The sequence below is a fragment of the Amblyomma americanum genome, chromosome 8, assembly GCF_052857255.1.
Source record: "Amblyomma americanum isolate KBUSLIRL-KWMA chromosome 8, ASM5285725v1, whole genome shotgun sequence".
Classification (NCBI taxonomy): domain Eukaryota; kingdom Metazoa; phylum Arthropoda; class Arachnida; order Ixodida; family Ixodidae; genus Amblyomma; species Amblyomma americanum.
In genome coordinates this window covers 69,488,703-69,623,811 of record NC_135504.1, presented here as the reverse complement: position 1 = coordinate 69,623,811, position 135,109 = coordinate 69,488,703, and the positions used below count along the sequence as shown (strand labels likewise).

General features: G+C 48.1%; 3 protein-coding genes and 1 pseudogene across 4 annotated transcripts; all 4 read right to left on the bottom strand.

Annotated features, from left to right (window-relative positions):
- Positions 1–7,560: 7,560 nt before the first annotated feature.
- LOC144101873 (scoloptoxin SSD14-like) lies at positions 7,561–65,202 on the bottom strand. Its single transcript, XM_077635094.1, has 13 exons — positions 65,010–65,202; positions 57,954–58,099; positions 56,818–57,033; positions 50,217–50,342; positions 47,792–47,892; positions 38,279–38,474; positions 27,617–27,783; positions 22,908–23,058; positions 20,487–20,616; positions 17,322–17,509; positions 16,126–16,366; positions 12,373–12,486; positions 7,561–7,903 (listed from the first exon to the last, which is right to left on the bottom strand). The coding sequence occupies exons 1-13, from the start codon at positions 65,034–65,036 to the stop codon at positions 7,751–7,753; spliced, it is 1,956 nt and encodes a 651-aa protein (XP_077491220.1). The 5' UTR covers positions 65,037–65,202; the 3' UTR covers positions 7,561–7,750.
- Positions 31,218–34,794, bottom strand: LOC144101532 (uncharacterized; annotated as a pseudogene).
- A 7,250-nt stretch (positions 65,203–72,452) lies between the features above and the next one.
- On the bottom strand, positions 72,453–105,919 carry LOC144100421 (zinc carboxypeptidase-like). 2 transcript variants are annotated; one of them, XM_077633382.1, is made up of 11 exons: positions 105,752–105,919; positions 103,264–103,339; positions 102,959–103,095; positions 100,973–101,063; positions 100,239–100,337; positions 98,377–98,475; positions 95,777–95,887; positions 89,201–89,297; positions 87,044–87,246; positions 84,523–84,607; positions 72,453–72,849 (listed from the first exon to the last, which is right to left on the bottom strand). In XM_077633382.1, the coding sequence occupies exons 1-11, from the start codon at positions 105,853–105,855 to the stop codon at positions 72,662–72,664; spliced, it is 1,290 nt and encodes a 429-aa protein (XP_077489508.1). In that variant the 5' UTR covers positions 105,856–105,919; the 3' UTR covers positions 72,453–72,661. The 2 variants fall into 2 exon arrangements, with proteins under 2 accessions (XP_077489508.1, XP_077489509.1); XM_077633383.1 differs by lacking the exon at positions 98,377–98,475.
- A 3,993-nt stretch (positions 105,920–109,912) lies between these two features.
- Positions 109,913–127,939, bottom strand: LOC144101872 (zinc carboxypeptidase-like). The gene is made up of 11 exons (XM_077635093.1): positions 127,768–127,939; positions 126,047–126,122; positions 123,280–123,416; positions 121,710–121,797; positions 121,086–121,184; positions 120,610–120,708; positions 119,503–119,613; positions 117,152–117,248; positions 116,137–116,339; positions 112,531–112,615; positions 109,913–110,298 (listed from the first exon to the last, which is right to left on the bottom strand). Exons 1-11 carry the CDS (start codon positions 127,869–127,871, stop codon positions 110,114–110,116), a joined length of 1,284 nt encoding a protein of 427 aa, XP_077491219.1. The 5' UTR covers positions 127,872–127,939; the 3' UTR covers positions 109,913–110,113.
- Between the last annotated feature and the right edge of the window lie 7,170 nt (positions 127,940–135,109).

The window sequence follows — 135,109 nt, the reverse complement described above, 5'->3', positions numbered from 1 at the left end:
ACTCAGCCACCGCGGCGGCTTATGTGGTGAACTGCTGTGGCCCGTATGCTTATGAGCTTTGCAGTGGAGACAACCAAGACAGTTACTTGTGACGCAATCGCCCCAGCGCGCCTACTTTTACAGCGTACCGTAACTGCTTCAGTACCCAAAAATCGGACAAATATTCTGAAACGGTCTCTCTTTGCCCTATACGACGTTATCTATTCGTGTTTTCCTGGCGTTGATGCCAGTGCAGGCCGCGAAAGAAACGTCCACGAGCTGACAAGGTTGACGTTTTCGGTTTCTGTGTACGTACATTCAGCCGCGTGGTGGGTGCTTGGTGCCTGAGTCTTGAAAGCTGCTGCAGCGTACATAGGTGGCATACTAAACGCCAGCTTTATTATTCTCGGTATACAATGCGGCAGGTAAGCCTGTTGGTGTGCGACGGTTGCAACGAAGGTCACGTACCGCTACTATGAAGCAACGGCTATAATGAAGAATTTGTGGGGTTCCTTCCTTCGTTAGAGCGAGGTTCAGCTGTATATAGTGCACGACGAACTGTGCACGCGGGGCTTGTGCAACTGGTGACTAAATGTAGCATGTCGCCTTGCTGCGAATGTACTAGCAGCTGTGCGCCAGAAACAGTAGGCTGTTTTAGGCTGCATTACAAAGGCAGGTACACCGACAGGTGTGCCAATATGCCAAGTTAACTATGAGGCACACCTCTACTGTAATCATTAAAATTTCTCTCTCCAGTAGGTGGTGGTGAGCATGTTCTAAAGACCGCTGCAGACGATGACATTTGGTGACGGGTATGTTCTGAGAACTCTCGTTCCTAGTCGCTTCTGAGACTTTTGTGAGTTTAAAGGATGAAGGGCGGGGGGTGAGGGGGGTGTATATTCCAGCATTGTACACCTGTGAGGATGACCGTAGGCGAATAAGCAGGTTTGTCATCGCGGTATCGAGAACACGTGGATTTTCCACTTGTTCGGTTTATTACACCGACGCACGTCCCAGGCCCTGAGTTGTGAGCACCTGCACTTCTTGCACACACTCCATTTTCCAACGTTCCATGCGGCTGTGCTTCGATGGACGCGAAATGCAGAACGCGCCTGTGTGCTAAGCGATGTCAGTGCATGTTAAAAATCCCCTGGTGGTTGAAATCATTGCGGTGGTGGTGGCGAAAAACATTTATTTGTACTATTTACAGAAATGTATTGCTTGGGCCATGCAGGCCTGAAGAGCCCGGCCCTCACAATCACTAGAAGGGGTCGATTCCTCTCTAATTCCAATAAATTCCTCTCTTCCTGTGAGCTCTGCGGGAAACCGGGAGAATTTCTTCACGTCCTCCTCACATGTCCTGCCTTCCCACACCCTCCATCCACAACCATGATGGAGTCATACTGGGGGACTCTCCTGGCCAGCTCCGCTGCTGCTGACCAGCGTTGGATAATTACCGACGCCTGATAGCCCTCCAAGGGATGTCCTTTTCCCTGTAAGGACAGCCCCCCAAGGGTTGCCTCGGGTCATGTTAGGGAATTTGCCCCCCCCCCCCCCCCACCCTCTGTATTGCTTGGCAATAAATATTTTCCACCACCACCGTCATATAGCCCGGGACTCCTGTGGCGTCCGCGGCAGCCTGGGCTCTTGTCATCAGTGTTTGTTGGTCCTGGAGAGTTGAGCGGCTAAGCAGGGCAGCCTCCCAGTCCTCTCGGGTGGGATGGGGGCTGTTGGCATTCAGATAGGTTGACTGGGCCGGAAAAGAGACGAGGACGATCGGAGGAAGAAAACTGGGAAAACTTTATACAAAGACTATTTGCATAATGTACAAGTAAGGTAGGTGTTGGGAGAGATGATACGACCGTGAGAACCTCCTTTGGCACACACTGCACACGAAGGGGCGCTCGCCCGTGTGGATCCGCTCGTGTCTGATGACATGGGATCTGTTATAGCTGGAGTAATTGCAATTGGATCACTGGTACCTTCGCCTCTGGGGATGCTTGCTCTTCTGGTGCAGTTTCAAGAGATCTTGCGTAGGTGACTGGTAGGCGCATTTCTCGTAGGTGAAAACCCTGGGTGAAGCGGGCAATCTGTTTCCATCTTCAGTACCGACCATAGAAACAACATCTTCGTGAGTAAAAACAGGTAAGGGCTTCGCCATCGCAGCCTTCACTCTTAACCGACAACAATCGAAGGCACAGGATGTACGCGAAATGCAGCGATGGCGTAGAGGTAGAACATCCGCCTCGTGTGCAAGAGGACCGGGGTTCAAATCCTGGTGCCGCGCAATTCTCCACCGGGTTAAAAAAAAATCCGCGTGTCCATGGAATTGCATAACCAGGCCTGGAGTGCGGCCTGATCTCGGTGACCAGAACCGACAACGCACTCTCTCACCAGAGCAGGATTTGGCCACCCTGGTGTAGTACTTGGCCACAACCTTCTATGATCAAACCAATTAACCCTCGGCCCTCAGTCCCCAGCGGCTGCAGAGCAACTGACCACGGCGGCGGTCAGACCTGTGACGCAGCGGAGGGTGGTAAGAATCTCTGGCTCCGGACAGGCCGCCATTGTAATCTGAACCTGGCAACGTTTAACGCTAGAACTTTAGCTAGTGAGGCTAGCTTAGCAGTGCTGTTTGAGGAACTAGCGGGAATTAAATGGGATGTGACAGGGCTTAGCGAAGTTAGGAGGACAGGTGAGGCGTATACAGTGCTAAAGGACGGACACATACTGTGCTATCGCGGGTTAGAGGATAGACGAGAACTAGGTGTGGGATTCCTCATTAAAAAGGATATAGCTGGCAACGTAGAGGAGTTCTACAGTATTACCGAGAGGGTAGCAGCTATAGTAATTAGGCTGAATAGGAAGTACAAGCTGAACGTGGTGCAGGCCTACGCACCCACACCCAGCCATGATGACCAGACCGTTGAAAGTTTCTATGAGGACGTAGAATCGGCAATGAATAAATTAAAATCGCAGTACACTGTACTGATGGGCGACTTCAATGCGAAGGTGGGCAAGAAGCAGGCTGACTACCACGCGGTAGGTGACTATGGGATAGGCTCTAGAAATAGCAGGGGAGAGTTATTAGTCGAATTCGCGGATAGAAATAATTTACGGATCATGAATACCTTCTTCCGCAAACGAGAAAACAGGAAGTGGACCTGGAAGAGCCCCAATGGTGAGATTAAAAATGAAATCGACTTCACACTATGCGCTAAACCTGGCATCATTCAGGATGTGGCCGTCCTCGGAAAGGTGCGTTGTAGCGACCACAGAATGGTAAGGTCTAGAATTAGCTTAGACTTGAAGAGGGATCGGAAGAAGCTAGTGAAGAAGAAGACCATTAACGAGTTAGCCGTAAGAGGGAAAGCACAGGAGTTTAGGATAGCGCTGCAAAACAGATATTCGGCTTTAACTGAGGAAGATGATCTTGATGTTCATTCAATGCACGATAATCTGACAACAATAATTACGGAGTGCGCAGTAGAAGTAGGCGGTAGGACAGTTCGAAAGGATACCGGGAAGCTATCTCAGGTGACGAAAGATCTGATTAAGAAGCGCCAAAACATGAGGGCATCTAACTCTACCGATAGAATAGAACTAACGGAGCTATCAAAGTTAATAAATAAGCGCACGGTAGCCGACATAAGGAAGTTTAATATGGAGAAAATCGAGCATGCTATAAAGAACGGAGGTAGCCTAAAAACAGTGAAGAGGAAACTAGGCATAGGTAAAAACCAGATGTATGCATTAAGAGACAAGCAGGGCAATGTCATTAGCAATATGGATAAGATAGTTAACGTAGCCGAAGAGTTCTACACAGACCTGTACAGTAGCCAATGTAATCAGAGCGTTAATGAGAAAGACAGCAGTGCACAGCAATGCGTCATCCCGCCAGTAACGAAAGATGAAGTAAAGAAAGCCTTAGAAGCAATAAGGGGAAAAGCAGCTGCGGAGGATCAGGTAACAGCAGATCTGTTGAAGGATGGAGGGGACATCGTGCTAGAAAAACTAGCCACCCTGTATACGCAATGCCTTATGACCTCGACTGTACCAGAAGCTTGGAAGAATGCAAACATTATCTTAATTCATAAGAAGGGAGACGCCAAGGACTTGAAAAATTACAGGCCGATCAGCTTACTATCCGTTGCCTACAAAGTATTTACTAAGGTAATCGCTAATAGAGTGAGGGCAACGTTAGACTTTAATCAACCAAATGATCAGGCAGGCTTTCGTAAAGGATATTCCACAATAGATCATATTCACACTATCAATCAGGTGATAGAGAAATGCGCAGAATATAATCAACCTCTATATATAGCTTTCATTGATTACGAGAAAGCATTCGACTCAGTGGAAACCTCAGCAGTCATACAGGCATTACGTAATCAGGGGGTAGAAGAGCCTTATGTCAAAATACTGGAAGATATATATAGCAACTGCACAGCTACTATAGTCCTCCATAAAGTCAGCAATAAAATTCCAATAAGGAAGGGCGTCAGGCAAGGAGACACGATCTCGCCAATGCTGTTCACCGCATGTTTACAGGAGGTATTTCGAGGCCTGAATTGGGAACAGTTGGGAATAAGAATAAATGGAGAATACCTAAATAATCTGCGATTTGCTGATGACATTGCCTTGCTGAGTCACTCAGGAGGTGAACTGCAAATCATGATCAACGAGTTAGACAGGCAGAGCAGATCGATGGGTCTAAAAATTAACATGCAGAAAACCAAGGTAATGTTCAACAGCCTAGCAAGGGAACAACAGTTCACAATCGGCAGCGAGAGCCTAGAAATTGTGACGGAATACGTCTACTTAGGGCAGGTAGTGACAGCTGATCCGGATCACGAGAGGGAGATAACTAGAAGGATAAGAATGGGGTGGAGCGCATATGGCAAATTCTCGCAGATCATGAGTGGCAGTTTACCAATTTCCCTCAAGAGGAAAGTGTACAACAGCATAATCTTACCGGTACTCACCTACGGGGCAGAAACGTGTAGGCTAACGAAAAGGGTTCAGCTTAAGTTAAGGACAACGCAGCGAGCCATGGAAAGAAAAATGATAGGTGTAACGTTAAGAGATCGGAAGCGGGCAGAGTGGGTGAGGGAACAAACACGGGATAATGACATCCTAGTCGAAATCAAGAGATAGAAATGGGCTTGGGCAGGGCATGTAATGCGAAGGCAAGATAACCGCTGGTCCTTAGGGGTAACGGAGTGGATTCCAAGAGAAAGTAAGCGGAGCAGGCGGCGGCAGAAGGTTAGGTGGGCGGATGAGATTAAGAAGTTTGCAGGCAAAGGGTGGATGCAGCTGGCAAAGGATAGGGTTAATTGGAGAGACATGGGAGAGGCCTTTGCCCTGCAGTGGGTGTAGTAAGGCTGATGATGATGATGATGACAAGTAAGGGCAACTGAGAGTGCCTCTCAGTGAAGGGAGCTTCTTAGCGGTGGGAGTCTCTCCCAGCAAAGGGTATCTCTCAAGAGGAGGGCTCTCCTCTGGTACCAAACCAGCAGCTCGTTAAATACTCTTCGTATTCCCCAGATCCCTAGCTGGGGAATACAGTTCGAAGAAAAATGTTCAATCACACGATGGCACTGATGGTACAGCCCAAGGCAAGGCGGTCCTGATGTTCTCTCGCAGCTCGGTCGATGGAAAGGGAACAGGACCCGGTCACGTTGTCGTCCACACGGCCTCCAGGTGGGCGCGCACGTGGGTCCGGACTGCGCCCATGTGGAACAGGAAGGCGCCTGCGAGACACAGGAATGCGGGCTGTCTCCCAGCAGGGGTTGAAAGATCTTGTACTGATAACCGGAACGCGTAACCTCTGTCGAAGGCGCAGCTCTCGGGCAACTGTTCAACCCCAGCCTGACTGAAGAGGACAACACTCCGTTCGTCGACCCGATGGCATGTTCGAACACGTGGGGACGGCATTGTCGTCGCTGCTTCCGACATTCCTGCAGCCACGTTTCTTCTAGAGGGCTCATTCACCTTCGCGGTGGTTTTCAGGGAATCCTCCCCCATGTACAAATTCGCCAAACTCAACAGCAAGAAGGGAGCGCGAGCACTACAGGGCACGGTGGGAAAGCAGGATTGGAAGGGCTTGCACGTTAATGATCCCCAGGTGGTCGAAATTATTCCGGAGCCCTCCACTACGGCACCTCTTCCTTTCTTCTTTCACTCCCTCCTTTGTCCCTTCCCTTACGGCGCGGTTCAGGTGTGCGCCGATATATGACAGATACTGCGCCATTTCCTTTCCCCAAAAACCAAATATTATTATTAAGGGCTTGCCCACGTCATGAGGTATGTGTCCGCAAACACTTCCCGACAGTGTGGACACTTGTCAGAAATAAAATGTTTAAGGACTGCCGGGCACAGTATCGTGTTGGCGTAGAGGCGAAGCTAGCGCTCCTCCGCCTTCTTGAGGCCATTACTACGGCACCCATTTCTTCTGTCAATGGCACCTTCCCTTACCTCGCGGCGCTTTTGGTGTCCATGCAGAAGTGAGACAGTTACTGCGCCATTTCCTTTCCTCAAAACCAATTTTCATTGATTCAACAACCGGGGTAGCCCATTACGGCGCCTCTTTCTCTCTTGCCCCCCTCCCCTCTCATCTTCCACTCCCACCTTAACCCCTTCCCTCAAGGCGTCGGTTGAGGTGTCCACCGATAGCGAGACGCCTTTCTTCAGTATGCATCTCACAATTGGAAGGTCTCGAGATCAGCTGTTGGCCATTACAACGAGCACTAGACGAAGGTGGTCGGTCCCCGACTTATTGGGAGTCCAACCCCAGGGCCGTTAGCCACTTATAATCTGCTGGAGCTTCATCACCAGAACAAGACCTGGGATAGAATAGCTCTCAACCTACTTGCTGGGAAATAGCCGCACTTGAAAATATACACCTTGAGAGCGATCAGCGTACTCCTCTCTATATACAGTAGTAAAACAGACCAGACGGACGGACAGACAGACAGACAGTATTCAGGTAGGCTGGGCAGTGGGCGCTAGGGACAGACGGACGGACAGCCAGACAGACTATTCATGTAGGCTGGGCAGTGGTACAGTAGTATAACAGACCAGACGGACGGACAGACAGACAGACAGTATTCAGGTAAGCTGGGCAGTGGGCGCTAGGGACAGACGGACGGACAGGCAGACAGACTATTCATGTAGGCTGGGCAGTGGGCGCTAGGAACAGACGGACAGACAGACTATTCATGTAGGCAGGGCAGCGGGCGCTAGGGACAGACGGACGGATAGACAGACAATTCATGTAGGCTGGGCAGTGGGCGCTAGGGACAGATGGACGGACAGCTAGACTATTCATGTAGGCTGGGCAGTGAGCGCTAGGGACAGACGGACTATATTCATGTAGGCTGGGCAGTGGGCGCTAGGACCTCGGTAGGAGTGGGGGTTAAATTGTAATGGGCTGCATATGTGGCAGGGCGTCGTGGCAGCTATCGTGTCCTTCGCACTGGAGAAGCATGAAAACATGGTTGTCTCTTTAACACGTACGCAGTAACAGCGCTGCAGTCCTGAAGAACTGCTGCGCTGAGATTCTCGCACTTGCATCGAAATATGCTTTATTATGCCAGAACAATTGCAGATACGATCTATAAATGGTGCTGTGAAGCTATATGAGTGAAGCTGTAACTTTTGCCAATTTCCTGGTGATAAAGTAGGCGACTGCCAACTCTGGGATGTCACCATGCAGTTGCAGCGGCACGCCTGTGTGGCGGCCGCAGTTGCGTCGCCGAGCGCGCTGCAACTAGTCGCCGTCGTATGAGGCCGTGGAGCCAGCGCGCGTGTCGTAAGCCGTGAACACGCGTCGGCCCGGCATTACCCCGATGCCGTGGACGGTTCCACGCCACTCGAAGTGGCGCACCCGGTGGCCTCGTCGCCGTAGGCCTTCCTGGACGTCCTGCGCACGGGTGGAACCCGCGATACAAAAACAGTTGACCAGACCTTTACCCTTCCCGGTGCACACATAACTCTGGGTAGGGCGTAGGCATTTCAAAGTTCATCACTTTGAAGGTCGTGAGACGTGAGTCACGCCTGATGGTGCGCAACGCACAGATGCTTTTTCATCCATCCCATGTCCAACGTTCTTGGACAAATATTTTGAGCATTGAAGAACTGCAAGGTTCTGGTATAGAAATATTGAAGGTTATTTATTTATTCAGGATACCCCCAAAGGCCCTCTGCTTGAGGGTATTACATGAGGGGCAAAGCACAAATACATAATAGGGTAAGCACAAAATAGGACAAACAGAAATGGGAATAAACTCCAAAAAGCCGCCGCGGTGGCTGAGTGGTTACGGCGCTCGGCTACTGGCCCGAAAGACGCGGGTTCGATCACGGCCGCGGCGGTCGAATTTCGATGGAGGCGAAATTCTAGAGGCCCGTGTACTGTGCGATGTCAGTGCACGTTAAAGAACCCCAGATGGTCCAAATTTCCGGAGACCTTCACTACAGTGTCCCTCATAGCCTGAGTCTGTTTGGGATGTTAAACCCCACAACCCATAAACCAAACCAATAAACTCCAAAACTAATAAAAGTGCGAGTATAATCATGAAATGAAATAAAAATAGATATTTCCAAAAGAAAAAGGATAAGTAGAAACAACCGAGAAAAGGCAGGAAATTATACACGGAAAGGGCAAAAATAAAATATCAATAAGGACAGCGATAAAGAAACGCCAAGAAGAAATGTCGTGCATCAATGGCTCAACAGCAGTGGAGCGCATTAATGGAGCGCAGTAGTGGAGCACATTAATCATATCAGGTCTACCTCAAGGATCCGTGTTGGGGCCACTGTTATTTTTAATTTTCATCAACTACATAATCAACAATATCGATTCTAACATCAAACTCTTCGCCGATGACTGCATTATCTATAAAAAAATTAACAGCTACGAAGACCACATTTCACTCAGCGATTCATTGAACAAAATAACCGAATGGTGCAAAACATGGCAAATGACGGTAAACACGACTAAATCTGTTTGCATGACGGTAACAAGAAAAAGGCAACCTTATGATTTTCCGTACTTTGTTAATGGCAGAATACTGACGAAAGTTCACCAGCATAAGTACTTAGGCATCACACTAACTTCTGACCTCAGATGGGACGCGCACATTGCTAGCATAACCTCGAAAGCATTACGCAAACTATTTTTTCTTCGAAGATGTCTGCGCCTTGCACCCACATCGACAAAGCTTCTCGCATATACTACTTTCGTTCGACCAGTTTTAGAATACGCTAACACAGTTTGGTTCCCCCATTCAGTGACTAATGTAACAAAACTAGAAAAAGTACAGCGTAAAGCATTGCGGTTTATACACAACAAATATAAGCGCACAGATTCACCAACTAACCTCGCGGCTATTTCGGGTTTAGAGACGCTATCATCAAGAGCGCAACAAGCACGAATAAAATTTTTATTTCACCCGATGCGCAACTACTACAAGATAGACGTATCTAAATACATATCTTTCTCGCAATCACGCCCGTCGAGGCATAAACACGCAGCCGCGATAACAGAATACTCATGCCATAACGACACGTTCATGTATTCGTACTTTCCCCTCGTGATCAGAGAATGGAATCGCCTTGATCCCTCAATCATAACTGCAACCACATTATCTCAGTTCACGTCACGGATAGAATCATTATCAATTAACGAATAAAGCAGTTTCACTGACATACTCAACCGCCTCTCATCACTTCATTAGATTGTTAATTAATTGTGAAGAAAGCCTTATTTTCTCCGCTGCTGTGTTCCCATGTGATCTAATTGAATTCCTTATGGCAATGCTCTACCCAACTCCTAGACATGTATTTTTCTTTTTCCTTGCTAATGTTTACCTTTTCTTGTATTTTTCTTGTTCCTTTCTGTTCACGTGTGTTTGATTTGTATTCCAAAGTGCACGGCTCAAATTTTTATCATGTTTGTCATTTTTGTTCGCCCACCTGCTATGGTCCCTGATGGGACTGGCAGTATTGTAAATAAATAAAATAAATATATAGCAAAATATTTATTTTATAGTGTTTCCATCGCTCGCCAATAGGGAACGCTTTTGACGATAGCAAAATCGTTAATAGCAAAAAAAGAAATGCAAGCCTGCCGATGGAGATCTGCGGATATATTGATTGTTATAGTGAAATCTTACAATATGAAAAATTTCGCTGTTAAACTTTTCCCATTACAAAATGCATATGTTCAGAATTGCAAATACAGTATCTGCACTTTGGAAGGGTGCTCGGCTACTGATCCGGAGTACCCGGGTTCGAACCCGACCGCGCTGGAAGCGTTTCGATGGAGTTGAAACGAAAAGGCGCCCGTGCGCTGTGCGGTGTCAGTGCAAAAGATCCCCATGTGGTCGAAATTATTCCGGAGCTCTCCGCTACGGCACCCTATTTCTTCTTATATATATATATATATATATATATATATATATATATATATATATATATATATATATATATATATATATATATATACATACATATATATATATATATATATATATATATATATATATATATATATATATATATATATATATATATATATATATATATATATATATATATAAACGACGGCTGTCCAATCTGTTGCTGCTTTCTTCGTGGGTATGTTTATGTTTTGCGTATAAGCGGACCTTGAGAGTGTTCACCAGCGCCACCCTCGTCCATAGCGGTGGACGTAGCACATCCTGTAATACCGCGAGTGTGACGTAGAACGTCATCTAACGGCGAGGTCGGAAACTGTGCAAGAACCCTCTTATGCTGCCTATGGCATCAAGACTGCCAGGACCGAGACCCCCGTTAAGCTAATAGCAGACAAGGCAAATGAAATGAGGGGCTCGTTTGACAAACATATGAAGGAAGCCAACGGTCACCGAAACCAAGGTGCAAAGGGGAATGTTTGTAGTTTTTAATTTGCAGTGCCAATCAATTGGTTTAAAGAAAATTACTTAAACGCAGCAGAAAAAACAACCACGCCGGCGGTGAAACCATTCCGCACTGCTGAAGCTGCGCGCGAAGCGCAGCTTCAGCAGTGCGGCCGGAGCAGGAGGCGATAATCCCATTAGACACGCCCGCAGCCTTTCGCAGTGTTCCACAGACAACAAAATGGCGGCTGCTGTGACGTCAGGGAATACCCACAATCCGCCTTTTCCTCAAGATAGGGCGCCCTCTAGGGAGTGGCGGAAATTCTTCTACTGATTGAAAACAAACACGTACGTGGGAGACGCAGGCGCGATCCGGTTCTACGTGGGACAGCTGCGCCTGCGAAGTGGCAAGAGTGTGCTTGACAGCTGCCGCCATCTGTCGCATACGCCTGTCACTAACATGAACTGCGCATGCGCAGTAGGAGCTGGCGGTTTTGTTTTCAACCAGTGGAGCTGCAGGAGAAGAGGCGTGCATGCGCAAAGCGGCGTTGTGAAAAAGGCAGAATCGCCTCAGTTGATTTGCGGTTAGGCCGCCACATGCGAGACGAAACCCACAACTTCTAGGAATTAGACGCAGCTGCCTTAATCCGTTAGTGCGAACCGTAAATGCGAACAGCGCGAAAGACGGACCTAGAAGTTGTCTACACAGCCGGCCACGTCGTCTCCTTTTTTTGCACCAACGAATAAAGACAACAATAGTTCGAGTTAACGCGCCCTCCAATTTGAAGCCACCTGCAGCCAGCCGAAAGCGGTCCTCTGGGAACTCTTCAACGGCTTGAACAATGAGTCCAAGGCTTGCTCGATCCGTGTAGCTTCCATTCAGAGCTTTTTGATCATACCGGTCGCAAAACTCCCCATAAGACCAATGTATAAGAGACCGGTACACTTACTGACCAAAAAACTTCGAGGTTTGAGTATTTTCACGGCTTCTGACATTCCGACCAACGGCTCAACGCTGCTTAAACTTCGGTCATAAGGTGGCGGAAGAACAGTTGCAGGGCGCAACCAACAGCTGACTGCTAAGCATATCGGCCGTGCATCTACTTGTTCACCTCAAGAGTTAGTTACTGGTGCTGGAGAGGACTGCTGCTATAGCTCTAAATCTATAGCATGTAAGATGACACTGGCGCCCAGCCGATGGAAACGTGTCAGCAAATGTTCATCGTAATGCAATGCCGGCCGCGGCAGCCGCATTTTAATGGAGGCGAAACGCAAAAGCTTGCCCGTTTGCTGTCTCCATTATTTTTTCATCATTACATTATAAAGTGAAGTCCCTAGAGAGCCTGAGTGCAACCTCAGACTGCATTCACTACGGAGACGTTACATTCACCTGGAGGAAATGGCCGTAGGCTATGTTCCGATTTTTATCCGAAAGGATTTTGAGCTGGCTTGAAGCCACGCGAGTGTGTAAGCGCAAAGGTATCGCTCTGCTCACCGCGTCCACGAATTCCTCGGCGCGCACAGAGTCCGGCAGCAGCGGGTGGTGCAGGCGTCCGCAGTCGATGGCCTGCTTGATCGAGTGCCCCATCCACATGGCGCGCATCACCGTCTGCGAGCAGCACGGAGCACTCGGCTCAGCTCTTCGATACGGCAAAGAGATGATATTAGAGAGTTATAGATTAGCGCAGTACACTAGTGTTCCTGTATATGCTCCCACAGGGAGCATATACAGGAACACTACAATACACTACCGTGAACCGCCACCTGGCGGCGCCAATGCGTATGCGCAGAACGCCCTGAGGGCGCCAGGTGGCGCCCACGTGCCCGTCATCTACGTGCGCGCCTGCTGCGTCGGGACCAACCAGCGCGTACTCAGTGGCGGCCGACGAAGCGGATCACGCTATGCTATAACTCTATATTACCAAAATTCGTCTGTAGGAGTCCCCTCCTTAGCAGTAAGAATGCCTCATATACATGAGCTGACCTTCTGAGTTCTGTTTGGGGGCACAGGCCTTTTCGGCAGAGGATACCCTCTACTTGGACCTGTTATCCGGGAACTCGAATGATGTGGAAGACAAAGAATACACCGACGTAAAATTTAATAGTAATAATAATTGGTTTTTGGGGAAAGGAAATGGCGCAGTATCTGTCTCATATATCTTTGGACACCTGAACCGCGCCGTAAGGGAAGGGATAAAGGAGGGAGTGAAAGAAGAAAGGAAGAATAGGTGTCGTAGTGGAGGGCTCCGGAATAATTTCGACTACCTAGGGATCTTTAACGTGCACTGACATCGCACAGCACACGGGCGCCTTAGCGTTTTTCCTCCATAAAAACGCAGCCGCCGCGGTCGGGTTCGAACCCGGGAACTCCGGATCAGTAGTCGAGCGCCCTAACCACTGAGCCACCGCGGCGGGGCGCGTAAAATTTCTCGGCTTTGTATTTTGTTCTTGCAAAAGGAAACTATCATACTGACGCCTGGAGGTCATGACCCTCAACCGGTGCAGTCTGCGGAAGTGAATTTAGTTTTTATTAGTGCTGTATTCTCACCCTTAAAAGGTGCCCATCGTGGTGCAGCATAATTGAGTACTCAGAAAAACAAAACCAGTTTTAACACGGGCTCCAAATACCTGTCGCACTATGGAGTGGGCCACCCTCTCACGTCAGTACTATTCTTTGCACGCCAGAAGAGCTCGAAGGACACGTGACCACTCTCCACTTTTCTTACCCCTCAGGTTAAAAGGAACTCGTGAGGCGCTGCGCAACCTTCAGTGCTAAACTAAAATGTGTTTTATGCTGCTACAGGCCATTTCATGCTGCGTTGGAGGGCACCTTTGAATGCACAGGTGTCGAACCATGCAAATGTAAAGACATTTCTGCACTTGTTAATATATGCTACTTCAATTGATCTGCCATCCCTTTATGGCCTAGATCAAGGGGATGTTGTTAGGAGCATGAGGACAATCAATCAATCAATCAATCAATCAATCAATCAATCAATCAATCAATCAATCAATCAATCAATCAATCAATCAATCAGGTCCAATCATTAATAATTGGTCTTTGAGGAAAGGAGATGGCGCAGTATCTGTCTCATATATCGGCGGACACCTGAACCGCGCCGTAATGGAGGGAGTGAAAGGAAGAAAGAGGTGCCGTAGTGGAGGGCTCCGGAACAATTTCGACCAACTGGGGATCTTTAACGTGCACTGAAATCGCACAGCACACTGGCTCCTTAGCGTTTTTCCTCCATAAAAACGCAGCCGCCGCGGTCGAGTTCGAACCCGGGAGCTCAGGATCAGTAGTCGAGCGCCCTAACCACTGAGCCATCGCGGCGGGTAGGTCCAATCATTCATTTATTCGTTCAGTGATTGAATGAACAGCCCACAGTGGAGAATTCAAGCGCTACAAGAACAACGACAAAATGGCATTCCTCTGGGCCAGTTGGTATGATTCCATCTTCGGGGGCCAGCGTGGACTTTGGGACGCACGAACGTAGAAAGACACATCGAAACACGGAACACAGAGCTGACTAACAACTTTAATGAAAAAAAAATTGATGATGGCATGGCCCTGTTAGGCCAGGATATACGTAGCGTAAGCGCGGCGAGATCTGGTCCGGACGAGTTAATATATGAAAGGCGCGCATTCACTACATGCGCCTTTATTCACGATGAAATCTTTGCCGTCGTGGCGGAGTGGTAGCGTCTCCGCCTCAAATGCCAAAGGCCATTGTTCGATTTCCAGCCTCGACACATGTTTTTTTTTATTCAGTGAGTGTGCGGGGGGGAGAGGGGGGTGTTGGCCACGTGGTCGGTCACGTGAGTGCAGCAGCTGCCGGCGCCGTGGCTATCACGTGGTTGGTCACGTGGTGTGGTTTCGAGAGGAGGCGCAGACCAGAGAGACGCTCCGACGCGCCAGCTGTGCGCCGTGTGACGTCATTGCTCCTCGCGCATGCGCAGCACGGCTCTCCAGGAGCCACGCGAAACTGCTTAACCTCGGCCAGTGCAGCTTAATTACGCTACAAAAAAAAAAAGCGCGAAACGCGCGGTAATATATACAGCGGGTAAAGGCGGAGAGAAGGATGGAGAGAGGGCAAATCGCAGGGCAAATCGGGCCACAACAAAAGCGAATGCAACAACAAAACCTTGGAAAAGATGTCGGACCGGCCGTCAATGGAAACGCGAAACCAGCGAGACCAGACAATCAGGCCGCGTTGCAAATCTGTGTGCACGTGGGCTGAGAACCGACAGATAACCGAAAATCAGTTCTTAGAGCAGCCACAACATAAGATCTAGGCCATGAACCAGACAATGAAACAACCGAAGCAGCGTCATAAAACCGAAGGACAAAAAATTATACTCCGTGTTTCAATGTGTCTCCCTACGTTCGTGCGTCCCAAAGCTCACGCTGGCCCAAAGATGAAAAGAACAACGACACAGAGGGACAGGCAGCGCTGTGTCCTCCTTTGTGTCGCTGTTTTTGTAGCGACTGAATTTTCCACTATGAACGTGTACGAGCTTGCCCAATTTTCTGCCTTGTTGCTGGCTAATTCATTCACTCGTTAATTGATTCTGTAGATCATGTACCATTTTGTGGGTGCCTGCTTGTTGGGTGAATGCATAAAGGATTAATGACATGATGAATAGATAGATCAACGATGTGGTTAAAGATGCGCGCGACGTACCCAGTTCATTTTCAGTTCAGTTCATTTTAATCACACGGTGGACGTCAGTACAGGTTCAAGGCTAAATTCGCTTCCAACGTGTGTGCGCCCTGCCGCTTGCTCCTCGCGAACGGCATGAAAGTTTTACACGCCACACTTTCGATTTTCGAAGAGCATCAGCCATGGACCGAACTATATCGTCAGTTAAGATTGCACGCCAGCGGTTGCCCAAAAAGGCATCGGTTAGGCCTAACTGGCGGGGGCACAAGCCCGGCCTACAAGCTTGTACGCTACGCAGAGGACGTAGTAGTGCAAGGATTTTGGACGCAGAGAGAGCGCTATGCACAACCCCCATCAAATGTCTTCGGGCCACAGCGTTCACTTGTAGAGCAATGAATGTCCCTGTGATGTTCCGCGTAGCGGAGCATTCAAATGACACGTTAAGCAGCAAGCTTAACGTGTGGAGAAGGAACCTTCTCCTAGTACTTCAAGGCTCTTTGATCTTACATGATGCCGTAATGGTTCTGTTATTAGGCCCAGGCGAAAAGCGTCTAACCTGAAATCTTTTGACTAAGGCTGTATACCTGTGCGGCCCCTGTGATGGCTAGTGGGCCCCCGGTGGGCGCTACGATGCATTGCAGTTCATCACGCTCGGCGGTGATGAACAGCGGGGAGGCGGATGACATGGGCCTCTTGCCCGGTGCCAGTCGGTTGACTGCCTGCGGCGGGTAGCCCTGGAAGCCGTGGCGGCCCGGGTATGAGAAGGCTGCCAGCTGGTTGTTGAGCAGGACGCCCGTCGAAGGCGACAGCCACATAGAGCCGAAGCTGCGACCCAGTTAGGCCTCGGTATGTATACTTACGGCGAGTTATTGCGACGGCAAAGACGGTAAAACTGCTCATCGCCAGGAACGAACATGCGCCAGCGGCGATTCATGTGCACAGGTGGAAGGACCCGACTAGCGTTCGATACCCAAATGCTCTTTCTGCTGTATTGCTGCACTGACTCACTCCTTCCGGACAATAGTTGAAAGGCGGTGTACAATTGGACTTTTCTAATTCGAAGAAACCAATATATACTTTGTTGCTTTTCTCTCGCATTGTATACAGATTGTATTGGTTCTGAATCTCTGTGAATGTTTGTTATTTTTTAAATTTTGGATTGCCGACTTTCTGTGCTTGCATCTATACGTCACCCACTCCTGTATGGGCATGTACTGGAGTACAGTATTACTAAATAGATGAATAAGTAAATAAATAAATAAATAAATATGTCGACCGTATCAGTCTGATTTTAGGCTGGCGAAATATCTGCTTCGCGTCCGGGCCGAGGTCTGGCATGGACAAACCTCAGCGCTGGCTGAGACATAGTCTGAACTTCTCATGATTCCTCCCGACGCCTTGAGTATGCCCATACAAAAATTCCTTTAGACAGTACATAGACTGTCCACTGACTGCTGTCTATAAAGTTTATACTTTCTATAGACAAACTCTAGAGAAGAGTATATAGGCAACACAAATCCTATAGACAGTCTGTAGACAATCTATAGATGCATGACCATACACTTTTAGTAGACTTTTGTCTATAGACAGTCTATAGACTACGAATAGACGAAAGAAGTATCTATAGGAAGGCAACAGAGGCTATAAGAAATCTATAGACTGTCTATAGACAGTCTTTGTAAGAAAGTGGCCCAACTGAGTGCGGAAGAACCAAGTCCCAAATTCATGGGCGAACGCGCCCCGTGGGTTTTGCTGTAAGATGCGACGAACAGCGTCTTACTCCCAGTTTAGCGAGGCGACCATGACGGCGGCGTCTCCGTCGGGGCCGAAGACGGCGACGAAACTGGACCCGTGGTCCTCGACCGGAGGCGCCTCCCAGCCGTAGTCCTCGATCCGCTTGAGCGGCACGTCGCCCATGGCTGATGCCAAGCTCGAGACCAGCTCGAAGCTTAGCAGTTGGTTAATCACCTGCGGCAGATCGTGCGGTGCAGGACCCCCCGAGTAGTTGCGTTTCCCTTACGCGAAGGGTGAATAGTGCTACTTTGCTACGTCCCACCCACTTTGTCCGTACCACCCCCCCCCCCCACCCCCATATACACATACATCCATTTGAGGCCGTGCCGACCTCGGTGGCTGAGAGGTTCGCGCGTTCTGCTGCTGGGAGCGAAGATATCTCGGCCGCAGCGGTCGCGGTTATAGATGGAGGTGAAATGCAAAAGACGCCCTTGTTTCTTGGCGATACCAGTGCATGGTAAAGAACCCCAGGTGGCCAAAATTTATGCGCAGCCCTCCACAACAGCGCCTCTTCCTCTCTCCCCTTCCATACACCCACATCCACCACTCTTCTCCCTTTAGAAGCGTCCCCACCCATAAGAAGCCAAAGAGCGGAGCCAACTGTAAACAAACCTCTAATATAGGCTCGTCCACAATCCTCCGATATAGGCCCTATATACCTCCAATATAGGCTCTATAAACCTACAATATCGGCCCTCCAATGTAGGCCTTATAAACCTACAATATATTCCCTATAAACCTACATTATAGGCCCTCTAGTATAGGCCCTACAAACATCCAATATAAGCCCACCTGCACCCCCCCCCCCCCCCCCCCCCCCCCCCTTGAAGCCGCCACTCACAGAAGGCTAGGCAGAAGCGGCACGAAAAAGTGACGGCGAAACCAAGGTCAAAGATGCAACGGGAAGGCGACCAATGTAAAGCGAAAGTCGAAAGCCCCATTAGCTGCAGCGTAGTCTCATAAGTTGGGATGATCGTCAGATATTTTATTTTGACAGTGGCGGCTGTTAGGCGCCCGTTGCCTGGGACTGCTGTCGTAGCTGTAGTGCTTAACCAGAGGGTGGTGGCCAACTCGAAGGGTGGTAAAAGGGAAGATTTCCGTGCAAAGCAGGTTTGTTTGTCGTCGTAGGGGCCGGAAAGCATCCGTGAAGTCCAGCGTGACCGGAGGAGAAAGGGTTGGTTTGGTTTATGGGGGTTTAACGTCCCAAAGCGACTCAGGCTATGAGGGACGCCGTATTGAAGGGCTCCGGAAATTACGACCACGTGGGATTCTTTAACGCACATGCACTGACATCGCACAGTACAGGGGCCTCTAGAATTTCACCTCCATCGAAATTCGACCGCCCCGGCCGGGATCTAATCCACGTCTTTAGAGTCAGCAGCCGAGCGCCATAACCACTGAGCCACCGCGGCGGCTAAGGAATGGCTGGTTTGATCACGTGATCGTATCCCAGCCTTGGACATAGTCCATGCAGTAATTTTTCCGAAACAAACAGAGCGAAGGCTTCCGGGAAGAGAAAGTTGAGGTTCGTGGTCACAATGGGTCGATACAGCCGGTCGTGACCACGGGGAGGGAGCAGGCGCCCCCAGCACGGGCTTGCCGCACGGACTCCTTCTGTGCACGCAGCCATTATATAGCATACCAGCTAACGCTGATTTTCCGCGTTACCAGTTGTGTTATCGCCATGGGTCAATTTGCCGAATAAAAACTTACAGGACGGTTACGACTGCGTAGCGCGAGGTTCTGCGATATCTGTTCAGTCGTTTAGTTTTGGGGATATTTTCCGGTAGCAAAGGTACAGTGACCTCATATCGCACCGTGGTAGTGGTCACGTGATGCACCTCTGCACTGACAGGCGGCTGCTCCGTAACAGACCCACCCATAGGCTTATGCGACCCAGGTTGACCGGTGCAACTGGCGGGTGCGCTAGCACGTGCCTGTTTCGCCGACGACGGCGGACGACTACGACGCGAAAGCCAGGGACGGGCGCCTAACAGCTATCGCTGTAAAACAGTTATTCATTGTCCTCACCAGCGGCTCCTTGAGCCAATATTTAAATTCGCTTTAGATACTTGCCTGGAAGGTACAAGCCTGGTTTAAAATATACTAGCGGAAGTACCGGTGCTTCAACCGGAAACTGTGCTCGAGTTCTTGCTCTGCTCTACCGAGCTTTACAAGCATCTGATTTTTTATCGTATACTCCCCTGCAAACATGTGCACATGACATACAAATTTGAGAAGCCTTGGACAACTACGTCTTTTTAAAAGCTCAATCAACGTAAAAAAAACGCTGCTGAATACCTCAGTTTGACATAGTTGTAGATATACCGTTTTAGCCTTGTTACTCAGGAAGTCTTAACGCCGATTAGGGCTATCACAGTTATTATAATGCGAAGGCAAGTTAACCGCTGGTCCTTATGGGTAACGGAGTGAATTCCAAGAGAAGGCAAGCGTAGCAGGGGGCGGCACAAAGTTAGGTGGGTGGATGAGATTACGAAGTTTGCGGGTATAGTGCGGCCGCAGCTGCCAAAGGATAGGGTTAATTGGAGAGACATAGAAGAGGCATTTGCCCTGCAGTGGGCGTAGTCAGGCTGATGGCGATGAGGTGTTGCAAATGGTGGTTGTGTGCAGTAGCACCGGTAACCGAATAGTGGGGAACTTTATAACTATTGTTACCGCAACCTGTGTGACCTCACGAGCGCGTTTTACAGCGATAGCTGTTAGGCGCCCGACCCTGGCTTTCTCTTCACCGTCGGCATAACCGGCGGGTGCGTTAATGTCCCGTGACCGTATGTCACGGTCAACCTGGATCGCACAAGCCTACGGGTGGCTCTGTTTGTAACAGCCGCCTGCCAGTGGAGGGGTGCATCACGTGACCACAGCAAACGTGCGCCAGGAACATATCCCCAAAACTAAACGCCTTAAAAGCTATCGCTTAACATCGAGCATATTCGTGAAATGTTTTAGGGCTTTGAGTATTACGAGATTCTAGCGTATGAAGATGATTGAACCGACAAGGTGAAATCAGGACTCGGCATTCTTTTTTAGGAAAGGTCGGAAAACGCAGCAAAAATCGAGACGACCCGCTATGTCGGTTTACGGAAACGCTTACAGCTTACGTGACTTAGTGAGTCACCGCCAGTTTACGTACCTTAGTGACGTCACCGAAGAGCGGGTCTTCCAGCCGGCTCCTAAGGGCGAAGCCGTACTTGATTGCCTCGACCAGCCGGTGGGCCGCTGTGTCGTCATCAATCAGCTCGCCTTGCAAAAATGGGCGAAACCTGCGCGCACATGGCACGTAGGATTAAGCTACAGGTGCGATCAGGTACAAAGCCGGCGATATGTTTCTGCCATATCGAAGAATGCTTCTTCTAAGCGCACAATTTGCTGCGTTATCGTAATTTTCCCGATAAATCAGATAATTCGTAAAATAAGCTTTCGCTGAATTGGAGCTTTATTGTATACGAAACAAAACGTCCACATCGATCTGCCAATGCCTCATTGAGCCTGGAGAGGAAACTGTATTTGTAAGTGGAGTTTAGTGGGTGCAAAGGTGGCGGGCCCCTTCGGAAGGTGCACAGGGTGCTCGGGTGTCGAGGATACGTAGCTTGTCCTTGCGTACACATTCCCACTGAGGGCTTCCTGGGCATCGCCATATCACTCGCTGGGCGCACCTGGGCGCGCGGCAGCGGATGCGGTTTGCAACAGGCCAGAGAGGAGGCATTTAGACGTCTCTCTCGCTCGATGGGGTAGACTTAATAATTGGTTTTTGTGTGGAAAGGAAATGACGCAGTATATGTCTCATATATCGGCGGACACCTGAACCGCGCCATAAGGGAAGGGATAAAGGAGGGAGTGAAAGAAGAAAGGAAGAATGAGGTGCCGTAGTGGAGGCCTCCGGAATAATTTCGACCACCTGGGGATCTTTAACGTGCACTGACATCGCACAGCACACGGGCGCCTTAGCGTTTTTCCTCCATAAAAACGCAGTCGCCGCGGTAGGGTTCGGTAGACTTGTGCAAAGCCGGTTTCCTGGGCGTCGCCATATTGCTCACTTGGCTGTCTTGTGCACCGCTCGCTATCACGATGAAAACGGCATCGTAATTGATTTGCGATTGTTCAGAGGGTAGGCTATTCGACACGTATCTCGCTCGATGCAAAGGTCACAATGCGGTCGCGTGCGTTTGAAAGCATCCTGTACTTGTAGTAACGGTGCCATTAATTTGGATCGTGGGAAGGAACAGCATGTACCGGTGTACTAGAGTGTACCGCGAAATCAGGCTTAGTGTGCCTCCCACCCATTTTCATCCCTCAGGCTGCACCATCCACCCAACAGTACCCTCTAGAAACGCCACCCACCACCAACTCACCTACCTACACCCTGCAGAAAAAATCTGTCAGGTAAGTGAAACCTCGCTTAGAGAAGCAGCATTAATTAAAGTTATAACATCCAAGTAATCAACGAGTGCAAAGCTATAGTCGATACAATTAACTCAAGAACGCAGCAGGTTTTCCTTGTCAAAGGACCCCCTTCCAGCCAATGGCGTCGGCCGATTCTCATGACACTGCTGGCGTGACAATGCAGGGAGCGGCGCCACAATGGAGAGAGGGTGGCTATATCCCCGACCATGGAGGGAAGGGATTATCCGCTTTCATCTACCACGCCCTGCTTTGTCTCACTAGCAGGTTCATGAGAATCGGCCGACGCCATTGGCTTGAAGGGGGTCCTTTGACAGGGAAAAGCTGCTGCGTTCTTGAGTTAATTGTATCGGCTATAACTGCTTCCGAGAATTATGACTGATCCTGCCATAATTTTTGCAAGCAAATAAGAAACGACATTTCTAGAATATCGAGCTTAGTCGATTGAGTGGACAAGCACGAAGAGCAAAGATGTGAATTGAAGAAGTAAACTAGGAGAGGCAGGCAGGGACGAATGAAAGAGGAAGTAAAAAAAAAATGGAGGGGACACTTAAGCACCGCTTTAAGGGTGAGACGCATATTTTGTATTTGCACATGTATTGTATATTGCCACTGTACTCCTATCCTTTCTTACTATCGCTCCACCCTTCCTTTCCCCTCTTTCTATCCTCTCTCTCCGCAGCTCAGGTGCTTCAGGTTTCGATTGCAGATGCCGCGGCTAGCAACATATTTTCCTCCCATTGTTATTTTTATTGATAAATTGCCGCTAACAACAACAAGGGCATGATGTGATAGCGTTAAATGAGTTAATGCCCATATATGCGGAATAGGTACTTCTCTACATTACATTCACAGATCACTGGGAGTCTTCATACGTCTCCTGGCGCAGTGGTGCAGCGGTTAAGCGATGTACCACTACCCTGCGATGGCAGGTGCTCCCAGCGGTGGGCCTCTTGCGGCCCAGGTTGCTCTTTCCGAGCGACCAATCATTAATTTGATTGCCACCTGCAACTGTGGCTTTCTAGACACCACCTGCCAGAGTCATGCTCGTCATTTTTCGCGATACGGATTTTCTGGACAACGGGGCCTTCAACGCTGTCGCGTTAATACCTAAAAGGAAGGAGGAACGAGAGTGGGAAAATCGGCGCAGCACCTGCCAGCCAGCGACAGGATGAAGCCGGCCACTATTCCGGACGAAGGGGGCGGAGCCGCCCACACGTTCAGGCCGCTGCCCAGCGCCACGCGGCTTGCATTGCCCACCCGGGGGTGGTACCCGGCCAGGTCTCGCTCCGTCAGGTGACCTCCTGCGTGCATCCGGCGGTCACAACTCCGCGTGAATTGCATAAGTAGGCCTGAGTAGGGCCTGGTCTCGGTGACCAGAACCGAGAACGCACTCCCTCACCAGAACAGTATTAGGCGACCCTGGTGCGGTACTTGGCCACAACCTTCTATGATGTCTACTTAGGGCAGATAGTGACCACTGATCCGGATCGTGAGAGGGAAATAACGGGAAGGATAAGAGTGGGGTGGAGCGCATATGGCAGGTTCTCTCAGATCATGAATAGCAGGTTACCAATTTCCCTCAAGAGGAAAGTGTACAACAGCATAATCTTACCGGTACTCACCTACGGGGCAGAAACGTGGAGGCTAACGAAAAGGGTACAGCTTAAGTTAAGGACAACGCAGCGAGTCATGGAAAGAAACAATTATAGGTGTAACGTTAAGAGACCGAAACCGAACAGAGTGGGTGAGGGAACAAACGCGGGTTAATGACATCCTAGTCGAAATAAAGAGGAAGAAATGGGCTTGGGCAGGGCATGTAATGCGAAGGCAAGATAACCGCTGGTCCTTAAGGGTAACGGAGTGGATTCCAAGAGAAGGCAAGCGTATCAGGGAGCGGCAGAAGGTTAGGTGGGCGCATGAGATTAAGAAGTTTGCAGGCAAAGGGTGGGTGCAGCTGGCAAAGGACAGGGTTAATAGGAGAGGCATGGGTGAGGCCTTTGCCCTGCAGTGGGCGTAGTCAGGCTGATGATGATGAGTGGTAACTACGGCCGGTACTCATTTCAGCACCAGCGCAGGTTGCGTGTCACCACCACTTCCTATTGCTATACACGGCTCATCGACACGCAAACCCGGCGCCGCTTAAAAAGTGGTGGCGTTACAGAATTCGCGATTGGTCGAAACAGTGTGACGTCATCAAGGCGGGAAATACAAAATCTTAACCAGTAATAGTCAGTACTAGTACTTGAAACTGCACCAGCTATACAGGATTAGAATATAATTGGAATATAATTAGGATAGAATTTAAATAGCGTTAGTCTAATATTGGAATAGAATATAAATAGAACTGAAAAAGAATTGGAATATATTTATAATGGAATTAAAATAGAATTGGAATGGGCAATAGATGTAGAATGGCAATGCTTTCGCCTTGCACGCACAGCACACGGACTTCTAGAATTTCGCCTCCATCAAAATCCTAGAGGCCCGTGTACTGTGCGATTTCAGTGCACGTTAGAGAACCCCAGGTGGTCGAAATTTCCGGAGCCCTTAACTACGGGGTTCCTCATGGCTAGCCTGAGGGGCTTTGGGACGTTAAACCCCCCTAAACCGTAAGCTCCTTAAGTACCCCAGTAATTTTTTTTTTTGCGCGGACGTTATCGCAGTCTTTTCAGCTGTTTAGTGTAGATGTTTCCCTCGCTGACGACAAGTGCGGCAAACTGCTTCCGATCATAACCCTGTGCCGACCCCGTAACTAATCAGATTAGAGGCGCCGGGAGCTTTTGCAGACATGGGTTGCTGAGAGGTACGGTAGTGTCATCGTGTAGGAGATATTGAAGTGTCATCACAGGCGCCATATTGTTGTCCAGCATACAGCTTGAGCATTGCAGACCGGAGTAGGTGGCGAAAATCCCATTAGACATGCGGGCCGGCCTTTGACCGCACTCTATGTACAAGAATATGGCGGTCACTGTGACGTCGGTGTGTACTCCAATACGTGGCTTGCATATGACGTCATGGGCGCCGTGTTAGTGGACCACGAATAGCTCCACAGTGCACATCGAGGCAGGTTGTGATAAGTGGATCAGATTAGGGTGGAGCCTGTCATCGTGGTCCTAGTGCACCAACATTGCGGCTGCTACGATGTAGGTGCAAGACATTGGAGACATTTAGCATCGCGCGTACCACCGGGTCCCCGCTACGCACCGCGCGCCGCCGATTGGTCCCAACGTGGCAGGTGTACGCGTAGCTGGCCTGTGCTAAAAGTCTCTATTCATAGACTACACAGCGTTACCGCCAGAGTAACAGCAGGAAGAAGGGCAGCCTGACCAGACAATCTAAATAGTGTCCGCTCTCACTGCAGGTTAGAACATTTTTTTAATACTGTGAAGCGCAGTTTCTGTCCCAAGCAGCTGACCTCACGTTTGCTTTTGTGCACTATTCCGCGTTGCATTTAAGATGACTGAATGTGGTGAACTTAGGAAGGAAATGCGAGAATTTCAAAACTAAAGTGGAATAGGAACTAAGAAAAGCGCTCGGGGAACTAAATTTAGTTGCCTCAGCTCTTTTCGTAATTCCTACCGCACTTTAGTGGACTAGACGTAAGTCTAGTTTCTAATTTTTCTGTAAGGAATTCGAGTCCAGCAAGCAAGAGAGCGGTGAGCTCGAAAAAGAAAACAAAACAGAACTGTTAGGCGTTGCGCTGTGGATCGTTCGAACGTATTAGCAGCCCCACGTTCGTCATGTCCGACGCTGACACATTAAAGTTCGTTATATTCTGGGCGGCTTCTTGGTTCGTTATATCCCACGCAAACGCACTAAGTTCGTTACATCGGAGGTGCATACCCGAAAGTACGTTATATCTGAGGTAACAAGTGAAAGTTCGTGGTTGCCTATTATATTATTATTATGGAAAATATTATTAATAATATTATAATCCGAGGTGGCATACATAGGTTTGGTATATTCGAGGTGGTACACTACGTACTAAGTTCGTAGCCCGGTGGGCGTACTCGGGCTGATAATGACGATGATGACTCGACTGACCGTCGGGCACTAGGAGCAACCTGCAATGAAATTTCTGGTGACGATCGCAGTGCCTAACACGCATCCTAGCGATAAGAACAAGCATTGTTTAGGCCCTCTCGTGGTGCTATTACACGTCACCTCTGTGCGCTTACGGCATGAGCTTCTGCGCTCAGGCGAAGCCGCACGTGTCCAGCGTCAGCTAACTGGGCCGAGTCGAGTGCATCTGGGAGAGTAACGCTATCAGCTAGTCGCTCGCCACTGATAGTTCCAAATGTGTCCTCACGTTTGTTGCGAGCAGAGCCGATGACGCCACTAGGTTTTAGCTGCACAGTACAACTGCAACGCCCCTGGGCAGATCAGGCAACATCTACCTTGGATCAGGCTGCCTCCAGCTACGCATGCGCAGCTTGTCTCGTACTCTGATATGATAGCGGTATCTGAAGTATTCATGTGACGTCACGGGCTCCATTTTGTGGTAAGCGCGCAGCTTCGGCAGAGCAGTCCAGGACAGGTAGCTATAAGCTGATTAAATATTGCCGAGAATCTTTGTACTCTTTGTTGATTCTTAAAAGCTGCCGGCACGCGGCTTTATCGCCATGTACGTCGATGCCGAACACAAGACCGGGGACGTCATCGGGCCTTACACCGTCTTCGCCTACAACAGCGCAGTTCAGGAGACCGCCGAGATGACGCCTTTTATGCTCGACCATGGCAGGGGGGCCACGACCATGCTAGACGCCATACTCCCCAACGTAACTGAAGAAGATAACTTCGACGTCGACGCCTACCTTCAGCGAGCAGACGAAGCGCCCGAACACTTGCCCCATTACGGATCAAAGGCCAACAGTGGACCGACGCCAGACGCTACAACCTACGAAGACGCTACGCGGAATACAAGCCAGGAGAACAAGTGGGGGTGTGGACGCCCATTCGCTGCCGTGGTTTGAGTGAAAAGCTTTTGCGCCGCTATTTCGGACCGTACAAGGTTCTTCGTCGGCTAGGTGAAGTTGACTATGAAGTCGTCCCTGAGGAAATGACTGCATTCCAGCGACGCCGCGTACGACCAGAAGTTGTCCATGTCGTCCGTCTAAATCCCTCTTATGTGCGCTAATGGACGCTGCTTTTCCCCGCTCTGTGTTTATTTTTGCGCGATCCGTTTTATTTGTTGTTAGTCGCATTATGTTTTAATGCATCGGGTCGATGCTTCTTTGAGAAGGGAGTAATACCGCGAATCTTTGAACTGTTTGTCGGTTCATTCTTCAAAGCTGCCAGCACGTCGCTTTATCGCTTTGTTTGTGATGCAAGATGCAACCAGATTTATCTATATTAATCGCATCCACGCAGAGTTGATTCTACTTCGTCTCAGACTGTTTCGGCAACTTTGCACGCCGTAGCTCGAAAGTTCGCTATCGGCTTCAAATCTAGCACGGCCCAGAGCGGCGGGCATTCTGTTCGACGACCGCCGAGCACGCTTGTTGCTACGCCGCCGCCGAGGGATTCAGTCCATTGTGCGCGTAAGTTAGCCTGATAATGAGTTTCGTTTTCGCTGTCTTCCTGTGCAGGCCGGACTGCCGTCACCACTACGTGACTGTATTCTCTCAGCCTTTCGCCGTGCTACATGCTACACAGAATGACTGCCACTGCGACCATGGGGCATACTCCTTATAGTGCCGAACCGGTAAGTTAAATCATGCTCTCTTCTACAACTACAACGTTGTACCGCTGCTCCGTGGCCTCTGCGATCAAGCGACTGCGTCCGATCGCTGAGGCCACTGCAGCTCTCGAGTAGTGCGGGAGTTCGCCGCTAGCCCCCTCGAGGCGCTGCCTACTGACCCGAGGCGCGAACGTCGCTCAGAAGTCTGGCGGCTACGCTTCCCTCGTAAAACTCCTCGACGCCGTTGCTGTTGGCCAGTGTCTGTAGAGTTGTAGCCAGGGCCGCGTTTACCACCAGATCGCCCGCATCCACCAGGGCGTCCGAGTTGTTCTTCGTGAAAAGCGACCTGCGTGACGTGCCAAACAAGGCGAGCAGCGGCGCTATAGCAATGCGCAGGGCGTTTCAGCGAAGTCAGCGAGCAATATTTAAGAAGTGGGCCTTTTGAGGTGTGCACTAAATATTTCTTTGCGGCATATTAATACCAGCGATAAAATAGTAGACAGTGTCGACAAGTATGTTTGTTAACGAAATTGTGATAACTGCTTGGTATTACAGTGAAGTGACTCGCTCTTACAAAGCTTTGTAGCTGGCCGTTTGCAACAGCTGTATCAGTTTTAAGGATTTAGAAAATGCGATTACACTTGATGCTGTAACGCAAGAACTTACGGTGATCCTATGCGTTATTGAAAACCGCGCGGCCGTGTAGCCATCCCATTGCCTCAAAAAGTACATTAAAAAAAAAAAAACTGTTGGGCTTCGCTTAGACACATTGTGTACGGTACGCTGGTGTCGCAGCATGGCACGCGTAGACCAGAACCTATTTAAATTTAGAGGAGCCGACAGCTTCATGAAGCGTCATCTGTTCTGTCGTAGCCTTGAGGAGTATGATCAACTGTGCAATACTGTGGACCGAAGACCCGCTCATGTCTTTGCCGGTTTAAACGAACATGCGAAGTCGCGTGATGCATGGATGCCGTCAGTGCTCAGCACGTTGCCATTGACGTAGCCACGTCGAAGGAGACGCTCAAGCAAGATAAGACCAGAACTGTCATCATCATCAGCCTGACTGCGCCCAAGGTAAGAAAAAGGCCTCTCCAATGACTCTGCAATTAACCCTGTCCTTTGCCAGCTGCGGCCACTGTATGCCGGCAAACTTTCTAATCTCATCCGCCCACCTAAATTTCTGCCGCCCCTGCCACACCTGCCTTCTCTTAGAATCCACTCCGTTACTCTTAAGGACCAGCGGTTATCTTCGCATTACATGCCTTGCCCAAGCCCATTTCTTCCTCTTGATTTGATAAATTATTTGTGGTTGTGCTGCATTGTAGGTACTAATCAGCGTTTATAATTGTTACAGTTGAGTTGGTAAGACGTGTTTGAGAAAATGGGCATGACCATAGACATGTGATGTTGAGAACTGACTACCGGTAGTCTTTTATAGGGGACACCGAGGGAAGAAAAATGGCTGTGGTTTAGCTCTGGTTAAACCCAGAGGGACGCGATAGCTACATCTGGCCGAGTGGAACTCGCTCAATCGAATTGCAAAGTCAGTGTTTCGCCCCTCCGTTTCGCTTGGCGTTCCCCCTTCATCGTCGCCCCACTTGACATGGCGCATGCGCACAGCTGTCGCAGCTGTTGGGCGCCGCGCCGCCGGCAGCAGCAACTGCTCAGCACCACGTGAACAACGGCGCCGTCACGGAGCTCAAGTGGTGCCAAGCTGAAGGGTCGAAGAGGTGGCGTACTGTAGCTATCGCTACAAAAAGAGGTGCCGTAGTGGAGGGCTCCGGGATAATTTCGACCACCTGGGGTCCTTTAACGTGCACTGACATCGCACAGCACACGGGCGCCTTAGCGTTTCGCCCCCATCGAAACACGGCCGCCGCAGTCGGTTTCGAGCCCGGGTACTCCGGATCAGTAGCCGAGCGCACTAACCAGTGAGCCACCGCGGCAGGTCCGATATAAACCTTTCCGACCTGGCCGCTTCCATATTACTTCCTAGGCAGCAAACGCTTCCTGGGGGGTCACCTTATTTCTGGCTGAGCTACTGCTCGTACCATGCGCAAGCACAGTGGAAGGGTAGCACCAGGTAGCGACGGCAGTCTAGAGAGCAATACATCGGCGCCAGGTGCCGAAGCAGCGTTGGTAATCTGCCCAATATTGGAAATGCATTGGCAAATCTTGGTCCTACAAAGGATCAGAGTAGAATCATTCATTTCCAACGTTGGACCTATTACCTGTGCTGCTTGGGCAAGCGCGTCCTGGGTGCCGCCATTTTAACGCGATAGTGTTAAAGCCCGTTCACCAGAAAATCAGGCGTCGGTGTCGGCGGTGTTAGCGAAAAATCACGGTCATGGCTCTGGCTTTCGGTCCGCAGAGAGCAACTTAGGAGGCAGGTGGACCGCCTCGCTCACGTAACTTTGCGGCGTCGTTGCAAACTGCCCACCGCGGCAGGTGGCAGCTAAATTAATGATTGGTCGCTCGGGAAGAGCAACCTGTGTCGCACTAGGCCCTCCGCTACGAGCACCATCCATCGCAGGCAGTGGCGGATCGCTTGACCGCTGCGCCAGGATGAGTACGAGGACTCCCGGGGATATATGAATGAAAAGTTGAGAATGTCCTCCTGCTTTTATGGGAATTAACCCATTACACTATCGCGTCATACCTTTAAGGCGGAACTTAAGTGTTCCCTCCAGTTTTTTGCTCATTGGACTGGACAGTGCTCTGGCTCAAGCATGGTAGAAGTGGTGGTGTCAGCTTTCTGCAGCAGTTCGAAAAACTCCAGAGAGCAGCTGTTTTGAAAGCTTCGCGTACGCAATGAAAAGGTCTGTAGGAGTACGCTAGTAAGTCTGCCGTCTGCTAAGAATTTCCCGCTCCCGAGCTAAAGTTGTACTATGAGCGTCAAATGAAATGCGAACAGCAGCTGAGCGCGTGGCCAAAGGTCCAGTTTAATGCGTCTTACCTGTCGCCGTCAGAGATAAGCGCGCTCAACCAGTCTCGCTTCTGTTTTCTTTGACATTCATTTTCGCGCTTAGCCACTGGCGCGTCACATTCACTCTCTCCACCCATCTCAACTTGCTCAGGGTGGTTTCGCTGGCAGCTCCGGCTGTGGTCTTAGCTCCCTGGCCTGCAGCGCTTTGATTTAGCCTCCACCGTCGCCGTGTTATCAGCGTCTGGTTGCCATGCGGGCAGTGAAAAAAACCTATCGGGTTGCGGTCGGTCTAACGTGACAGTGAATAATAATAATAATAATAATAACCGGTTTTTGGGGAAAGGAAATGGCGCAGTATCTGTCTCATATATCGTTGGACACCTGAACCGAGCCGTAAGGGAAGGGAAAAAGGAGGGAGTGAAAAAGAAAGAAAGAAAGAGGTGCCGTAGTGAAGGGCTCCGCAAATTTCGACCACCTGGGGATCTTTAACGTGCACTGACATTGCACAGCACACGGGCGCCTTAGCGTTTTGCCTCCATAAAAACGCAGCCGCCGCGGTCGGGTTCGAACCCGGGAACTCCGGATCGACGGGACATTTAATAATAATAATTGGTTTTTGGGGAAATGAAGAGGCGCAGTATCTGCCTCATATATCGTTGGACACCTGAACAGCGCAGTAAGGGAAGGGATAAAGGAGGAGTGAAAGAAGAAAGGAAGAAAGAGGTGCCGTAGTGGAGGGCTCCGGAATAATTTCGACCACCTGGGAATCTTTGTGTGTGTGAAAAACTATTTCACGGAGGAAGCTTGAGGTAGCCGGAGCAAACTCTCACAATCTCTAGGTGGGCTCCTCATTACAGGAGCCCATTGGTGACCGCCGCGACTCGGGCTCGGTGGACCAGGGCCTTCTGGCTTGCCAGGTCCGAGCAGCCGAGCAGGGCTGCCTCCCAGTCCTCCCGGGTGGGGTTGGGTTTGGGGGCGAGGTTCGGGGTTGACTGGCATGCCCACACCATGTGAAAGATGTCCGAACACTTTTCCGCACCGTGTGGGCATTCTCCTGTACAGGCAGGATCAAAGTGTTTTAAAACTGCCGGGCACAGCAGCGTTTTGGTGTAAAGGCGGAGGAGTGTGCGTTCCTCCACCTCTGTGAGGCCCTTACAAGGCTTGTGATAAATAGCATGGCCGAATTTGAATAATTCAGTAATTTCTCGAAAAGTGAGGGCCGGATTGGGCTCGGGATCCGTATCCAAAGGGTCTGAAGGCGTTGCCCGGAGAGTGAGCGCGCGGGCGGCGGCGTCTGCCGTTTCATTGCCTTCGAGACCCATATGAGCTGGAGCCCATACAATCGTTCGAGAAGCGGGGGCCCCGAGGTAGTTACTGTTTTGAAGGATGCGATGCGCAAAGAGAGGAATGTACCCCTGTTTAATATTTCTGCAGGCCCCTCTCGAGTCGGTGACGATCACTCGCGACTCCTGGTCTGCGGCGGCTAACGCGATGGCAACTTCTTCCGCATGTGTTATGTCTTGAGCTCGGAACGTTAGGTCATTCACCACGATTTTTTGGTGGACGACTGCGGCCGTGTACCACCCCCCATGGTGAGGGCCTGAGGCGTCCACGTAGAAGATGCCATGTTTGTTCCCATAGTGACGGGCCAGTGCCTCCGCCCGCGCAAGGCACCTGCCACTGTGGTCGTCACGTGTCATGTTGGCCGGAAGAGGGCGTACGTGCAGGGCGTATCTCCAGATTTCAGGAATGCGTACGCGCTCTTCCGTAAGTGTTGGGTGGTGGATGTGTAGTCGGGCTAATAGGCGGCGACCCGACAGCGTTTTTGAGAGACTTGTGTATTGATTTGTCAAGTGCGCCTCCCGGAGCTCCGCGAATGTGTTAACCATCCCCAGGCCCATGAGACGCTGGTTGGATGTGGTGATCGGGAGATCGAGGGCACGCTTGTACATCTTTCTGAGAATCACTTCGAGGGCGTTCTCATCAAACTTGCGCAGGTGGAGGTAAGGAGTCGAGTCGAGGACTCGACTGGCCACGAATGCATGCGCCAGCCGCAAAGCGTCTCTGCACCGTAACCCCCCGCGTTTGTTGGAAACCCGGCGGACCATCCGGCCCACCTGGTTCCCCACCTTGCGCAGTTTTGCTAGTGTGGTATCAGCCCGTCGATGTTTGTGGATAAGGAGACCAAGTACTCTAATTTCATCGTGTTCGGGTATCGGGCCGCTGGCCAGAGATAGTTCCATTTTGGTGGCGCACTGAAGCGACGGGCGAATGTGCACAAATTCGGATTTGGACGGTGAGCACTGAAGGCCGCAGCGGCGGGCGTAAGCGTCCACGATCTCCGCCGCTTGCTGCAGGTTGGCCTCAATGTCTCCAACCGATCCGTGTTTGGCCCAGATGGTTATGTCGTCGGCGTACAGCGCGTGCTGGATGCCTTCGACCTTCGCCAGCTGAGCCGGGAGTTTCATCATGGCCAGATTGAAAAGTAATGGCGAGAGGACCGCACCCTGTGGGGTTCCTCTCGTTCCCAGTTTATATGGGCCGTGTTCTTTGTCTTGTATTCGGATGAAACTTCGTCGGTCCGAGAGAAATTGCTTGATGTACTGAAACGTGTTATGTCCACAGTTCGTTTGGGAGATATGTTGCAGGATGATTTCGTGTGTGACATTGTCGAAAGCCCCCTTCAAGTCAAGGGCGAGTACTGCCTTATCGTTGAAGGGATATTCGACAGGGTTGAGAATTTCTCGGTCGAGTTGAAGCAGAACATCTTGAGCGGACCTCTGAGGGCGGAAACCGAACATGGTGTCTGCGAATGTATGTTCATTTTCCAGAAACCCAGACAGCCTATCCCGCACCATGGTCTCCATCAGCTTTCCCGCGCAAGACGTGAGGGAGATGGGGCGGAGGTTGTCTGTGTTTATGGCTTTGCCGGCTTTCGGAATGAAAGTTACCAGGGCGGTCTTCCATTCAATTGGTAGAGGTGCCTCACCAAGCCAGATCGAGTTGATGAAAGCGAGGAGGGTTTCGTAGGCGGGATCGGGAAGATTAGCAAGCATTTTCACAGTTATCGTGTCCCTGCCCGGTGCCGTTCCTCGTTTCAATTTAGCTAGGGCCGCCTTGAGGTCATGCAACTGGAACGGTTGATCCAGATTCGCGTTCTCTTAACCTGCATACGAGAACGCGGGTCCTCCGGGGTCCTGCTTAGTGCAAAGATACTGGTCGCGCAGTTTGCATGCTAATTTTGATGTATTTCCATCGAAGCTATGAATAGCTCGTTGGAGATGTTTTTGTGTCTCGGCGCGGGTTTGAGTCGGGTCAATTAGGGCGCGGAAAAGGCGCCACGTGCTCCGGCTCGACATTTGTTTGGCCGCCGTGTTGCAGCGGTATACCCAGTTTGAGTCGGCGAGTTGGGCCGCGTACTCTGCCGCTCGCTGGGTGAGCTCGGCAATACGAATTTTGAGCTTTCTGTTACGTTTTTGGCGGCGCCATCTGCGGACGAGGCTGTGCCGCGCCTCCCAAAGGTGCAGAAGGTGGTTGTCCACCTCCGGAGTGGCCTCCGAGAGCTGAATTTGTGTTTCCACCGAACGAAGGTGTGTAACCAATCCTTGTGCCCACGCGTGGTAGCCTTGTTTGTGGATAGACGCCGAATTGATGTAGTTTTGCCGGAACTTATTCCAGTCTGGAAGCCGAGCTTGTGCGTGGGGTCTTGCCAATGGTTTAGTCCTTACGGTGGTATTGATAAGGCACTGGTCACTACCGAGGGTTTCCTCGGTGTTGATCCATTCTGCGTGTACAATGTTTTTGGTAAAGGTGAGATCCGGACATGTATCCCGGGTCACGGAATTACCCAGCCGCGTTGGATATGCAGGGTCAGTGTGAAGAGTCAGGCCCAGCGTGGACGCGAGTTCCGCTAGCTTGCGTCCCCTCTTCTCTTCACGCACGTATCCCCATAGTGTACTGTGGGCGTTGAAATCGCCCACAATCACCAGGGGGTCCCTGCCCGCAGCCTTTAGAGCGCAGCTAAAGAATGCTGCGAACGTTACATTTTTGAGTTTGGAGGAACAGTATATGTTGAGTACGTGGAGTGGTGCATTTTGTTTCTTGAGCGGAAGAAGTGTCACCATCGCATAGGAATATTCTGTGTAAAGTTCCAAGTCAACTAGATTAGCCGTATAGTTTTTATGCACGCAGACGCAGGAAGAGGGGTCCTGCTGAAAGGGGATGTAATTTGTGAGAGTGACGCCACTCCCTGGCTCCTGGAGGGCAACCACCCGCGGGAAGAGAATCGAAAGTTGAAAGGTAAAGTCGGAGATCCGCCGTCTTTGCGCGAGAACGGAAGCACCGACAGTTCCACTGGACAATTTGGACGGGGGTGGCCGAATTGGTTCTTGGGGAGCGCCTGATCTTAGGGCTGCTCGCCATGGTCATTTAGATTGAGGAGGGGCTGTACTGACACTGCTCCGGAGACAACACTCGCAGGAAAGGGGGTATCCTCCATACCAGAGAGTGAGCAGTTGTCGTCGTCGGCTACCTCGGGGGTGCGTCTAGAAGTTTTGTGAGGGCGGCCGGGTAAGGGATCGCCGGGCCTTCGCGAGGAGCGCAAGGAATTCGCAATTTGTGGGGCAATCAGCGCGGGGATTGTCTCTTGCAATTTGGAGATGTCGTTTACCATCATTGAAATTTGATTTTCTATAGCGGCGAATCGGGCCTCTGTGGCCCCGAGGCGGGCCTCGAATGCGGCCTCCAAACTTGTTACCGCCTTCGGTACCACGAGCTCACTCTCCATTACCTCAGCCGCGGGAGGCGAGGGGGGAGAAGAAGACTTGTTGATTTTAGGTTCCAATTCGTTAATTTTCTTTAGCAGCATCTCATTTTGGACCCTGAGTGCTGCTATTTGATCTTGCTCGGCGCTATGCGCCCTTGGAAAGGGAGTGGAAAGGGGGAGAGAGAAGCAGCCCCACCCGAACCGCTCACCTGGTGGCCATTTTTGACTGCGTTGACCCTGGCCCTGGTATCACTGCGCGTTTCTGTCGACTGTTTCGCGAGTCCGCCGTGTGGTGGCGACACCTTGGATGGTTGTTTTGCAGCACCTCCGGTAGGTGGGTTCTCGGTGTTGGAGATTTCCTGGCCATGCTGATCGCCGCGAGGCCCAAGATAGCGGCTTTTCTTCTTGGATGCCGTTTTTTTCTTTTTCGTCTTGGGTGAGTGGAATTTTGCTGCACAGTCACGAGAGTTGAAGGCATGGGAGCCACCGCACAGAGAACACAGTTGTGAGGAGCCCGCACCCCCTCCACTAGCGGAGCTTGGAATCTGCAGAGTCCACAGGTGTTCGATCGCAGGTTTGGACACGCATCAGCGCGATGTCCGACGACCCCACACTGGCCGCACGCCGGGATAGTTTTGTAGTAGTTTCTCACAGAGACGACCATGTTGTCATAATGTGCTTTGTTGGATGTCCCGAACTTCCGGATTTCCAGGATGGTGCCGGCGCGCCAGCACACTAGGTCTTTAAGAGTTTCCGTGGTGTCCGAGTTACGGACCACGATCACGCCGTGGCACATGTTGCCGCCGTCTTGTCTTAGGTAACCCCGAAGCGGGATCGACCCATTGTCGGAATTTACTGCGAAGTCCCCGATAAGCTGGTCGGCCGCCTTGATGTCCGGGGTATGCACAATGATGAGGTTTTGCTCTCGTGAGGGTAGAACGGAGATGGCGCGGGGCCCGTTTCAACCCGAGGCACGCTGAAATGGCAGTGCCTTAGCCGGTTTCTGTGAACGCCTCGTGAAGAGAAACGCTTTCTCTGGGCTTTATAACTATGACGTAGTCTTCAGGTGTCGGTTTGGGCATTGGGCGCGGCTTCCACTTCGAGAACGCCTTGTCCTTGCTTCCCGTGGCGCGCGTCGCGGGAGCGTTCACGTTTCCGACCGACGAACCGGCGGCCGGGCCGGCGCCGAACGCCGCCATCTGGGAGCGGCGTGGGAGCGTGGGGTCTTGAGAGCGGCGTGCAGCCGCTTGAAGCAAAGCTGGACAACGAATTTTGGGAGTAACCGTCGAATTTTAATCTCCGGTGGTGGGCACCGAGGTCCACAACATCGCCTCAAGGTCGTAGCCGCGCACTTCTTGCGCGGAAGTCGCCATCTTGTCCTCGGAGGGCCAATTCCACCAGGCCAGGCGTTGGCGACGCCGTTAGGCTTAACGACGGTGCCGACGTGGTCGGTCGAAAAACGGCCGTAAATTTAGAGACAATCGGCCTACCTGGACGAATTTGGAGTCCAGGTGTTCCTCTTCGTTTTCCGGCTCGTTTGACGCCAGTTTTGCCGGGGTAGAATGATTTGGGACGTGGCCCCAGCCGAAAATCGGCGGAGCCGAAGAGACACACGTCTGCTCATGTCGCGCGCTCGCAGCGCCCCCTGGGGATCTTTAACGTGCACTGACATTCCCGAATCACTTTTCAGTAGTGAGCGCAATTTAATCGCCGCCAGGAAAGCTCAAATGCCCTGGAATCGAACAGTCACGCGTTACCGTGCATCCTGAAAAGAAGCGCGAATCGTTTCTCTTTGCCGTCACGGTGCGCAGCAGCGCTATGGCAGCGCGTCATTGCAAAGGAAACCTGTCGTCCCCAGCCTACAATTACTAGAACTTTCCAGGCATTCTGTGGGGAGGGAAGGCTCAGAAACTTGCCCCCGTGGGCACAAACAGCGGGCTACCGGCAAGGATTAAGGCCTACTTATTGTGGCCGCTGCAGCAGACACTCCCAGCATTACGGCTTCCTATATTTAAGGGACATTTTTCAGTTGTGTGCCAGCACATCGACTATTAGACGTCCTCTGCCCGAGGGTGCTCTGCGAAGTCTTGTACCGTCGCTAAACCAAGCGGCGCGTCAGAATCAATGAAGGAAATAGAAAAGCAACGCTTTTGTGTTTGCACGAGACCATGAATCATGGACTACGGAGAGGTGGCCCTGCATGCGTGCCGTTCTCTTGCGACTCAACATTTTCAACTCACTGGGACCAGCGTCAGCGAATTTGGAGAGCCGGCAACACCAGGTCTGCCTTTACTGCTATACGTGCATGTCGATATGCCGTATTTGTGGTAGGATTGCCTTAATGCAATGGCCATCATACTCAGTAGAAGAGGCCTTTATTCTTTTCTTAATCGAAGCAACCAGTCGAGCTTTATTTGTGCGCAGCGCAACCAGACGCTGATAACACGCCGAGGATTGCAGCTTAATCGAAGCCCTGCACGTCAGGGAGTAAGAGCACTCGCTTCACCCACGTGGTCAACAGCCGTGGCAAGTTGCGATCGGTGGAAAGAATGCACGGGGCGCTTCAGTGACAGACCGAGAAAACGAATGTCAAGAAAAACAGAAGTAAAAATATCGCGAACCGGAAGAGAGAGCCTATATCTGAAGGGGATAATAATAATTGGTTTTGGGGGAAAGGAAATGGCACAGTATCTGTCTCATATATCTTTGGACACCTGAACTGCGCAGTAAGGGAAGGGATAAAGGAGGGAGTGAAAGAAGAAAGGACGAAGAGGTGCCGTAGTGGAGGGCTCCGGCATAATTTCGACCACCTGGGGATCTTTAACGTGCACTGACATCGCACAGCACACGGGCGCCTTAGCGTTTTTCCTCCATAAAAACGCAGCCGCCGCGGTCGGGTTCGAACCCGGGAACTCCGGATCAGTAGTCGAGCGCCCTAACCACTGAGCCACCGCAGCGGGTCTGATGAGGATAGGCAGAATGCGTAAAATTGACCTTTGGCCATTGAGGATAGGCAGAATGCGTAAAATGGACCTTTGGCCATTGAGGATAGGCAGAATGCGCAAAATGGACCTTTGGCCACGCGCTCCGCGGTTCGAATTTCATTTGACGCTGATAGTATACGTTCGTATAGTGCGAAAAGCGCACCTGAGTGCCGGGTCTTCGAGCACGTGTCGCTTGCGGCGCACCAGCTTGGTGTGCATCTCTAGCGACACGGGCGCCCCCTCAGCCGCCATCTCGATGGCGTCCTCGAACAGGGCCGCCCAGGGCGCGCTCGAGCCTCCCGCCTTCAGCAGCGCCTGGAAGCCCCGCAGCTGACCCGGCACGCCGGCCGACCGGACTCCTGGACCACAGATATCAGCCGTCAGCTTCGGCGGTTATGACGTTGGGCTTCTCAGCCGAAGGTCGCGGGGCCGAATCCCGACCATGGGAGGCCGGGTTGCGATGGAGGCGAAATGCAAAAAAAAACACTCGCGTTGCTGTCCAGTTTTAGCCCTTGTGAAAGAATGTCATGTGATGGAAGTTAATCCGAGGGCCTTCACAATACCGCATGCCTTAAAGCTTGCATGCAATATCGGGATATTGGACTCTCAGATGCCATAACGTATCATGCATTATTCTATGCCGTGTCATACGATAGATACTCTCCGCGCGAAAAACAGTTTATAAAGCGTTAGCTCTACTGGGGACTTCCTCTTGAGCAAACAGTGCTATGGCGTAGCTGAAAATTCGTGCTCTGACCTGTTGTCCGGTGAGAAGCCTAAGCAGGTCTTGGTAGGGAATGCACACTATCGAGGTTTTGTTCTGTGAGCACGGCCATGCTATCGAAGTGCTGCTGGCTCATGCGGTACAGTGTACTTCGTTCTGGTACACTATAAAAGCCGCGAAAAACTGGTCCTCGGCCGTCAAAGTATGAAACCATGCAAAAAGAAAAGGCTTTTCGCTGCTCCTACGTGTCTCCTTTTGACCCTGTCCTTGTTCAATGGAGAACGTTCTTGCGGGCTAGTTGGTTCATTGCAGAAAAAAGCTTAGTACTGCGCGAATGAGACAAGACAGGAGAACAGGAACAAAAACGGCAACACAGGCGCAGACTTCCAACAGTTTCAGACGTTGCGGTATAGCGTCGTCGGAAGTCATTGGAAGTGTTTGGATGTCAAACAGTTGGAAGTCTGTGCCTGTGTTGTCGTTGTTGTTCCTGTTTTCCTGACGTGTCTCGGCCCCGCGCCACGCTGCGCGGCGCTGAAAATGAGCTCGGAGGCGTCCCTGCTACCCACAACAAATGAAAGCTTGGATTCCGACATGGACTTAACCGACTCTCAAGACCGAACGGAAAGCGGTCCGACAACCAGTTCGTCCCCGGCCTCGCCACCGCCTACTACCCCTCTGCCCAACGGCTGGAAGACAGCCTTGAGCAGACATCAAGAAAGGAAGCTTCGCAAAGCAGCCCGGACTGAAACCAACATCAAGTTCAGTGCAGCACCGACTCCCAGGACCCCCCACCTAATCACAAACAACCTACGCCAAAGAAACGCGGCCTTCGAGTCCGCCTCCCGCCTCTACCGCAAACGGACATCAAAATCGTGATTCGACCGCACCGAGGACTCGCTTTAAAGAACTTCTCAAATCTCGATCTTGCCCAAGCAGTAAGCAACGCCTGTCCAGAACCGCAGCATGTGGAAGGAAGGTACCTACTCCGCCCCCACTACGGATCAAATATCCTCGTAGCGAGCACTCCGCACGCAGAAGTTGCCAACGAACTTCGACAAATCAAGACACTGTCCCTTGGAGACCTCACTCATGACGTGAACGCCTACATACCTTTCACAGAGCACGACAGACGGGGCGTAATCCACGGAATTCCGGACCACGTGACACCGGAAGCTCTTCAGACGGGCCTATACATCCGCTCACGCGGGACCACCGTACTCGACGTACGACGCATGGGCAAAACATCGTCGATGCTGATCACTTTAAACGGCCCGACCACCCCCAACGTTGTGTACTTCAAGAGCGCGGAGTTTCGGTGCCATCTGTATCGCCCAGCATGACAATTCTGCTATGTGTGCATGCAGCCGGGTCATCGCTCCGATGTGTGCCCCACACCAGACCTGGCGGCCTGCAGGAAATGCGGGGCCCAAAATCCTCCTGGCGGACATCAGTGCCTGTAGAAGTGTGCTCTGTGCGGAGGAACACACGCAACCGGCAGCAAGAAGTGCCCCAATCGGTTCAAACCACTCAAGCAAAAGCCACCATCCGTCCGATCCTCCACTCCACCATCAAGGAACAACACCGGTCCTGGAAAGACAACCAGGCCCGAACTCGGACGCCGCGCTGGTTCAGCACGGACGACGAGTCATCCAGCCAAAGCGGCAGCAGTACGAGCAGATCGGGATCCGCCTCCACCAACCGGTCAACCCCTCCTCCCCCTGCACCCAAGCAAAAAAAGAAAATTAGCCGGCCACACCAGGGGCAAGCCAAGACCACGGACAAAAAGGTGAGCTGGGCAGAGCTCGTTAAGAACTCTCCCACTGTTCCTTCAAACACACCCACTCCACCCAAATGCACAGACTACGCAAAAATGGCACACACTATCGACAAGCTTCGATCCCAGGTAGCAGAGCTAGCCCGCAAGTGCACTCCTCTCCCCCCCCCCCCCCCACCCCAATTCAACCTACCCCACTTCCTGCGCCCCGGGACGTTGAGACTTCCCCCAAACCACTGCTACCACCAGTGGCGACACCCACTCCCACACCTCGCCAACCGACAACCACCCCCCTCCCCAACACATATGAAGAAATAGAGGGACGTCTCTTGAATAACATTATGAACAACATAAACCCCCTTCTCACAACATTCACCTCCCAGCTCTCAGCCCAAAGCGCACAAATAGGCGCGCGCCTGGACGCACATGACGCCCAAGTTTTTACCCTACAAGCATTGATAAACACCAAAGCCCCTAGCAGAAAATGTGTTACCAGCTCTGACAACCCTCGAGCAAAAACTTACCGGTCCGCGACCGCGGCGGTCGCTATGAGTAGCGACAACGAATCTGTCAGGAGCTTTACCAGCCACCAGGATGGCTCTGCTCTCTAAATCAGGCACTCTTGACCGCCTAGAGATTTGGCAATGGAATTGCCGAAGTTTCAGGAGAAAACAAAGCCTCTTGAAACAATACATCAATGTCACCCCCATTCGAACCGATATAATCTGCCTGTAAGAGGTAGGAGCCGACCCGGCGCCGACTCTCCCAGGATATTACCCAGTCCACAACGCGAGGTCTCCAAAAGTTGCCACCCTTGTTTCTTAGGACATAACGGTGGTCGAACACTCCTTGAGAGAACAGGAGATCAACTACAACATGATCGAGGTCATTCCCAACAAGAGGGGCCGCAAGAGCACCTTCGTTCTGAACGTGTATCACCCCCCACGAGCAACCAAGGCTGATTTCTCTGACATACTTCAAGAGGCAGATCAGCTAGCTGTTTCGCATCAGCTTATCGCACTCGGTGGCTTTAACGCCCCCCCCCCCCCCTACCCCCCCCCCCACCCCCCACACACACAGGGAATGGGGCTACAAAACGAACTCGCTTCGTGGTCTGAGCGTGGTACGAGCTCGGGATGCCCTGGGCCTGGAAATACTTACTGATCATTTATACCCAACCGGCGAAGGAAACAGCATGCCCTGACCTTACAATTGTCAAGAACATCCATAATGCTATGTGGACGAATCTCGGAGAGAGCTTAGGTAGCGACCACTACATCGTAAGCACGTCTATCACCTCCGCAAACATTCGTCGCACCCTGGGAACAGCCAAAATCACGGACTGGACTAAATACCGTGCACAGCTCGTTCCGGAAGACCCCATTCAATCAATCAGTGAATGGAGTGAAGAGATTCGGAAAGCACACAAGGAGGCCACCACCGAAGTACAATGCACACCCGATAATCCGGCGGTCGATCGTCACCTTCTGAAGTTGTGGCAGACCCGACGGACTCTGGTTCGCAGATGGAAACGCCAACACCTAAATCGTCCCTTGAGACACCGCATATCACAGATCACGACAGAAGTACAAGAGTATGGACAACACCTCTCTCAACAGAATTGGCAGGAATTTTGCGAGTCACTACGCGGCACGCTGGGGACCTCCCGCACCTGGGCGATCCTCCGCAGCCTCGTCGATCCGCAAACATCGCGGTCTTCCACTAACCGTACACTCAAGAATATCGCCCGTCTGTACCCCGGAGACGACGCGGCCCTCCTCACCGCCCTCAAAACCAAATACATCGGCGCCCCCCATCCTCCCAGCACAATCTCGTACACGGAGGTCCAAATGAGAGGCTTGACGCCCCAATTACCACTACCGAGGTTTACGCCGCGGCTCGATCTGCCACACGCAACACGGCAGCGGACAAGATCACAAATGGGATGATTCGAAACCTGGGCAAGTCGCAGATCGAGGTCCTCACTACCTACATAAATGACACCCTATGGGTGGCGGGAGAACTCCCTGCAGAGTGGAAACACTCCGAAATTGTGACTATCCCAAAACCAGGAAAACCATCAAGCCTGGAAGCATTACGACCCATCTCCCTCACCTCTTGCCTGGGCAAACTATACGAGCGCGTTACCCAGACCCGCCTCCAACACTACATAGAGGACAACAACCTCTTTCCACCCACTATGATCGACTTCAGGAAAGGTATTTCTACGCAAGACGCTTTCCTCCTTCTCAAAGAAGAAGTACTCAGTAACATCCCGAGAGGCGGCGAGCACCTAATTATGGCACTTGATCTGAAAGGCGCTTTTGACAACGTTTCTCACGACGCCATCTTGAAGGAGCTCAACGCCCTCGATTGCGGACCCAAGACCTTCAACTACATCAAAAACTTTCTCAGCAACCGAACGGCCACGATTGCCATGGGAGATGTCCGCTCCGGCACAGAGCAGACACCCAACAAAGGCACTCCCCAAGGCTCTATCATCTCTCCTCTCCTCTTCAATATAGCTATGATCGGCATGGAAAAAGCATTCGAGGCTATTGAAGGCATCGGCTATACTATCTACTCTGATGATATTACCATCTGGTCCACCTGGGGTTCCTTTGCCGACAAAGAAAACACCCTACAAGAGGCAGTCAATTGCGTAGAAAGACAAGCAGCAAATTGCGGCCTCCGCTGCGCACCCGAAAAATCCGAAATTATCCGCATTCAGGGCTATGCCTACAAATCTCCCGGCGACATCGAGGTTTACCTCGAAGGCACGAGAATAAAGGAAGTCCCTCTTATCCGCACCCTGGGCCTTTGGCTTCAGAGTGACAGGAAAGCCAACCACACGTTACAGCGTCTCCGGACAACTGCCCTCCAGATCTCCCGCATGATTCGGCGCATCACCCGAAACCGAGAAGGCATGAGAGAGGAGGATACAATTCGACTGATACAGGCTCTAGTTATGAGCCGCCTGTCATACGGTCTCCCATTCCTACCACTTCTGGGGAATGAGCGAGACAAAGCAGATGCCATCATCCGTACCGCCAACAAACATGCGTTAGGCCTCCCGTTGTACACGGCCAACTGCCACCTCGAAGACCTGGGACTGGCCAACACAATAGAAGAAATTCGAGAAGCCGTCCTAGCATCGGAAAAGGAACGCCTCCTCACCACCATAGCTGGACGCGCAATCTTGGAAAGAGTGGGTTCCCCGGCTGACATACGCGCCGTCCAGGACAACCGAGACCTACCCTCAACTCTGCAAACTCGCGTGTATGTAGCTCCACTCCCGAAGAACATGCACTCGGACTCACAAAAGGGACGATGAAAGGCGCGAGTGGACTATATGCGCCGCACACGTCGACAGGCACAAAATACTGTATACGTCGACGCAGCCATGTACCCCGATTCAACAAACACGGTGGCGGTCGTCTTGGACACCAATTTCAAGGAAATCGCCAGCGCTTCCCTACGAAACTGATCTCCCACAGTAGCAGAAACTGCTGCAATTGCCCTCGCAATCCAGCACGGCGATGCTACGGGAACTGAGTTAAAAATTTTTACCGACTCCCAGTCCGCGTGTCGCTTCTTCCTCTCTGGCAGACTTCCACACTTCGTCGCCCCCATTCTGACTACCCCACAAGTTCAAAATTCCACATGCAAGCACCAAATCACTTGGACCCCTGGGCACGAGGGGCTCGAGGGAAACGAGGCCGCGAACAGTCTAGCTCGAGGATATACTAACCGAGCGACTAACCTCCCCGACCTCACCCCTCTCCCCTCTACGTACGGCGAGCGCCTCCTCCTTCTCCGAACACAAAGACAAGTCTATCCCCCGCCACACCGTAAGCTAACGGCGGCAGAGGCGAGGGAATGGCGACAACTACAGACGAACACCTTACCTAACCTACACAAGTACCACATCATCTTCCCCGACAGATATGACAGCAACTGCCCCTGGTGTGGCGGAATTCCAACAACATATCATGTAACATGGGGCTGCTCCGGTCCCAAGCCCCCCGATATAGACCAACATCACTCCGAGGAACAGTGGGAGTCTGCACTGCTCAGCTCTGACTTGGCGACGCAGCGAAAGCTGATATCCCAAGCAAGAGCAACTGCGGTGGACATTGGGGTCCTGAAATAAGGACTCCACCCAAAATCTGTATTTTCGCCTTTCTATCCTACCATTTTGGAATAAATGTTTTCTACTACTACTACTGACGTGTCTCATTTGCGCTGTACTAACCTTTTTTCTTGTTCAAAAATTGCGAAAGAAACCCGTAGCGTCCCCGAAAACCCTGATTCTTGCCTTTTCTTGCATTTTTTCTTTTGTGAGTTCTAGTCTCAATCGCTGTTACACTTAGCCCGCGCCATACAGGCTTCCGTCAAACTTCCGACCGCTGGTAGACTATGCAAGTGGTCCTTCGAGTGGGTGTTTGCATCATGGAGTTCGAAGCGGAGAGGCTGGAGCTATACTGCGGCGTCTTTTCGCCTGGAGGTCAGACTTCTGGGCTAGTTGGCTCCACATGCTCGTATTCACTGCAGCACATAACAAGCTGATAAATATACGGACAGAAACACAACCTTGCTGTTGTGATTCGTTTCGTTTATGATATTTAACATTCCAAAGCGACTCTGGCTATGAGGGACGCCGCAGTGGAGGGCTCCGGACAATTTAGATCGCCTCGGGTTCTTTAACGTGCACTGACATCACACAGCACACGGGCGCCTTTGCGTTTCGCCTCCATCGAAATTGAACCTGCGTCTTTCGGGTCAGCAGCCGAACAACATAACCACTAAGCCACCTCGGTGGTTCTTTGCTGTTGTGTTGGCAGGTATTTGCGCTCACCGCTTTTTGCGCACGGCCTCCACATTGAAATATAAACAATGCCGGGGCAGCTAAATGTCCTTGCGGTATCTAGCCGTCATCACTACGTTTACCTCAGTTAACTGACCTCTTATAATAGAGGACACCACGCTATACTTCGACTGTTGTAAGTTACAACAAGCGACAGCGGTGTCTAGGCTTTTAGGAAGTTTCGAAAATACCTAGGAGCATTACTTACACTGCGCTTCAAAATGTACGCAGGATTCGCGGGTGCCCTAAGCCTTGCTCAAGTGCCAGGAGTGAAGAGGACTGGCGAGGCTACAAAACGATTTAACCGTACCACGTGTCGCAGCGTAGACAAGACTTTCCCATTTGCTTGTTTCTGCCTTTACCGCGGTTCCGCATCTTGAGGTTCCGCATCATGAGGAACCACATTTGCCGCGAAACATCAGGTTGAGCGCTAGTTTTAACACTGTAGTCGCACAATCGAGAAATGAAGTCATGAAGAAAGAGGCACCCTGCATAACAGGATGATGACGCGTTGAAAACCTTGAAATACGTTTCCCAAAGCTAGCTAGCTGTACGTTTGCGAAACAGATTTTTAATATTCGATAACTCTGTTTCCTTGCAATCAATCACCAAAAAGACGGTTCATTAGTGTGCGTACAGACCACTGGCTGGAATCAGATAACCAAATGTATTTAGGAGGAACTCTGAATGTGTAGTAGCCTTAATTTAAGGCGTAATTTATTCACCCACATAAGGGTTATACCCATACAGCTGTACACGAAAGCTTTGTGGCTTTCTCAGAAGTTTGCAACTGAAGAAAACTTTGGGCAGTTCCGGGGGTCAAACCCATGACCGCCGGTGCCAAGCATGCTTCTAATTGTTGCCCAATTCTTCTTCACCCTACCATCTGCTTGCCGTTATAGACAGCTGAGCTGCCCAGTTCCGCAACTGTGCAGCTTCCGGGAAAGCTGTGAAACTGCCCTTCGTAACCACGTGACGGGATTCGGGGTTAAATAGTGGGTAATTAACCCCGAGTTGTCATCAGACAGCGTAGCAAGTCATTATCATCTGCCAGGTCATGCCCGACGCAGGACAAATGCCCCTCCCATTAATCTTCTGTTAACCCTGTCCTAGCTTCGGTCGTTATATTTCATCATGCTTACCAATCTCTCACCGTTCGACATAAGAAAGCCGCCTATGTTTTCGTTCCCTTCTAATCCTCTCTATATATCCTAATAGATTACTGCTTATCTCCCAGTCGAGAAATACAACACAGCCGGTTCCGGAATACGACAAAATTGTCGGTCGTTTTGTGGTAACCAAAAAGATATGTTCTATATGTTCTATTGCACTGCGCAGTCGCTGTAATCGCGCGATAGAGTTGGTTCTGTTGTGAGAATAAGCGATTGATGACTACTACAGAAAGCTTTGTTGTAGCGACAGAATTTTCTTTTATCGCGTCAAGAATGTATGTTGTTCCGCCAAGGTCAGTAACTAGAATACTATAGGAATATCTGTTGTAACGAGAAAATTTTCTGGGCTGGTTTTTTGATAGGGCTACTTTCCACATTACACGTGCCAACAATGCCATTTTTCTCCTTTGGACATCCGATAGAATAAAATTAACTACGATTTGTTTTTTTTATTTACATGAACAGTAAAGGAGGCGTTGGTGCTGCATAGTGGCTCCAGCTACTCTTTTCACCAATTCATAGCAACCACTTGGACCGACGATGTACAGTTCAACACAACATGACACAAACAAAAAGAGGACACAACATATAAAACAAAGTACAAGCGTCAGGAATCGTAAAATGAATGAACGAACAATAACTCCTTGAATGTTAACAGTACACAACACAATATACATAAGAGATATGAATAAGCAAGAACACAAGAACAAGAAATAAGCTTATTTGCAGCTACACATAACAAAAGTAAATAACAGTGCTGTTAAAGCACTCAATCATAAAAACAGAAAAAAAATAAGTTTTTTTGCAGCAGACAGCAAAATAAAATAACAAAAAAATTAAAGCACTCACGCACATAGATGTAAGAGCTCTAGCATTGACTCCAATTCTACTGAGGTAGTATATCCCAAGGACACCACCGTACTCAAGGAATGCTATCAATGCCACTCCAATTTGTTCTTTAATTCGCGCGTCTCGAAGAATGTAGCGGGAGAGCTTTCTGGTGACTCAAACAAGCAGATGTCCAAACATACTACACGCATATTCCGTGACGTCCTGTCGCGTGAAGTAAAATAACCCGGCTGTTAGACATTGCTGTTAGCCTCGATTCATAACTGGATACTTTAAGCTTTGCAACTCACCGAAGAGAGAGTCGTTGGGGTGAGTGACGTAGTGCGCCTCGAACGCCTGCAGCGGAGCTGTTTCGCGAGCGTCCACATACGTCGCCGGTAGAGAACCGTTGCTGAGGAGATAGTGTTAAGAAAAAGGGTCCCTCAGAAGAGCAGTGAGTGGTGTGATAAATTAGGACATTGACCCCCTTCCTCACTTTACTGCGACCGCATGTGTAAATTACGCTACGCTACGTCGGTAACGTTCATTGTCCCTGTAATGCGTCAACGGCCTGCGTTGAAACATTCGCAACGAATAACCGGAGAACGCAGCTGTCTTCGCAACTCTTATTGGATTTATCGATTACACGTACCACTATACACACTTGTGCGGAAAGGATTCGCAAATAGCAGTGGTCATGCCACTGTCTGGAAAATTCGAGAGCTATGGCTACCACAAATTCTGATGAGCTTGTCTTTCATATACACAAAAAAATGAAATTGATAAATTGGTTTTACCCGCCGGGGTGGCTCAGTGGTTAGGGCACTCGACTACTGATCCGTAGTCCCTGGGTTCCGACCCGACCACGGCGGCTGCGTTTTTATGGAGGAAAAACGCTAAGGCGACCGTGTGCTGTGCGATGTCAGTGCACGTTAAAGATCCCCAGGTGGTCGAAATTATTCCGAAGCCCTCCACTACGGCACCCCTTTCTTCTTTCACTCTCTCATTTGTCCTTTCCCTTACGGCGCGGTTCAGGTGTCCAATGATATATGAGGCAGATACTGCGCCATTTCGTTTCCCCCAAAACCAATTATTATTATTATTGCTATCTTTAACGCGCACTGACATCGCACAGCACACGGGCGCCTTTGCGTTTCGCCTCCATCGAAACGCAGTCGCCACGGTCGGGTTCGAACCTGGACCCTCATGCTCCGTAGCCGGCCGCTCTAACCACTGAGCCATGGCGGCGGGTTAATAATAATAATTGGTTTTTGGGGAAAGGAAATGGCGCAGTATCTATCTCACATCTCGCCGGACACCTGAACCTCCCAGCGAAATTTTTTCAGACTTTTTTAGATAGACACACGCACCAAACCAGGCACATACACTCAAATATGATACAGCAATTTTATTGTATTGACCCGCCGCGGTGGCTCAGTGGTTAGGGCGCTCGACTACTGATCCGGAGTTCCCGGGCTCGAACCCGACCGCGGCGGCTGCGTTTTTATGGAGGAAAAACGCTAAGGCGCCCGTGTGCTGTGCGATGTCAGTGCACGTTAAAGATCCCCAGGTGGTCGAAATTACTCCGGAGCCCTCCACTACGGCACCTCCTCCTTCCTTTCATCTTTCACTCCCTCCTTTATCCCTTCCCTTACGGCGCGGTTCAGATGTCCAACGATGTATGAGACAGATACTGCGCCATTTCCTTTCCCCCAAAACCAATTATTATTACTATTATTATTAATATTATTGCAATAATAACTTGTTCTGGTATCCTTACTTTCCGCAGTCCGTATGCGAATGGAACGCTTTGCAACCATGTGTTACCGCGAAGCCAACATTGAAGAAATTTTTTTGTGCTCGCTGAAAAGGCAGTTCTTATACGTATTGTTGACCTTGTTTTCTTATGTGTATTTGTTTACCGTTATTTTCTTCATTTTAAAACCCACTCTTATAATGACCCCTTTAGAGTTGGCAGTATTACAAATAAATAAAGGAGGGACTGATAGAAGAAATGAAGGAAGCGGTGCCGTAGTGGAGGGCTCCGGAATAATATCGACCACCTGGGGATCTTTAACGTGCACTGACATCGCACAGCACACGGGCCCCTTTTGCGTTTCGCCTCCATCGAAACGCTGCCGCCGCGGTCGGGCTCGAACCCGGGAACACCGGATCGACCGCGGTGGATCCGCCACCGGATTCATCATGCGGGTCTCTTATAAACATTGATGGACAGACTGCGGGTGAGTGGAAAATTCCGCAATCTCGCTTTCCTATCGTCAAGGGCGGCACACAATGCCGCGGTGACTTTCTTCACGCCGAGTGCGAAAAGTCGGCACAATTACCTTGTTCGTAGCTTCTTCAGTCGCACTTACCGACCGTCTTCTTAAAATAAGAGAAATTGTCTAGAGAATTGTAGTGCTTGCAAAGCTTGAAACATCCTAAAACAAAGACAATACATGAATGTATTGTCTTTGTCGTTATAATGCGGTAATGTATCGGTACAGGTCAACTTCGATTGGTCCTCAGTGTCTGGTAACCCTGACAGTTCACGGAACCGTCGCTGGTATCGTCACAAGTCCGCAGATGTTCGGTATTCGTGCCAACTAGCGACCCATATTTTGCTCCATGGAGCCCAGGGGATGGTTCACAGCTGCTATAGTGTTTCGGGGCACTGGTACAATGTGGGCTGTAACATATCCTTTATCTCTGTGACGAGCCGTCTGGCGTCCTTACGGCTTGTAGTGGAGCGCAAAGAATCCTCCGCCCAGGCCGCAGGCGTGAGACAGCACGACACAGACGCACAACATGGTCGCCACGGCAGCGTCGGCGGCGGTGCCGTTCAGCTTGACCAGGATCTTCCTGCAGAGCGCAGGCAGAACAGCTATCATCATCATCATCATCATCATCATCATCATCATCATCATCATCATCATCATCATCATCATCATCCTGACTACGCGCTCTGCAGGACAAAGACCTCTCCCATAACTCCCCATTTAACCCTGTCCTTCACCAGGTGTGGCCACCGTATCCCTGCAGACTCCTTAATCTCATTCGCCGCCCCTGCTACGCCTGCCTTCTCTTGGAATCCACTCCGTTACCCTTAAGTGCCAGCGGTTATCTTCGCTTTACATGCCCTGCCCAAGCCCATTTCTTCATCTTGATTTCGACTAGGATGTCATTAACCCGCATTTGAACCCTCACCCACTCTGCCCTCTTCCTATTTCTTAACCTTACACCTGTCATTTTTCTTTCCATAGCTCGCTGCGCTACCCTTAAGTTGAACCCTTTTCGTTAGCCTCGATGTTTCTACCCCATATGGTGAGTTATTGCGACAAAGCCCAGCAGTGTTTGTAGGGCTAACAGAGGATCCCGGTGTTCAACGTTTTTTTTTAAGATAATATCTTTTGTTTATACCTGGTACCTAATCAATGGAAATTGGGCGTCGTCGTTAGTGTGACCATAAAAAAAAACTGAGAAGAATACACTTGACACTCAAAGAAAAAGAGAGGAAGGCAAACTCCAGAGAATTCAGTTCAGGTAAAAAAATGCTCCATATATCTCGACATAATTCAGCTGTTACTTTACTGGCTCTACGCACTTTAAGGGCATGGCGCATGATATGAACTCGCAGCTAATAGTACGGCTTAACGGCGTGGCTACGTCTTAACAGAAACTAGGAGAATGCAACTAACACGTGCTGAAAAATGACCAGGAAAGTCAACACCGACAATAAAACTTGACAAATTACTTTGTAATATGTACATGCTGATGTTCGGCAGGAAAATACGCATTTATTTCCGAGCACTTTTCATTTGAAAATTGAACAATTTTTCCGTTACCGATTCAAATTCGTAGCGTCAGTTACGAGAAGGACTCAGTGATCACCGTTGGGGAAGTCAACGGAAGTGTGGCTTAGCCTCAGAGATTCACATTTGAAACGCATTGACGTCATCGCTATTTGCTCGCGAAAAGGGCCGGTGGCGGCAATACCCGTGTTGCAATTTTTGACCTCTGTTAGCTTATACATGGTGTCTCACCTAAGACTTTACAGAATCTTTAAAGACAGGATTTTTGAGTTAGAATAACGCTTTTTTCGGCAAATATTTGTCAGCGGTGCAGTACTTAGAACACAGCTAAGACATGCTAACTAGCAGGCTGGTTAAATAGTATAAATTAGTTAACTTTATAACTATTACTGGTAGTCTCTTTAATTACTGAGAGGCGTGCAGGCCACCGTAAGCGATATCCATATCAGTTTTTAGAATTTCGAAAACGCGGTTATCCTCGGCACTGCTGCCCAACAAATTTTAGCTATTTCGACGAGTTATGTCCCCTGGAGAGGTTGCTTTGCCTGCAAGCTTCTCGAAGCGCATGTATTTTGGCTCGATGCAGCTAAAATTTGTTGGGCCACAGCGGCGAGGGCAACCACGTTTTCGAAATCCTAAAAACTGATATGGATATCACTTACGGTGGGCTATATGCTTCTCATTAACTAGCCTAACAGTAATAGTTACAAAAATTAACTATTCATTATTAGTTAACCAGCCTGCTAATGAGCACGTCTTGGCTGTGTTCTGATATACTACACCGCTCCCAGTGCTATGCCAAAAAAAAGCGCTCTTCGAACTAAAAAATCCTATTTTCGTCGCATAGGCCTCCAGCCCTACCACGTTAGCCGTGTATGACCATATGTGGTACATTTATGGTGTAGAACCCTTGACCTTGGTCTCGACCCATGACCTTGAGTTGACCTTTGACCTTAATATTGGGTGACCTATGGGTTGACCTTAAAACATCCGATGGGGTGATCTGAAGCCACGCGATGACATTCAATGGGGGTGTCGTAAGACTTTGTTGTACCACGTCATAGCCACGTGGTCGTGTGGGTATATATAGAACGGCTGTCGCAGACGCGAGCACAACAGGCGCCGAAACGAATCCTGGGAAGGCATTTGTGCCTCCCTCGTTTCTGCCCGCTCCCCAGCCAGGGCTTGGCGTCTCTTCCGCTCCCTCCTCGCCCCTCGGACCCAACTCCACCCCCACCTGGCCATTGCTGTCTCCTTGGGAATCACCTGCCAGGAGCTGGCGGAACGGCTGGCTGATGCCTTTTTCCCCTCCGGGGACTCCCGGCCACCAACCCAGGCTCCTGCCCTACCTGCCCCACCCCAAGGTCCTTCACCTCAGGAAGCTGGCATAATCTCCACCTGCACTGCGCCCTTCACCCTCCGGGAGCGCTCGGCAGTGCTGAACCGCTCCAGGCGTCGCACTGCACCCGGCATAGACGGCATCACCTACCAGATGCTACGTAACCTCGGCGAGGACCACCGGACCAGTCTGCTGTCCTCCTTCAACGAGGTGTGGCGGACAGGTATCCTCCCCGACGCGTGGAGAACTGCCCTGGTCGTTCCCGTCCTGAAGACAGGCAAGCCCCCATCTGCCATCAGCTCCTACCGGCCTGTCTCCCTCACCTCTGTTCCCGGAAAGGTCATGGAGGCCATGGCCCTGGAGCGCTTGTCTTGGGTGGGCAACGTCACCTGCCACTTCCCGGAACAGCAATCGGGTTTCCGTCACCATCGCTGTACCGCTGACTCCATCGCGGACCTGGTGTCAACCCTGGAGGACGCGAAGCACAGTCGCCATATAGTATGCCCGGCTCTACTGGACATACGAGGCGCCTTCGACAACATCCGCCACGAGGCCATACTGGAGGCTCCCAACATCATGAGAATCTCCAACAACCTCCTCCAGTATGTCCGGGGCTTCCTTGCTGACCGCCGAGGGTGCGTCCGTCTGGGCAATGCCACCAGCTCCCCCCGGCATATCTGCCGTGGCGTACCTCAGGGAAGCGTCCTCAGCCCCCTACTCTTCAACGCCGTCTTGGCCCTCCTGCCCAACTTCCTGCCCAAGGATCTCCGTCTACCCATCCACGTGGCCATCTACGCGGATGATATCGCCATCTGGTGCCGTGGGTCCCGCAGATCCAGGGTCCAAACCATCAGAAACGTGCAGCGGGCCATCGATGCTGTCGCCGTCTTCTTGGAACGTGCAGGCCTCAGCATCTCCCCCTCCAAAACACAGGCGATGCTTCTCAACACAAGGGTTGGCGCCCGCCCTGGCCGGACCTTCCTCCACGTTGGTGGCCGTGACCTAGCCTGGAGCCGCCAAGTGAAATACCTGGGCCTGCTCATCGACGTTCGGCTCACCTGGAACCCGGCAGTAAGCCACTTCCTGGCCCAGTCCTCCAGGATCCAGGGGGCTATACGTAGCCTCCTAGCCAAGGGCAATGGCATCACCCCCAGGCTGACTCCAGCTATACCAATGCATGGCCGTCCTGCAGTTCACCTACGCACTACCGCTCATCCGGCTCACTGTGAGCCAATACCTGGCCATCGAGCGGAAACAGCGGGCGGCAATACGACTATGCCTTGGACTTCCCCGCTCCTCTCCCGTGGCCGCCACCCTGGCAGAAGCAGGTTCATGGCCTCTGGAGCTGCTATCCAGGCGCACCTCTCTCCGCCACATCGAGCGCCTCCACAACGCGCCCGATGGCCGCCCCCTTGTGGACCGCCTTCTCACGAGGCCCAACTCCAAAATGGGTCAGATGGCCCAGTTCTTCGAAGACCTCGTGGGGGGACAGCCTGAGTCCTTCCCCCTCCCTCCTCGCCCGGACCTTGGACACCTCTACGAGGTCAACCTCTCTCTACCTGGCTCCCGGACGAGGCGGGACACTCCCGCTGTGGGCTTACGTCAGGAGGTCGCTGCGGTTCTTCATGCTGAACCCCCTGGCACCGTCACTATTTTCACGGATGGCTCCGTCCTCCCAGGACCATGCTCATCTGCGGCTGCAGCCTGCACAGCCCCATCGCTCCACTTGAGCAGACAGGCCAGGCTTCCTTTTGTGGCATCGTCCACAACCGCAGAACTTGCCGCCATACACTTGGCCGCTGACATCCTAAACCAACGCCCTGGGATCAAGGAGGCAGCCATCTACACCGACTCCAGGGCAGCCCTCCAGCTCCTCCTGAGGCCATTCAAGGGTCCTCCCATCGCCCGCAGGCTTGCTTGGCGGCTCGACGCACTGTGCTCCAGGGGAACCCGCATTCGTCTCACCTGGGTCCCGGCCCATATCGGTGTCCAGGGCAATGAAGAAGCGGACTCCCTTGCCAAATCTGCCCACTCGCCGGGTACTCCGCTCTCCAGGAACCTGAGCCCCTTGGATCTGGCAAGGAACACAGTGGACCGCCTCCTCCTCCTAGATCACCCTGATCCCAGGGTGGCAAACGGCCATCCACCCATCCACTCCCAACTCGAGGCATGGACTGCAAAGAGCGCAGCCTCCTACTGAGACTCAGGGTAGGCTGCGCCAACACCGGCTCCCGCCTTTCCCGCATCGGCCTCTCTGACTCCCCGGGTTGCTCCTTCTGCACTTACCCGGAAGAGACTGCCCAACACCTCCTGTGTGAATGCCCTGCCCTTGTCTCCGCAAGGACTATCATGGAGGCTGGCTACCACTCCCTGGGCCTCCTCTGCACATCAGCGGACCACCTTCTCTTCCCCGGCTGTCATAATCCTGCCAAAGCCCTCCGGCACCTCCTCAACTTCCTGGAGGCCTCCGGCCTCTCTGGCCGCCTATAGGCCACAGGGGACTGCGTATGTCATTCGACATTATCATTGCGGCAGCGCGCCTACCCTTTCCTTTCAATCTTTTTTCCCCTCCCCTCCTCTTTCTACAACACGCCGGCAGTGGGCGTGGAGGCTAGTCCTCCAGTAGACAAGCCCGTGTCTCCCTCCTTTTCATCCTTCCCAACAATCACTGAAGAAGAAGAAGAAGCGTGTAGCGCAGCTATCGTTCGGTGCGAGTGCCAAGGGATTCCCGTTAAGCAGTGTATGCGGCTACCTTCACGATTACATAAGTGCAACTAATCGATTATCTTGTTAGCTATACACAAAATTCTTTCGCATGTCCAAAAAAGGCTAGATTGATTCTATTCCGGATGACTCATACCTCTTGAATTCATTTTATTTTTCCCAATTTTTTTAATCTTGATTCAGTCTTCTGACGTTTCCTTCCCCGCGCAAATGCTTCATTGGCATTCTACCCTATACCTTGGCCAATCCCCCCCACGTGGGTATGTGCCATATTACTTGAGGAGAAGAAGAAGAAGAAGAAGCTGCCATGAACGAGCCTCAAACGCTCAGCAAGCATGCTTGCTTTTCGCTGAATTCCAGGGTTAGCAATTGCCATTTTTTAAAAATTGTTTAAAGCCTTCGGTGATACACCTTGAATAAGCTCTGCTATAAGCGTAGCTAGCCTATACGCCATTCAGACGCGTTAAGCCTGGACTCTATGTGCGCGAAAGAGCGAGCGACGCGACAATGCGGCACGGCGACGCTCGCTCCGTCGCTTGTGGGCAACCTCCATGCAAGCGAAGGCGGCAGGCGACGCGAACCCGCGACGTGCGCAGCGGACTCCGTGCTTTGCGCACTCAAGCTTAGAATGACGCCCGTAACCTTTTCTCTCTCTTAAAATTTTGTGAGTGTGCCTCATAGTCAGGGCCAAAGGAATATTTCCTCTATGGCAGCGGTGTAGCGGCAGTGGAGATAACCAACGAACGGCGTGCTTGCGGAGACGAAGTCACATCACGGGTTCACGGGGGAGGTGTGCTTTCGTTCGGTGCCTGTGCACTCCGGCTTAGTAAAAACACTCCCATAAGCTATCACCGCAATCTTATTGTAAGTGAGCAAACTATAATGTACCAGTGAGAATGCGCGCCGCGAGTCTTTCTGCACAGTTGGAGCGCAGCGGCACGGTGGATCGAGCGCGGCCGGTACCCGCGGCTCGACACGCATCTCTCCCTGCAGTACGCCCGCTCGCGTAGCCCGCTCCAAATGCTGTTAGCCCTCCGCACCCAAAAAGTAGATTGTTTTAATTATTTAAATCATGCGGGTCTGCCTCTCAGCTACAAAACCAAATATTTTCTCGACGGTGGCGATGACCAAGACGACGGGCTGGTTTCGTGAGACGTACCCGTGAGAAACCGTGGACAAACCGGAAACGGCTTTGGGGTGCTCTGATTGGCCAGTCGCGTGGGGGACTTCCGGGCGACGAGCGAAATTTTCTGTGGGTGCAGATCCGAGCGACACGGCAAGCGACACATGCATTTTGCTTCGCGCGACGGCGCCGCTCGTCGCTTGCCGCCGTCGCCTTCGCGTTCGCGTGAGTTTTCGCGTACATGGAGTCCAGGCTTTAATCTATCGTTGCATAGGCGAAACTGAACTTGCCCTAAGGATCGGCGGGTTAAAACTGTGTCAGGGCATATAAAACATATACCTGGGCACGTTCTTGCAGTTCTCGTCGCCCACGATGGCGGCCCAGCGCCCGAAGCTTCCCATCGGCGCGTTGCTGATGGGCCTCTTGCCGCGCCAGGCGTGCCGGTGCATGCTCACGCGCAGGTACAGTACCAGCCCGGTAGAGAGCAGCACCAGTAGCGCCGCGGCGGTCACGATGTGCGTCCCGCTGGCGTGCAAGTCCAGGTAACGGTGGGACCTGCGCACGCGGGCAAGAAACTGAAAAATGGTTTTTGGGGAAAGGAAATGTCGCAGTATCGGTCTCACTTATCTCGGTGGGCACCTGAACCGCGCCGTAAGGGAAGGGATAAAGGAGGGATTGAGAGAAGAAAGGAAGAAAGGGGTGCCGTAGTGGAGGGCTCCGGAATAATTTCGACCACCTGAGGGTCTTTAACGTGCACTAACATCGCACAGCACACGGGCGCCTTAGCGTTTCGCCTCATTCGTAATAATAATAATTACTAATAACAGTTTGTATATATTACTTCTCCGCTATCCTCTCTTCCTGTCCCCTCACCTCTTTCATTTAATTTCTCCATTCTGCCTGCTATCCTTTATTTCCGCTGCCCAGCTCAGGTGCATTAGTATCGATAGCAGATGCCGGGGCCAGCAAAAATCTTTTCCTTCCTTTTTACTATTATTTTAATAAAAAGCCACTACCACCACCAATAATAATTGGTTTTTGGGGAAAGGAAATGGCGCAGTATCTGTCACTTATTTCGGCGGACACGTGAACCACGCCGTAAGGAAAGGGATAAAGGAGGGAGTGAAAGGAAGAAAGGTGCCGTAGTGGAGGGCTCCGGAATAATTTTGACCACCTGGGGATCTTTAACGTGCGTTGACATCGCACAGCACACGGGCCCCTTTTGCGTTTCGCCTCCATCGAAACGCTGCCGCCGCGGTCGGGTTCGAACCCGGGAACGCCGGATCCACCGCGGTGGCGTTTTAGAGAGATATCTCTGTTCCTCGGGGCACAACTTCCGATTTCGACGTGGATGTGCCAGTGACCTTCAGTGCCCCACAAGGTCAAACCGAACTGAACTGCGTGGTGGTACACATCTCGTGGTCACGCCATGCATGAGGAAAGAAATGCCTTCGCAATAAAAGGCTCGTACTCACATCACCGTCGTTTCGCTGAAGAGGGCTCTTTCGGGCACGGCTGCCTTACGCTTCCGCGTGGTGATACTTGGTGGTCGCACATCCTTCGCCAACTTCAGGATGCTCCCTGTGTGCCTCCCAGCGGACCTCCCGCCGGCAGACGCCGCCTGCGTCCGGTACGGCGAAACGTCAGTGGTGATCTATAAATTTCATTTCGAGGGTATCGATTATGCCAGCGTTTTTGTGAATGCAAATCACGTAGCGCTAGCACGAGGGGAAGCAAGGTAATTGTTAATTAATGGGTTCGAAGTTCCGAGCCGACACATGGCCTATGACATACGCAGTTGTGGAGAGCTCTGGATTAATCTAAACAATCTGCTGTACACGTCCACTGAGATACCACGATGGAACCGATACTACTCCCGTCGGTAGCTTTTCGGCGCGTTTTTCAAACGCCTGGAACAGAGGAGTGGATCAGGCGGCAGTATTACCGAATACATTCATCAAAATATTGAGCAACTCTTTGTCGTACAGATTCTGGGTGGTGTCATAGCTTTTCCCTTTGCAGACAGCTTACATGTTTTAGTCAAGTTGGAGGCTAGCTTGCGACAGGGGTTCGGACCAGTGACATATATGCACCTTAAATTGCATACTTTGTGAGGCTTGCGACAGGGTTTCGGACCGAGGTGTCGAGATCGGAGAGATACTGCGTCCTTTCCTTTCCTCAAAACACATGCTAAAAGAAGTTTCCGCCGATGTAGGACGCCCCCTAATCCCAGGCCCTGGCACGCAAGCTCAAGGGGCGGGGGCCGGGGCCTCCGCGACTAAAGACAGGCGAAGTTACAGTGATTCTTCATGGCTGCCGTCACCAGGCGGGTGACTCGCTTCGCAGCAAGGCCTCCCGGGCATCCCTAGTTTTAATATTCTTCCTGACGCCTGAGGAGTCAGGACATTGCCAGATTATATGATCAAGAGTGCCCCTTTCTCCGCAGATTTTACATTTATCATCAGGTCCATCTTCTATTCGCGTGAGGTACAACCAGACTGGATTTGGGAAGTTCCCAGGACCCGCCGCGGTAGCTCAGTGGTTAGAGCGCTCGGCTACTGATCCGGAGTTCGCGGGTTAGAACCCGACCGCGGCGGCTGCGTTTTTATGGAGGCAAAATGCTAAGGCCCCCGTGTGCTGTGCGATGTCAGTGCACGTTAAAGATCCCCAGGTGCCCAAAATATTCCGGCGCCCTCCACTACGGCACCTCTTTCTTCCTTTCTTCTCCCATTCCACCCTTTATCCCTTACCTTACGGCGTGGTTCAGGTGTCCGCCGATATATGAGACAGATCCTGCGCCATTTCCTTTCCCCCAAAACCAATTATTATTATTATTAAATTCCCAGCTTGCAGGCGTCGCCAAGCGACAGCCTCTCTGTTGCTTAAAGTTCGGCCCGGTAGTGGCAGAGGCCTTCTTCCAATTGTATATTATTAATTATTAATTGGTTTTTGGGGAAATGAAATGGCGCAGTATCTGTCTCATATATCGTTGGACACCTGAACCGTGCCGTAAGGGAAGGGATAAAGGAGGGAGTGAAAGAAGAAATGAAGAAAGAGGTGCCGTAGTGGAGGGCTCGGGAATAATTTCGACCACCTGGGAATCTTTAACGTGCACTGACATCGCACAGCACACGGGCGCCTTAGCGTTCCAATTGTATAGTGCTCGGCGATTTCAGAGTAGGTTTGCGGGCGCTCATGCAGTCCCCGACAGTCGGGCGGCTCCACGGTTACCCGGAAGTAGAGAGTTCGGGCTAACTCGAGTGCCGCCTCATTGCCTGGGACTGATTCGTGTGAGGGGGTCCAGATAATCGTAATTTTACAGTTCAATTCAGAATTTGCTAAAATTTTGTTTGCCTCATTCGAGATCTTTCGTTTGCCAAAATTCCAGACAGCCGTTTTGCAATCGCTGATTATGATGTTTGCTTTCGTTCCAACGCAAGCGAGCGCTATTGCAACTTCCTCAGCTGTACCCATGTTTCGGCTTCCAACGGATGCGGCGGCGACTGGTACGCCACGGCCATTGACCACCGTGGAGACAGCCGCCACCGACTTTCCACTAGCCGCGCCTACGTAGGCTCAGGTTCCTTATTTCCCGTGCGCTTTGTAAGCGCTTCCGCCATTTTTTGTCTCCGTTCCTTGTTAAAGGTCGGGTGCATGTTTTTGGGAAGAGGGGGCACGAGCACGTTTTCACGACACTTTAGGGGAATATCAGTTTTGTCCCTCGCACCCCTGTCTGACTGCAGCCCCACCCAACTTAGGATGGTTCTGCCAGTGTTAGTTCGGATCAATCTTTCTAGCTGCGCCATGTGCACTGCTTCCGCCAGTTCAGTCCAATTATTACGCACCCCCATTTCGAGGAGAGGTCGTAATGGGAAGCCCCAGCGCCCTCTTTACGCATCGCCTGATAAGGGCATCGGTTCTGTGTTTTTCACCTGTCCTAATGTTCAGATATCGAGTGGCATAGCATATGCGGCTTATTATGTAGGCCTGCATCAGTTTCAGGATGATACGCTCTTTTAGGCCCCGGCCCTTGAGCGAGACTCCTCTGAATATCCCAGTTACTTAGCTGTGCGGTGTGTCTAGCTCCTTAATTGTTGTATCATTCTAGGATTGTTGTAGGATTCTACAACAATCCTAGGATTCTAATGTGTTCGACCTTTGGCACCGTTTGCCCGTCTACTGTGATGCAGTGATCTATTTAGGGCTTGCACCTGAGCGCTTTTGGATTGTATATCAGGAGTTAAGATTTCTGCGGAGAGCATGAGAGGCCCCTCTCGGCCGCATAGGACACGACAATGTCCGCTGCTGCCTGCGGGCGTTCCTCTATGCTCGCGTCGCTGTCCTCGTTGATCTAGAGATTGAAGTTGTCCGCATTGACGTTGTCCGCATACATGCTGGATTTCAAATTTTCGACTTCCCTTAAGGCTGCCGTGAGGTCTCGCATGGCTACGTTGAAAAGGAAGGTGGAAAGCACCGATCTCTGAGGCGTATGCCTGCTCCCCAGTCGGACGGTGGGGGATTCTGTGTTCTGAAATTTCATTCTGATTGTTCTATCTGATAGAAAGTCCTTTAAGTAGTCATATGTTTTCTTTCCGACCACAATTTCTTGGAGGCGAGTCATAATCGCTGCGTGCTTTACATTATCGAAGGCTTTGGCCAGATCTAGGTCTAATATCACCTTTTCCTCTTCGGTTCTAGATACTATGATGCCGTGTTTTAGACGGAGCATCATGTCCTGTGTGTACAGGCCGGGCCGAATTAAACCCAACCATTTCGTGCGGCCACAAGTCAACCAACTAAGTTGCATAACGCGATGTCCCAGGACGTCGTCGATAAGTTAGAAAGGGACGGCGCATGTTAAAGGCAGGAACAAAGTGACCATACATCACTGCGTTCCACAGACTTGCCACGTTCCACTAACCGATGCTGGGTAGAATTGCCTATGGTGCGGTGGCTTAGAGAAGCGCACAAGGCAACCGTGCATCGCTAAAGAGAAATGCAACTCCAACAAGAAGGCTGGTCACTTCGAGAGCCTCTGTTTTACCAAATTAGCTGTGGAAAACCGCAAGCAGCAGCAATGCAGCCCTCGGCTGATCAAAAACTTTCTAGAGGAGTTGGCGCACGCTGGCAACGGCGATCCGTGGAATATCACAGCTAAGGTCAACAACCTGGACGTCACGTTCAAGGTAGACAATGGGGAAGATGTAGCAGCCATCTCTTCAAGTATGTGTGCTAGAACAGCCCTCTCGACACTAGAGCTAGCTGGGACAAAGCCGCTAGCTGGTGGCTAGCCGCTTTGAAGCACGCTGCTCTCCATTGAGCACGCTTGGAATGTTCTGTGCAACAGTGGCATTAAATTGGAAGACAGCACAAGAAGCTGTCTTCGGGTTGAAATGAATTCGACACCTGTTATTTGGGAGGCCTGCAATACAAGTGTTAGAGATGCTCAAAAATTTAAACGAAGCCAAGGCAGAAGTTAGTTGGCCGGCTGAGCGCATGCAGGAAAAGTGACACTTTTCGGTGGACTGGGGAGAACGTCCAGTACAAGATATATGTGCACCGGGACGCACAGCCAGTCACCATAAGTAACTCATAAATATTTTGCCAGCAGTTGAAAGCGAGTTGCAGCTCATGCTTGATACAGACGTCATTGAAAAAGTGTACCATGCGACTGAATGGTGTGCACCACTGCTAGTTGTCCAGTAGTGTTACAGTTCACTTCGCATCTATGTGAATTACACTCAGATCGACCAGCAACTACTGGTCATCATGTTGACTGTGAGGGAAACCCTTGCGTGATTTGCAGGAAACATAGTGTTTAGTAATCTTGATAACAACGCCAACTACTGGCTGCACCACTCGCTCCAGTGTCAGAACTAACCGCATTCATCACGCCCTTCGGGCACTTCTAGTTTAAGAGGCTTCCTTTCGGCATTACTACAGACTCTGGTTGTTTTTCAACAAGAGATGGTAAGAATCTTTGAAGGAGTGCTGAGTCAGGTATGCTACATGGATGACATTCTCGTTTTAGGCAGGGACAAATCGGAGCACAACCGAAACCTCGAACTGGTGCTGAAGCAACTTGTGAAGGCAGGTGTGACAAATAACGCCAGTTAATGTGAATTTGCCAAAGGAAAGGTCAGGTTCCTGGGCAATATTCTGGACAGCGGAGGTATTACAACAGACCTCCAAAAGGCAGATGCAATCATCCAGATATCGCCGCCAGGAAGCCGGGCAGAGCTGCGCTCTTACCTGGGGATAGTGAATCTTTTGGGGAAATTCGTGGGCGACATTGCATTGAAGACGAGAGCACTTCGTGATCTGCTGCATGCGGATTCCAGCTGGTTTTAGGACAAGCCTCAAGAAGAAGCATTCCGGCATATCAAGTATCTCCTGTGCGAGACTCCAATCATAGCGTTCTGCAGAAATAATGCGCATCTCATGTTGTCAGCAGACACATCATCACAAGGACATTAGGTGGTGTGGTTTTACTACAAGAGGAAGGTGAGCGAAGTAGGAGTCCAGTAGCAGACGCCTCAAGAGCCACGACTTGTATAGAGCAGAATTATGCTGAAGTAGAGAAAGAGGCTTTGGCGATTGTTTGGCCAAGGCTACAGCAGCTGAGGACGCATGTAGACTAATATGACTTCACAATCTCATACATTCCTGGCGAATACTTTTTCTTGGCAGATGTGTTGCATAGGAAGCCTCCGCCAGCTGTGAACTCTGCTGTGAAAAGCGAAACACTTGCACATGAATACAGGATCCTGACAGATATCATTTACCAGAAGCCGCTTTTTTCTTAGCGATTCTGAAAACTGGGCTATCCGGGGATCCATGAATGGCGAGGGTGATGCAACGCTGCGAACACGAGCAGCCAACTGCAGACAAACGTTTTCCAGATATGAAGAGATTCAGCAGTGTTGCAGCAGACCGCAGTGATGCAGAGACTGATGGTCTGTAATGACAGTCGCGTATTCAGCGAAGTTTGCAAGGTGAAGTTTTGGAACGGCCCCATTGTGGCCAAGAGGGTACTGTCCGATGCCGGACTAGAGCCAGAGACTCTGTCTGGGGGCTAGAGATTAGCACACAAATACACGACGACGTGAGTCGGTGTCCGAAATGCCAGCAACATGGCCAGCTAAACACAGAACCACTTATTCAAACGCCATTCCAGTGGTTCCTCAGGGTAGGATATCGGCACAGACTTGTTCGAACTAAATGGGAAGGATTTCGGCGTCATCGCTGACTACAAGTCGAAATTATTCGAGCCTGATGAATTGACACGAACCACCACTCAAAACGTCATCAAAACATTCTGCAAAATCTTTGCGTGACATAGCTACCCAATTAGCTATGACAACGGTCCCCAGTTCCGATCAAGAGAGTTTCTTCAGTTCTTATCTGGTAGCGGAGCCATGTTGGTAACATCAAGCCCATACTACACCCAAACTAACGGCGGAACAGAGAGAGCTGCCCAGACAGCCAAGAGTCTTCTCAAGAAGTCTGCTGACCTGGCGGAAGCACTGCTAGCCAAAAGAGCAACACTGGACCGAAAGGTATTTTTCCTGCAGAGCTCCGTATGTTACGGAAGTTAAGATCAACGCTTCCTGTTACTAAAGACCCTGAGACCTCGCTGGCACCACACCAAGACGTACCGGTGGAAATACGAGAGGCGAGAGGCAAGGGAGGCGTCAGAATGCAAACGGTGGCACCGTACTATGGAAAGTGTGATGCTACCACTGTGATAAGCGGTTTGGGTACATAGTAGTGCAGTAAAGTAAGTCTGGCCAACAACGCTCATTGAAACTGATCAAGGAACTGTACGCCATACAAGGCATCATCTCTAGTCTGTGCTAGTAGAAGTAGCTAGTCCTCCTGAAACACCTACGGAAGCAAATTCCTCTCCCATGTCAACTACTAAAAATGTGTGGCCATAAATTTATAGATTGTCTATAGATTGTCCATAGCGTTCGTATTGCCTATAGACTATTTTCTGTAGGAAGTCTATAGACTTTGTAGACAAGAGTATATTGACAGTCTAAAGAAATGTCTAAAGAAATTGTTGTAAGGGGACTATCATCATTATTCATCGTCGGTGTGACTAATCACTCAGGCATTGCGACGTACATATATCAGATGCCCATATGATAAAGGGTTTGTGTGTCCTGAATGGGCCGAGTCCTCCATGGCTGTCCTCCCGCGGCATTCGCTACACGACACTCTTAACACTGCAGGACGTTCGTGCTTTACCTCTTAGCGCTGTACCTTTATATTGTACCTCTAGCATTGTAGAGCACTGTACAGTGCTTTAGGTATAATGCAAGAAGAATTCGGCTTTCGAGGTCGGCATCAGCATTGCAAAGCGTGCATCCTGGCACAAAGGCAGCTTGGCAGGCACTATAGGTAAAAATATATGGTCAACATGGCCGAAGATTCGAATTGCGGCTTTGCAAGACCCTTTGAGTTAAGACAGGTCGAATATCGTTCAGAGTGCAATCTTCGCCTCAAGTTTTTAGAAATGAAATTACCTTGCCGATGGAGATGTAGGACGACATGGCTCTAACTTGAGCGTCTTCTTCCTTTAAGAAGAGTCTAACACAGCCACCTAATGTTCATGATGATGATGAATTTTGAGTGACGAAAAGGCATCTTTGGCCCAAGAGCGCCACGGCACAAAAAAAGGGTTGAAAACCCATTTTTCGAGCATTTTCACCATCTCCAAGCATTCAAGCAAGCGGAGCTAGCTGTAATTGTTAAAAGCAGGCAATATCAATTGAACATAGTTTGACTTGAAGCTGGCTTAGTTCAGATTATTGTACTTTAATTCAGCGTATTATAAAATATCGAGGGAAACATTGAACTGAATGTGCTAATTTATTCGTTTGGAAAGCGAGGCAACAAAGTGTGTATGGAGGGAAAAAATTACGTGCGCTAGCACTTCGGTTTAAATGCGCAATGCGATAGCATTGTATTTTGGATCTATTCTTCACGGATGGAAATTGATGACGTAATGTTCTCGTGCAGTGGCGACCGAAGCGGATCTGGTCGCTCCGCCGTGGGTTCGAAACTCACTCGCGACCGTAGAGTGTTTTGTCATAATGGTTTAGCATAGTGGGCCATAAAGCCTGCTTGCAGGTTGCCCTCAACCCGGCGGGCCATCTGTCCTAGGCTTCGGACAGACAAACACTTAGCGAAATATGAAATTGGTGGATTTACTGTCAGCGCACTACAATAATGCGCACTATAACCGAAAGCGGGCGCCACTCTCCCACTCACACCATCCCTAAACATAGCTGTTAATCGACCCCCGTGGGATCCATTATGCTCACATCCCTTGCTAACCAGTCGTCACTCTACGGACAAAAGACACTGCGTGCTGATCTGGCAACAGTGATATCTCAATTACATAGCATTAGAAGCCTCAGTGAAAAAAGTAAGTATCGTCGGTGATGAAATTTTCCATCCTTTTACCCGAAGTGACGTTAATACTATCGCCTTGTCAACTCGTGATGTAACTGAATGCCTCTGTGAATTTTTTAGATGTGATGCGACCCGGCACTACCATGACCGTTATTGTCATGAAACTAAGGCTTACAAACTGCCTTCCTGGGTCGTTTTTTTATCAAGTGGGGTAGCTAAAAGTACAAAAATAACATAAGGGCTTTGAACGTGTTTTAGTGTTCATCGAAGCAGGCAGAGGTTAATTTGGCATGTTTTTTAGCAAGATTCTTTATAATGCCATCATGGCTTCACCATATGTTACTGCAATATCCTCTTAGCATTTGACTCCCCTGTTGGCGTACCATGTGTGGGCTAGTACTAGGAACCACTTACTTCGCATTCGCCGAACGAAATGGCACTCACTAGAAATAGAGCACTGGAAATTTTTATCCTTACAATAGGAATTTTTGTCTATTTCTGAGCACAAATTTTTCGTGACGATTAGAATTCTTGTCGTCTGAAGACAGTACCTTCTTTGGTTTCCAGTCTTCTGCGTTTAAGACCAGACAAGCTTCGTTGCGAGGCCAAAATTTTTGTCATCATAACATCGCCACTTTTGTTGCAACGCCAGGACACCGTGCAAAAGATCAGGGGTGCACTTTGTTGACCTAAAGTGCGGTGAGGCGAAAGCCTTTAGCGCGGTGCTGATGCTTGTGTGACTGATGTGTGGTTAAGATTTTAATTAAAGGGAAGCTGAAGCACTTTTCGAAAAAAAATGAGTTTTCTACGTCATTTTATAGCTTTTAGTCCGCTGAAAAAGAATATCTCATTCGAAAAGAGCGGAAATAAACGCAAAAAGTTGTTTATTAGAAGATAACGCGCCCCATCGCCTCAGGGCGCCGAGCGAACGCCGCTCTTGCCCGCGATTGGTCGGGACCGTCATGACGTCATCCACGGGGACCTCCGGCCGGCACCGACGGCGTTGCTGCGTAGCGCGTTGCTTCAGCTGGCTTTTAAGGACTAGGTTTTGGAAATTATGGATAATTGAAGCAGTGTGGAACAGTTTGTACTTTCGCCATACATGTTCGAGCCATCAGCAGCTTCAGAAAACGGTGGAACCAACGATGCCGCGGAGTGCGCCGGCAGCGAAAGTCAAGCCGCGACATTTTCACGTGTTGGAAATCTCGACTGGAAGGGTGGATGGATGGATGACAGCTTTTATTTCCACCGGAAATTAAGACCTCTTACTGCTCACCGCCCCCGGCACGCAGGCCTGGAGGGCGGGGGCCGGAGCCTCCGTGACTAAAGGTTAACAAAGAGATTTTATCTCTTCGCGGCATCAGCCGCTAGGTGGATTGGCTTGTTTCTGCCGAGCGGGTTCTTCGCTGCGCAGCAGCGCTTCCCAGCTTTCTCTGCTGTCAATATCTTCGTCGACTCCGGGGTAGTCGGCGCATTCCCATATTCTCTGCTTCCTGGTTACTGTGGAACCGCCGGACTGTCGGTACCTGAACGAGCGCGCGCAAACCTATTCCGAAATCGTTGAGAACTATACAGACTTAACAGAAAACTGGTGCCAGCGCCTGATAAGAAGATAAGTAATTGAGAAGCGACCGCATGGCAGCGCCTGCAAGCCGGAAATTTCGTTAACCCAGTATGGGCCTTTCACGTCCTACCATGGTAACACGAAAACCAAATCTCGGCTGATACGTATGTTTTGCGTAATTGCATGCGCATGCATATCTTTTGTGTAGGTGCAAATGGCAATATAAAAAAAGTAAATTGCGTCGAAACGTTTTTGTGTACCGCTGCTGCATAAAACCTGGCCACCAACTTTTTGTAACGCCTCTAAACATGATCTAATTCAGATCACCGGCAAGCTTACACGAGTCACGAGAGGTAAAGCATTTGTTTGTTCATTTATTTATAGTTACTTGCCTAATTACTCCCGAACGCCTTTTAGAACAACAAAAGAATGCCAAACTGGATGAGTTGGAGTGGGTTCACTGCTGTACTGCAGCGCGAAGAGACGAGGCGACCGGGAGGGAGCTCCCGTGTGCGCTTTCCTTCTGTCGCATATTCGGGCTACTACTATTCAACCATGACTCTTCTGCACTTACCCCCGTATGTTTTTTTTTGCATGCTGAACACGCTTTTGAACAATAATTATGGCTGCGTTTCGGAGCTCGCAGTGCTGCTCATCAAAACTAGTGTGCGGCGAGATATATATATAGTTGCTGCTGTTGCGTGTCGAGATAACTGGCTGCATTGCTTGTGGCAGATATATGCGTACCGCGGCTCGAGAACTTTGCCGTTCTGACTCAAGGACAAATTTGCATGAATTTTGGCGCCATTGTTGATCGTCAGCCATGACCAAGCGCTCATGAATGCAAATGTTTGCTTTGCTCAGGTATACTAGGCTTATATAATCGCTTTTTTGTTCAGTTAGGTGCAGCTGCATGTGCTCCGCGCTGATGAAAGATTAAGAGAATTGCTTGTGCTGCCACGAGGTGCAAGCTATCAGGAAAAAGCCGAAAGGCACAGAGTGCGTAACGAGCTCAAAAGAGTTTAAGACTGTGTGCCTCAAAGACAGTGCTGGAAGTGGCCTTAGCTCAGCATGGATGTCAACATGCTGGAAAAGGCAAAGCGTTTACAAACAGGTAACAAAGTAATATAACGAAAAGAAAAATACTGATGCACATATTCTGTGCAGGCAACTTCGGCATGCTGCGTACCACCAGATTGTCTGGTTAACATGGAAGAGGCTGACGGAGAACAACCGACGGATTCTGCAAAGCTGTTGGCTGAGCGCTGTTCGAAAGGAGTACCATGCCAAAAGTGGTTTATATACAGGCTTCAACCATTACACGGAACGCCCGAACGAGAGAAAGTAAACGGCAGTGCCATAAGATTACGTTGATCTGTGGTTCGCCAAAGCGCGGGCCGCAGCGAAGCAAGCGCAGCCGGACGGCCGGCCGACTCTCCGTGAATGGCGTCACTTCCGCCAGTTCTCCCTCTCTGCCGTCCTCCCACCCGGCGCTTCCGGAAGCGACGAGGGCGTGCCGGCGGCGGGTTTTTAAGAAGCGATTGCAGCTCTGTTTGCGGACAGAATGGGGAAAAAATTAACACACATGATTTTCAAGGTCATTTCTTCCCAACCACAGCGTTTCATGCGATTTGAAAACCGTTTCAGCTTCCCTTTAAGTACACAATTGTTTGTGAACCTTAAATGCTGGAGACACAAGGGGGGGGGGGGGGGGCGTTTGGGAGGCATCCGTCTGATTCGACGCCTTTCCGCAAACACTCTCCGGCGTCCCAGGCAAGGAGAACTACATATGCGTTGGCAGGAAGTAGCGTAGTCGTTAGCACGCTCGGCGGCGGAACGGAGGGATGGTGGTGCGAATCCCGCCGTGCACAAGGATTTTTTTTATTCGCTGATGACGTCATCGATGTGACATGACTTGAGACCCGACATGACCTGAGACTGGGCAAGGTTATGGAAGCAAGTATGAGCCATTTAAGGCTTTCGGCTTAATAAATGGCCCAGTGTTGTAATTTTAAGAACTGTGGTTACGATATGGCGATGAAAACATGTGGCGTAGTATGACCAGGCGCTGTTCTCGTGCTCAGTTGAGATTACCCTGCCTCATTTTCTAACTATGCCTTCAGCCTTTATTTGTTGTGGCAGCATGGACTGAATTTGAGCTAGTTCGCCGTCTTAAATTTCAAAGAGAGTTGCCCTGCTGTACTGAAGCGCACAACGTAGCTCTACCCTTACCACGGGTGAACGGACATTCTAAAGGTGGTCTGGTTAAAAATTTATTCATCCCTAAATTTAAATATTTTGCTTTACTACAGCACAACATAGTGTAGCTAGCCGGCGTGGTGGCTCAGTGGTTATGGCGCTCGGCTGCTGACCCGAAAGACGCGTGTTCGATCCCGGCCACGGCGGTTGAATTTCGATAGGGGCGGAATTCTAGAGGCATGTGTACTGTGTGATGGCAGTGCATGTTAAAGAACCCCAGGTGGTCGAAATTTCCGGAGCCCTTCACTACGGCGTCCCTCATAATCTGTGTCGTTTTGCGACGTTAAATCACCATAAATAAAATCATATCATAGTGCTCTTTTTAAAGACAGAGAAAAAGCGAGATATGTGTTGCTTACGAAGAAAAAAAAAATATTAGATTACCAAAATTTGAGATGTGCGCAAAAATTTTCAAATCATATATAAATATATACAGTCAAAATTTTAATAATAAAAAAATCAGGTATATGCGTTTTATGCATTGTCATGTGGGAAACGAGTATTCAAAATGACACAACTCTTCATGCCGAACTTTTCAATCAGTAAAAAAAAAAAATCAAATTGCACATAGCCCCAGCCTTGAGCAGTGGGAGAGCCTATTAGTCGATTCGGAGCTGCAGCGTCAGTTTAGGCTGGAACAGCGAGCCAGAGCCGCAGCTGAGTCCAATGGACTCCTGGACAAAGGAATGCCGATCATTTCTCCCTCACCAACCTCTTCCTAACCCACTACCCCTAACCACCATATGAGTAACGAAATTGTATCAATAAATCAATCAATCAATCAATCAATCAATCAATCAATCAATCAATCAATCAATAATCAACCAATAAATCAATCAATCAATCAATCAATCAATCAATCAATCAATCAATCAATCAATCAATCAATCAATCAATCAATCAATCAATCGCACGAAGCGCTTTGGGACACTCCGCAGTTTAGAGGCAAGGTCGACTCCAGACCATCTTGAAGAAAACTGGATCTTCTACACTGCTGGTTGCACGGAATCTTGCAGAACGTGTCCAATGCCTTCTAAGAGGCTCGGAAAGCAGTTAATCTCCTCGGCAAACGTGAAAAGGAGAGTCACAGACAGACACCTGTCGTTAGTTTGGGCTGGATGGAGCAAATAAGACGAATGAATTTCATCTTTTCTCACAAAGCTGTCGCTTGCAACTACTAAGCCAAGTCTCAATGCTGGGGAAACACGAGAACACCGCCGTTGATGATCAGGGTCGATACGTAACGATGCCACCTTGCACGCCATGCTCGCTGTGATCACTCCGTGTTGACCAGTTTCGCGAGAACGTTAAAAATATTCCCTCAAACTGATGATGAAAAAAAAAAAACGGTTCCAATACCTTCCAATACCGAGGTATAGTTCTTTTGCAACATACTGGACTGTTTTACTTGTCCAGAAGCAGTCCGGATAGCGCAAAGTGGGCCTTTTCGCGCCAATATTCAAAATGAACGATTTTAATAGGTGCAGTAAGGTAAGGAACGAGCTAGACAGGTGCATTAGGGAAGCACAAATCATCAAGAGGTGTGCACTCCATGTCTCGTGCTCGTTTTTTAAACTTGGGTGGTTGAATTTAAGCGGGAAACTCGCTTGTGTAGCTCAGTGACATTATAGAAGACATCTTTATACAGCAGCTGCACCATGGAAAGGTACAGATGATGTTCGCCCAGGAACAATACCCAGTATGTGGTCATGGAGTCCTACCTATTGAGGATTTTCGGGAAAGCAAGATGCCATTTTTATGTTTTCATTTAACTCTTCATCTCATTCGGTTCATAAAAAACTTTTGTGTAGCACTGGCGTTGAATAAGAGGACGCAATATTTTCGTCGCTAAAACGAAGTGTCAATTTATGTTCGAACATACATAAATCTTCGGCAACGACAAAAAAGCCTTTAGCGTCTGTCCACGTTCTTTTTGGTGTTGCACGGTCTTCTGTCGTTATAAACAACAAAACTAAGTAGCACAATCACTATGAAGTAGCGCAGAAAATACCGTGTCCACGGCAAATTTCTGCCATTAGGGCAGGATGACAGAACTATAGTATAAAGATCATTTCACCTGATTTTACATAATTTTCAGAAAAAAGATTTTGGAGTTAGAAGGGCGCTTTTTGTGGCATAGCATTGTAAGTGGTCTAATACATAAAAATACAGCTAAGAGGTGCTAATAGGCTGGTTATTATTTTATAGTTAAATTTCTAACTATTATTCATAGGCTCCTTAATTGTTGATTGGACTGGAGCCCAGAGTAAGTAAAATCCATATCAGTTTTGGAGTTTCGAAAACGCGCTTACCGTTGGCGCTGTGGCACAACCAATTTTGACTAGATCGCGTCAAAATATATGCGCCTTCGAGAAGCGTGCAGGCAAAGGAACCTCTCTAGTGCCCGTAACTTGTCGAAATAGCCGTAATTTGCTGGACCACAGCGCTAAGGGCCAACAGGGTTTTGAAAATTCAAAAATCTGATACGGATATTACTTCCGGGGCTCTACACGCCTCTCAATAAACAAGGAGCCGAAACACTAATGGTTAAAAAGTTTAGCAATCAATATTAGTTAACCAGCCTGCTAGTTAGCACCTGTTAATTGTATACTGGTGTAGTACTACACTGCTGACAATGCTATGCCGTAGGTAGGTAGGAAAGACTTTTAATGCTCTGGAAAGGTGCTAGTAGCAGACGAGAAAGTGCTATGCCGTAAACGGCTGCTCTACTAACTCAAAATGCTATTTTTAATGTGTAATGTCTTAGATGAAACACCCTGAATATGTCCCGTTCATAGAGAGAACTGGCCATCATTTAGGGTCTATAACGACTGCTTTGGCCCGGTAACTTCTCTCGAGGAACTGCGCTTTCCTAAGAGGCAGCCGACACAGAGTTGGAACATAGGACGCACGGAACACGCAGGTTAATGGGCGGGTCTAGGCGGCGACGGCCCTCTTGATTCCCTCCCAGGTCTCCTGCACGGTGGGTAGAATGTCCTCCACGGGAAGTATGAAGCCCAGGTTTCCTGTGGTCTGGGAGAAGGCAGGTCGAAGCTCGAGGACAAAAGACTTCGTTACACCCGCGTACTCGTACGCCCAGTCTACGCTGGTTCCGGATACTCCGTCTGGAAAGGCGCGCGAAAAACGCCTACCCTTCAGTTCAGTTAATCACCGCTATGGAAGAAGCGAAGCACAATTTTTGATACAAGAAGATGTAAATCAGTCGACTAAGCTTCAATATCCTCTTGAGTAGTTGATATTCGTAGCGTCAATAATTTTTTTCTAGCGCTTAGGTTATGATAATTCGGGGTTCGAAACGTAATTGAGCGATCTTTTGCTGAGTGTCAAACTTTTGGTTTTGAGGCGGTAAATGTCCAATATGCATGAAATTATGAAATTTCCGCTGCGCCGAGAAATATTATAGTTCTCTTTTCCTCTCAAGTGGGTGCTTTTGCGTGGCGGTTGTGCTGTCACGAGCGCTAATAAGTAATTAAACAATTGGCGGGGTTCAACTATTCTTGAACCTAGTGTATCGAGCGTAAGCTGTGTTGTGCTTGGTATAGAAGTCTGTCAGGTACGTCCGCGTTCTATGTGGCTAGCGAAACTGACTTGCCGACGAGGATTCGGCCTGACGCTTAACGCCGAAGCGAGTGCGCAGACGGCGTAGCCACCTGAGCAGCGTCCATGGAGGCGGCGGCGAGACTAAAGGCGCGTCGAACGTTCTGCGTATCACCTGTGCATGCGCTGCTCCTAGCGCAGCCGCTGCGCCGCGTCGGAGTAGTCGCCAGCCTGACGTGACTGACCACCGCCGGCGCTCGTCCGCGCGCCGAGGAAGTCGGAGTATAAACAAGAGCCAGCGTCGCGGAGCAGCTGCTGCTATGGCGGCGCGGGTCACGCGACAGCGCGACGTCACGAGCACGGATTTGACAAGATCATTCTGAGGCCTCAAGGAGGACTCGAAAGGCTGATGAAATATGGGGGAGCCTTCCTGGCTGATGCAATCAGCAAAATGGCGGGCAACGAAGATGGAGGAGCGGGAGACGTAATCACGTTCAACACGAAGCAGGAGTCTATACTCGTGGCAACGGGAGATGCGTCGAGAAGAAACAAGTACGCGTCGCTCACCGAACTCATAGTGGGCGACGTAAAGACGACGGTAAGCGCCTACGTGGCAGCGCCGGAGAACTGCGGAAAAGGAGTGATCTATGATGCACCGATTTTTTTTGGACGGAGGAAGAGATCCTAAAGAGACTCGAGTACTTTGGAAACAAGAACCCACCCGTATTGGGAGTGAGAAGACTTGGGAAAGAAGCAAAGGCAGTCCTAATTCTTTTTGAGAGCAACACGGTCCCGTGGCAAGTGTACCTGTCGCCCGCACCATCCAAATGCGTACTATACAAGAAACGCTTCGAAGTATGCTACGCATGCGGCAGGATGGGCCATAGGCAGGACGTATGCCCGGACCCAAACAACAAAGTGCAGAAACTGTGGGGAAGAAAACCCACAGGGAAGTCATCAGTGCAAGACCAAGTGCCAGCTCTGTGGAAAGGAGCACCCAATGGGAGACAAGAAATGCAAGGAGATGTACAGAACACCGTACGAAGTAAAGAAGAAGATATGGGAGAAGAAAACAGAAGAAGCGCAGGCCCCAAACACCACGAGCAGGCGAGATGAAGGAGTGTCGCTGGGACGACAGCGTCTCGAGACTGGGGAAAACAAGAGCAAAGACCAGGTAACACCCGGGGCCCAAGCGACGCCGAAAGGGACAAGAAGATCGAGATCCAGGGATCCAAAGAATCCCTGGGCAGGAGACAGAGCAGAAGTAGGGCCCCGACCAAAGAATATAAACAAGTAAGCTTTGTAGAAGGGTCTTCCCAGGTTACAGACAATAAAGATAAAGAAATAGAACAGTTGAAAAAGAAAGTGAGTGAGCGCCAAGGGTTAATAAGTAACCTTACGAAAACAATAAAGGAAAAAGAGAAGGCAGCGCCCCCTCACCCTCGCATGCTACCTATACAGCCCGTGCAGGCAGCACAACAAAGTACCCCCTCGACAGCTAAGCGGCAGGAAACGGTAGAGGACAAAATGGAGGAGGCAGAAACAGTCAGGAGACCCCCGCTTAAGCGAAAGGGGGACAACGAAACAGATATATGGGTAGAGGTAAGGAAGGAATGTGAAGAAAATAGGAATGCCATAAAGGCGATACAAACAGAACAGAGAGACTTCATGGCACAGGTCATGACAGCACTCAACCAGATACAAGAGAACATGAATCAGAGATTTGAGAGCATGACGGCAGAATTACAGGCGCAAAGAGCTGAATTGCAAACGCAGAGAACTGAGCTGGTTGCCCTAGGGGAACGACAGAAAAAGTTGGAGGACGCTTTTACCCAAATTCAATATGGCCAGAAACGCACGAAATAAGTCCATTATTTGGCAATGGAATTGATGAGGATTCCAACGCAAGCGAGCGTTATTGCAAAATTACGTGGATACGTTAGAAGAGAAGCCGCTAGCGATAGCGATACAAGAGACCGGGAAACCAGCATCCCTGCCAGGATATCAGGCATTCCACAGCGACAGGGGAGAGAAATCGAGAGTAACGACTCTAGTAAAGAGAAACATAGCGACGATCGAACATGAGATTCAATCCAGGGACATAGAAGGAGTCTTGGTAGAAATGCTCACGGGTAGGAAAGAAGAGCCTAGCCTCTTCCTACTTAACATCTACTCAAGTCCCAAACAAAAACAAGTAAGGTTCAGGGCCATATTCAGGAAAGCCCTGAAAGCAGCAGGAAGAAACCCCCTCTTCATAGTAGGAGATATAAACGCAATGCATGAGGAGTGGGGATACAAAGAAAAGATAGTAAGGGAAGACAGCTTTGGGAGGATATACAAGAACTGAGTCTGACACTACACACTGATCCAGGAACCCCGACGAGGAAAGGGAACAGTGTCATTGCAGACACCACACCTGACCTAACACTGTCAAAGAACACCAAGGCGGTGTCCTGGGAAAATACGGGGAAAGACCTAGGTAGTGACCACTATATAATAGCTACAACAACGACCAAAGGTATCAAGGAAAAACAGCTGAAGCAACCAACAGTTACAGAATGGGACAAATTCAGGAAGCGAAGGGAAGAGTCCGCCGCTACTACAATAACGGACCTAGAGGAGTGGACAAATACACTTAAAAGACATGCTACCGAAGCGACGGCAACTCTAGAAGGCAAAGAAGCCCCGTTAGTGGCAGATAGTAAACTTCTGCACATGTGAGAGGCAAAAAGAGGCTCAGAGAACCGACTTAAAAAACAGAGATGGAATCGGACCCTGAAGAGACGAATAGCCAGGCTAAACTGAGAGATCGTAAAGTACGCAATACAGTTGTGCGAACAAAACTGGTGCAGTAAATGCGATGACATGGAGAAGGGAATGAGCCTAGCGAAAACCTGGAACATCCTGAGACACCTGCTAGACCAAACCCAGTCAAAGTCACTGACGAACATTATATTGGCCAAAACACGGCACAAATATGAGGGAATAGATGATAGCTTCATGGAGGAAACCAAACATACATAGGGAACATAGCACGCACTAACCTGTCAGATTATGAGGGACCGGCCAATGAAGAACTGGACACGCCCATAACAGAGACGGAAGTGAGAGCGGAGATAATCAAGCTCAAAAATAAATCGGCTCCAGGCCCGGGAGGAATAACCAACAAAATGCTAAGAAACCTGGATGATGAGTCGATCACTGCTATAACTAAATACATGCAGCAGGTGTGGGAAAAGGGGAAGCTACCAAAAGAATGGAAAGAAGCAAGCATCAGTCTTATTCCCAGACCTGGAAAGCCCTTAAAATTGGAGAACCTCAGACCAGTCTCCCTCACCTCATGCGTGGGGAAGTTGATGGAGCATGTAATCCAAACGAGGCTAACCAGATACATGCAGGACAAGAAATTATGGCCAAACGAGGTAGCCTGATTTAGGCCAGGCCTAAGTACTCAAGACGTTATGTTGAGATAACAACACGACATCATAGACCCTCGGACTAAGGTCACAAAGGAAATCATGGGATTAGATCTTAAGAAAGCTTTCGACAATGTAAAACATGAGGCGGTCTTATCGGAACTTCAGGAGATCGGTGTAGGCGGCAAAATATACAACTACATTAAAGACTTCCTGTCAAATAGGACAGCCAAAATAAGATACCAGGACCTGGAGTCAGAAGAAATAGAGCTAGGCAACAGAGGTACACCATAGGGATTGGTCTTATCCCCGCTCCTCTTCAACCTAGCCATGAGAGGCCTCCCAGCGAAACTGGGAGGAATCGAGAACTTACACTTTAGCATGTATGCGGACGAAATAAATGTCTGAATAAACAAGGACAGCGATGCAGAGATAGAAAACAAACTTCAAACAGCGGCAGACACAGTAGTGGAGTACGCAGCAGGAAGGGGGCTAGCCTGCTCGCCAGAGAAGTCAGAACTCTTAATATACAACCCGGAATCTTTAAGATTAAAAAGGGATAGCAATCTTAGCATTATGGTAGGAGGCAAACCGGTGCCTAAGGTTGACAAGATAAGAATTTTAGGCTTTTTTATTCAGGAAAATGGATACAATGATGAAACAATAAATAAAATGGAAGGATTTGCAGCGCAAGTAACTGGAATATTCAGAAGAATAGCGCTCAAAGGGAGAGGACTCAAAGAAAGGAGCCTAATAAAATTGGTGCAAGCATACATAATCAGTCGATTCAGCTACGCTACACCATACCTTAACACCCGGGCCCCAGAAAGAGATATGTTTGACTCAATAATTAGGAGGTGCTACAAACGAGCGTTAGGAGTACCCATAAGCACCTCAACGGAAAGACTCCTAGCTATGGGGATACACAACACGTTGAAGGAAACGGCCGAGGCGGTCAGAACAGCTCAGCAGGAAATACTTAGCCAGACATATACAGGCAGTGCCATTTTAGGCATGGTAGGATTGCAGGCAGACAGAGGCACGCAGCAAAAACAAGACATCCCGAAGGAGGTCAGGGAACATCTCAGAATAGACCCACTTCCGAGAAACATGCACCCCACCTTCAACAGTGAGAGGAGGGAAAAGAGAGCCGAAGCCCTCATGAGACGATTCAACGAAATGAATAAGGAGACGGTAGCATACACGGATGCGGCGAGCGGTAGACTGGGAGCAGCTGTAGCCTCAGTGGTGGATGGCAAGGGTACAGCAATATCAGCAGCTACGATACGCAGCCGCAATTCGGAAGTAGCAGAAGAGGTAGCAATAGCGCTTGCTTGCGTGGGAACAGAGGCAAACTATATAATAAGGGACAGTAAAACAGCCATCTACAATTATGGAAGAGGTAGAGTCGCATCAGAAGCGGTGCGGATTCTAACGGGGAAAAAGATGCATAGAAAAATTAGCCTAATATGGGCACCAGCTCATACGTCAGTACCAGGCAATGAAGCGGCGCACCTTCTAGCTCGCGATCTCTACCTCCGAGCAGCAGCGGAACCGCCAGATTGCAAGGAACTAGACGAGAGACTACAAACATACACAGAAATCATAGAGAATTACAGACTGCAGAGAAGAACTGTCGCTCCTCCGGACAAGGAGCTCGGGAACAGAGAGGCAGTAACCTGGAGAAGGCTACAGGCCGCATATTTCATAAACCCGATATGGGCGTCACACATCCTACAAGCCGAGGACATAGAAGATAAATGTAAAAAAATGTGGAGAGAGGGGGACTCTCGACCATATAATTTGGCAGTGTGTAAACTCCCCAGGGGTGAGGGAAGGAATAGATAGTAGAGACGCCTGGGAAACCCTTCTGCAAAGCGCGGACCCCGCGACCCAGAAGAAAGCCATCCATCTGGCGGCAGAGGCCGCGAATAGCCAAAAACTCTTTGCCTGCATCTAGTCGCGGAGGCCCTGGCCTCTGCCCCTAGGCCTGAGCGCCAGTAGTAGGGAGTAGAGGGCCTCCCTCCATTTCTGATGGAAATAAAAGTTTTTGGAACTGGAACTGGAAATCGCTCCAAGACGGGCCAAGGTCGTCCGGCCGCAGACGAATGACCATCGGAGTAATGGCGTAGTAGAGCTTACGCTCTGAATCATTTTACTGCCTTTTGAAATGTTGGTGATTGCTTGCCCCCCCCCCCCCTTTTTTTTTACCGCAATCGGAGAACATATTCGCACTGACTCCTGTCTTTTTGAAAGCTTCTTAAGAGGAGGCAAGGGGAAGCGGAAAAAAATTAAATGAAAATTGTTTTTTGGGGAAAGAAAATGGCGCAGTATGTGTCTCAGATATCGGCGGACACCTGAACCGCGCCCTAAGAGAAGGGATAAAAGAGGGAGTGAAAGAAGAAAGAGGTGCCCTAATGGAGGGCTCCGGAATAATTTCGACCACCCGGGGATCTTTTAACGCGCACTGACATCGCACAACACATGGCGCCTTCAGGTTTCGCCTCCATCGAAACGCAGCCGCCGCGGTCGTTCTCGAACCGGGAACTTCGGACCAGTAGCCGAGCGTCCTAACTAACCACTGAGCCACCGCGGCGAGTGGCAAGCGGAAAGCATTAAACAGAAAAAAATTGAAAATTGTTTTTTGGGGAAAGGAAATGGTGCAGTATCTGTCTCACATATCGGCGGACACCTGAACCGCGCCCTAAAGGAAGGAACAAAGGAGGGACTAAGAGAAGAAAGGAAAAAAAAGAGTTGCCGTAGTGGAGGGCACAGGAATAATTACGACCACCCGGGGACCTTTAACGTGCACTGACACCACACAGCACACGTGTGCCTTAGTGTTTCACCTTCATCGAAATGCGGCCGGCGCGGTCGGGTTCGAACCCGGGCACTCCGGATCAGTAGCCGAGCGCCCTAACTACTGAGCCACCGCGGCGGGTGCATTAAACAGACCCTGATGACAAATTGAAGCTGGCGTGTACCGTCAGGGTACCGGGTTGTGAACAGAAAACGAAGTTTTTGCAACTTAAAAAAAGGCCAGAAAAACGAAATACATGTGCCACCATCACCGGCGTATCTCGGTGGTAAACTTCGTGCGTCGAGATAATTTTTTTTTGGCGTCAATCCCAGAGGCGACGATGCATAGCCGTCCACTGAAAAACAGTGGCAAACGTTTCTTTTCGGTGTGGACGTTATGAGTTTGGCTCGATGATCTTTAAATAAAATTTTTCGCCGATAAAAGCGTTTTCTTTCACTAATAGTCCCATTACGTGAAAAGCCGGCGGCACTCTGTGTGTGTACTCGCAGATGGTACAGAAAATCCCAGCGATGGCAAGAAAAATAGGGTGACGTACTTGACGAAGATAGCTTGCCGAGCACCCCCACTTCAGACAACCCTGTACAACGACCGTCGTTCCTCTTTATACTCGCCATAGTCCGACCTCCATGCGGCACCAGTTACCCCCCCCCCCCCCCCCCCCCCATTCGTGCCGAAATTGTGACGCCACTGTTGGTCGTACTGCCTCGCACAGCGTTCCGGGTTGTGTCATTGTGTCATGCGCTTTTCTCGTTGCGTATAGGTTACATGTGCTTGTCCTGTTGGAGGCTAGCATGCGACACGGATTCGAACCGATGACATATGCACCTTAATTGTATGCCTTCCCAGACTGTCGTATTTAAATTGTTATGTGTACCGTTCGTCGCACAGCGTTCCGGGTGGTGTCATACGCGCGTGTGTTTGTGTGACGTGTGTGTGTGTGGATGGGTGTCAATGCACGGAAGGGCTGTAATGCTTTCGCATTCCCACACGTAAGCAGTCTTTGCAGTTTTTTTTCTTCCGCCGTACAAGCGTCGGCATGCCTAGAAACAGCTAGGTAATCAAATTTTTACTTAATACAAAAACGGAGAGGAGCGGTTCCCAGTGTCTCTATGTACATACTTAAAATAGCGAAAGATATAAAAATAGCTGAGAAAGAGCTCTTTGCGCCACTAAATCTTCTGCCATGACCACTGGGCGCGTGATTTCGCTGTCTAATAAACTGGAAAAGTTTTCCATAGCCGAGAGTTATAGGAGCATATAACGAAACGGCCACAAAATTCGCCATCCCCCGGCACGCAGGAAAAAAAATGGCGGGACAATTTAGCGTGGTTAGGCCAAACGCGAAACATGGGCGCTAGCACTTTGGTTCTTCACTTCATTTCAGTAAATGACTCAGTGTTCAGTCAAGCAGGCTTCAGAGAAAAATCTGCGGCATCGGATTGAACTCCGCCTGAGAGTATTCCGAATTGGCCATTCTCTACTTTATATTCACAGACCGCTGGGAGTCCCCATTCCACTCCTGGCACAGTGGCACAGCGGTTAAGCTATGAGCCAATGTCCTGCGATGGCAGGTGCTGCCACCGGTGGGGCTAGAGAGACCCAGGTTGCTCTTCCAGACTAACCTCAAGGCCACGGAGAGAAGCTTCAGTCAGACAAACATCAATGAAATCTGAGGTTGGCGGGTTTATTGCTACCCCCGCTGCGGTGGCTCAGTGGTTAGAGCGCTCGGCTACTGATCCTGAGTTCCCGGGTTCGAACCCGACCGCGGCGGCTGCGTTTTTATGGAGGCAAAACGCTAAGGTGCCCGTGTGCTGTGCAACGTCAGTGCACGTTGAAGATCCCCAGGTGGTCGAAATTTTTCCGGGTCCCTCCACTACGGCACCTCCTTCTTCCTTCTTTCACTCCCTCCTTTATCCCTTTCTTCACGGCGCGGTTCAGGCGTCCAACGACATATGAGACAGATAATGCGCCATTTCCTTTCCACAAAAACCAATTATAATTTTATTGCCAGCGCTCTAAAAGCGATAGGTGTAGTCTTAACGAGACGGGCGATGTTTATGCACGTAATGTTTTTGCAGTCTTGGCGTAAGCCTCCACTATATCTTGACAACCTACACGAAGGCGCTGCTCTCGCACCATGGCGAAGGACGTCACAATATTGTGTAAAAGCCCGGCACCTTCCTCGGACATTAGGCGCTCTTCTAAAGGCGGAAGACGGCAAGTAGGTGTATACCGCTAAAATTAATATACCGCCCATTCTAATTTGTGTTGCGACGTTATCTTTCGCTTGTTTTAAGTGTCCTCGGAAACAAATTACGTCGCTTTAATATTATTTCCGGACAGAAGGAACGTTTTAATGCGTAAATGCAACAGTGGGACTCCAATTAAGCCTTCATATGGCGTTAGAAAGTAACAGTCCGTCTCGGAGCTGTGCAGCATGTGGACAACTGAGAACTTATGCACTGAGGTTCAATACCGTATTCTTCAGAAAAGAAAATGTATATTGATGTAAAAAAGAAAGTTATTGATATAAAAAGAAAGTCACGTTTAATGTGTATAATGCCTAATTTTTATATTTTATCAGTTCTAGTGTTCTTTGAAGCATTCAAGGCAGCAGGCGTTTCAAAGGACAATTCCATGAACTTTAAAATGTCAGTGAAGTAGCGCTAGTGCATGCTTAAGCCGGTGACTTATATACATCATGATAGTAACATGATGGCTTCGAATCATACATGCGATTGCAATGGTGTCTGCAGATGAGTTAGAATCGAACGGACGTTTTTGTATTAACTCCTCTTTTCGATTCTTTCGTATAATAATAATAATAATAATAATAATAATAATAATAATAATAATAATAATAATAATAATAATAATAATAATAATAATAATAATAATAATAATAACAATAATAATAATAATAATAATAATAATAATAATAATAATAATAATAATAATAATAATAATAATAGGTTTTGGGGAAAGGAAATGGCGCAGTATCTGTCTCATATATCGTTGGGCACCTGAACCGCGCCATAAGGGAAGGGATAAAGGAGAGAGTGAAAGAAGAAAGGAAGAAGAGGTGCCGTAGTGGAGGGCTCCGGAATAATTTCGACCAACTGGGGATCTTTAACGTGCACTGACATCGCACAGCACACGGGTGCCTTAGCGTTTTTCCTCCATAAAAACGCAGCCGCCGCGGTCGGGTTCGTACCCGGGAACTCCGGATCAGTAGTCGAGCGCCCTAACCACTGAGCCACAGCGGCGGGGCGTCCTTCTCTACAATTTGTGCCATTCCATTCCATTCCAAAAACTTTTATTTCCATCAGAAATGGAGACCCCCTACTCCCTACCCCTGGCGCGCAGGCCTAGGGGCAGGGGACGGGGCCTCCGCGACTAGATGCAGGCAAAGAGTTGCTGGCTCTTCGCGGCCTCTACCGCCAGATGGATGGCTTTCCTCTGCATGGCGGGGTCCGCGCTTTGCAGAAGGGTCTCCCAGGCTTCTCTACTATTTATTCCTTCATTGACCCCTGGGGAGTGTGTGCATTGCCAGATTATGTGATCGAGGATCCCCCTCTCCCCGCATTCCTAACATTTATCGTCTATGGCTTCGTCTTTCAGGACGTGTGATGCCCATACCGGATTTATGTAGTTTCCTGCTTGTAATCTGCGCCAAATTGTTGCCTCTCTGTTTCCGAGCTCTTTGTCCGGTGGAGGGACAGTTCTTCGCTGTAATCTGTAGTTTTCTATTATCTCCGTGTATGTCTGTAGTCTCTCGTCAAGCTTCTTGCAATTGGGCGGCTCTGCTCTTGCCCGGAGGTAGAGATCTCGGGCTAAGAGGTGCGCCGCCTCGTTGCCTGGAACTGACGTGTGAGCTGGTGCCCATATGAGGCTAATTTTCCTATCAATTTTCCTTCCAACTAGTATTCGCACCGCTTCTGGTGCTACTCTGCCCCTTCCCGAATTGTAGATGGCTGTTCTGCTGTCGCTTATTATGTAACTTGCCTTGGTGCCTACGCAAGCAAACGCTATTGCTACTTCTTCAGCTACCTCTGGGTTGCGGCTGCGTATTGTTGCTGCCGAGATTGCTTTACCTTGGCCATCTACTACCGAGGCTACTGCCGCTCCCAGTTTGCCGCTCGCCGCATCTGTGTATGCCACTGTCTTGCTGTTTACTTCGCTGAAGCGTTTGACTAGTGCTTCAGCTCTTTTTTCCCTCCTTTCCTTATTGAAGGTGAGATGCACGTTCTTGGGAAGCGGGTCAATCCTCAGCTGTTCCCTGATTTTTCTTGGAATATCCTGTTTCTTTTGCATGCCTCTGTCCGTCTGCAATCCCACCATGCTTAGAATGGCCCTGCCTCTGTATGTTTGGCTGAGTCTTTCCTGCTGGGCGGTCCTTACTGCTTCGGCTATTTCTTTCCATGTATTATGGATTCCCATTACTAGGAGTCCTTCGGTGGAGGTGCTTATGGGTATTCCGAGTGCTCGTTTGTAGCATCTCCTGATTATGGAGTCCAATTTATCTCTTTCTGAGGCCCGGATGTTTAGATATGGTGTAGCGTAGCTGAGTCGGCTGATGACGTACGCTTGTACCAGCTTAACTAGGCTCCTTTCCTTTAGCCCTCTTCCCTTGAGGGCTATTCTTCTGAATATCCCAGTCATCTGTGCTGCGTAGCCTTCCAATTTCTTTATGGTTTCGTCGTTGTATCCGTTACTTTGAATGAAAGGACCTAATATTCTTATTTTGTCTACTTTGGGTACTGGTTTGTTTCCGACCATGATGTTGAGATCGCTGTCTTTTTTCAGCCTTCACCCTATGACATAAGCTACACAGCAAGCATCGCCATCTACCGGCGTTGATATCAGAGACGGAGCTGACAAACAGGAAATGGACAAATGAGTAACACCTGTGTGGAATCGTTGAAAACTGCCTTGATTTCAAATATTTCCTGAAACGGATAGCTAGGTTGTACTTGGTGCCAGACATTTTGTGGTTTACTTACATAGGGTCGTCGAAATGGGCCCGACCGTGTAGTTGGATCCGTGCACCCTTCTGATGGCTTCTTTCGCATTCAGCGAGATGTTGAGCTAAAAGAGACGAAGTTGCAATACCTTGTAAAAAAAATCGATTCGTAGTCAGACCACGTCTTACGCACATCAAGCTTGGATTTATAATCCATATTACAGCTTTGACGCGTAAATTTCGCATATTTCTTTACAAGAATCGTAGGAGTAGGCCACGGGATTTATGTAAACAGGGTAACGCCAATTTGCTTCGCTCCTCCTCCCGTCCCCCATGGGACTTCTGTTACCAAGTGTTGTAGAGAGAAGGAAAGTTCGCAGAAGTTATTTTACTTTTATTTTCAATGCCGCAAGCCCCTCTAGGAAGATTTAGTAAATGGGCGCACACAACTTTCACATTGAAGTTTAAGTTAGATCCCATGAACAAGGGAAGTTCACAAGGCGGCAAAAACACATGCCTAAATAAGTCAGGAAACATTAAGTACTTCAAAAATCTGAGGGCAAAAAATGTAGATGTGGCAGTTTGCTTGGTTATAATGAGTAATCATACGTGGTTAACGTGTGCAACATCCACATAAATTTTAAAACAAGGAAGTTTCGCAGCTGGTGGTGGTAATCTTTCTTCAATAAAAAAAAAACGTTGGAGACGGTTAAGCCTGCATGCTTTGGCAAGACAATGCAGTATGATACAAGGTCACGTGTTTCCCTTATACGGGATATGTGTTTGTGTATAATGTGGGGTGTATTTAACTTCTTGAGAACATGTGTGCTTCCACCGAAAAAAGGGACAGGACCTGACTCTTGAGGAATGTCTGAGCGTCGGAGAACGTGAAAAACTTCTTTGCATTTCGCTTTCTCCTAAAAGTATATTATACTATAAATGTATTTCCTGGCGGTTTTCATCGACTCATTCGTTGTTTTCACGCATGCAGAGTTTTGGGGTGTCGTTCTTCGGATATCGTGGTTCTGCAGCCATCTAAAAAGTACGGAATAATAAAAAAAACTGATACAACCTTTTTGTTTTGGCGTGCGAGTCGCTTTTGTCCTCCTTTGCACTGTATTATTCTTGCTCGCTCACTTCTAGAACTGACATTGTCTTTCTGCTAGGCCATGGTGTCCTATATAAACAACACTGTTGCTAATGTTAGCTTGTCAAAGGGGCTTGCAATAGAAAAAAATCTTAATTTCGACCGCAGTCTTCGTGATGCGCTTATTAGAGACGAGGCACATAGATCTCATATCTTATTATACACTGCACTATTAGAGCTAGTTAGTTCTCAGTCGTCTCTGCAGTACGGTCTACTGTAGCGCACATTATAGATTTTGTTTACCTGCCTCTGATTTACAGTCTGCAGTATCGCGTTACACGCCTGGATTAGTTTGAGGGCTATATTACGGGTAGATGAAATAGCACCGGCTGTGAGGGAATGCCAGAGAATTTTTTCAGCGATGTACCATAATTTCCCTCATATGTTAGCTTGTTCTTTGAGACAGATACAGAAAGTGTGACGGTGCTGAAAGGCCATGCACGACGAATGCGGAGTGGAAGGAACTTCGGAGTATTACATTAAATTTGTCTCTGGTACAGCTGAGCGAATGCATTGTTCCTCTATCCTCCTGCGTCCTATAGACTACAAGATTGCGAGGAATTAATTATTTATTTATATCCTTCTTCATTTACCTACAGAACAGGTATAAGGGCTATGGCCGGCATAATACGCGTGGTACAATTTTTTAATGAATGCATTTTGGGCAGAGAAAGAAATGCGAGGAAAGAAATTAAATAAAAGATGCAGCGAATTTGTCAACAGTACAGGAAGAACATCACAGATTCAGTTATCACACAGACTTATCATAGAATTTTTAGTGCTTTAGCATTAAAGCCCCCACTCACCAAACCTCCCCCAAAAGTACTGCTGGTTACGCATGCGATTCTCAGCAGACTCAATTGGCTTTAGCTGCCTAGGAAACAATGCCTGTTTTTAAATATTGGCTACTTTTAACTGGGACGTCCCGTATATATTTTCTTGTCCCCAGAATTATATAATTGGTTTTTGGGGAAAGGAAGTGGTGCCGTATGTCTAACATATCGGCGGACACCTGAACCGCACCGTAAGGAAAGAGATAAAGGAGGGAGTGAAAGAAGAAAGGAAGAAAGAGGTGTCGTAGTGGACGGCTCCGGAATAATTTCGACCACCTGGGGATCTTCAGCGTGCACTGACATCGCACAGCACACGGGCGCCTTAGCGTTTTGCCTGCATAAAAACGCGCCGCCATGGTCGGGTTCGAACCCGGGAACTCCGGATCAGTAGCCGAGCGCCCTAACCACTGAGCCACCGCGACGGGTAATGTCCCTAGAATTAAGATTAAGAATTCCGCCAGCCTCGTGCCATTGTATCCCCGATATTCAGCGTCCTTTTCTGCTTGGCTTGTTGGCGAGCACTGTCAGTGCTGTTTTATCTCCAGCGTGAATTCGTTGGTCGTTGCGAAGTGAGAACTCACCAACTGGTTGTACTCGGGAACGCGTTCTCGGCTGTAGCCGTAGGGGAACATCCACAGCTGGCCGAAGGAGTGCACCGAGAAGTAGAACTCGGTGCGCTTTTGGACCGCCTGCAGGGCGTCCCGGATGGCGCGCGCTTCTGGCTCCGAGAACGCGTTGTCGCCGCAGTACGTGTCCGTGCAAGGGTTGGGGCTGGACTTGATCTCTGCGGTAGGCGTCATCGGCACAGCTGCTTCTATTGGTTCAGAGGTAGATTGTGGCTTCAAAGTCAAAGTCAAAGCATTCTTTACTTTGAAAGTGCGAGGCATTATATAAAAAAAATATTTGGACCGGTAGCCGTGCGGCTAGTGAAACGGTCCAGTACAAATATAAAATAAAATACATTAGACAGCCGTAATAAGCAAAAATTAAAAAAAATAATAAAAGAAACACGAACTGTAACAACGAATGCTTTGGATCAAAATCCGCACTTGAAGTAACACTTAAATAAAAACCTCCAGATGACCAGACAAGAGTTGATGACCAGACAAGAGTTAGACTATGGGTAATGAAAGGGAAATTGCACAAATACAGATTCTGTGAAAAGTGCAGAGCCCAGGGGCTCTCCTTCTGGGCCGTACTTTTTTTGTGGCTGTTATGCATCACCAGAGTTCAGAATCCCTCGAAGGTGGGGAGAATTCTCCTCTTCCTCACTCCGATACTTAGGACCACGAATTCTACAAGGACCCCACTACATGTCTTATGAGCAAGCTCCTTGGACTCTTCTATTTCTACAGAGGCTGCTCATAGGTCGCTAATCCGCGAAGTTCCTGTTATACCTGTCTTGAGCGGCTCTGAATTTTTCGAGGCTCCAAAGACAGAGCAAATCAAAACACAAACCTCTGTCAATCTCCTGGGGTCCAGCTGCGAAATGGAAGTTTTTGCTCCATAAATCCGCAGGCACGGAAATTTGACGCCAAACAAGAGAAAGGTTTGTAATTATTAATTTGACAAGCTCATGGGGTTTCGAACGTTTTCAAGTTGCGCGGGTTCTATGAAAGACGCAGTAGCGGAGTGCTCTGGATTTATAGATGTCTGCGGTTCTTTATCATATCCACTGGCATCGCACAGCACACGGACATTTGTTTGGTATTTTTTCTTAATTGAAACGCGGTAGCTGCGGCTGGAATGCAATCTCGCTATCCCATGGTCAGGAACAGAGGACATTTGCCAATAATTATCTGGCATTGTAAAGCGCCCAATTTACTTATATAGCGTGTACTGCGTCGGTCTAATTTTGAAAACCAGTTTGCAGTTCGCTACTTCATTATTCACTTGTAGATCCACGAAAAAATGACTACTTTTTGGGAAGGTTAAGTACGGAGAAAACAGAAAGAAACTCCCACACCTAGATATCCTTCTCGGCCTTGAAAGAGAGAGAGGGAAAAAAAGCCGTTGTACACTCTAAACAGGTACGCGCCTATACGAGAGTCGAACCCAACCGCGGCGGCTGCGTTTTTATGGAGGAAGAACGCTAAGGCGCCCGTGTGCTGTGCGATTTCAGTGCACGTTAAAGATCCAAAGATGCTCGAAATTATTCCGGAGCCCTCCACTACGGCACCTTTCTTCTTTCACTCCCTCCTTTATCCCTTCTCTTACGGCGTGGTTCAGGTGTCCAACGATATATGAGACAGATACTGAGCCATTTCCTTTCCCCAAAAAGCAATTTTTATTATTATTATTACTATAGGAGAGTAGAAAGGGAGTAAGCTGACCTACTAGTGCACTAGCTTTTATAAAAGTTAACTCTATTTTACTCCTTTCTGTTTAGAGTGTATCTCGTCCTCAAGGTAACTCTGATTCAGTTGCTTTCATCTTCTTTCCACCAAGAATAAATACGCACCGCATTAACAGCTCTGATGTTTTGCCTAACACAGGTTCACAAGGTGTGACATCTGCTTCTACAGTGACCAGCTAACGACTCAGCATGGCGGTGTTAAGGTCACCGTAATACATGCAGTTTAGCCGAGCTAGGTGTCCTATTTATGCGCATTTATACGTAAGCTTGTGCTTCATTAGCCTGCTTCGAAAGCAGTTTTCTTAACTGTGGCCAGCGGCAGCAGGAGGTGCAGTGCTTGAAATGAAATAAAGGTGCGATTGAACGGCCCCATTATACTCACTGCAAAACCCGCCGACGTCGAAGTTCCTGTTGGCGTCAGCACCTCGGCAGATCTTGCTGTAGATGCTTCTGGAGCGGGTCTTTCTCCAAAACCGGTCCTGCAGATACGCAAGATGTTCCCCATTTATGACTAATTTTTGTCATTTCATCTCACCTGTGCAGGCAGTCAGGCCAGCTTGACTGCTTAACGGGCTCACCAAGGACGCCTCTATCGGTTTTTGTTTAAATAAAGATCTGTTCTATTGCTTTTTATAGATATGTTGATGTTTCCCCGGCTGCAAAAGTTGCAGTTACTGTTGAGAAAATTTCATTTAAAATTTTTACTGCAGCTCTATTCAAACTTCTGACGTCTATGCCGAAGGACTCCGTGATAAGTGTTTTGAACTGAATAGCAGTGTAGCATAGCCTCTGAGATCTTGCCTAAAAAAATAGCATCGAAGCATAGCAGTTTATTTGTGGAATGTCCCGATGGTGGTGAAACCTGTATTTTTTTCCCCATTTTTGGCCTACAAGAACTCCATTTTCAACGAACCTAGAGCCTTTGTCATTGAAATGCGGTATTATAATGATTCAGGCCGACTTCAATTAGTCCTAACTGTACAATTAAAAATTTTATTCTTGAATTACTCCCTTCATCTTGGTTACAGTGCTGTTCATAGAGTGTCTTATTGTAACTAGAGGGAAACTTGAAGGCGCTACCTTTCATACACCATGGATAGGCGCAGGAATGCCTGGAAGGCGAGGTTTCTTACTTGCCTTGGCTATGGTTGGACATAATACGTGGATTAATCTGTAAAAATACGACTCCTTTTGAGGCAGGCCTCGTGGAAATGCTGTGAAAGCTTCCATCCAGTCCAACGCCGAACTTTCACTCGCGTTAAATGTCCTGACGATGTGAAAAATGCAGTATTAAAATAATTTAAGCTAATTTAAGCTGCGCAAAGAGAAGAACACTGTGGCGCAGCTACCAATTCCGAGGTACAATCCATTCTTTCGGCCTGACACTCGCCAATCCAAACACGAAACCTCGTCTTCCCGGCTCTCCCGGGGTGGAGTGCTCTTTAGCACTTTATTTAATAAACTCGCATAGACGGTGGCGACATCTTTCACTCCAGGTAATGCTGGGAAATTCTTTGATATCGTTGCTTTGTTAGCTCTGAAAGAGGCAAAAAACAAAGTTTTGCTTCATATTTTCGCAGAATATCGAAGAAAGTGTATTCGTCAGGGTATTCGGTACAATTTTGCAAGACGGCACGCCGTAAATTAAAAGAACGCACTTCCCTCGAGTAGGCGCAACGGACGACTTTGGTGTTCCCATTGATTTAAATAATTAGAGATTTGAATTAATGAGAATTCATTCTTTCTTGTCGCCGAGAAGGTGGCCGGCCAGGACGTTGGAAATTGATTATGACCACGCCAGGGGCGAGTTTCTTGGCTGCTTTTGAAAGGGGGTAGGGATATTCCTATTTGCACAATGTTTTTTCTCGGATTTTCTTTTCTTCTTAGGACATTTTTTTTTCAAAGTTCTCTCACATGAGTTTCCTGACTGGCTATGCTGTTTGTGATTCTCTTGTTGACGTTCTGAATTGCCAGAAAGGGGCCCCCGATGCGGTCACAAAAATTCCCTACGGGCACGACTGATATTCGTGGTGAGAATAAGAGTGGTAGGCAGTGTGTTCACACAGATGATTTTCTTCGCAAAATAAGAGATGAAATGTGGGCAAATAGGCATGCGAAAAAGCGAAATTGAATGAACTACTCTTGTAAGAAATGCCGAAGACCATGACAGAATATTTATACCATCGAAAAGTATGGGCTAGGCAAGTGCCCAAGGTACGATTTACAACCACGAAACAAATTAAAAGAAAAACGTTACATGCCACAGTTTCTGAAGCATTACTCTCAGAAGGGAGCTGAGTTTTTGGGCTCTGCTGCTAGTGGGTCAATGTGCAGGGTTTTCATCATACGACTGATTTTGAGCAACACTTTACGTTATGGCTCCATACATATTAAAAAAAACAAGTGTAAGAGTTCTCCTTGAGACTAACCACTGTAGGCTACAATTTTAGGGGCATCATTATTGTTTATATTGCGCCTCCCGACACAACAACTTCTTTACTTGGTTTGAAGGCCCTGTTAGAATCGCGCTATAAGGGACACCGTAGTGGAAAGCTCCGGATATCAACCACATGGGGTTCTTGAACGTGCACACAGATTGCACAGTACAAGGGTACCTAGCATATTTCTCCTCCATCGAAATGCAGCCGCCGCGGGTTCGAACCCGCACCTTTCTGGTCAGCAACCAAGACCTTCATCCACTGAGCAATCGCGGCGGCGGTGACAGAACTATTGCTGCACAGAAATGAAGAAAATAATTTTGATTGTCGCTCTGGGGTGACAACACGCGGGTCTACAGCCGCTCAATTAACAAATTCTTCGCTTCTCGCAAAGTTCAGATGGGAAGATTTGGACCTGCCACCGCGTCCAGAGGTTTCCGCCTGGTGCTTCACCCGAAGAAAAAAATCGCAGCTCGAACGACAACCGGGAAACCTTTATTACAAACCTATAGAGAAGTTTGCGCCTCGACCATGTCCAACCTTCTTGGATAAAAATTTTGAATATTAGAAAAGTGTAAGGTACTGTTACGGAAATATTTAAATATTTAAGGTAACGGTTCATTCTTTCGATGTGTTGGAAACTTTCTTTTAAAGCTTTTCCATCGATCGCATCAAGCAGTTGAGACTGCCATAGAAAACCAATGGAAAACATTTTTAACGATCGCAAAAACGTTATCAGTAAATAAATGCATTCTGCCGACAGGAGGACTGCGGATGTATTGATTGTTGTAGCAGAATCTTACTATATATGAAAAAAAACATCGCGCTCATAAACTCTTTCCCGTTCAAAAATGCATAGAAGTGTTGGGTTGTGAACAATGTTTTCGATAAACAGTGATGTGCCATACCGGTGCTCAGGAGTCAGACAACTTGTTCGCCAAGTATTCCAAGGCACAATGGTCTCTTTACCCCTAATTTCTATAAGCGCCTTGCATTAGTCGGGTACTTACACCCATGACCACTCACTGGCGCTTACATGCATTCATTGCGGTGGTTCATTAATTCTAGATAGTAGCCCCACGCACGCTCACGCTTACTCATTTTGACGGGCTTTCACTCACATTCCTGCTGTCGCCTGTTCAAACTCATCGCCATCGTCATTAGCCTGACAACGCTCACTCACAATCGCGGGCAGTCGATCACTCTCATATCCTTTGACATCCATCGATGTAACCTCGAGTTCGCACTAAACGACACTCACGTTCACCACCATTTCCTCGTTTGCAATAATGTTTGCCCCGCCGCGGTGGCTCAGTGGTTACGGCGCTCGGCTACTGATCCGGAGTTCCTGGGCTCGAACCCGACCGCGGCGGCTGCGTTTTTATGGAGGCAGAACGTTAAGGCGCCCGTGTGCTGTGCGATGTCAGTGCACGTAAAGATCCCCAGGTGGTCGAAATTATTCCGGAGCCCTCCTCTACGGCACCTCTTTCTTCTCAGTGGTTACGGCGCTCGACTACTGATCCAGAGTTCCCGGGTTCGAACCCGACCGCGGCGGCTGCGTTTTTATGGAGGAAAAACGCTAAGGCGCCCGTGTGCTGTGCGATGTCAGTGCACGGTAAAGATCCCCAGGTGGTCGAAATTATTCCGGAGACCTCCACTACGTCACCTCTTTCTTCTTTTCTTCTTTCTCTCCCTCCCTTGTCCCTTCCCTAACGGCGCGGTTCAGGTGTCCAACGATATATGAGACAGGCGTCCCTCATAGCCTGAGTCGCTTTGGGACGTTAAACCCTCACAATCCAAACCATATATGAGACACATACTGCGCCATTTCCTTTCCCCAAAAACTAATTATTATTATTATTATCATCATCATCATCATTATTATTATTATTATTATTATTATTATTATTATTATTATTATTATTATTATTATTATTATTATTATTCAGGTTTGCTTACGCTCACTGGCGCACTCGTGTTCACCTTGCACACATGAGCGTTCACTTGGATTCACACTGTGGTCTGTTCACACTCAGGAGCCCCCACACAGTTGCGCACTAACGTCCACTCAAACTCGCCTTTACGTGAACTTACACTAGCGCCACCTGGCTTTCTCGCAGATATTGAGCTCGGGACATCAATGCTGTTTTTCTAGGCTATGTACATATGATAGAGAGCGAATAAATGCAAATAATTTGAATTTCTGCCCGCATATATACTCGAATTGCTAGCATACTTCAAGTAACGGCCCTTCTGCAACGTATTGTTATGTGGCGGCCAGCCGAACAATGATACGAGATGACTGATGGCAACGGGATGATTTGTTGTGGTTGTTTTCCGTATAAAATGGCACATACCCATAAGGGGGATTGCACCCGCCGTGGTGGCTCAGTGGTTAGGGCGCTCGCCTACTGATCCGGAGTTCCCGAGTTCGAACCCGACCGTGGCGGCTGCGTTTTTATGGAGGCAAAACGCTAAGGCGCCAGTGTGCTGTGCGATGGCAGTGCACGTTAAAGATACCCAGGTGGTCGAAATTATTCCGGAGCCCTCCACTACGGCACCTCTTTCTTCCTTTCTTCTTTCACTCCCTCCTTTATCCCTACCCCTACGGCGCGGTTCAGGTGTCCAACGACCTATGAGACAGATACTGCGCCATTTCCTTTCTACAAAAACCAATTAATTATTAACACAAGCGGGATTGGCCGTAACCAGGCGGGGACTACTTGTGTTGCAAATTGCATGCGGAAAACATAAGATGACCTAAAATATCGGGTAAGTCAGTTTCCGTGAAAGAGGTTGTGATGGGTAGTAAGGCGGACTAACAAGATTAAAGTTATGCGAGGGAGTGAGTACCGATAAGAAGGAAAAAAACATGTAGGGATAGCAAAACAGAAATACCCAAATGAAGGGTTAAAGAGCATTACGAAAGCTTCCTGGAGATGATTTAATGGCCGCTGGCCTAGCGCTAGAGGCCCTGCTCGCGCCACTCGCAGCTTCGTCTGCTTCGTCACAATATCAACGCAAAGGCAAATTATAAGCTGCCAGAAATGCGGGAGGCCAGCGAAAAGGTAAATTCGTGCAAAAGCTAGCCCTAACGCAGAACGGCCTAAAATTTATGTGGTCGTAATTCTGCATTCACAGACGATAGAGCAGTTTTGAGTTTTCCGCTTGAATTCCTGCATGCGCTTGCTAGTTAGCGCTTCGATTTGTAGTCATTGACAATAAGATGTTACAAAAGTTAGCCCAAAGCAGCTACTATGTAATTAATTTTCTTTTAAATCAATCTCCCAGTTATTTTTTGTTGCATTTTTGGGATCATGGAGCCATTAATAATGAAGCCTTCGAAATTCATAACAATGGCCCAACGTTTTCAATGAATGGGAATAAATGGGTTAAGATGTTACATCAACTGTTCCTTATTCTGCTCTGATGTATCTAATTGTTTCATCTAACCAATTTCTACCCCTGTATGCCTCTCATAGGAGATTAAGGCCATCGTGGTCACTGTGACTCATCCTCGTAAAGCTTCACTTGATCTAACACTTGTAATTTAGAAACTAATGATGGTCTAGCTTTGGTTAAACCGAGGGAGAAGCGGTAGCTTCATGATGGTTTAGCCTGGCCATGCCCTCTCACGTAAACGCCGCGTTTCGGCTCCTCGGCGAGCCAAGAGTCGATCACGTGATCCGATTTTAATTGACCTCGACTAAATCTCGACGATCATGTTGACCTTGACGCGACATTGAAATCTCCTTGTCTTTTGACCTTGACCTCAACCTTTCACCTTTGCAATGGCTTGAGCATTGGTTTGACCACTGACCTTTCACTGGTTCTCCATGCTTATAAACTGAAGGCTTGACCTTGGCTGAGCTTTGAAGGTCATGGGAAAATACACGGCGATCTCAGCCCGTTACCTCTAGTAGTGAAGCTACCGCTTCAAACCTGTTCTGTCCCATAGAATTAACCGGCATGGTCATTGTGCAGGCTGTAGGGAACAACGTGGCACAAAGCTGCGATCGGCCGACTGGAATGTGCTGCCCGAATGAGCGAAATGGTTTTAATATGATTCCATTAGAGCCCACTGGTCCCAACATGCGTTGTCGGTCATATATGTCTTTCGTTGGCTAGAGGGAAGTGACGTCACCAGACAGGAAGTGACGTCACTTCTGGTGAAGGCGGGAAAAGTAGTTAATGCTATCGCATTGCCTACGCATATTGGAATTAGGTGTCCGTGTGAATTTTCTTTTGTGCTCATAGCTCTGTGAATATGCAAAGGCTTGCTGTGAACGATTTTGTTCCCTTGAGTAAAACAGCTGTAGAGAGACTCAGTATATAATTTTTGACATGGGAAACGGTGCTGCAACGCATCAAGCCGTACGCTGAAAGTTTTCTATAGTATTGCTGGTGTAACGAACACTTTCAAGTATTCTCAAAGTAAAGAAAAGATTTCTTAAGCGAAGTTTTCACTGCAAGAAGAGGATTTGCATTAACAGAAGTATTAGTGTCGGTAGTAAACTTACCGTAGTATGCGTGAACTCGTAGCCGTCTGGGTTCACAACCGGATAAATTCGCCACTCATACTTATACAGCAGGTTCCGGATAGTCTCGTTGGTCTCGTTCTGAGTCGCCAGCTTTAGTATAAAGAAACAATACAGTTAGGGCTTTAGAGTGCACTAAAAGCATGTACTGCAGTAAACAAATAAAAAATAAAAATTCGCATTGGTTCAGTCATCAAGAAATCAAACATTCCCAATGGCGCAGCCAATGCGAGCGCCTCTGCCATTCTTGTTTTTTTTAAATGCGATAGCATTTAGGTTGTCGTCTCGAAAAAATATTCAGGTTTCTCCGTCACGAAATTCCCTGATTAATCGAGACAGGTCACCTGACCTTGTGACATAATCACAAACTGCCCACCGTGGCAGGTGGCAACCTTCCCAGCAGATTGTGAACAAAATGCCCACCGTGGGAGGTAGCGGATAAATTAATGATTGGTGGACAGAGTTCACGTGAGCTTGCGACGTCATCACTGCCTGGTCACTGTGTTGTGAGCCCTGTGGCACGTGGAAATTACATTAATTCAAATGCATTCAATGCACTTGCTGTATGCCCACAGTGGCTCTGCGCATGAGCCTTACGGTAGCTCTAGAAGAGCAACCTGCGTCTTACAAGACCCACCAGTGGCTTTGTTTGAAACTTCCACCTGGCGGGGCTGTGGCGCATCGCTTAACCGCCTCACCACAGCGCTACTAGTGGTATGAGGACTCCCCACGATTTATGAATGCGATTGAGAGGGTCGTGACGTCATCAAGGTCACAGGACCACTGGAGGACCTATCATAGGGAACCGGCAAATTTGGATATTTGAGAACCCTTAATTTAGAACTTGACTAGTTCCAAAATTTTGGGGGTCTTTTGAAATTTCTGGGACGGGAATAATAATAATAATAATAATAATAATAATAATAATAATAATAATAATAATAATAATAATAATAATAATAATAATAATAATAATAATAATAATAATAATAATAATAATAATAATTTATTGCCACAGCATATTGAAATACATACAGAATCGGGCCTGTCAAAGCCAAAAGGAGGCTTGCAGGACTAGGCCCGGCAACATCGGCGAGCGAAAAGTGATGGCAATACAAGTCACATAATAAAGTACACACACTGAATACATATTAATAAATACTGAATATTACACTGAATAAAACTACAAATCTCAAGTGTCATTTGTTTTCTGGCACCAACGCTTTTCACAGAGTTTTAATCATGCGTTTAATAGTTGCCTTAGAAGTAGCGGATAACACATCATCAGGAAGGCCATTATAATAATAATAATTATTATTATTCTTCTTATTATTATTAATTATTATTATTCCCATCCCAGAAATTTCAAAACACACCCAAAATTATGGAAGTAGTCCCAGGTCAGAAAATGAATAAAAGTTGATTAGTCGGATCAGTATTATCCCATATGGTGATCCAATGAAAGGTACTACAGCATTCTAGAAGGCGATGGCGCACTTATACCATATACGGGCTATGGAACCGACTGCAACCACAGCCTCGGCGGGAAAATCATAAGAACACTAGACATTCATTGTAGACTCCATAGCATGCTACCTAAATGTTACCGCATTTTAATTTTTAAGGCCGTGGTTAAAAAGGCCCCCAAGTTTGTAGAGCAACAGCTCTACTCCTCGGGGTACAACTTCCGATTTCGATGTGGATGAGGCAATGACCTTCAATGTCTCACAAGGTCAAACCAAACTTAACTGCGTGGTAGTATGGCCCAAGCTCTGGTGGTATGACCACATGATCATATGAGTAGGAACATTGAGTACCTGACCTTGACCTTTGATCTTGACCCTTGGCCTTCAAATTTGATTTGAGAGAATAGGCAGCACATCGGCAATGACCTTCAATGCCTCACAATGTCAAACCGAACTTAACTGCGTTGTGATATGGCCCAAGCTATGCTAGTATGACCTCGTGATCATATGACTGACCTTTGGGTACCTGGCATTGACCTTGGCCCTTGACTCTGGACCTTGACCTTGACATTTGATTTCAGACAGTGAAGACCGTGCTTAACAGAGCTTTCGGTCTTATAACTAGGTTAAAGCCACGTTGAACACCAGCCTTTTTTTTTTGACGTCGTAGCCCGTAGCTCTGAAAGCGCCTTCAGTCATATTTAAGCAACTCTGGTAAAACAGTTGGCCGGCAGTAGTAATATATCTAGTTGCAACAAACGAGATCCCGTATTAAAGTAAAACCTCCCTCAGTCGATAAAATTTGAAAAGAGTTCAATTTAGTGCAATGTGAGCTTTGCCCGGCGTAATAAGGACACCTCAAAAATTAACATTACCTGTTTTTTTCGCGAAAAACCGTGCATAGTTTTGGACATTCACAGGTAATATAAACTTCACAATGTGGCATGTGGTCATGCGGTCGTAAGCGATATTCGTTGCAACGACCGAATGGTGGCCAATGAAATCCCATTGGGTCGCGTAAGAGATGGAAGCTATCAGCGTGGTTACTGTCCGGAAAGAGTTTGTCGTGGGCAGTTCCGGGTAGGGGTGACGTTGGCTATGGACTACAGCACTTGCCTGATCGATCATGTAGAGGCAAGCTGTGTGGGCTATCCACTCCCTCGCGTGAATGCCGCACTCCAGGAACACAATGGGCAGATTTTCCTTGGCATTCACCTAAGGCAAGTTGAATAGGAGAGCAGTATTAGGGCGCATCACCCGAAATAATTCGTGGTAACTCACTAAATTTAAATTTTCTGTATCACTCCAGATGCATTGTCTCTGGAAAAGGGTCGCATTTCGTCGCCACCAGAAGTTCATCAATAACTCTGTGGTGCCAGGAAAATAGATTGCGTTACGCAGAAAATACCCTTTGAGAATGTATCCATTGCATTATGCTCCTTTCTCCTGCATAGTCACAGGTTAGTAAATATGTGTTTGCAGCTCACAGCTTGGCGCTCTTAACGATATAAAGCGGACTGACTCTGTGAACTCGCTCCGTTAGTTGACTCCAGAGCCGTAGCTGAAGCTGATAAATCCGGTAACTATGAGAATGGTAAAACATAAACAGACGTACACGACAAAACAAGAACATTAGTGTAGGCTACAGTACTGAAAAAGCGTAGCTTGATGGGCATGTTTGTGCACGATTACGAAAAAAAAACCAGCAGAAAAGACGCGTTCACAAAAGGAAAGGGTAGACAGGACGACGTTGGAAACACAATTGAATTTCACTCTGAGGAATTATGTAAGAGACGTCGGCATCGGAGAAACACAGATAAGGCGCGAAATCCTATAACCTTTTAAAATAAAGAATTTAGACATTGAAGGTGTCACTGACTGCTCGGTCCGGTTTGCTTCAAGAGAATTCCATTTCATGAATGGGACATAGTTTGCCACGTACAATATACCAGTCCTGAATTATCAAATGCGTTTTGGTTGGTTTTTGGTAGGTTTTTGGTGGCATTGCTGCTTGCGTCCATGTGCACACGGCTGTGATGTGAGATTTTTAACCGACTAAAATTCAATTACGATTCAAGCGTCGTGCTGTCTGCTCCTCCCTCTTTGAACGCGTCCTTTTCCGCAGTTTTTTTTTCCGTGATTAGTGTCGGTGGATCATCGTGCGTTGTATTTTTTTCAACTGTACAAAATAAAATTCTCATGACGGCGAAACAACCACTGTTAAGCTTTGTTGAAGCAGTTATTCCTCTTGAACCATTGCCACATTGCTGAATGATTTCTCGTAAATGTTCTCGCTGCCGCCTTCAGCGAGCAAAATTCTTTGTATGCAGAGCAATACAAATGAGATATTCTTGTCATAATAATGTGGCTACGCTATTATATTGGTAGCAGTAAGTGGCGGTTTAGAGAAAACAAAGAAAGTGCATGGGCCCGTCGACTTGCACCAACTGGGTCACTGTCACCATCGGGGCAAGCTACAACAAGGAGACCAGAAAAAGCGAAAGTAATGTGCGCATCGTGCATTCGAAAAACGTGTCTTTAAATTACTTTTATTCTGTTTGTACCGGAGTAAAAAGTTTAGGGAAAAAACAACAACATACGTGTTATATTTAAAGTATGAAATGAATTCTTCACGGAACATTTCAAAGTTTGATAAAGGTACTGTGGTGGTAAATAGCTTGGCCGTCTCAGTTTCTACACATAATGAAGTGTTTGTTGTGCCTCGTAACTGGTGCATAGAAACGAACAATAAATGTAAGATATTCTTTTCGACCTCAATGAAAACTTTTCGGTACAGATTTATCTATTAGTTTTTCGCTCAGGCTCAAAACCCAACCGGCTATCAGCTGTCAGAACAAAACATGTTTACAGAAATGAAGAGTTTTAAATTCATAAGCTAAGTCTATGGCCTGGTTACTTTTGTGGCTTCAGAAGAAGGTACCGCTGACAATAAAGGCACAGCTCTTGAACTCACTCACGTGAACACCGATGAGATCCCGCCCTTCGTACGACCTACCAATGGACGTGTATGTCACGTGGTCGTACTTCTTTCCATACTGCTCCAGTGCTTCTTTGAACTGCGGAGAGGGCTTAGGGTTAGAGATCTGCCGCAGTTGACGTTTCCTGACATACTGGTCACGGGGCAACACTGGTTATTCTCACTTCTACGGAAATCTGTGGAGTCGCTTGCGATATGAGGGATGCACGCCATTTCATAGCAGCTTCGCATTCGCAGGACACTTGGAGGCTTTTTGGCGTGGGACACCGTTTTTCGTACTAATGCAGAGTCCAGGTAGTCACTCTCTGGCCTGTGCATATGCCACACGCAGAATATGTTTTCACTCTTTTCTTTTAATAAATCGTTTTAAGATGGCCACTTGCTTGACTTAAAATCAAAATATTGTAGTAACCTGACGCCAACTTTTGAGTGTTAACAGATAGTGGCGCAGCCTGTGAGCTGCACAACGAGCTGTTTGGCGGCGACCTGCATTTCTCTTGTCTCTACTTCAACCATATTAGAGTGCAGCGTTGGATTGAATGCCGCAAGATAGCGCGACATTCAGCTAGTTTGTATCTTTTGTATCATAGTTCCCGATGCTGATACAGGGGGCACATTTGAGAGTTTTGGAACTTGCACGACGAAGACGCTTCGGTACAGCCGCATACTGGCATCCAAGAGGTTATGAAAATGACTTGTGCCCGTTAGACTTACTGCTTTATAATTCAGGTACTTGTCGAACCGTGGCGTCGCCGTCGTCGAGTAATCAGTGGACCGCAGCGCCTTGCGTTCATTGTCAATCATCCTGAAAAGAAAAACAAAGACAAAAGAAAGGTATAGAGAACGAACTGCACCTACATATGCCCTTTTGTTATTGCTGTCTTTTTGCGGGGGCTATCAAAACTGTCCGCTCACAGAGCAAATCGTTGAGTCAGATTAACTGCTCCCTTTAGGTGCCTTCACAGCGTTCAAAATTATCTCCATAATGTTAGATGTCGTTGCCAATGATACTGATCGTCGAAAGCGATAATGACCACAATACGCTACCCGCAGAGCGAGGAGAGAGTTCAACGTTAATTCGCTTGAAGGACTAGCATTAAAAAACACGCTGTGATAAAAATAAAGGCGATATTTAATACGTTTGAAGGAAAGAATTTCTGCCCTGTTTTGTATACCAATCCTCATTAATCGGGCAAAAAGCGATTTTTGCACGGGTAATAAGAACGATCTGTACGCAGTAGTCATTGTGGGCGAAACTGATGTGCACATAACAGATGTGCAGCTGTTCGATGGTCAAGCTTTTTGTACAGCGCGCATTGGTTCTCTTCGTAGTTGGCATTGACATTTTTGTGCACTGCTCCTCAATTGGCTGTTGCTGCACGGCTGCAATGTGTTTTGTAATCGTACGCAGTTTTGGGACAATGAACACGACAAAGCAAACGCTCCGGTTATATATGTTTCTGCAGCATTTCTAAAATATTTTTTTCTTGTTTTTCTGGAGAAGGAAGCCAGCCACTGCTTTGCTTTAGGAAGCTATCGGGGCCTAGCTACTTATGTAGGCTGCCGCATTTTATCATCCCAATTTGTGCATACGAGATAAACCAGATTGATTTCTATGACTGCTGATTTCTTTCGTATACTTAAGCCTACGAGGCCCTGACCTTTTTGTCGTATTCTCACTTACTCCCAAATTGCCCATACTCCTGCAGAATATACTCCCCACCTCACAAAAATCTCGGGCGAGAGGGGGCGGCGCCAAATCCAGACTAGGAGTTTCCCCTATCTTGCGCTTAGACACACCTTTCGTCCTGCACTATATCCCTGAAATTGCCCAGTATTTTAGTGCGCATCCCTCCGTCTGACGTCCCACATGGGAATGTTCCAATCCTAGCTGGGTACTCCTCATGTCCTACTTCTCGCCGTCACAGTGGGACGCCGCCCTGTATAGATAGCCCGGTCCTGGACGACCAGTGTAACCTCTTAACTCGGGCCAGCCAGATAGCTACGGCAAAGGAGGCCCTAGTCCAAGGACCCCACCCCCTGGGGGGGTCCTAAACTCAGTTTATAACATCTTGTTTTAATCTTCTTTTTCCTATTATGAGTTCCACCCAACTTTTTGACAGTTGCGGCCATCAATGTGCTTCACGGAGTCTGGCAGCACAGACAAGTTTTCTATGTCCGACATTCTTGAACAAAAATGTTTGGATATTAAAAAAATTTTAAGGAACTTATATGAAAATATTGATCATAATAGTCCATTCTTCGGATATGTAGCAAAATATTTATTGTGTAGTGTTTCCGTCGCTGGCATCGAGCAGTTAAGACTACAACAGAAAACCAATGAGGAACGCTTTTGAAGGCAGCAAAAACGTTAACAGCAAAAAACAAACGCAAGCCCGCCGAGGAAAGATCTGCGGATATGCTGATTGTTATTGTCAGATCTTACAATCCATGAAAAAACTGCGTTCATAAGCTCTTTCCCGTCCAAAAATGCTCTTGTCCTGAATTGTTGGGTACCTGTTCAGGGAACGGTGATGAAAGTCCTAACAATAATACATAACAAGGCAGTAAAAATACTTTAGTTATTGCTGTTGGACTGGTGAGACGACCAGCCCCGTTTCATGCCTGAGAAGTACACCAGAAAGGCGGCTGATGGACTACGCTTCTACAGCAGCATTGGAGGTGTAGATAATCTCTTACGCTTGCAGGTTTGCGCATGCCGTCGTCACATGGAGACTCGATCGGGATGTGGTGGCCAGGAACTCTGCGACCACTTCGGGACTGAGACGCAGGAGTGCTGGCATGCCTGCGTCGGTAGCATGCTGCCAGATGTCGATCTGCGTGCGAAATTAACGCGGGAATCGGAGAGAAGGCGGGGGTGAGTGCGACCGAAGAAGCTGCGATATGAGATAGCAATGCTTACATCGTCGACGTTTCACAGTGAGCGCGGCACCGTGTGCCGCCCTTGCCGATACGTAGGCGAGATTACGGCATTCTCCACTCACCCGAAGCCTATCCGCCAACGTAGATAGCAGAGCCACGTGGTCCGCAGTTGTTGCAGTCACCGATACCAAGCGGTGCCTGAAACAAACGAGCAGTGATTTCGCTTCCTGTTGTGCTGAGAGCTCCTCCTGGTCTGGATTAGGAAGTGTCTACGAGGCGCAAGTAATGCGCATGTAATTGAGTTAAGTATTAGGAATGGATGGTTTCACTCTGGTCCTTTGTTGGACCTGCCTTTTCCAATGTATTTCCAATATTGGGGAATTAGCATGCTGCTGGGACTGTTTCATTACGCCATAAATATAATTGCATCGAGGGCGTGTGTAGTGAGATGCCAGGGACAATGGATTACAATGTTGAAAAGGCGCAGAAAATTTAGCAAATGCCAGCACTTTGAATGGATAGGATTCGAAAACTCTCAATGTCAAGAGCACGTATCAAAGACATGCTTAGCATAATTTGTGCCAGCAATAAATAGCCCTTCGACTTATCAGACAATAGTGTTGTCTCTGTAAATTGCGAATCCATTGGACTTGTTTAATCTGAGGCCATACATGCATCGGATAAATCATCACGGTGGTGCTTTTGAACAAAGGTTACGAGAACGACAGTGTCGGCGAGTTATGCAATGGTTATGGTCCTAAATAAATGGCTGAAAGATTAAAGGCCCACTAAAGACCAATATCGGCCTGTATCAATAACCTACCTGATCCCAAATACAGAGCGGTCACTTTTCTGAAACCTTAGCTTCTCTAAGCTAGAAAATAAAGATAAGAATGAAATACTCAGTTCGACAGTAGTACAAGTAGTAAGTGGTTTTATTAAAATAATAATAAAAAACGAAGGAAAAGATTTTTGCTATCCCGGTAGCGGAAATAAAGACTAGCAGGCAGAATGGAGAAATGAAATGAAAGAGGTGAGGGGACAGGAAGAGAGGATAGGGGGAGAGGTAATTGCAGGCCGATTTCGTAAGTATGCTGCGATGCGTCTAGCAGTTTTTCACGAGGATCTCGGAGGCTTGGATACACCGCCATTGACCTCAAACTGGGATCACGGAGTTAATCCGAGATTTACTTGATGAGTTGGAAACTTTATCAGCTGTAAATACGTCTTTTGCAGCTTGCGAAATGTCACACTACCCTGTAAAATTAGATTGAGTGAAAATTGGATGGAATTGTACTCATTGTCCGCTTAAGCCCTTCGCTATCGTTCTCTCCTCATTTTCGACACTTTCGCCTTCTATTCTTGAGTTTTTTTTGTGTGTGCATAGAATGTTCGGTGCGTATCTGTATGCATTTATATATGCTACACCGCAAGAACAGCGCACCCATATTTGATCACCCGGCGCAGAGTGAACCCGACTCTGCTGACCTTTAGTTTAAAGTTGACTCTGCTCTCACTGTGGAACATTTGAAACCGCTTTAGATGCTATGCACACAACTATGTACTTTCCAAATTTATTCGCAGTGTTAATCTGGGAGTGCACCTCAGCGAGGAGTTATTTCTTTGCTGCAGACGATTTTAGGAATCTGAATGTAGAAGGTGAGAAGCTTTCTTTAAGACCGCAAGCGAACGCAGTAAATTCTTCAAAACAGTGAGCTTGGTAGCATGTTCCTTGACGTAGTCGTGCACACACATGCTGCCACTCGTTAAAATATTATTCTTTTGTGCAACTTCTAACGTCGTGTGTATCTTGGATAAAACAAAAGTTATCCCATGATCCCCAGAGAATGTCACAATTTCAAACCATAGTGATACTTCGTACGAAATTTTGTGCATTTTTGCTAAAACATAACCGTTGCCAATTGCGTCAAAAACCGGACTAACTGGCTTTCTTGTGGCCCGCCGAGAGTTCTGAAGAGAAATGGCCTGTAGCGCCATAATGGGTTGGTTGGTTGGTTTTTGGGGAAAGGAAATGGCGCAGTATCTGTCTCATATATCGGTGGACGCCTGAACCGCGCCGTAATTGAAGGGATAAAGGAGGGAGTGAAAGAAGAAATAATAATAATAATAATATTTGCTTTTTGGGGGAAAGGAAATGGCGCAGTATCTGTCTCATATATCGTTGGACACCTGAACCGCGCCGTAGGGAAGGGATAAGGGAGGGAGTGAAAGAAGAAATGAAGGAGGAGGTGCCGTAGTGGAGGGCTCCGGAATAATTTCGGCCACCTGGGGATCATTAACGTGCACTGACATCGCACAGCCCACGGGTGCCTTAGCGTTTTGCCTCCATAAAAACGCAGCCGCCGCGGTCGGGTTCGAACCTGGGCGCGATAATGGGTAAAACGTCGGCATCGAGGCTTGCCAACAACATGGTCCACCTTGTCTGCGTTGTCATTTGAGAGACCGCGGAGTCCGAACAGTATCTTGGACAAATATCGGCAGGATACCGTAAACGCATTCCTGTTTTTGTGTACATTAGTGGCAGAGCGTAGCATACAATACAACTGCAGTATAACAGCACGCAGAAGTTTAAAATATTTTTAGACTTACCCGGTGTAGTTGACTCTTGTTGTCTCGTCCGTAGTGGGAAGCGCGGATGAGAAGCTCAGTGCGACCACAATGGTCCCGGTTACGGTTAAGCTTACGCGCGCCATGAGTGATGCTATGTTCTCAATATGGGCCGGTGTTTTGCTCAGGGAACTTCACCCTCGGACAACGGCTTTGACAACTACTTATCAGAGGAGGCGCAGAGTCCCTTTGACAGCGACAACATCCCTCATCTTATCTGTCGAGCTGTTATCGTGGAGTGGTTGTGCATGGCTTCCCTTTGTGTTTTCTGAACCGTTTTCCTGCGCTAAACGTGGGCTCCACCTAATAAGCGGCTTGGGACATAACAAGGCTAATATGTATTCTTGTCTCTTCTGTTTTTGTCAAACTGTGCCCGAACAAATCTCAGAGGTAGAAGGCCACTGAGCCTGGAGACTCCCGGTCTCTTTGCCGTCCTACTAGGAGGGCATGGGGGAGCTGTAGCTTTACGCATGGCGTCGTCCTAGGCAGTCGTCCCTGTGTCCTAAGGACGGGGAAACATCTTTTGCGCGTATTCCTCAGTCGTGCGCGATTGCTTTGCTGGCCGCTCCACATTTGAGTCGTAGTCCCTGCTTGTGTCTTGGCTTCCAGTTATACTTTGAATTCAGCAACGCTCAGAGCGCCCAACACGAGAAAGCTTAACGTATGTAGAGCGCCATAGAGCGCAGCATTCCTCCGCTTGCCTACAACGCTGCTATACCGGTAAGAGGGACGTCACATCCGGGCTAGAATGTGCGAAGGAATAGGTGTTTCTTAGGATGGTTTCACGTTAACAGAACTTGCAGAAGGGCTTGATGGTTCATAGTTTCAGAAACTGTTATAGCACAAACGAAAGATAATCTCTTATCTTCAATTCTTGTCTCAGTAGTGCAATCATGGTGCGTTCCTCACTCTTTTATGCTTTCCTTCAACACAACTTTACAGGCGATAAGGGAACAGGAACTGGCCGCTAGTGATGACAAGACCAAATCCCGACCTATATTTTGCATAGTAGGTGCAGAAGTTTACTGACACGTAAAGTTACGCTTAACGTCGAGTTATCCCATTTAGTTGAAAAAGGATGCTTAGCATGAGTCGAATAGTTGGAACGCACTAGCGGCATGAAGGTGAACACTACAAATTATATCATGTTGCTTTCCTATTCTCGTGCGTGGAGAGCACGAAAGGGCCTCAGCGTGATCGTGGGATCGCATAGCTTATTGTAGTCCGGTACCACTTACTCTGCCGGTGGCACAGTGCGGCTGTCAGCATTGTTACTTTTTCTTCAGTTGGGGCGTAAGCCACTCCGTTTAATATATAAATACAAAACAAACTGCCTGCATAAATTATTGAATCAATATAAGCTTCCTGGCTAATCCATGGTCCATGTGCACGGTCGTCCACTTCCATCTTGAACGCGGCTCGGCCCGCCAGCGGTCTGCGGGGCGCGCCGCCCCAGTGAAACATTCCAGACGAGTCGCTATACAGAATTGCGGGAACGTGGAGTCCATATGATATAGAAAAAATTATGGTCATCGATACTTTTTCTTTTTGGAGTCCATGAAATTTCTTTAGAATTTCTGTAACGCTTTCATAAAATGCGCATGCCTTCATACGTAGTCCATAAGTCTCCACACCCGCTTTCCGTAAAGTCTATACCGACTGCATACATTCCATACTGACGCCATATATTCATATGAAAGTATGTGGAATTGTAGGACTCACCTTATGGAAAGTTTAAGTCGGGTGGAGGAGACGCCAAATGGCTTCACTGCGCCCGCCCATCTCTTTCGCAAGCGCATGCGAGAGGCACTCCGCGGAGCGCTTGCGGCGCGGAGCCGCGTTTAAGCTGGGAGGGGAAGACCGTGCACAGTCGTCAGTTGTTAGTACGTTGGTCGTTAGTGCTGTCAATGTAGTAGCAGTTGCTTAAGTAATAGCAATAGCGATAGTAGAAGAATTGTTTATACATAGCAATAGCAGTAAGTGCAGTAGCAGTACTGGTAGCATAGTAGCACTGTTTCCCACAGGCAATGTACTGATGGAACACCCACATTCGCTCAGTGCTGATGAGTTCTGCTCCTGTGTACGTCGTTGCATGTTTGGAATGCCGCTCCCGCCGAAGTCAGTTGGGTGAAGTCGAAACGGAAAAATTTTCCTGGGGTGCTCCGTACACTTATTTTCTGAAATACTGCTAAAGACCCCCTGGAAGAGAGTATTTCTTAGGGGGTGCACACGAAACACACTGTAATAAATATTTGAGAGAATGAAATAAAAATTGAAAAAATAAACACGACACAATACGCACGCACCAATATCTAAAGTAAGGTCAAAGTTCGGACAAAACTAAAATTGCACAAAATTCGAAGAAATCGTGAAAATTCAAACACTTGTGATTCAGAATACTAAAAGCCACAAAAAAGAGAAAAGCGTTAAAACAACATCAATTAAAAACAAAATCCCAAATACTTAACACGGCATTTTTTGACATGCTGCACTCTTTGTCTGGCTCTGCTATACGGAATGCATTTGTAATCTAGGTTCTACAATGTGTTCAGATATGTATAAAATTGTACTTCATGTGTACAATAATGTGTATATTCCTTTTGCCAAATTTCGTCTTCTGTTTTCATCAGTCTTGAATTCGTAGGTCAGTACCATAAAGTGACCATTTTTAGTTATTGCAAAACTGCCCTGCTCTAGGGGTGGCGATGCTTTTCAAACGGTAATAATGACTTTTTTTTCGTTTTACCGGTTTGTTTTCTATGTCCGCGTCTTAAACGCTAGTTTTGCGTTTAAAATGAGTCACCACCAACTAGCGCAGATTTCTGCTTTGACTGGTTAGATTTTTTCTTGCCGCCCTTCAGTTTTTGTGAAGAAAATTGGAATAAACTGAAAATTGAATTGAGAATTACGGCAAAAGGATTTTAGGAACACAAAAAATAGCTAATCACAAAAAACTATATTTTAACACAATACATAGACGTCAAATTTTGATATAAGTACGCAGCATTTGTTGAAAGTGTCGGGATGGACATCAGTAGCAATGTCAGACTGTAGATTATTCCTGTCAACCGTGGTTCAGGCTATAAACGACTTTGCGTAATAAGCAGAGTGACACACGACCTTTTTCTTTGTGAGGGTTGTCTCGGCGAGGCAGTATTACAGAAGGTGACGGAAAGAAATCGTTATGAAAATAATCGTAATGGTAAACTAAGAGAGAGCGCTAAGCGAGCGTGTTTTCAGCGTAGTGGCACGATTTTTTAAACATGTAACACTATATTACAGGGAATACCACTATGTAACACTTGAGTAACATATGTCAGAAGGCCGAAATGAATTCACAGCCCACCTTAGAGCCCGTTTTTCGCTAAGCCTTCTTCCATCCCTTTCATCATTGCACGCTGCATTTGTGCGCCCTTCGTGTTATCATGAAACATTCGAAATAGTTTTGTTGTATTCGTAAGCATATCGGCAAATTGTTTCAGCAACGATACATGCAGCCTATCGGTTGTGTAGGTGACCGCGCTTTGAATAAAGTCTATGGAGGAATTAAACCTTCAATAGCCTCATTTGCCGTCTTCCGACTCTGTATATTGTAGATCAAGCATAAAAAGAAAACCATGTGGTTAAAAAATTGGGAAAGGCTCATTAAACGCTAATACTGTTTAACTAGAGGGAAGAGATGTAAACAAGTATCACGAGTATGTGTACTCATTTGGAAATAAAGAGATAAACCTTACGACAACCAAATTAAACAAAGAGTTTCAGGAGTATCTGTGTTCATTTGGAAATTCAGAGATCAGCCATAGAAGAAACTCCGCCCAGGGGAAAAGAGTGCTAAAAGCGCAAGATTTTAGATGCACGAACTCATGCAGAGCATCGGTGCTGAGGCTATCGCCGTCACATTAGGGTATATTGGTATAATTACCACCCGGAATGTCTGGCATGCAACAATGCAGGGGCCTTTCGGACTCCATGGCTGCTTTCAGCCAGTTTTCAGTTTTGTCTTGCAAATTACAGAGGTTAGGAATTTCATGAAGAGAAAGCAAAACACCGTTCTTGCTGTAAGTTTTATTTGGTGAAGTTGATCTTGGTAAACTATTACGGAATTTACATTCGAGAAATGATTGGACTCAAATCCCGACATTTTCCTGGACACGTGGATACTTTATTGCACTCACAGTGTTCATGACGACCGCGTGTGCGGATCAAATTGTGACTATATGTTGGTTTATTAGAGCTGCTCTAACGTGATCTCCGGATCTTCAGATAATCACGATGGAGGGTGAGCAGCCCACCAAGAGGGTTTTGCGAAACGTCATGTGGCAAGGTTTAGCAGCTTCGTCTTTACGCGACGGCTGCCTTAAGGCCTTCCCACGCTTCCTCAACGGCCTTCAGGATTTCCCTCGGCGGCAGCATGAATCCCTTCTTCCAATCGGGCACTTGAGACGACGGTTCCAGCTCCATGGTGAATGCTTTCTTGATACCAGCATGGTCGTAGGCCCAATCCATGCTCGTCCCGCCTGCGTCATCTGAAACGTTCCAAAAACAAGAGTTAATATTTTGCCTTTCATATTCAATGGGGAGCAGTCAGCATTTCAACTGTGGTTGAAGATTGATTACCATATCAGTGTTCCTCAGTTCTGTTACCCCAATCTGCCAGCATCGTTATATTCCAGTTCCCGGGTTATACGCATCGTCGTCGTCATCATCATCATCATCATCATCATCATCATCATCATCATCCTGACTGCACCCACCGCAGGGCAAAGGGCTCTCCCATGTATACCCAATTAACCCTGCCATTTGCCAACTGCTCCCACCCTATCCCTGCAAACTTCCTAATCTCATCCGCCTGCCTAAATTTCAGTTGCAACCTGCTACGCTCGCCTTCTCTTGGAATCCACTCCTTTACTCTGAAAGACCAGCGGTTATCCTGCCTTCGCAGCACATGCCATGGCCAAGCCCATTTCTTCCTCTTGATTTCGACTAGGATGTCATTAACACGCGTTTGTTCCCTCCCCCACTCTGCCCGCTTCCGGTCTCTTAAAGTTACACCTATCATTTTTCTTTCCATGGCTCGCTGTGTTGTCCTTAACTTAAGCTGAACCCTTTTCGTGAGCAACCAGGTTTTTTCCACGTAGGGGAGTGTTGGTAAGATATAGCTGTTGTACACTTTTGTACACTTTTCTCTAGAGGGAACGCAACAAGTAAAATAAACTCCATTTCCCGGCAGAACATGAACCCGAATTTGAAGGCGAATGTCCTTGGTGTAACCGGGCTACCAGCTGTGTTTCGCTTTTCACAGCGCACAGAACGCGTAGAAAAGGGACGATGCGCGTGCTTAAAGGACGTTTAAAACCCGTGTGCACCGTAAGAATGTTTTTGTGTGCGCTCTGGCTTGGGGGTAAACAAAGAACAGACGCATCGCGTCTATCTAGAACGATTGCTCAGTGCCTGTAATTTATCTTTGCCCTAAATTGATTGTAGACCGTGTTGTTGCGAACTCCAGTGCAAGAATATGAGAAGAACAGCAGCGTACGTCTACGAGCCGCATATAAATTAAGCACACAGAGGTACGTGACGGGAGAGGATTATCATGTGTCCGAGCGTTGACTTGCTTGGACGTGCAGCAATGGCCGAGACTATTTAGTACCTTGCAGTACGGCGCCGTACGGGGTATGAGAGCATGACTAAACGACTCAGAGATAATGAAACTACCCCTTTCCTGATTGAGGTAAGCTGCGTTTTGAGAATTCAAAATAAAAAAAAAATTATGCCACCACCCACCGCCTGGAAGACGCTGAAGTAACGAGCGTAGCTGTTTGGTAGCGCAATCTATCGTCCATGCGATGTATTACCACGTGATTAGGCTGCTTTTCCGTACCTCACGGCGAGCAGGCGCCTACCGACTTGTGAGCTGCCGAGTGCTGGCGTCGCGGCCGCCATGTTAAGCCTAACCATAACTAAATATTAACCTAATTAGGCGGTATTGGTGTCCAACATGGTCTAATTTTCGATACCGTTACGAATATGCCATTAGTTAGATCATGACGTCATCGGTTGATTAATTGTAAGCAACTAAATTTAAGCCTAACCATAACTAAATATTAACTTCATTAGTTAACATTGGTGTCTAAAGTGTTCCACTCATCTAGAATATTCCAAAAATTATATAATTCGTTTTATGAAGATGTCATTAATTGAGTTATAAGCGATGAAACATAGTCACGTGACTAGGAAATTATGACGTCACAAATTGACCTTACCAATCAATCACCAATTCGATAAACTACTGACGTCGTCAGTCAATCACCAATTGGGGTGCTATATCGATGTACTATGGGGGCCGCATCTTGAAATACTCGGAAATGGAAAAGAATATTTCATACCGAAGGGAGGTCGTAGCAGACCCCAACAAATCGAGAAACGGGATTAATAAGAGCTAGGGCTCTTAAAAAGGAAACCGCCGTCACTGACAGTTCCGACGTTTAGTGGCTGGGTCTTATCCTCTCTTGTAGACACTGACGACTGCGGTAAACACTAAACCTTTTAAAAAAACACAGTGTTTTATCATCTGGAATGTGCGCTTCTGGCACTTATATTTAAGTACGTTTTAATTTGTGGTGTGCACGAAAGTTGTTTGACATCCCATTTGAGAAATGCAAATGCCATGATGGTCAGACCTAAACTAAAATGCAAAAAGATATTAAAAAAATGGACGGAAAAGAATTTTTACAGGAGGCGTGCAGGGGTGAACTTACATAAGACCGACGATGTAGATCCAAAGTCGAACTGCGTGCGCCGAACCTTTTTAATGGCTTCCGTCGCCTTCAGTGAGATGTTCGCCTGAAAAACGATCGTAGTTTTAGTTAGAATGCAAAGGAAATGTAAGAAAAAGTGATTTCATTGCTTACAGGCGACCTACTGTGCTTACATAGGCAAGATTAGTGCAGTCTTTAGACACAGTTCTTAATTCCAGCGATAGGAAATGCATTGAAACTGGTTTGGATGGTTTGGTTTATGGCTGTTTAACGTGCCAAAGCGAGTCAGGCTATCTGGGAGGCTGCAGTGAAGGGCTCCGGTAATTTCGACCACCTGGCGTTCTTTAACGTGCACTGACATCGTACAGTAGAGGGGCCTGTAGAATTTCGCCTCCATCAAAAATCGACCTCCCCGGTCGGGATAGAACACGCGTCTTACGGGTCAGCAGCTGAGCGCCTTGACCACTGAGCCACCGCGGCGACCGCATGGAAACAGTTAATGAATGCAATATAATGGCAGCCCATGTCATTGTGAACTTTGGTGATGCTTTTGACACGCGCAAGTGTAATAAATTGTAGTTATTATGCTACCAGTGTCATAGGGAGAAAAGAGGTATGGAAGTGGGTGGCAGATAGGCGGGCGGATGAGAGTAAAAAGTTTTCGTGCATACGGGGGGCGCAGCTGGCAAATGACCGGGTTAATTGAAGAGACATGGGAGAGGAATTTGCCCTGCAGTGGGCGTAGTAAGGCTGCTGCTGCTGCTGATGATGATGATGATGAAACTGAGTAAACGTGCTAAAGCATGTGTTTAGCCTGGTTGGCTGATGGTTTTGCTTTGCTGGGTCGTCGGCAGGTTTGGCGATGATATTAGTTCGATATTAGAATTAGTTGGTGAACAAGTTTCGAATCCTCCCACGTTCGAGCTTCAACCGCCTCCTTGGGGCTACGGTCACATTACTTCAAACAAGCCTGCTCGTCATAAGAAGTCAGAGTTCTCCTCTCCGCCGTGACCACCAGCTGCTTGTACGAAACATGATAGCTGAATCCTTTACACAGATATCGCCGTAACCTCATCGGGGGATGAACTGCTTTTATAAGCCCAACACACCCTCAACTCTACAGCCGCCAAACCTACTGCACCGGCACATCATCATCTCTGGCCTTCGAACTGCAAGCCTTACCTGCCGACCGCCTTTATAACCGGGTGCGCATACTTACTCAATAACAAGAAGCTCTCAAGCATCTAAAGAAAGTCCATGGTACCCTTCGGGTTTCCCAGGCCATACACGCTGCTTGTCAATCCTGCCCGATGCCTATACTCATCCACTGGGTTTAAGCCAGCACAGGTGTCCATAACATCGCAGCTTGAATGCTTTCTCGCTTAAGAGGCGTTCCACAAACTCCCCCTGCCTCTTTGCCACCGGATCCACTTGTGACGCCTTTAACATCTTCAGCCTCTCTCAGACAGCGTACACGTGCTCTCATTCCTCTGTGTACCTACCCCTTCCCCCCAACCTATCACGGGTGGAGGAGGTCTCTCTGAGGCGGCTGCGGGTCGAAATGGACGCCTGCAGTTCGCAACCAGTGGCAAAGTGCGAACATTCCTGCACCGAAAAATGCCCGCACTGCGAAGCACCCGCTTCCGACACCACTGTGCGCCACTTGCTGCGGACATGCCCAGGAACTTCGCTGGGGCGCGCTCCTGTTCTTCAAGAGGCAGGCTGGTCTTCCAATAATTTCACTTGTTGCTGATGAACAACATTTACGCGCGAAGGCTATGTTATTTTTTTACACATAATCGGGCTTCATGCTTTTTTGTAACATTTCATAACGTTCCTGGCTGGCAACACATTTTATGCCATGTGGCAACTTTAGTGTCGCAGATAAGTAAATAAATAATGAAGAAGACGATGTGCAATGCTCAGCGCGAGGAGTGTTGCAGTTTAACACGAGGCGTGACCTGCTGCAGCGATAGCACAGTGCTGTCGTGCAGTGGCCAGCGAAGATGATGTGTTTGCTGCGCCGCGGGTTGGAACGCCAGCCGCAGCATTATTTTATTCATTTATTCATGGTGCATCCAAGGTCGTCCTCAAGGTCGAGCTTCACACGAACCGGTGAGTCTCTTTGACGTCGTGGAGTAGTGCTTTCATTCTTAAACTCTAGAAAGCAGTAAGGGGCACATCAAAGCATGTATTGATAGGTTCTTGCCAAGCTTCTCTGTCCAATGAAAACCCTCGTGGATTGAAAGAGTGGTGAACAATTTGCCATCCGAAAATCATAAAAGGCCATCTTTATTATGAAAATAGAAGTAGCTTTCTCAACCTTACAAGAATCGTCACTACAACCTCTACTGAATAAATAATGCTGGTGGAGTGCAAAGACTCAATGAAGCCACCGTTTGGTAAGCTTCCTAAACGTCAAATACAAAGAATATCTAGTAACGTCGGGATGGGGAAAAATGGCGTTTGTAAAAAAAAAGAAGTCTTTTCGACGTGTGTGTCAGGGTGTGTGGGGAAGAGACAGGGGATACGAGACAGGGGAGAAATAATACTTTGCGAAGTGGTGCTGCTGCTGTTACAAACAATGGCGCAGTTCAGTTTTACACCTGTGCTCGGACCTTAGCCCGGCTTTCCTTTTCGGGAAACCTTTTTCCTTGGAGACCGCCATGTATGTACAGCTTCATTCCATCGCTCATGTCACGTCTAAATTGTCTGGCTAGAGTTATAAAGATACAGTGCCTTTAGTGCAATACGAGTGGCTGAGTGGCACTTTGAGAAAATGCTGATGTCCTTCGTCTGAAGCCTCTGGGAGTGAATCCTCCACACTCCACACGGGCCACCAGCCGGCCATCTCCAACCCATCTCTGCACCGCAGACGCGACACCCACCACAAACGAACCTACCTCCCTTCTGTACAAGGAGCTCATCCATTAGGAGCGCCCTCTTCTTTCAAGTGTAAAACCAAGGGCGAAATACAGGTGAAAGCCGTGGTGAGAAAGGCAGTCATGACCAACATTTTGGGATAAAAATTTTGAGTATTGGAAAATTGGAAGGTATACACTGTCATGGAAATATTGGAGGTAATAGTCCATTCTTCCGATGGGTAGCTAAATCTTTCTTCTTTAAGTTTTGAAAACGCATGCATGGAGCAGTTAAGACTGCCATAGAAAACCAACGAGGGAACGATTTTGACGATAGCAAAACGTTAATAGCAAAAAAATAAACGCAAGCCTGCCGGACGGGAGATCGGCGGATATATTCATTGTTACAGTGAAATCTTTATATATATGAAAAAATGCCTTTATACTTAAGGACAGTTAGGTATGTGCTCTGCAGAAGTACCACCCAACAGCCACCTCTTTGCTCAGCTGCTCAGCCAGCCACCCACCTCCCCTTCACCCTTCAATAGTGCTTCTCTCCAGCGACCGTAGCAACAATTATTTCGCGTATATGAGGCCTCGCTATTGAGAAAAACTTATGACAGGAAAAGCATAAAAGCAATCATCGAAGGCTAATAAAAATACTGGTGCATCTTTTTCGCAAGAAGTTTCCGACCATCTGGTCAATTTTTTCCCCCCGTAAAGCAGTTGTTAACAGACAACTCACCAGGACGTCGTTATTCTGAACTGGAGGCAGGCTGTGGGCGTTCGGGAACAGCCAGAGTAGGCCGAAGCTGTGCACCGAAAAGTAGAACTCAGTGCGGTCCTTGATGTCCATCACGGCGTCCCTGATGGCGCGGGTTTCGGGCTCCGAGAAGACGCTGTCGCCGCAGTACGTTTCTTTGCAGGGGTCGTCGGTGGCCGTTGTCTCTGCACGACACATGTGAGTGAGACGCCAAAGCTTGCGCCAGTTCTGCAGAATAGTAGTATACCAGTCTCCTTCAGACCCTGAAGAAGACTGGTCCCCAGTCGAAACGACACACTTTTATGTTTTCAAGCTTGTAGTCTACTTTATACACATACCGGTGCTTGAGCAAATACTTTCAAAAAAGTTTCGAAAAAAGGCTTATTTTCGGAACAAATATGTCTTTTGCAGCATTGTATTACCAGTGTTTGCGACACCTGAAAACCAGTGAATCGTATTATGTATTAAGATGGGTAACTAAATTTAATAATTAACTTTTTAAACCAGTAGAGTTACGCACCCTGCTGCAATTAGAGATTTCTAGCTGTTAGTTAGCAATAGCCATAATAGTTTTTATAATTTCGAAAGCGCAATTACCCTTAGCGGTATGGCTCGACAAAATTTGGCTTTTACGAATAGTGGCACGCACTGAAGGGGTTGCTTTGCCTGCATGCTTGTGAAAGCCCATGTATCTTCGCCCGATATATATATATATATATATATATATATATATATATATATATATATATATATATATATATATATATATATATATATATATATATATATATAAGACTGTTGCATGTAAGTTTATCACATCTCGCACTAGCAGGCAATAAGGAGATAAAAAAGAACGCGTTTCACGCGTGTCGTGTCTTTCTTAAGCTTTTGTTTATCAAATTACATAAACTTGATTTGTTAGGAGCTTTTCGAAGTCTGTTTTAGCAAGCGCCGCAATATGCACACTCCGGATAAAATAGAATGAAGCATTACTTACTGCAAAATTTGGCAGTCTCGAAGTTTCGGTTGCCGTCTGTCCCGATGCACTCGGTACTCAGCCGGCTCTTTGAACGTGTCTTCCTCCAAAGACGGTCCTGCAAATTGAAAATTATTCGCCTTTTTCGTGCTCTATATTAATTTTTTTTCTCTTGTGTGAACTGCGCTTCCTCCCCCAAACAAACAAACAAACAAACAAACAAACAAACAAACAGAAAGATAGAGCAGAATTTTGTAAATTTGTGCTGCCATGACACTGCATGTTTGTTAAACGACAATTATATAAAAGACATACCTGCAGTTTTCGATCACAAGAGGCCTGAAAACACTCCGTTCTCTGGTTTATTAGCACGTATAAAAATTTCTAGCGCTGTTGAAAAATACTTGATTCAGCGTGCATAGCGTCTGAAGATTTAAGCATTTTCACTGGAGCTCTGAGATATTTCGAAACCTTAGGAGAAAGCCGGTCGTTGAGTGGGATAGAAGAGGCGATATATCAGGGGCCGCTGTGAGCTGTATCTCGTTTTCTCCTAAGCTCCTGTGATCAGCGTCCTGTTATGTGTCCAGCGTTCAACGTACTCTTTCAAATATAGTTTTAGTCTCCTTTGATGTCCCTCTATATTGCTGAGCCCTGAAAAGCTTTGCTAGAAAATTTACGGTGGCGCAGATTTCCGTAAAATGATGTTAGACCCTACGTTTGCTGAGACAGCCTTCTTTTGTGCGAATAGCTCATTTTCTCTTGTGTTAGTAGGTACTACGTGTTTAAAATAAAAATTATCTTTCTTTTGTAGCGATAGCTACACTACGCCACCTCTTCGGCCCTTCAGCGTGGCACCACTTGAGTTCCGTGACGGCACCGTTGGTCACGTGGTTGGTCACGGGGGTTGATCACGTGGTGTGGAGCAGCTGCTGCTGCCGGCGGCGCGGCGCGTAACAGCTGCCGCAGTTGTGCGCATGCGCCGTGTCAAGTCTGGCGAAGATTAAGAAGGAACGCCCAGAGAAACGGAGCGGCGAATGACTGACTTTGCAATTCGACTGAGCTACTTCCACTAGGCCAGATGAAGCTATCGCGTCACTCCAGGTTTAACCAGAGCTATACCACAGCCATTTATTTAGAGGTGACCGCAAAGCCGGAGACGTCCTTTCCGTTGTCCTTGACATCAGGTACAATCTCATTCACGGTTTCTGGTTTTCTTCTAATATGGCAGGGGACTGGCCAAACCTACCTGCAAGAAGCAGACTTGAAAGTTTAGCTTTCACAATTCGCTTTCTTTAAACTTCCTCTAACGTTCCAATTTGTTGCAGGGTAGGTATCGCGAAAAATTCAGGTCAGGAATTATGGATTCTGCTTCCTGGTTCGCGCTTGTTGTTTTGTTCAGTTGGAAAACCTCTGCGTGGTACAGTTTTGCGGAGAGCCTCCTTAGTCGAGGCTTCATCGGTCTGTGCAGGATACCCCCTATTTTCTCGTGTCTATTATTTAGCGAAAGGCCCATGTCGCAATTCTCCTTAGAAGATATTTTGAAAATTTTGTGTTAACACAAGTGTATTTAATCAGCCAAACATATTAGATACCTTTCACAAGCTCTGTGAAAGATAAAACGTCAGAGAGCGAAAGTGTTCTAAACTCGACATCGAATTCTATGTTACTTGCTTCGAACTGGCCTGTTGTACACTGAATTTTGAACTGCAGCGAAGTTATTGAGGTTAAAGAAAATTGTAGGCTTGTTTCATAAAGCAGTTAAGTCCGCAGAAATTAAGAGAACAGAGGCCGATACGTCATTTTCCTGAGTTCGGGCGACTCCACTGTGTCATCAAGCCCTGGCGAAGTCTGATTCATTTTTTAGGAGCCTCTGCTTTCTTCCGCTTACATAATGCCGCAGGTGCTCGCGCGCTCTGAGGAAGCCAGTCGCGGAACTGGAGCTGGAGTCTCTAGAGCCTCGCCGTTGCTAAGAGCATCGAGTCCAGATGACTTCTGGAACCAAGTTATCTTGATTGCACTATTTGGCCTACATCCGTATTTATCCACCATCCTGTCCATGTCGCCCTGGATGTCCAAGCCCGATTTAAAGTCCATTGTTTTTCAGAGTGCAAGTGCCACCTCATGACTCTAGATCTGCACTTTGATACGAACGTACACTGAAGCGCGACCTTGCGGACTTAATAAGAGACACAAAGTGCTAGTAAGCACGCTCTCATCTTGAATGTGTTTGTTCCTTTTAGTCGAATTTCAGATACCACGGGCACTAGCCCACTTAGTTCACGAAAGAACCCTGTCTCCTTTGTTTTCCACGTAACTCGCAGATGGCCGGCGTGGCCGAGTGGTCTTCCGTACCTGCACGGGTGGTTACTCACCGTGGTATGCGAGTACACGTAGCCGTCGGGGTTGACGACCGGGTGGATGCGCCACTCGTACTTCTCCACAAGACCACGCACCACCTTGTCATCCTCGTAGTTCGTGGCCAGCTGTTCAAGGAAAAGCAGGAAACGTTGACAGAGTTTTTCACTTAAATAGACACGATCGGATTTACAGTACAAGGATGCTAAAAAGGTAGAAATATCAATGAGGCACTTGCTCAGAAGCGCCTCTCTAAACGGTGGATTTTCTTGTCGCGAACAACAACGCTAGGAATTTGGGTAATTATGAGAGTTTCAGTTTAAACTCGCCGCAGCCAGTTTTTTTCCGAGGTGTTATAATCTTAGTCAACTGTAAGGAAACACCACACTCTGTATTACTGAAAACAAAGGTAACTGAGAGGGAGACGCGCACGGGGAAGTGTTAGAGGGACCTTCTTCGGCAGAAATATCTCTTCCTGCGTTATCTTTTTGGAAACGAAGCCCCGGGGAAAAAAAAGGAAACTTTAACTCAAACCAGCGGGAAAGGAAAATTGTTTCCAGTGCGACCAGGGGCAATCCAGAAACGCTTCAAGCATTCAGTAGCACGGGTCATACTTAGTTTCTGTAGCCCTGCAAAGAGATTCGTCCCACGTGATCATATCTCTGTCATGCGCGCATGGCGGACTGAAATCAATCGCGTTAGTGAGTAGAAACATCACAGTGAGGTCTCTTTAGTTCTAGAGCAATTTAACGGACTTTGACGTCTTCACGTCTTCTAGATGATAGCTTGCCTCGTCGTGTGGCCAAACTTGCGGGCGCGGATGTTCAGAGAGTGAAATTACTAGTTTTCGAAAGTGAGCCTCCTGAGTTCAAACTCACAGTCAGGCAAAGCAGAGATATGTGATTTAGATATCTACAGGCAGAAATGTACTTATGTGACTGCGTGATGCCATTCAGTTTTGAAAGAATCCCGCTCCGAGATAGTTCAATTGCTCCCCTAAGAACTGTTTTTCGCTAATCGTGATGGACGATACGTAAAGAAAGTTTCCGGTGTGAATTAGCACAGATATCAATATACTATCTGCTTATTTCTGCAGTTTCTTCATCAGTTGCTATTGTCCTTGCCTGGTCGATGAAGTAGAGACAGGCGGAGTGAGCGATCCATTCCCTGGCGTGGATTCCGCACTCCACGAACACGATGGGCAAGTTATCCTTCGCCTTGATCTGCTGGGGTACAGAAAGAAGGATCATCGTAATGCATTTAATTGACCTTACTTAAGGTAACATTTTAAGCCTAACAAAAAAATTCTTAGGCTGGCATTTAGGCGGGTATACTGGCTTTGCACAAAGTGAAGCGCCTAATGTTAAATGGGAAAGTAATGGACGTCTGTGGCTGTAACACGCCGCATTTCTTGGCTCAGGCGCCATGAAAACCCTGGTGATTAGTTTTCAGTTTCGATTAGGAATACAACGTGCATCGTACGGGGCAGCACAAAGGAAGAAAATTTCTAACTAATTTCAAATAAGTATTCTATGGAATACCCTCAAATCTAGGAGGAATCTCAAGCAAAGCCTGAAGCCTGGTAACTCGTGTAACTTACGTGAACACCGATGAGATCCCGTCCTTCGTACGACCTGCCGATGGACGTGAACGTCACGTGGTCGAAGCTCTTTGCGTAGTCCTTCAAGGCGTCGTTCAGCTGTGAAGGATGGTGGACATGTTTTTATAAATGGCCAAACGTACCCATGGAAGACACCGGTCGTTTGAGGTACAATTGAATTGAGCTGGAAGCTGCCTGGCTGCTGATGGCACGAAATAATAATTGTTTTAACCAACACAAAGAAGAGACCGCTATTGATATAAATATACAAAAACTAAATGTTAGAGTTGGGTCTGATGTAATTCCACGTGCTGGAAAAATAGAAATAACCCACTAACAAGGTGTAACAGCTTTCGTGCAAAGTGCTGGACCCACACTAGTCACATAGGATGTAAATTATATTATGGGGCTAGATATGGTGCGTAAAGCAAAAGCTTCCCAGAAGTAACACAAATAATGAATATTCTTTGTTTGTTCCCTTTACGCAACCTTTAAGAGAGGGTTGTATTGAAGTGTGGCATTTTGTTTTCGTCACCAGAAAATTTGTTAACTACATCACAAAGGCTAATAGAAAATCATTAACTCGTGAAAAAAAGGAAACGACCCGGCGGGCCTCCAATGTACCTCTTCAAATGTCAGGTATCTGTCAAAGCGTGACTTCTCAGTAGAATAGGTGGTGAAGCGAATCTCTCTGCGCTCATTGTCGATTAGCCTGAAACGGAGGAGCATTATTAATACATGCATCGAACGGGAGTCTGTGTTGTAAGAATCCTGCGGATGTACGCAATCATTTCAATGAGCGCGTGTGTGCGTCCTTTGGTAGTTGCGGTTCTAGGCTTGGTCATTGTAAATCACAGCCAATATTCCATCCTCATTAGGTTGCTTTATCAACAGCGTCAGAATCACCTTCGTCAATGTCATCTGTATCAATAACAGTCAACGCGGCATTGAAGAAGCAAATTAAACAAGTTAAAAGAGAATTTAAGTATTGATCTTTTTTGAAACCGTGCGTTGAATGGAGGAGCTTTTGAATAAGGGCATGAGTTCTTTGGTCGGTAACACAGAGCGGATAGAAAAGTTTCTCTATTGGCTACATAAAGCTATGTTTTATTAAGCGCACATACAATAGTGGAACAGGCAGCATAAAGTCGTTACCTTAAAATTATGTGCCGCCAGTAAATGTGACATATCTCTGTTACTCTCGCAAGCCATTGCCGGAGCGGATTGCTCTTGGTTTTGCTTCTTGTACTTGATCCTAGCATCTTTATTTGGCGCATTTGTTTTGCATCTATCCGAGCCTGTTATTATCTAATAGGTGCAGTACCTGTTTACACAGTCCTGGCAAAGTTGAGATATGCAGCGAAACAAGGGAAAGGCTGCTTTTAGTGGTTGGCTTCTGCTGAACATTTTTCTTGAATGAAACAGCGAAAAAGCTGGCTCTTTCCTTAGCTCTAACAGTATTACTGCCGGAGCAGTTGCTCATAATATCTGCATCCACTGTCGTAATTAGCAGACATCTTTTGCCATCTGAGTGACAAGTACGTCTATCTAGAAACCAAAAGATTGGCAAGTGTCGAGAGTTTTCACATCAGTTAGTGACACTGTCTATATCTTTTTGGTGAAAGCTCTAATTCCTGGCGTATCCCGTGTGATAAAGTGAGTTTATAAAAAGTGTGAACTATTTGTTTTGTGTTTGCGGATGCATATCGAAGCAACGTAAATGTTCTAACCTTGAATAAGGAACAGGTCTGCGGTTAGGTAACTAGCTGCAAAACCTAGGTCAAACGGTTATGCAGCCTAAAATTTATTTCTCTTACTTCGGCATTGCCCGATGATGAAACAGTATTCAATATGTAGCATGCGCTTGTGTATTTCTGCCAAGTTTCATTACTCTTGGCCACCCAAAAGATATCATTCATCAGTAATTTTAAATACGCGCTAATTAAATATTCTTAAATCGATGTGCCACGTTTCACTGTTTTGCACATACTTAAAGAAATAGTTACACAGACCTGCTTGTTCTTGGAATTTATTTTAATATTTTCTTTCCTGCTCTCTCAGGCTTAGAATTTGGTGTGATACGTTCGGTTTAACACCTTCGGAAAAAGTGCGCTATTTATGTAGAGCTATTGAAATCCATAAAAATAATGCAACAGATTTTTTATTGGGGCGGGAATAACATAGAGTGACTCACTCTTGCACGTCCGAGCAGGTCGTGGTGACGGACATTCCGGAGCTCGATGCGCTTGCCACGAATTCATCGGCGACTTCGGGTCGCAGTCTGAGCAGTGCAGGCGCTCCGAAGCGGTTAGGCTCCTGCCACACATCGACCTGCGTGAAACAAGTTAAACATGGCCACCTGATGATGATCCACAGCTTTCATCCCAGTGGTCTGTCATCTTCAGTTGTACATGTCCAACATTCTCGGACAAAAGTTTTGTACATAGGAAACGTTAAAACACTCTTATGGAAGTATTGAACGTCATAGGTTATTCTTCTGATATGTGGCAAAATCTTTCTTTTAAATTCTTTCCACCTGTCGGATCGAAAAGTTAAGTCTGCCACAGAAAACAAATAGGGAACGCTTTTGACGATAGCAAAAACATTAATAGAAACAAAAGCCGCCGCGGTGGCTGAGTGGTTATGGCGCTCGACTGCTGGCCCGAAAGACGCGGGTTCGATCCCGGCCGCGGCGGTCGAATTTCGATGGAGGCGAAATTCTAGAGTCCCGTGTACTGTGCAATGTCAGTGCACGTTAAAGAACCCCAGGTGGTGGAAATTTCTGGAGCCCTTCACTACGGCGTCCCTCATAGCCTGAGTCGCTTTGGGACGTTAAACCCTATAAACCAAACCAACCATTAATAGAAACAAAAAATACAAGACTGCCGACAGGCGATCTGCGGATATATTCATTATTAAATTGAAATCTTACATCGTGTGAAGAAACTGCGTTCATAAATGCCGCTCAAAAATGCTTCTGCCCAGGATTGGGGGGAATGAGTGTTTACCTCATATAAAGGCCTCACTGCTTTCAGGACTGTGCATCAATTTACAGCGCATCGTCTACACCATTATTTCCTACAATTTCACTAAGCACTCAAGTCATGTGAGTTTGGCTCCCTGCCTTCGACAGACACGAAACGTTGGGGCGTTTGCGGGTTTCGCTGCGATAATAATCAGAAAAAAATAACACGTTGTTTGGTTCAATTAAAAGCACACATCTGTAAAAGCCTTGAAACGTTACGAGAAAGCATTTGACGTGGTCGAAGCCTCAGAAGTCATGCAGGCATCGTAAAGTAGGAGTATATATAGAAGAGCTTTATGTAAAAATACTGCAAGATATCTATAACAGCTGCTCGACCATAAGAATGCTTTATAAAGGCAGGAATAAAGCTCCAATATTGAGGTTGTCAGGCAGGAACACTACATCTCGCCAACGCTATTCACCGCATGCTTACAGCAGGTATTCTGGGGCCTGGGTTAGGAACAGTTGGGGATAAGAGTTAACGGAAAATACTTGAATAATCTGCGATTTGCTCATCACATTGCCTTGCTCAGTCACTCAGGGGGTAAATTCAAGGCACGATGAATGACTTAAGCAGAGGCATGATCAATGACTTAGGTCGAGCAGAACGGTGGATCTAAATATTAGTATGCAAAACTAAGAAGTAATGCTCAATAGTCACGGAAGATAAGAGCAGTTCACAGTTGTTAGCGAGGTGCTGGAAGTGATCGGAGAACACCTATACCCAGTGCAGGGAGTTACCGCAGATCCAGATCACGAAAGTGATATAACCATACAAGAATAAGAATGGTGCGGATCGCATTTGGCAGGTTCGCTCAGATTATGAATGACAGTTTACCAATATCCCTTAAGAGAAAAAGATACAACAGCTGTATCCTACAGGTACCTACCTATTGGGCGGAGACGTATAGAGGATAACGAAAAGGGTTCAACTTAAGGACAATGCAGTGAGCCATGGAAAGGAAAATGATAGGTGGGACGGTAAGAGACCGGAAGCGGGCAGAGTGGGTGAGGGAACAAACGTGTGTTAATGACATCATAGCCGAAATCAAGAGGAAGAGATGGGCTTGGGCAGGGCACGTAATGCGAAGGCAGGATAACCGCGAGTCCTTAAGGGTAACGGAGTGGATTCCAAGAGGAGGCAAGCGTATCAGGGGGCGGCAGAATGTTAAGTGGAAGAGATTAAGACGCTCATGGGGATAAGGTGGCGCGACTGTCGAAATACAGGGTTAACTGTCGGAGGATAGGGCTAGGCCTGCGCCTTGCAGTTGTCGCAGTCTGGATGGTGGTGATGATGATGATGATGATGATGAAAGTCAGGCGTGTACAGACATCTGTCTGATTTCACCGCTTACAATCATTCCGCTCTCCTGCCGCCGCTATTGCACTTTGATTCGCAGTCCTTCCTGCTCCGGCGGAAGTGCTGACAGCTCTGCCAGTATATAGGTATAAAAAAGCGTTGGGTGGGAGGCAGGCGGACGCGATGAATTAAAGGAACGTCGTTCGCAGTTGAAGAATTTAAGCAAACCGTGGAATGCTTTCTGATCAGGAGTAGTAAAATCATTTACGGACCATTCCCAGCGTGTGCCGGATTGGTTGATTTTTTGCTTTTTTAGACAGTAATTACTAAATGCTTACAATAAATTTTCTGCCACCGAAGCGCATCCTAGTAAGAAACTTTCATGTACTTCCTCGATTGCAGGAGGAGGGAATACTTTAACGTCGTACATAATTGAAAGGCAGCTGTACGGTTTATATTCGGTTTTGTGAAGAGCATTTCTTTCTCTTGCATGCGTAGTGAGAGTGGCAGTGAAGGAAAGAAAGCGAAAGAAAAAAGCTGACGCTCCCAGCCATTGATCCGATCTCGATGACGTCACCGTGCCATTGTTCATCGCACAAGCCAATACGGTGGCACTGTACCCTTTATCTCACTCACCTTGAAGCGGTCCTGCAAGTGCGATAACAGGCTAACATGAGCCGCTGTTGTGGGAGCTACAGAGACGAGTCGGTGCCTGCGATCAACGAAAGAGCAGAATTCAGTTAACGTTTTGCACTGCAGGGGATGCGGCTTAGCAGCTGGAAGTGAATGAGCGTTGTTATCGAACTTAATCTTCGATGAATCTCAACTAGGGTGACGACTAGGCGAGTTGGTACTGATTCATCTTAAAACCAGCCTGAAGGCAAAACACAGGAGAAGAGATAAGCGCAGAAAAAGGCTGGCACATACAGAGGATAGCCTTGTTGTGTAGGGATCTCTTCTCCTGTGTTACGTCTTCCGGCTGGTTTTAAGATTAACCTGCTATGTCTGCGCACTTCTCACCATTATGCGCTGAAGGACAATGAAGAAGAACTAGTAAATGGGAGATACAATCGCTTCTATGTAGCGTGCTGACATCAACTTCTTAAGAAACACAGACGTTCGATACAGACAGCCGTATAGAGATGGGAGCAATCGACGAAAGAATTGGTCAATAAATAGTACGCTCTTTGAGATGATCATTAAACGTTAAGGTTAATGAGCATCGTGTGAAACCAAAGGAATGTTTTGCGAGTTTTTCGTTTACTTCCCTTATGCCGAAAAACAAGCGACGTCGAGTCCACTGGCATGAAACATCCAGGGTTTCTGAACCTCTGTGTTCTCGATGTATTATTGATCGTTAAAACCTCGCTGCAAATTTTTTTGCTTGTTGTTCAAAGCACGAAATCTTGAACGGCTCTCACATCAACTTTGCCGTGGAGTGGATGGCCTGGCATCATGTGCATTTTACTTATTCGAGGTCACTGTTTCGTTTAATTATTGAGGAACTAAAAAACCTTTAACGCTCTTTATGCCCGACGTGGCTCTATCTTCGGGGCAATTCAAAACATTCTTTATAAAATTGCTATTCAAGAACGCAGGCACTGACAGGGCGCATTCTTTGGATCATTGTTCTAAGCTCTACACATAGTAACGACGCTGTTTTGGAAGAGCTTTCTACGCTTAAAATGGCTGTTGTGGTGTTGAATGTTTCCGCAAGAAGAAACACAGCACTAATAGAATAGACGCGGATGCGATATCAACGGAGATTTTATTTCGAGGGAGAAAAATTTGGATACATTATAAAAAATAACTCTGAAAGAGCGCTTTCTTCGTTCAAGCTGCCTGTGCATTATTTAACGAAACATTAAAGAATATTAGAACTTACTTTGTTAAAAGCATAATCAAAACTCCATATTGTTTTCTCTAGAAAAATTGCCTGGAACTTATGACTTATGAAAAGGTATGAAAAATTGCATAAAACTCCAATTTGAACCCAAACTTGAAGTCACAGAATTGCGTCACAATGTTATCTCAAAAATGCCAAAATAAATCAATAACCAGAAACGAAGGGCTCTAAGTATATGCAGTCCTGTTCTGAAGAATGAAGGCATTTTCAAGTGAAACCAATCCCACCAGCGTGCTTCAGAGTTTCCTAACGTTAAAGCGTTCAAGAAAGTTTATATATCATCAAAGTAGAGTATGTGTTGAGTCCTGCTGGATCCTGAACTTTAAGCGGAATTTAATACCATAGCAACTGGTTTCCCCTTCTGGCACAGCTTGATGAAAAATTGCAATAGCGGCCGACGGCGTATCATTACTTCGCACAAAAATATTCATAAAATTTGGCCAGAACTTACCCCGTGTAGTCGACAGGTGCCGTTCTATTTGATGCTGGTAGCGCCTTTGCCCAGGTTACCGCGACCATAAGGGCCGCAGCAATGCATAGCTTTGCGTGCGCCATGTCAACGTGTGATGCTTTTTCCTTCCAGGACTTCGCGATTCCTCTGCGGCGCTGGCCAGTGCATTTATGAGAGGCTCAAGGGCTTTTTGTAGCCCCCATCAAGCGCCTTATCTGACCAACGCTCCTTGAAAAAATGGTACGATCAGCTCTCTTTTCGGCATTTTCAGGTGTTGCTCTACTCACGGGCAATCACGCTATCGGTTTGCACATGCTACGTATGCATTGCAATACGTTGAACTTAAAGTGATTGTCTGTGTAACTCAATTGTGTCCAGTACTCCGTCCCTTCCAACTTCCGACGACCTCTCGCCTTGTCTTCCTGTAGTCGGCAGGGGCGAAAGGGGAGGCCACAGCCCGAGTAACGAACTCCACTATCGTGCATTGTTGGCGTACAGCAGGTGTGTTCGTGAACGTGCAACACCTTTACCCCGCGAGCAATAACACCCTAATCTCACATTTCGCCGATGTCTTTCGATGCGAAACGTATGTTTGTCACCTTGATGTCGCTCAGGAAGAGCAACCTTGGTGTCGCAAGCGCCACTGGTGGCAGCACCTGCCATCGCAGGGCAGTGGCGCATTGCTTAACCGCTGAACCACTGCTCCAGGAATGGTGTGATGATTTTCAGCGCTCGGTGAATTCAAAGTAGAGAGTGACCAATTGCGGATATACGGACATTAACCCATCAATGTTCAGACGTCATGCGTTTAAGGAGGACCATAGGTCTGATTTCGTCGATGTATGACTGAAGCATGGGTGACCTTGAAAACCGAACCTCGGAACGGAAGCTGAGTGAAAACCGAAGTGCTAGCCAGGCTAAAATGTCCGCCACCTTTCAGTTCTGAATCAGCCTGAGGAGAACATCGCCGCGAAACAAGGGCGAAGACAACAGCGAAACTGAAGCCGAACTACATACCAAACTTCTTCGCCCGAGATGTACGCGGGAGAAACGAAAAATTTGGGATGTACTAAATCGCCGATTAAAGGGTATGACCTAACAGAATTCATAGCAACAATTCTAGACAAAAGCATTTTGAGCGGTAAGCAGTTTATGAAGGCAATATTTTCATCTCGAGTAGGATTCCAGTATAACAATCAATATACCCGCTGACCACCCGACGGCAGTCTTGTATTTTTTTTGTTGCTGCGGTTAACGTTTTTGCTACCGTCAAAAGCATTCTTCATTTGTTTCCTATGATAGTCTTAACTGCTGGATGTGGTCGATGGAAGCACGTTCAAAGGAAGATATTGTTAAACATCAGAAGGTTGGACCATTGACTTCAATATTTTCAGTGTAGTATCTTGCAATTTTTCAATATTGCCCCGAATCTTTGTAGTGTTTGTTCATTCTTCAAAGCTGCCGGCACGCTACTTTATCGCTTTGTGTGCGTTGCAAGACGCGACCAGATTTATCTCATTTGACCGCATCCAGACGAAGCCGATTTTACGTTGTTTCCGAATATTATAGTAACTCTGCACGCTGAATCTAGTCGGCTTTAAATTGAGCACGGAGGGGAGCGGCGGACATTCTTTTCGACGACCGTCGAGTACGCTTGTTGCTACGCCACCGCCGAGGATTCAGTCCACTGTGGGCGCAAGTGAGCTTAAATAAACAATTTTTTAGACGCCATCATTGATCTCTTTCTGCTTTCCGGATTGCGGTCACCCCGTCGTGACATCTGGTGCAGGTGCGGGATAGATGTGCTTCTTTGTTATGTTGTTCAAGCGGCGGTAATGAATGTAGAATTGAAGTCCGCCGACTGTCTTTCTCACTAGAACAACGGGTGCCGCCCATGGGCTCTTTGAAGGATGGATGATGTCGTCGCGAAACATTTCTTCCACTTAACTTGGTCCCGGATGGGTTGTCGTTCTCGCAGCGACACACGGTAGGGGCTTTGACGCAGAGGTCGCGTGTGCTGGTCGGTTATAATGCGATGTTTAGCAATTGGCCTTTGTCGGACCTTCGGCGATGACCAAAAACGCTAGCTCTAGCTTGAAGCAGATCGCGGATCTGGTCTTTTCAGTTCCGTGGCAGGGCGGGGTTGATGTCGAAAGTGGTCGAGTTCTCTTGGTCAGGCGAATATTCTGTAGAGGGGTCGGAGATGGCGAAGGAATCTCGTACGTCGGATATTTCGTCGAAGAAAGCAATCGTCGTTCCTCTGTTAATGTGCCGGTATTCTTGGCTGAAGTTAGTCAGCAATACTTCAGCCTGGCCATTACGGAAATGTGCGATGTCTCTTGCGATGCTGATTCATATGTCTAGAAGCAATTGCGTGCTGCCCTAGCTGATAGCTTCAGTGTTATTGGCTTTCGTGGCGCCTAGGGTCAGGATGACACTTGAACGGGGTGGGACGCTCACTCCTTCCAGGACAGTCAGGACAATGTGATCAGGCCAAAGCGTAATCAGCTTGGATCACAGGTCGATCACCGCCTGATGCTCATTAAGAATATTCATGCCCAAAATCTCTTCGCGAGAACATTGCCGGAGCGCAACGCAGGTCGCAGGATAGGTGCCTTTAAAGTCACTCGTACTGTGCATCGTCTTGATGGCATAATGAGGCGGCCCCCTGTGGTGCGAATTTGTGGGCCATCCCAAGCGGTCGTGACTATCCTCAGATGCGCAGTGAATGTTTCATTCACCACCGAGTAGTCGGCTCCTGTGTCGACTAGAGCGGTGAATTTCCTACCGTCCATAAACACTTCCAAGTCGGATGTCCTGGCTCTTGCGTCTCACGTCCTCCTCGGCTTCGGGTCACGACTTCGTAGGGTATGGGAATCGTGTGCTGGGCGTGTCGTCGAATCTTGTCTCGGTGGCGGCGTCGTTTTGAAGGCGATTCGCGTCGTGGTCGAGGTTGTCATTATATTCGGCGTCGGCGTGACGGGGGCAGCGTCTTCGTGAGGCATGGTCGTTGGTGGATCTTCGGTGTTTCGCTCGTGAGGAACCTCACCTACAGAGGTTGCTGTCTTTAGTTTCCCCTACGTGGGCTGGGAGACCTTCCTCGTGGTCGAGGTTGTCATTGTATGCTGCGTCGGCGTGTCGGGGGCAGCGTCTACGTGCGGCATGGTCGTTGGTGGATCTTCGGTGTTTCTCTCTTGAGGAACCTCACCTCCAGAGGTTGCTCTGTTTAGTTTTCCCTACGTGGGCTGGGAGAGCTTCCTCGTACCACGGCGGCGTAGGTGCGACGTGGCGACGTAAAGCGCGAGGGTGACGGCGATGGTGAGCGCGAAAGGCGGTTCGGCGCCTACTCCTCTCGACGCAGGTACTCGACGATTTCTTGCGGACGTTGGCCAAAGCGTGGTCATAGTGCGTCAAAGGCATATTTACGAAGACCGATACTTCGGTCCGATAACAAAATGAACGGCTTGTTATCGGAAGCCCTCCACGCGCCGCATTTCTTGGGGCCTGAGCATAGCTCGTAGGCTGGGCGACGTTGTGAACAGTGGCTCATCTCGGAGTGTACTTAGGGGGTCGTCGTTGGGGATGCGGAGTGCGTAATGCAGCGGTGTAGGTCATGGCCTGAGGTTCTGTGACCGCCGGGGTGCGAAGTGCCTGTTGCACTTGTTCCCGCACCACAACCATGAGAGTCGCTGCTATTGGCAGTGAGGAGGATGGCAGCGGTCATTCTAGCTTCTTGCGGAGGATTTAGCGGGAAACTTCCCGGAAGTATTCGCTGGTGGTGATCAGCGTGTCGGGACGAATTGCAGAAACATAAGCAGTGTGGTTGTACTGCCAGTGTCCGGACGTCGAGGGTCTACGCGATGGTTCAGGCTTCTCCACGAGGTGTAAATAAATTGTGACTGCATTCCGGAGAGCAGAAACCGCAGTGCAGAAGGCCACCCAGATGACGCCTTTTAGGCTCGTCCATATCATGGAGGCCACGACCACGCTAGAAGCCTGGCTGCCCAATGTTGCAGAAGAAGAAAACGTCGACGTCGCCGCCTGCCTTCATCGCACGGAAGCCCGAAGACTTGCCCGATTACGGATCGAAGACCTGCAGCGGACGTACGACAGATGCTGTAACTTGCGAGGACGCAACGTGGAATACAAGCTAGGAGTGTGAGTCGGGGTTTGGACGCCCATTCGCCGCCGCTAATTGAGAGCAAAGCTTTTGCGCCGCTATTTCTGCCCATGCAAGCCGTCCCTGACGAAATGACTGCTTCCCAGCGACGCCGCGTACGACCAGAAGTGGTCCATGTCGTCCGTCGTAAGCCCTATTATGCGCGCTAAAAATTAAGGCCGCTGTGTTTCCATACTCAGTGTTTATTTTGCCCAATCTGTTTTGTTTCTAGTCGCCCAATGAATTAAAACATCGGTTCAATGCTTCTTCCGGAGGGGAGCAATGGCGTGTTCATTGTTGTGTTTGTTCGTCCTTCACAGCTGCCGGCAAGCCGCTTTATCACTTTGTTTGCAATGCAAGACCCCACCAGAATTATCCCGATTGATCACATCGAGGCGCAGCCAATTCTATCTCGTTCCAGAATGTACTAGTAACTTTGCACTCTTTTTCTAGAAAGTTCGCTATCAGCTTTAAATTGAGCACGGCTGACAGCGGCGGATATTCTGTTCATCGCCCGCCGAGCACACTTGTTGCTACGCCCCCGCCGAGTGATTCAGTTCTTTGTGGACGCAAGTTGGCCCAAATAACTGATTTTGTTTAGACGTCATTCTCGCAGTATTTCTGCTTTCCGAATTGCAGTCACCACTTCATGACAATATTCAAAATTTTTGTCCGAGGATGCTGGACATGATAGGTCTCTTGAGCTTGATAGAGCTCTCTATGCATATCACTTCGCGTACGCGACGCTGTCGGACAAAATATTAACGAGCTCCTTTCGACAAGTTTGAACGAACAGCACTTAAATGCTTGGTAATAGCTTGCCTGACTTGCGGAGCAAGGGTCGCAGGTTCAGTTACTACCCAGTTGCCGAAATTTATTTTTCAGCCCAATTATTTTTTTTTTTACATCCTGACATGTCATAATTACGTTTGAGGCACGTTGTGACCTTATAACCGCTATTTATCTGATGTTTTAGACGCTTTTAAATAGAACAGCTCCAAGTGTGACGTCAAGACCTTCCGAGCAATCTTGATTTCCTGGACACGTGAAATACGACGGCGGGTTCCCAGCCGTCTAACCCTCGTTCGTTAAAAGACTGACTTCCTCATCACAGTGCCCCGATGAGGATTCCAAGTAGAGCCTGCTTAAGCAGAAAAGCATAACTTGCCGCCTCGCCACATGACTGGGGTAGCGCTGGGCAGTGTATCAAGCTACGTGTTGTAAACTGGCACACAGCGTTTGCTAGGCACTTAAATGGCCGTCATACTTCATCCGTTTATTGTGTGCTTTCAAATGGCATGTAGCCCACCGCGGTGGCACAGGTGTTATGGCGCTCGGCTGCTGACCTGAAAGACTGAGATGAAAATGGCTTAAAAGTTATATCACACGACAGTTTTCACTAGGCTTAATCGTTTGGTTTGGTTCATGAGGTTTGACTTCCCAAAGCAACTCAGGGACTCCCAGGGATTCCCAACTCAGGGCTTCCCAAAGCAATGCTGGACGCTGTAGGGAAGGGTTCTGACAATTTCGACCATCTGGTGCTCTTTACCGTGCGCTGACATCGCACAGTACACGAGACTCCAGCATTTCGCCTCCATCGAAATGCGACCACCGCGGCCGAGATCGAACCCCCGTCTTTCGGGTCGGCAGCTGAGCAGCTTAGCCGCTGAGCCACCGCCACGGCCACTACCCTTAATGAGCGCCATGTTTTTAGCATGTACCGGTCTATGAAACTGACAGCGCTTTGGCGGGGTTCAAGAAATGAAGTTTTGAATCCACTTTTCCGATCCAATTACTTGTACTTGTACTCACCCTCCGCTTGACTTCACTAATCAGGAGACCTCCTTTCACCCGCTGACCTCCGCTCTTGATCAACCCCCTCCTTTGCAGAAAGTACACCTAGCACCCCTCCACTGGCCACAGAATATTGATTTCGGACTTTTGGTAAAGGTCCATGCCGACTAAACAGCGCAAAAAACTGACGGGTAAGGAAAAGGGTGGAATAAGTACGGGCGCTGACTCTCAGCGGTGGCTTTATTCGCAAAACCTGCCATTTACAAAGGAACATTAAAAATCCGGACGGTATCTTGAGGGGTGAAAAAACATTGAAACTATACACAGATGCATGTGATGCTTAAAGGTTGTCAAAAAAACGGGATCTCTTTATAAAACATGCTGATGGTTTACTAACGAAATTTTGCTTTTTCTTGGCGATGTGAAGAGCTCAACCATTTCCCGTGTGGAGTGGTCGTTGTACGTGCACGGTATCAGTGTGTGTCGTAACAAAGCAATGTACTGTTTCGTCATCATTACTTCCGAACCTTTACAATGAGTCACCCGAGATACAAGCCTTTGCGGGTAGATACCTTTTTTCTATGGTTTTGCAACCGCTTGTTCAGTGATTGCCCATTCTGGCCGAAAGTAGGTGTTTCGCAAGGGAGGGAAAAGATGAACACGACTTCTGTGCTACAGGCAACAAAATCATTGCTATGCGCTACGCCTAGGAACCATTTATCTTTTGTATTTTGGGGGAAATCATGAACTTTGTAGGGACTGAACCAATTACACCTACATTGTTCCTACTTGCTACGTTCTTCAGCCCGTGGGAGACCCGGTCAAGCAAGGCAGGACTGCAACTCTATTCTTTTCAAGCCGTGCACCATTCGTGTTGAAGGCTCTGTCACTTTACAGCTTTCTGTAGCCGAGAGAAAATCCGGGTTATTATATGGTCTTCTTACGCGGAATTCCAAATCCAGATAGCCACATTCGAAAACTATCACTAAGGACATGGTAGGGAGACTTGTCCAATGCCCTTCGCGGGCACAAATTACAATGTAGTTTTAGTTTAGAGTGACCTGAATCTGAATTGACAGGTGCTTCGTCTATCTCGGGTTATATATCCACACGATGACCAGGCTAGTGCAAAGCTCGTACGCTTTGTAGCACACGGGGTTGCACAATGGCAGTGGGCAACGAATCCTGCACCTCCCGCATGCAAGGCGGATGCTCAGGGTTCAAAGTCCTGCGAAGCAGTAGAAGCTAGATGAACAACCAATGCTGGTAAATAGGATTTGTCGCGCCACATCATGTGACTGGCGACCAAAATTTATTTGCCAATGCAATGCTGGCCGGTCATGGGACGATCATGGCCGCACAGATACACGAAAGCTCAGGTCTAGATTA

Excerpts from the sequence above, each read along its gene's own strand:
- LOC144101873 (XM_077635094.1), bottom strand. The coding sequence starts at position 65,036 with ATGTCGTCCTACATCTCCATCGGCAAG. Across the intron at positions 16,367-17,321 it reads GTCGCCTCGCTAAACTGGGA|CTTCGGCTCTATGTGGCTGT; the intron begins GTAAGACGCTGT and ends ACTGGGTCGCAG. Across the intron at positions 12,487-16,125 it reads CCATCACAGGGGCCGCACAG|ACGGTGATGCGCGCCATGTG; the intron begins GTATACAGCCTT and ends TGCTGCTCGCAG.
- LOC144100421 (XM_077633382.1), bottom strand. The coding sequence starts at position 105,855 with ATGGCGCGCGTAAGCTTAACCGTAACCGGGACCATTGTGGTCGCACTG. Across the intron at positions 98,476-100,238 it reads GGGATCTCATCGGTGTTCAC|GTGAATGCCAAGGAAAATCT; the intron begins GTGAGTGAGTTC and ends AACTTGCCTTAG. Across the intron at positions 72,850-84,522 it reads GCCCATTTCGACGACCCTAT|ACGGAGTATCCGGAACCAGC; the intron begins GTAAGTAAACCA and ends GCGCCTTTCCAG.
- LOC144101872 (XM_077635093.1), bottom strand. The coding sequence starts at position 127,871 with ATGGCGCACGCAAAGCTATGCATTGCTGCGGCCCTTATGGTCGCGGTA. Across the intron at positions 121,798-123,279 it reads ACCTGCTCGGACGTGCAAGA|GCTAATCGACAATGAGCGCA; the intron begins GTGAGTCACTCT and ends CCTCCGTTTCAG. Across the intron at positions 112,616-116,136 it reads TTCAGAATAACGACGTCCTG|GCGAACATCTCACTGAAGGC; the intron begins GTGAGTTGTCTG and ends ATCGTTTTTCAG.